The 144,179-nt window shown below is 40.9% G+C and overlaps 1 protein-coding gene across 1 annotated transcript; it reads right to left on the bottom strand.

The window, feature by feature from the left end:
* Window positions 1-71,069: 71,069 nt before the first annotated feature.
* LOC308143677 (solute carrier family 12 member 9) lies at window positions 71,070-140,070 on the bottom strand. The gene is made up of 13 exons (XM_080514562.1): window positions 139,571-140,070; window positions 137,523-137,657; window positions 136,077-136,214; window positions 134,441-134,767; window positions 130,599-130,706; window positions 129,039-129,150; window positions 109,868-110,025; window positions 103,280-103,362; window positions 95,303-95,427; window positions 82,421-82,613; window positions 74,713-74,887; window positions 73,140-73,286; window positions 71,070-72,860 (listed from the first exon to the last, which is right to left on the bottom strand). Exons 1-13 carry the CDS (start codon window positions 139,809-139,811, stop codon window positions 71,908-71,910), a joined length of 2,895 nt encoding a protein of 964 aa, XP_080370688.1. The 5' UTR covers window positions 139,812-140,070; the 3' UTR covers window positions 71,070-71,907.
* Between the last annotated feature and the right edge of the window lie 4,109 nt (window positions 140,071-144,179).

Raw genomic sequence — 144,179 nt, 5'->3', positions numbered from 1 at the left:
ACGTGTGGAGGCTTTTGACAAATAGGAGTTTTTACTGTAAGGGAGGGAAAGAGGACGACCACACCTTCTTATGCCTCGTGCACATTCCTCAGTGACTTTTTAAAATATTCAATGACATACTATGAATGTACTGCCGATGTCAAATAGGATGCAGGTGTGATCCAATGACGAGATTAATGGCTTTTCAAAACAAGGTGACGAAACGTTGTGAAGTCTGAAGGAGGTCATTTTGTTGTTATGCTAATTGGGAAATGCTTTTGTGTGATCAGAAGCACGGCTGAACGTCTGTGTTGTGAGCATGAACGATTTCCAAAAGCGTCTTTGTCAAAGCCAAACATTTTCATGCGACGGGGCAATCAGTGAAATATCAAGACTATCATGTTTAATACAGATGTTGCCCCATTTAAGGGGGATTTCTAAAAGTGGCACATTTATTGGCAAGAAGCATAGTTACATTTGTTACTCATTGGATCATCAATCACTTTTCTTGCATTTATTCGAGCAAGGAAAGTTAGTTACGTTTTTTTTCTTCCTACCACGTCATTATTGATGCAACAGGTTGGATAAAACCTGAACTGGTGATATCATTCCAAAAACATGACTTTTTATACTCAATGACATTTGTAGTGCATAAAAACGTGTGATAGACAACCCTAAGCTTCTAAAGATTCAGCAGTAATATTTTGAAATGCTTTTTTAATGTTTTGTATGATATGATGATTATCAGCTCTGCCAGGAAGTTATAAAATCTCCCGCATTTATTTGTCTATTTGTTTGCAAGATATGTCCAAAAAGTGTGCTTATTCTTAGATTATCATTATCCTACTGAGCAAAAAAAGTAAATAAAAATAAATAAATCACTAAATAAGTATTTATTACCCTGACTGAAAATCCCCACTATCTCCCTGGATAAATAGAACACAAACTGTAAGTGAAATTAACATTGTATGCATATTATATGCATATTAACCAAGTTCAGCTACAAAATGCAGTTAACAAGACTCATCATTCAACCTCCACACATTTTTCCAGAATATTTTCTTCATCTCTTCAAAGAAGCCAATCTGTTTTTCAACGTGATTTTCCCAATCTGTAGCTTTCTACCTTGACCTCGACCTCGTGTGTCCTGCTGAAGAGGTCATTTTCGTCACAATTCACAAGGAAAAAAGGTGCGTCACATGAAGAGTGCACTGAAGGTGGAAAGAGAAAGGGACGTCTTTCTTAAGACTTTTAACTGGTCACTGAAGAACAAAAAGATCTTGTCCTATTCATGGTTTAGTTTTTTTTCTTTGTATCTTAATCCAACATAGAAAAATAATTTTCAACCCTTTGCGCACGTCACATTTTACCATCTGGTTATGGGAAAAAATCTCACGTCCTCTCACCTTCAGTAAGAACCTTTCTCTTCTTTTGGACAAAACCCACAGTGACCGGATAGGAGCTGCCAGTGTTGGTTAAGTCCTGAAATCCAGCCAGTCAGCTCCGCGAGTGTCTTAACTTGCAGTGCTACAGTGAGCGTAATCTCCTCTATTCACAGTGGTGTTACATGGGAGCCGCTGTGCGTCGTTAGCGAACGCCTATGGAGTGAGAGCCGGAGATTAGCAGGGTGAGAGCTTGTTGTATACAAAGACATTAACACAGCCAGACAGCAGTGACGGTGGCTTTTCTACATGTCTGTGAGAAACCTGGCCGGCAGCAGCAGGGGAGGGTGGAAGAGGTGGAGGAAGAGAGTGAGTGATCCACCGTGGAAGCAGAGGAGGCCGCACAATAGACGGGGACGGGAATAATGGCGGCAGGGCGAACCGTGCTGGAGGCTGGACAGCAGCAGGTCAGAAGTGATATTGGATACCAGCGCCGTTCTTGCTGGCGAAGTCACCAAGAGACCAGGGAGTGTGGAGGAGAGGAATGGAAGGAGAGAGGAGGAACAGATGGAGGGAGCGGTGACGGATGGCTGGCGGACGGATGGACGCCGCTAAACACCGCCATCAGTCAACAAATTAACGGCCCTTGATGAGGCTGCGCGCAGGCCTGCGTGTTAACACAGGACTTTGTTTGCTGCCAACAATCAACTCAGCCGTGTTTGTTTGTGTCAAGGAATGGACACAGATGAGAGGACGGGAGAGAAGACAGAGCGGAATAACGGAGCAGAGGGACGGACTGCGCCATAGTCCACATTACTGAAAAGATCATGGTAGGATGAGAAGTGAATGAGTCTGACCTCGGAACAACAACTTATGGCAAAAAATGTGGGATATTTGAGGTGGTAAAGCAACCAACTGGCTCTGCCACCAAGAAAGTAGAGGACTGGGCAGGTGTGCCAGATATTTTCTGTAAAAACATGCATGGGTGTACTTATACCTATATTTGGGTACTTGCATATCAGTGGCTCATTAACGATCAGATTTAATCAAGTAGAGGAGCTCAAATCTTCTATCAATTACCAGCGTGCACATTGACTTCCTATGGTGTTTCAAATTCCTCCCACAAGCAGAAGAAAAAGAAGGCGGCGGCTCCCAGAAACTCACACATTTAAAAAAAGAAATGCAGGAGAAAAAACTTTGACAATTAGGTATTTGTAAATAGATTGAAATTTATCATTGAAATTATAATTATTTGGTCTCGAAACAACAAGCAAGTTTCAATGAACCCCATATTGTTCCCTGATAGATGGATTGAGCGCCCATTATCGTGTGTGAATGTGTGTGGATGGGTGAATGTGATTAACAGTGTAACGTGTCCGGAGACTGCTCACACAGAGGAAAAGCACTACAAAAGTGAAACCCATTTACTCAACTTGAGTAGATATGGTCTCAATAAAATCGGTATGACATTGAATCAATATAATTATTAAAAAAAAAAAAAAAAATGTCCCTTTTGAAAATGAAAGTAGTAAAATCGATCACCACATTTTCTCGAATGAATATAAAAGGAAGAAATGTTCCCTGGATTCAGCTGTTTTGAAGCCTTTTGAAAAACTGTAGTAATGGAGTAATAATGGCAACAGATTTTTTAAAAGTACTTATTGAGAGAAAAGAAACGTCTCTCAAAAGAAAAAGTATTTTTTTTTTTTTTTTAAATCCCAAGATTTTGAACTCTTAATGAAGTTAAAATGGTGTTTCAAATAGAATTCTTGGCAACTTTTATCATTGATTTACTGAAAGTGTTTTAACATTTGAATTATCTGTTGGTTTTATGCCAAGCATTGAAGGTTGTTTGAGTCCAGTGAAACAACCTGAGCCTCCTCTGGGGGGGAAATTATAAGTGGTCCAGAAAGAAATCATGAGAAAACACATAATCATGTCAATTCAACTCGGCGATACGTCTTTGAATTATGTTTTTTTGGAAAACTCTCTGACTCACAATGGATGTCTGTGTACTGCCGTTGTTGATGTTTATAGAGTGTTGTTCTCTGTGTAGCCCGTGTAGCTTAATTTCAAGACAACCGACAGCGCCACCTCGTGGCCTTGCGTGCGAACTCCATCGTTTTCAGTTTCGGTAAATAAACGTCATTTTCAAAACGTTCCCATCTTCACGCAAAACATTTGTGAGGCGCGAAAAACTAGATAGCTGTCTCATCTACTCCACATAGAAAATGTCAGACTAATTTCTGTAGCATTTCTGACTCACCCTCCATTTCGAGAACCTATAGTCGTGGTGATCCGCGTACTTAAGGGTAGTATTTTTCTGTCGTGACCCAGAGTAAATCGCTGTAATTCGTCCTTTCCTTGCTCGGCTTCTGATTGAGCCATTAAGTCGGCTCAAGCCAGCTGATTAATATACTGTGTGTGTCAGACTAAATTGATTCATTGAAGTAAATGATTTGATGAGGGGTCAGACCACAAATCTCGCAGGACTAATGTGAAGCTAATGGCAAATGACAACAGGACCGAGCCAAGTGTTGAGCGAGCCGGCGTGGTGAAGGTCAAAGGAGAGTTTGGGTTTGGAGGGAAGAATTTAAGTGGCTGTCTGTCGAGGGGCGAGTTAAACATGCAAGAGAAGAGGGACTGCACGAGCGAGAAGCCGGGTTAATCTGAAAGTTGATGTGAGGCAAAACGAATTAAATAAAATCTGATTTTCGGCTCAATTTAAATGATATTTCATGTGACAACACAGTTTTTTGTTTCAGAAAAAAAATGTCCGTTTACACGAAAACAACTATTCAGCATTGTTAATATTCATAGCGTATTGTTCTCTGCTTGCATGTGTGTGTGGTTTCATTACAAAAAACCAGCACATGCTAATCACATCATTTTCGGTCTTCTCTTTGTTCCCATGTAAACGAACATAGTTTTTATTTTTCTCTCAAAATGTTGCTGTGTAAAAGAAAAACCTTTCCAAAACAAACTCAAAAACGATGTGTTTACATGAAAAAAAAAAAAACTATTTTATAGTCACCCTGATATCTAATTAAAGTTTACATACATCCACTAGGTTATTTTATTGATCCTGAAAGCAAAAAGACAAAAACATATTCAGGTAAGAAGAACACCATTTTTCAAAGTATTAACTTCACTAAATTTAAGAAATTATGTTCAGTTACATCAGTATCAATTAGTTTAATCTATAAAAAGATTTATTTTATTTTTCTGTGGGCAGCTCTGTAAATACTTATATATCTTTTGGAGTTGATAGGAACATTTAAAAGCGAATTAGCACAACCATGTGAAACAAGAAAACATGCAACAGATTATATTAATTCTTCCTGGAAGAAGCCTGACATTGTAAACATGCGTCACCAAAGCGAGAGGAAACTGATGTTCATTTGTCTGCTGACATTTTCAGCTGAAGACGAGCGCGCGTTTGGTGGTTTAGTAGCATGAGCAAAGAGGAAGTCTATATAAAAAACCAATGCACCGATGTGTTCTTTAATAATGAAAGAACATCAGTGAAATAGTGTGGCTCGATGTTTGATAGAAGTAAGAGAAAGAGAGGAAATGAAGGAAGGAGAAACAGTCAATCACATGTCGTCAGTTAGTGAGGCTGCTTATCTATTGTAGATCATATTTTTGTTTTTCTGCCATTTTCATTGATTATGTACAAATATATGCCACTTTAACAACATATACTGGACTGTATTCTTAAACACAATAATTAAACTTTCACCTCACAAAGATACATGTTCATGATGGGGATTGGTTTCTTCAGTTCTTAAAAAGCAGCACTTTGTGTGCAGATTAGAAGAAATGCCACTCGGATTTGTTCGATGTTTTATTATTCTTCAGTTTTGTGTGTTTCTGTGAGCCGTGCACGATGTGTGCTCTTCTGAGGGATTACGTCATATATGTCTTCGGTGACGAAGTACTGTGACGTTCTTTGCAAAAATGCATGAAAGATACTTTGAAAGACTTTTTTTGTAAAATTCCATGAAGATGAAGGGGACATTTGTTGACTTTGGTGTTACCAAAAGCTGTATGGTAACCTCTATATCGAATCACTGTACTGTTGCACAGGTATTTTCACATTTAGTTTATTGTATTTGCTTGCAATATGTGGAATATTAAATGTCAAAATGTCTCACATTTTTTTCTGTCTCAAAGGCCACTAAAGGTTTCTCAGTTCTGGGATGATGCATTTATGCTGAAGCTGTAATTTCCAGCGTACCAGGATTAAAAAGCTTTTAGTCGCAACTGGATTCTGGGTAAGGTGGGACCCCCCCCCCCCACACACACACACACACCCGACTCTCAATTCACTGCTGACACACGCTCCTTCTCCGGTAATACGAACGCGGGCAGCCAGAAAATGGGAGACAAAAATGAAAAATGCATGAAGGAGAGAAAATGTGACAACCTCCCAATTGGAGCGATTTGTGGACTAGTGTATGAAGTCCCATCTAAACCCGCTAAAGCCATCCATTTTTCCAGTCTGCAGCCCCGCGTCGCTCTATCACTCTCCCGCAGACGCGTAACTTTCATGTTTTGGAGTGCGAGTCCGCCTGGGAGGTCTGAGCGAGGAAACAACATCAACCAAATGACTCAATAATTGAATGGCGAAATGAAAACAGCCTGCGCTGTGAGCGGATCAATAGACTCCACCACTCCCCATCAAGTATTCACCGCTACTCCTCCCTCGCTCTGTCCATCTCCCAAATTTCTCCTTTCTTTTTTTGCTTTTCTTCTCCTCACTCCCTTTGTTCTTCATCTTAGTGTGGTCCTATTACTCCTCCTCCGCAACTCCCGTCTTGCTTTTCATTCAATTTCTGAGTGACTGTCTCTCCCACCGTCTTTCACCTTTGTCTTTCTCCCTCCCTCCTCTCTCCATCTTATCCCCCCCCCCCAAAAAAAAAACCTTTTAAACTCTCCCATCTTCATCTGCTGAAGCCGTCCCCTACTTTTCATTTCATCTCGCACCGCAAACACAGGAAGTCACTTTTCTGTTGTTTTCAATATTTGCTTTGCCTCCACTGATGGTAAGGCAAACCAATATATTGAGTCAATGTTTGAGTTTTATTAAAAAAAAAAAAAAAAAGAAGAAGAAGAAGAAAAAAGACTGCGGAGTTGGGCAACCTCATGACGAATGTAATGCAGTTTGGAATGATTGTGATGTAAATGCTTCTTTCTCATTGCAAAGCCTTGAATTTGAGTCTGTTCGGAAGTCACTTGAAGAAATGTACTTTAAACCGCTGTGATATTGAAGACGGAGGCGGGAAATCAGCCAGCAAACAATAAAGTAGGCCTCCATCCGAATGGTGTTCACACATCAACTTTGTGGACGTGCTTCAGTATGTATTAACTTTTTGACTCGGTGAAAAAAAAAAACAAAAAACAAAAAAAAAACTGCATCCTGTCGCCTTCCCGTCACGATCCAGTCCTGTAAATATGATCCAGGGATCCGCATCAGGGATCCCATCTCGGGAGACAGCGGCGAAGCCAGCGAGGCAGAAAGACACTCCTGGATTTCACACAAAAAAAGGTTAACAGGTGAATGCTGTGGAAGGGAGAGCGACGGGGAAATAAATGAGGGGCAGTGTTTTTGGGGGTTTTTCTTTTTTTTTACTATGCCTCCACTACCGTGCGCAACCTCACTTGATATCTCATGATCGCCTCCATGCATCTTCCTGATCAGATAGGCCACTGAAGCAAAAGATCTCCAACTTCTCAGATACGGCGGTGACTGCTCTCATGTCACGATTGAATTTGTTCAGGAAAAAAAAAAAAAGGTACAAACTGTTGGGAGGTATACCCAACTTCACAAGAGCACTGGGTGAGCTTTAAACTAAAGTATTTCCATTTATCAATTAATTTAACCAGATGACAATCAAACTGTAATGTTTTAGGAAACTTCTAAAAGTTACAATGACCTCAAATTCAGAAGAATTGAAATCATATTTGCCCTCAAACAGTCTAAAGACAAACTATCTTTAGACTGTTCAGATACATGTTCAGATACATGTCGTGTATCTGAACACACGACATGTTACTTTGCTGTCTAATGTGAAGAAATGTATCTTTCTTTGACCAGGATGCAACTGATCCCCGTAGAGGTGAGAACCAACAGGAAAGATCATTTGTACCACACAACATACACGTCTCATTATAACTTGCTTTCGTCATATCTTAAAGAGCTGTTCAATGTTCTCACATTTTAAATGCTACAGCCGTGTAAATAGACAGTCAAAATGCAACAAAAGTTTTCTGTTTTCCAGTTTGACTCAAGGTTTTGGGGCTCAGTGTGGAGATTGCATGTTCTCCCTGTCAGTGCATGGGATTTTACAGAATATTTTAATTGTCCTGTAATTCAGAAACTACGTCTTCTTGCTTTTAAAATCGGTGATGAGAATTGTTTGGTTTTTTCTTTGTTTCACGTTTGCGACAACAACAAAAAAATCAGAAGGGATCAAAAGTAAAGTCATGAATATTCAATATGGGTAAGTAAATTCAAATTATTCCAGTAAATGTGAGTATAACAAGCATAAATTCTTGGTATAGCTACAATTTGACATCTATTTTGGGCCAAGTTGTGAGACGTTATTGATGTTTGATCCCAGTTCGATGCCTGAATTTATTGACTTCACAAAAGGGAAAATAGAAGTTAAAAGGTAAACAGCACTTTAGAACCACATGAGCGCTTTACATCGTTCCCAGTCAATCACATTCACCTACCAATGGAGGCTGATTGTACCAAGTGGTTTAATTTGCATATTTCTTGTTTAAAGTTATCAACCTATCAGCAAACTTAACACTTGCTGTTCTTTCAAATAAAACCAACAGTGTCATTAAAGAAAAAGGAAAAACTGGATGGTGTTGTTCAGTATTGTTTGACATGATTCTCTGCATTTCTGTTGTCTCCGTGCAAATGAACATACCTATAAACAACATTGCAGTGTGAACACGTGACTTCTCCTAAACTAAACGCAATAACAATGCATTTTGCTCTTGAAACTTGTAAATGGGGCCTAGACCCTCTGCGCTTGATTGCATGAATATTAAAGCAGTGGTATCACTTTTGTTGTAATTGGTGCTATATTAAATCAACTCATGCGGAAGTAAGAGTTAAATTCAGCAGAAGGTGTTTTGAAGTTAGTGTTTTATTTTAAAAGATTAAAACAAATTGTTATCGAGTGGAAGTCTCTTTAAATTGGTTCCTCTTTTGCTCCTAAAAGCCAGTATTTTATCTTCTTACCAATAAGATCAAACCAGGTGACAACACATTTGTGAAATGCGGCGACACAGCTGCCAATCTTCTCAGTGGCTGTTCTGTTTGTTTATGGTAATTATACCCTTGTTTGGAAATTAATGCGGAAATGGTTTATTACCTCTGCCAAGCTAACGTTGGATGCATGGGTGATGTTTTCATTCTGTCTGTTCGCTGTTTGTTTCGTGGAGGATCTCAAACACACGAATGAATTTGCATGAAATTTGGTTTGGTCAGTCAGGAAAAAAAAAAAAAAAAAAAGGAAAAAAACTCCACAACTTCACTCTGTTGAACTAAAAATAAATAAATAAGTGAGAGATGGAAGTGCTGATAAAAAAAAAGATGCTGAATGACTCTTTTTCAAAATGAAACCCAAACCTGACAGATAAAATGCTTCCTAGTGAAAGAAGCCTGCAAAGAGCTCCTCCACCCGCCTGCCCAGTCTGCTGACCTTCCCACCTGACTGCCATATCGGATCTTTTTTTCAGGTTTTCCAGCAACATCATGCTTGCCTGATTGCTGCATTGGGTCTTTTTTTTTTTTTTTTTTTATAGGTTTGCCAACAACTTGAAGCCTATCTGCCATATCTGGTCTTTATGTCTTCCTGTCTGCCGGCACACCCACCCACCTAAATGTCTGCCAGCCTCTCCGACCTACCGGCCAACTCGCCTGCCATAATTGCCTTTTTGTGTGTTTTTTTTTTTTCAGGTTTTCCAGTAAATTCATGCCTTCCTGAATTCCCACCAGCCTGCCATAGCTCGTCCTTTATCGTTTCTTTGTATAGATTTGCTCACAACTTTGCCAGCAACATTACAAATTGACAATGGAGCACTGCAAAGACAGTCTCCCATTGTCCTTTTATCCCCCGGCTCCTGATTGGCTGGCCAATCGGTGACAGCTCACAGGTGATATCAATCTCCCTGATGGAGCTGAGGAAGACCCAATTGTTAAACAACATAAAACAATCGAAACATTCCAACAACATCCTTTCTTTTTTCACCCCCACAAAAAAACCCTAAAAACCCTTTTAAATGAATATTAACATTGATGTGATAGTGAGAGGAATGTGCACACTGGTTTCATCTAAATATCAACACTGTGTGAATGGTAACAAGTGGCTTTCTGTAGGGAGAGAGAGGTGCTAAAAGAAAACATGGATGGGGATAGACCATAAGTGGTGCCTTCTAATGTAGTCTGCATTAATAAATACTAGATGTCGATTTTGCTTCTTATCAGTAATATATTTCATTTTCTTTCTTTTTGCTGATGCATCTAATATACTTTTTTGCTTTGTTAAACAAGTTGTCTTTTTTCATTTAAGGTATTAGCTTCTTTTCATTGGTGATGGTTTTCACTTGTACCTGTACCTGGCTCACCTCACTCCAAACTTCACTACCTGTACTTGCAGTTGACACAACGCTTCTATCTGCACCTTAAACTGAGCACCTGTAGCCTCTTAACAGTGAAATAGTAATATTACTTTTTAATTGAATATTATATCTTATTAGTTCTCTGCAGGCCTCCTATAGCTCAGAACCAAGACCTTAGAATGTCACAGTCACATATAGTTTAATTGGTGATGGAACAGGCATCATTGTCAATACTTATATCAAAATCAGCATTTTCACAGCAAAGAATATTTTATTATTCAATGAAAAGCATGAATGATGTGCAGTTATCTAAACATGTCAACATTTTGGAAATGAAAAACTGCATTGATCATAAGGTCCAAAAAATTAGTCCCAGCCATGTGTGGCTCTAGAGCAGCATTTTGCAAATTTATGGACTAGATCATGGGTGTCAAATATAAGGCCCGTGGACCAAAACCGGCCCACAAAAGGCTCCAATCTTATGTTCTCACTCATTGTTCTTTGGTCCAGTCTCCATCACAACATATCAACTTTGCTGCCTGACCACTTGCTGGAATCGGAGGATATCCAGGCGACATGACAGGTGCCATCGTGGTGAGAATGTCAGCCATTTAAAATCAGCTGTAAGATTTTAAGTTTTGATGTTCTTTGCACATTTCTTAAAAAAAACAAAAACAAAACAAAAACACTGAAAATGCATCTCCTGACAGCTTGTAAATGTTTCACGTGTGTAATGTCAGTAATGTGACTGTGAAGGAAACGGCAGTCAAAATGCCAAAACTGCACACAATTTCAGAGATTTGAGAATGACGATGCTGAAAAAAACCAATTAGGAGAAGATGCAGCCAAGAATGTAACTGTCATTCAGAATATGCATACTGCACAACCGACCTGTTTCTGTGCCTCTTATCTGCTCTATAGAGGCGTTCTCGTCCTAAGGATTCTTTCCTCCCACAGTTGCTTCCATCACAGTGTTTTGTTTTTTTCCCCTCTCAGGTCCATTGACAGGTCCGAGACCTGCTCATTATCAGACGTGTCACTTTACTACAACTCTCCAATATAATGTAAACTGAGCTTAGAATGATAGAAGACTGTATATTCACAGTAAATACTGTGCATATACCAGTGCTGGTACTCCATGAAAATAACACAATTTAATTATAAAGGGACTTAATTGCTTTTTTAAAAAAAGTGTTTCAGTTTTCAGTTCCAACCGACTTTGGTAGATGAATGAAAGCTAGGCTTTGAGGGTTTGTTGTTTGATGCATGTGGTCTATCAGTATCCAGTATGCAGAGAGAAGGATGGAGAAATGTCTTACAAGCTGCTTACTTTGTTAAAGTAAATAAATGATTACTATTGGTCATGAGCAGCGGTGTCATGGTCCCTGGAGAAGTGGATATATATATAATCTCGATTTTCACCTTCTTTTATAGCAGTCCATAATTTTCTAGAAACAGTTCATGTAAGACTACATTATTCAGAACACACTCCTTCAAACACTTCCCCTCTAGGCCCTCTACCAAATCAACTTCATTTCCCAGCACAGGCAATATAAAGAACATAAAGGACTAAATGCCTTAATTTGATTACAAGTATTTCATTAATCAACTGAAATTTTCATGTTAAAGCCCCAGACATGATATAAAAGATGAATAGCTGCATAGTTGCTTTGTGGTTGACTGTTACCCTGTCAGAAGATTCGAGAAAAAGATGGATGACTTAATAAACCAAGGGTGTCCAACACAAAGCCTGTGGGTCTACAAGAGGCGCCAATCCAGACCGCCAAACCACCAGGCGAATTGTAAAAATCTCAAAGAAAACATTAAATTTTTACTTAAGACCCACGCTGAGATATTGGTGATGTTGCCATGACAGCTGGCCGGCGCACTCACAATGAAATAGTGCTGAAGCTCCGGCTACAAATGAAATGAAAAACTAACAACAACTGGAAAAAAATTTGAGAGTGGATCTATAAACTTGACGTTGCTTTTATAAAGGGCATCCCCCCCCCCCTACACACACACACACACACACACACACACACACACACACACACACACACACACACACACACACACACACACACACACACACACACACACACACACACACACACACACACACACACACACACACACACTTAAATTGGTTGAATGTGGTATTAATGGAAGACGTGATCATCACCGCAGCAGGATTAGGGTTCATCCACAGTTTGAGATTACATAAAAGTTAAATTTTTCAAGGTCAGGATGTAGATCTGCTGCATATCTCTGACCTGCAAAGCGATCCATTGATGTATGTCTGACTCCCACCTTCTAAGTCCATGTCCAGCCTTCTGCTATCAGTGCCCTAATTGCAGCTTCTGTGGATGATAGAACGAAGGAGCCAGCGAGCTGGTCAGCAGGGGGAGCACTGCTTTTCCCAGACACTGATTTATTGGACAATTTCACAGCAGTGTCCCCAATAATGGGACAGGATAAATGGCTGACCCCTCAGCGACTGAGCCGACTCCTGGAGAAGAGCAGGGCTGGCTGTGTGTGTGTGTGTGTGTGTGTGTGTGTGTGTGTGTGTGTGTGTGTGTGTGTGTGTGTGTGTGGGACTTCTCTCTCTTTTCGTGGTGCGTTTTTATTTTTCCCTCCTGACTGTCTCTCAGTGTGCCGTCTAATCACTTTGGGAGGCGTTACATACACAACAAGACCTCCTGCCTTTTAAATACACACACACACACACACACACACACACACACACACACACACACACACACACACACACACACACACACACACACACACACACACACACACACACACACACACACACACACACACACACACACACACACACACACACACAATTCTACATCTCGTCTCTTCTTCATCCCTCCTCCACTATCCTATTATGACTAATTGACTCTCTGTCTGTGTCATCCTTTAGCTCCATCCCTGTCCTCTTGCCCTCTGACTTTCTAGTGTGTGTGTGTGTATGTGTGTGTGTGTGTGTGTGTGTGTCTCTTTCACCTCCTCGCACATGGCCGCTCAGTGCGTATCATTACTCCTTCCTCGCTCCAATCCTCTCTTTATCTTTTTCATCTTCTCTCCCAGTATGTTGTTTTAGCCCGTAGCCTTGCCTAAAGGACGTCTTCACCACACAGATGTGTATTTCTGTTTCGTGCCTTTTCTTTACTATTTGAAAGCTGTGGCCAAAAAGAACAGAGAAGCACACTTTGCATCAGTTTAAGCACTCCACTAAATATTCTCTATTGATACATGGTTTTATTTGGTCGGAGCCAGTATCTGATTAAAGACACAGATAGACAGTATTTCCTGCCAGCATTCAATAACTTTCAAAGATATATAACCTGGCATCTTGGCAGACTGATGTAAGCCTACAATATTGAGATCATGCACACACAACTGTAAATCTCCAGCAATGAAACCTGGGTGATTAATAGTTCTTTTTTTTCTGGTTCGTCCTCTAGGTTTTATGTTTTGAGGGGAAAACGCACATAAAAGAGACACTTCCAAGGTAGTGGTGGGGTAAATGCAGCCATAGTAAAGTTTTCCTGCAATGAGACTGAAGTTTTTTTTCCACTTCTGTTTGTTCAGTGACTTTTTGCTTTAAATTGGACAACACAACTTGGACAAATATTTTCTAATTTACATGTTCTTCATTGGAGTCTTTGCTGAACTAGGAACTCTTAATACTCAAACTGCAGTGGTGTTTCCTTGTAAATGCACAAAATCCCAGGTACTCAGTGCTAAAGCACATGTTGTAATTTCTTAGCCTTTGCCCATATCGACAAGGGGAGGTAAATTACACCCAGGACAATTCGCCGGCGCATCAGAGCGCAAACACATAGAAACAGACACACACGCATTCAGAGCTACGAGCAATTTACACATCAGTTTAGAGACAAATGTCCTCATTGGGACTGTGTAGGAAACTTCTACACATAAAGGCCCCGGAACTCAGATCATGAATATTTTTAACTGGAAACAAGTAACAATTCCGAATGTCTGAGAGTTCTGACCAGTACGCATCTTGAGCTGCATAAAATATGTACAGCACCTATGCTCATCTACAGAAGTGTTTACAAATAAACTGAGAGCAGCTCAAATACTCAACCCTGTTTATGTGACGGTGACGCTCGGAGCGTGTGTGTGTGTGTGTGTGTGTGTGTGTGTGTGTGTGTGTGTGTGTGTAATCTAAGAGGAGACTCAGCTCATGGCAGCCTTCGACTTTTAACAGTTAGGTGTATTTGACATGCCGATGAAGAAAAGATTAGAATCAGACTACGTTGTTGCATGCATCAAAAGGTAGATATTCTGTTTTATTCAATTTCATGATCATTTATTGGGATTCACAATGACTTCGTTATGGTGGTCGTCCTCCTGGTTGCTTCAGTTGGATTTGAATCAGTTGGACACCTGAAGCATTTTGATCATTTATCGAGTAAACGGAAAAGTGTTCTGAGGAGACAGAAAAAGCAATTTCGTAGAATCACATGCTTTGAATAGCAAGCCAGCACATTAAAAATGAGAAAAACACCTATGTGACAACTGAAAAAACAGACTGAGGAGAATATTTTTCTTTTCTTTTCTTGTAATTTCCTTGAATCTCTCCACGCTGAAATAGCACATTTACACACACACGGGCTAAAGAGAATCTGCTGGTCAAGGAGCACATCCACATAAGAGGAACCCTGATTCTCAGAGCTCCTCTCCAGCGATTAAAAAAAAAAAAAAAAAACTGCAAGCGTGACCTCACTTTGCTTCATTACGTCCTTCCACAAAGGGAGTCAAGTGGTATTAGAGTGAAAATGAGAGCGGAGCACTTGATTTAAAGCAACTTTTATATCTGCTACTATCTTCTCAAAAGATGTCACCTTATGATCTTTGATAGATTAACTTAATAAATATGAAGGACCTACTAGCCCACAATCCTCCGCACTTCCAAAACAGATGTGAAAACTCTCTGAATGTGTTTTTTATCCTTCAGAAGGAGAGCTATTGTAAATTCCTGTAAGCCTTTTCATATCTCCACACAGTTAAGTCCTGTTCCTCATGACGACATCAGGCTGACAAATTGCCAATTCGTGAAACATCCTCATTTATGTGAGGACCTGAACATATTGTGACGACCAATCTTCCTTCTTGTAGCTTTAAATCTATCGCTTTTATACATGTCTTTGTGTTGTTTTTGATGTAGGTGTGAGAATGTTTTGAAGTCTTATAGTCTATTAGATTAGAAAATGTGAAAAACTCTGATGTCTTGGTAAATCAGCTTGTTTTTTTAATCTCGTGGTGTCATTGCTTTGTGCTGTTCTTAAGTTTTTTAGGCAGTGCCTACCCAGGGCTGAATTGAAAAGAATGAAATATTCATTTTGATGATATGTGTTAATTACAATATGATTATTATTTATTTTTCAATTTCCGGTAGCTTACAGTACCTATAGGCTTGAAAGCCTCAGCATTTTGTGCTTTTCGTAGCCCAAATGACTAACCCTAAACACCGCTATTTCCTGGTACGGCACAGAGGCTGCACAAGTCCCTCACTCCTGCGCTGGCCAGATGAAACCCGAGATTCACTCTGTTTTTATTTGTAATAATCTGCAGCATCAAACTGTTTTCTGCAGCCTCTTCGTCCTCCTGGAGTTCACTTGCTTCCAGCAGCAGCGGATGTCACAGTGACCGGAATGTCTTGTTAAGGCCGAAGTCACATTGCCCTCATGGGAGCATGTGCAGTTTAAATTAAAATATCTGATTTAAATAATGTGTGATTCCCTCAAAAAGGCTAAAATAAGAAGCTATTTTTATTGGTCGATGTGCAGAAATGTGCAGTACTGTATGCTTGAAAAAAATTTTTCCATGTTGACGCAGAGACAGAGACTGGCTTGGCCTGAAATGATCCACGCTATGTATATGCTCACATTTTCTTCTTGTCGTGTAATTGGCTGTTGATTAGCTGTGCAACAAGGATCAACATGACAAACCATTCACTTTATACCCAGGAGGCTGCACACTGAGACAATCCCTGGATCTCGTCTTGCATCAGCGGCACAGTTTGGTGCAGTTTGCATGTTCTTCCTGTAATGCCTGTGTTTTCTATGAGTACTCCACAGTCCAAAGACATATGTTCCTGTGTCACAACAAATATACTCTGCCTTCAACTGTAGTCTCCAACCCCCAAAACCCTGAGTTGGATACGACAGTATAGAAGATGGATGGACTAAAAAGCCCATATATGGATGATATCATAACACACTTCAACAAGCAGTAATGACTGGTTTCAAAAGCCAATATGTGAAGTCTTTTGATTTTGGATGTTACATCACAGATACTGACATGATGATAGGCCGAAATATGTGTTGTCTCACTGTCTGCAAGATCTTTTGTGATGGGAAACTCCCTCACAGACTTCTAAACCCATGGCTGAGCTGATATATCTAACAGAAGAAAGGTTTTGGGGATGATGTAACCACTTCCAAGAGTTTAAAACTTCCTTCTATTTCACATCAGTCTGTTAAGCTGATCAACTTTCCACTTCTGGATGAAATCTTCTGTGCCTGGATTAGGTGGATACAGTTAAGCTGAAAAAGGTCTTGACCCAATGCCTAATTTAGATTTGGAGTGAATCATCAATCAGCCAGCTTATTTCATCCAGCAGGAATTCAAATCATGGTCAGAAATTGCTTTGCAACATTAATGAAAACCATTTTTTTTAACTTCACACATTACTCAGGAAATGCTCTGAACAGAATGACTCATTCCATGTAAAAGTATCACGTTTTCGAGAGAACGTTTGAACACCTTTTGAATGAAAATGGTCATTTCTACCCTGTTTGCAACCGATTGACGACTGGAACACCTTTAAGTAAAAAAAATTCCACTTATATCAATATATCTTGGAACAATTCTCTGTGATGTTTGCATATTTAACCTGTGCATTTCTCTAAGTTCTACGAGCTTCCTTCCACCGCCCTCCCACATCAGGGAGGTTTATTGGAGACCAAAGATCAACGGACTCTCCACAATTCTACTCTGACCAGAATGTTGACTATTGCATTCAACTGGAGGTACGTTATTTTAATAGACACAAATATGGACTTGCGCCCATGTCGCTTGATTGGCTCACCAGACGAAGAGGGTGATGCCCTGGTCCTCCAGGTTGGGACTTGGGTGGTAGGCTAATAACCCACTCCTTTAAAATCTACATATTACAGAAACAGAAAAGAGCATTGCCACTGCACCTCACTGGAGACACACCTTTCCTACAGATTTCTCTCCATATCGACGGGACAGCTGAAGGTTTGTCAGCTCCACATCCGTGACATGAATCACCTATTCAACAATCTCCCAAAGCTACGATCTCATGACAGTGGAGGCTGTTGAAGTCCAGTGAACTCATCGTCATTTGTATGAAATAAAGCACAACTACCATTGAATCTTGGTGCATTATTCTGCTGGAGGCACCCAGTATTGACCATTGGCAGATTGTGTCGGACTACGGTTAAGTGAGTTGCACTTGTGATGTTACACAGAAATGGAATCCCTTATGGAATTTCCTGTTAATTTTAGGATGCACACCTTTAACCACATTTATAAACTTCCATGTTGTAACGGGAGACACACAAAGACCCGTGCTGGAGATACACACTCTTTAGACGTACTGTAAATGTACCGCTGGCTGAGCACACACATGCCTATCTGTTATGTTGAAGTGCAGGCCTGCAGTTACTTCCCCAAGTGAACGGACAGGATAAACACAGTTTCAAATCTCTCTCTCATGCTCGCTCTCTCTCTCTCTCTCTCTCTCTCTCTCTCACACACTTCTCTGCTTTTGACCCCGTTTATTATGTGCCACTATTCCTCTTTCATGCCATAACACACACTCAACACAGTGATGTGCTTTTCCTCCCTCTCTGTCTCTTCCCTTTCCCCTCCTTTCCTATTCACCCTGGCTTGCACCGCTTTTTCGGCTCGCTGCCTCTCTTTGCCCTCATCCATCCTCCCGACCACCCCTCCCTCCCCGTCTTTCATCAGAGTCTCAGACACCCCCGGGGTGCAGTCAGGGTCTCTCTTCCTCTGTTACTAAGAGTATTTTCACACCTAGTTGGTTTAGAGTAGTCACAGACCTGGAGCGGCGTCGACCCTCAGTTCACAGCAGAAACAAGCTTCCGCTGATTTGGTTTGCAGACATGGCGTGCTTCTGATCTGAGGGCCGGGTCCACATAAACAGGGGAAATGAAGCGAAACGCGACATGAGAAGCTCCAACATTTCCATGATGACACCATTAAATGTTGACAATCTCAGTATTTTCATTTGTTTACACAAGGACACATTTTTTTCCATGTATAAGTTACGTATCAAATAACTGAAAGCAAGTCTTCCAAAACCTCCAGAAACTGCATTTTGTCTCTATGCACCACACATACATATTTACCGAAATTCCCCAAAAGTTGTTGTCTCATGTCAACTGTTGCACGCTTGCACAATTTTCGGGCTACAGCAGTCACAAAATGCAGATGTGCATACCAAGAGTTTTTCTCTGCCTTACAAAAAGAAAGAGTTTCATATTCACATAAATAGATTTGAGCATGTGTAATTAAATTCTGAATAGAATATGAATACTGTATTAATTGTGGGGAGAGGTTAAGGAATTAACAGTGTATTAGACTGAATTAGGATATAAATGTAAAATGTACATTGAGTTCCTGGACTGGGTTATAATGAACCTATTATCTGAGTATATGGAAGAACAGAGTTTCTACTGTTGTGGTTGCTTCACTTAGAATTTTTTTTAAACCAAGGAAACCAATTTAAAAACGTGTGAGCGGGATACTGCAGATTGACTCGAACTGTAACTCTCATTCTCTCTTTCAAAAATAAATGTTGGTCAAGATACTGAAGGGGGTTGTTTGGGTTTGTGAAGGCTGTAAATCTTTTCTGCCTTTATTGATGCCAAGCACTGTGTGATCTTTATCTGTGAAAGATGCTATGTAAATAAATTCTACGTACTTGCAAAATATTTTCCTTATTATACTACCTTTATCCTCATAAAGCTTTTGCTTTATTTAAGATTAAGATTATTAATTCCTTTGTTTTCATGTTCTTCTTTTGTTTTCATGTAAAACACTGAAATGCCTTGTGTCTGAATGGTGCTCTATAAATAAATTTGCCTTGCCTTACACATGGAGAAGGGTTTGACAGTACACTAGATAAGAAGAGTTAAATGTTTGATGGTTTTTAAAGGTCCCATACCATGCAAAATACACTACATAATGGTTTTCTAATATGTGTCATCATAGCCTTGAATGAAGTAAATAAATAAAGTTCATCAAATATACTGTATCCTGCACCACAACAAAGAAAAACAACATTTTAAATTCAAAGATTATATTGGCACCATTTTACTGGTCCGGCTCACTCAAGATGAAATTAGGCTGTATATTGTCCCTGAACAAAAATATTTTTGACACCCTTCATTTAGATTGTACCTTAATTTGAATGTGTAAAATGATTTGTATTTGAATATCGAAACCTGTGCATAACTGCCAGGACCTGTAAACACCTCTTTCCTAGCCTCCACCACAAAGGCAGACTTTTTGCTTTTGTACATTTCTACTGCGACAGGGATTTGTCTGAAACTCAGGTTTTGTTTGTCCCCAGTCCAAACTTGCAGGTCCTATCCAATTCCTGTGTATGTGGATTAGTGTATAAACATTTGTGCATGTGTAATTACGTGTTGGCCGTGTACTTTTTGGGCAGCTGTGACTCAATTGGTAGAATGATCATCTCTTAATCTCCGGATTCATTTCCCCATCGCTCCCTCTTGAAGTGTCCTTGTTCAGATTTATACAGACTGCAGAGGAAAAAAGTAAAAGAGGGCCAGAGGTAACCAAGTCCCACTGTGTGTGTGAGAATGGGTGAATATGATTAACAGTGTAAGGCCCTTTGGGAGCTAATAAGCAGTGAAAATGCACTATATAAGTCAAATCTATGAGCACTGGGTAGTGGTGACCGAGAGGTTAGAGAAGCGGACGTGGGATCGGAGCGTCACAGGTTGAAATCTCACAGCGGACAGATTTACCACTGTGGCTCCCTGAGCAAGACCCTTGACTCCTGGAGCGCCATACAGCGGCAGTCCTCAGCTCCCATGTTTAGAGGTAGAGGATAACGATGAATACGATGGCCTAAATTCATAGGAGATTACAGTTTGTTTTTTTCTCAATTGTTTATACACAAATAAATGCACTTGAGACACAGTGACCACACTGTTTAACTCCTGCACCAACGCCATGAACCAATTCTGCTAAACTACAAGCACCATGCCTGCTTTATTCACATATTACAGTTTTAAAGCACCCTTTTTTCACTACGGACAATTCTTTGCATTCGGCACCATGTTCATTAAGAAATTATCTTGTGTTCATGAGGAACACATTCGGAATTCTAAAATCCGTTGCCCTACGATGCACACTGACTCCTCACATGGGCAAACATCTGACACACAATTTTACAATCAGCAATCAGAGCTTTAGCACAAAGGGGCAACAGGTGATTACGTCGGTTTTGGAGCAATAGATGCTAACAGTGGAAACAGAGGCAGAGCCACAGGAGTGAGGGTAAGAAGAGGACGAAGACAAGGATGAGGATGAGGATGAGGAAGGCCAAGGACTGTAATCTTTGATAAGATGGACTGGGGAGTCTGGCAAAGAGTACAACCAAATTTGAGCAGGTACAACTGTGACAGTGTCCATCATCCAGACTTTCTGAAATAAGAATAGGGAAAAAAAAAAAAAAATCTACTCTCACAATAAAATTGGAACCTTCCCTTGGCCTAATATTGACCTGTGGTGAAGCTTTCAACAAAGTCCGTGCAGTAGTTTTGAAACAATCTTTCTTAGCAGACAAAAAAATTATATCCCAATGATTTTATTATGTTGTTGGTGGACGTAATGACAAAAAACAATGAGGCATTTCAAAAATACTGATAGGGTAAGCATATCAACACTGGAACATGAAATAATGTGAGGACGAAGCAGGTTGAGGACTTTTGGCCATCTGAACGCCATTTGAATTCAGAAATAATCAGAAAATTGTGATTCAACTTTTTTTTTTGCAAGTAAGTCCTATAGAATCCCTCAATTGGTGCATACTCTCAACACAGTATCCATGTTTCAGTATTGTAATCATAATGATTGTGCTCCACAATAGTGACCACGCTAAGTCCCATGTCTGTCCATTTCTCTATCCTATTGAGGAGCTTTTTGTTCTGCCGGGAGATTGAAGGTGTATGTTGGAAAACCACGTGTATTCTCCAGGCTATGGAAGACGAGTGGCGATATAGCCGTTGATACTTTACGGCTGGATTGGCCATGCTAGGCGATATTTCCTCCACCGCTCAGCCAGGGAAATTGCTTGTTATGAGGACGAAGTGCTGTGGCCACTTTCTGGAGGATGCAGCATAGCTTGTTTTTGTTTATTTAACTGTAACTGTACACAGTACGTTCTTCTGTTATGTTCTATGTTTGAACACTGTATTAAAAAACAATATTCTAAAAATATTTCAGAAAACACTACTCTACAAGTGTAACAATGAACACAAAAAAAGTCCTTATGATGAATGGAGAAGTGTTTTACATCAGTGTTCAACTGGTTCTTATAAACATTTACTCATATGGCTTGAATTTGAAAACAAAATACTATTTAGAGAAGAATTCATCTTGCTGGAGAATTGAGGAGTTTTGCCCATTGTGTGTGTGTATGTATATATATATATATATATATATATATATATATATATAGATAGATAGATAGATAGATAGATAGATAGATAGATAGATAGATAGATAGATAGATAGACAGACAGATAGATATGCGTGTGTCAAAAATTCTGACAGCATGAGGCATGCATTCCAAAAATGTGTGTAAACAATCGAAAAAATACAAACAAACCTGTAACAAATGCTTTCTAATGTTATGTTTGTTAGCAGCAAGCTCTATACAGAACTATTCATTGTTATTGAAGGCTGTACAGGCAAGAAGACATGGTGAAAACAAAACAAAACGCGCTGCAGAATACTCTAATTTCTATGTACTTTTTTTGTGTGCTCAGTTTTGCTGGGGAGGTTTTTGTTTTCATGGCTTTGTGTCTCTGGTGTGATTGCACATGGATGGTCAGAGGCAGTAAATGTGAAGCTGGAGCTTTTTTCTCAGTGAGCGTTTGGTTATTTTTAAACCAAAATTATAATATTGAATTGAACAGTGGTGGCAGGTTGGCAGAATGGTGAGTTTTCACCATGAATAACTTTCACTAATTACTGATAACAAAAAATATATATATATTTTAAAGTGATCACAACCAGAAAATCCCAGCCTTTTGTTCACAATTATTAATACAAATTATTCAAACAAAAAAACAACATATGGTGTCTAGCCAATTTTCATGATTCACACCAACTAAATACATGATAATGGCAAGCAACTCCCTATTGTTTTCTGGAAGTGAGGAGGGGAAACTTTTTAACATTCTTTGTCACATTGCGTTGGAGAATGCTGGAAATACCAGTGAATGCTCCCACCGTTGAGGCTTGGACAGCAACAAATAACCAGCACTGATGGTGTGTTTTGCTTCGACACATTTAGCCGAAATGTTGATTTGCAATCCCCCAAATCACTGAATGTTTTGCAGCGAGTCATTTTTTTTTGGTGTGTTTTTTGCTATTTAAAATCGGCAGTATTTTTTTTAAAATTATGGCTGCAACTTGCTTATGCAATTTGTTTGGTTGTTATTTTGAACTGAAACCACAGGGAAAGGCTGGAGGGACTGAAATGAATGAGAAAAATAAGGCAATCTTTGTAAATAATATCGCAATCACAGAAACAGCATGGCATATTGTTCTATAACCTGTGTTTCATTTCCAATCTCTAAGTAATGATTTTAATGATGAGACATAAGAATATCTATGGAATGGAATGATGTGTTCATGCAGCTGGGGTTGTCACACTTCTGCGTCAAACTGTCCACAGGACAACGAGAAGAAGCTAAAACATCAGTCTTAATATCATCACTGAAATAATGAAGTTTGCTTGAGATGGTCATGAGTAGGAAAAGAAATCGGAAGTGGGAAGAGGGAAGTTGCGTTTTCAGTGGCGCTGAACAACGTTAATGTAAACGGACACCCAAAATGCAAAGTCAGTTTTCACTTGTCGAAATGGGGCTTAAAATTGACTTCACAAATATAAATTCATCTTGTTGGCCACATTTGGTCTTCATGTGAATGCTGCCTGTTCAAGTGTGGGGATTCTTCAACTGGTAACTTTCTGAGTTCACAGTCACATGACAGCATAATCTATGGTCAATACATGTTTACGTGGACAGATTTTCAATAAGTGCTCTTTTTTTTGGGGGGGGGGGTTATTGAAGTTAATGAAATTTGGTGTTTTTGCTTTAAATTGCATTGAGAAATATAATTTTGTTGATAATTGTTTTGAGTCGCATCATATTTTCTTATAGTTGCTCACCAAAACTTCCCAACTATTAATACATATGACACAAACAAAACCTGGAGTTGATGTAAGCTCTGTACATTCACGACAGGACCAAAAAAACAACAACAACAAAAAAAAAAAGAGTCCTTGTTGGAAAGGCTGTTTGGTACATTTCCAAACAAACCCAGCCAAGGTGTAAACACAAAAAAAACCTGATCCAGCTCGAGGCTCCTGTGTATTACCACAGTCTGCAGGTTAATTAATAAGTCACAGTTGGCGTGCATTAGTGTTTATGTTTCTGTTGCCTGGAGCCAAATCCACTGAAACGACACGGCACATTCAAGTCATGAATACACAATGGAACGCCGCTCTCACACACGGCGGACATATAATAGAGCTGCAGCAGCTAATGCTCACATCACCTGTCATGTTGATTTTTTTATGCAGAGTTCCAGAAAGTTCCTTTTATCTCAGATTTTCATTCGCTTATTTGCAGTTATCTCAAAGTGGTTTTTTTTTATGGTATATATATCATGTCGCTAGAGTTCTTCTTTGGGAATTGGTCCAATCCATAATCGAGCCACAAACCACTTTATAATACATAAAATACAGTATAAAGGCAGACCTAAAAAGTTTATGTACCATTGTGTACCATTTCTAAAAAAAAAAACGAAACTGTTTTGCTGCGTTTTTATTTCGATGATATATTTTTCTTACGTCTTCCCAACTGATATTTTGGGATCTATGACTATGAAACAGATGGAGTATTATGAAAAATAAAGAAGGGAGGTAAGATATGTAACGCAAATGTTAGAGTATTTTGTACAAAATATGAAGAAAATTAAATCTCTTCAGAAACGTACAATAAAGTTACTCTTCTTATTCAAGGACTAGTCTCTTGTTTAAAAACACATGTTTCAGATACAGTATATCAGGAAGACCCACAGAGGAAGGAAATTCTGTGACGATCAGTTGTGACGCCCACAAACTCAAATACAATCAGCCTCTGGACTCACACATGAGATTTCTTCTATTCTACTGCTACTGCAAATGTATTCAATAGAGATGAATACAGACACCTTCAGGCTTTTATGGAGTTTACATATGGTCCATAACCCTGATCTGCCATGTGATGGATTGTGTGTGTGTGTGTGTGTGTGTGTGTGTGTGTGTGTGTGTGTGTGTGTGTGTGTGTGTGTGTGTGTGTGTGTGTGTGTGTGTGTGTGTGTGTAATAGTTTCTCCAGATGTTCTGTGGTTTCCTCTGGAGTCAATGGTAACGCAAGACAACGGTGTAGGAGAGCAGCAGCAGGCTATACAATACGTCTGATGGACACACACACACACACACACACACACACACACACACACACACACACACACACACACACACACACACACACACACACACACACACACACACACACACACAGAAATTCTTTTCTGATATTCACATTACAACTGGTCATACATATTCACATCACACCCACACTTAAGTGCAATAACACATGTCAGCTATTTAACATGCCACACAGGCACACACGCACACACACATACACACATTCACACACAGATTGTTTCCCAAAGGAGCAGATTTAAGTCTGACTGAATGGGGCTGACGTCCACAGATAGCGACACACTGATCGGTTTTCTTTCACACACACACTAATCAGAGCTTCCACAGCACAATGAGGTCCTCTTGGCCTCCTGGCGGGCCTGCAGGACCAGGTCTGGACTGTAACGTGCACCATATATCTCCTGGAAACCAGACACATAACAAAGCCATCAGACTGCCAGCGCACTAAACTCCCCAATGACCTCAAATTCATCACGGCTGCATCTGTATTGACACCAAGACTCTTCAACAGTCTCATCTCGAGACTCAAATGAGAAATTTATTCTTGTAAAAATGAACTCCCGCCTCATAGAGACGTATTACGGGGAGCTGTGAGGGATGTGCCCGCTGGTAAATTCATCAGGCTCCATCGTTAAATTATCAAGAAACCGGGCTGGGTCAGTGTGGTCTCAGATCTGATGAATATGATATCGTCTCTGGAATAAATATTCATGGTTGAATCGATCAGTGCTTCACTGTGTCCTACCTTACACCTACATTGATTAAAAAGATGCTCATATTCTGCATATCAATCAAGCCTGAGTTCCAGGGGGGCCCACACAAACTCATCCTGACTGCCCGATCACGCAGCTCAGAGTCAGAGGTTCAGCTCTGCTGCCTTTGTACCAACTGCCACTTTTATCATACATCAAGACGAGGTCTGATTGGTTCAACATGGACCTCATATTCTACACAAACAGTATCCGCACAGAGAGATGATGCACTGTTTAACCCCCATGTGTCCAGATTTATTTTGCGATTATTGATTTAATTTCATGGCTGCAGGTTTGTCAGAAATCTTGCACAAGTGACCGATTTGGTCTTTTCCCCCCAAATGCTGACAGTTGTTTTTCCGATATCATTGTGTGGTTTTGATGGTAATATAGTCATGTTAAAAGCATGTAAGATGCTTGAGGTTCTTGATCATACTGTGGCTATCCTTGAGGTAGTTAAGTGGCGAGTAAGTGGACACAAAGCTCTATTTTTCTGCTTTCTACTAGTTTTCAAATCCTCTTGATGAGATAAATTGAATTTATGACGATGAGAAGACAAATGGTTGCTTCAGTCTGTGTCCCAGATAGCCAAACTATTAGGAGGAGCTTCTACAAATTGACACAATAAACAGTGACATTTACTACCTTCGAAAGTGTTTATGATTATTTATGATAGCGTCTGTACTTTGCTTGCAAAAAAAAAGAAGAAGCACCAAATCAATGCAGCCTATAGTAGAAATGTTGTTTTCTCAGCTGGCTCGCCACGACCTTTATTTGCGGACACTACTACGAGTTGTTTCCTGTGCTTTACCTCAGTGTGCCATTCTGCAAGCAAAGAAGCACAGAGGTAATACCATTTTCAGCTGTTACTCCATGGAAATCCTTCATTTGAGTAACATTTGTGGTGTTATCAATAACAAATCATACACAAACTGAAAGCTCAATCTATGGTAAATGGATTTCACTTATATAGCGCTTTTCAGCGCAACCTTCAGATTTGAAAGACGGCCTGCTCTACCCAGCAAAGCCACAGACGCTCCAGTGTATTCACATGAACAGTCACTCTCTTGGTGAATCAGGAACTCGGACTCATCGTTTAGAAACCAGCAGCAACCTCATCATCCCCCTCTCTGGGCCACATGTGCTGCCTCCTACAAACTCCGTACAACAGAAGCTGTTTTCTGACCTGCTGCACTCATGAGAGGCGAGCCGAGGGGGAGCTCCAGGCACCGCTGATCCCAGCGGCGCCCGCAGGAGCCAGCTGCTACCTGGTAATGTTATCAAACACACACTGCCTGTCTACAGCAGTTCTTGAGTTTTACAAGCTTCGAAAGGGAGCGAAGGACTCGGCGTAAAGGTCAAGAAGTACTCTTTGGCTGTCAGGTTTTTAATAGTTATCTCCAACAACACCATCAACTACAATTTTAGCTCATACTGAACTGATGAATCTGTTTAAGCACTATTTAAAAGACAAAAGTTCTGCATTCCAGGTCGATGACTGTAATCATACTCTCTCGAAGCCTTTTAGCATTTTCACCTTTTGTGAACTTTGACTTGTGATATTGACATAGCTCATGAATGCAAAGAAGAGTAAAACCTGAGAAAGACACTCTGAAGGATGTGTCGCCATTGCTAAACATTCATCTTGACCAAGCCTATTAATTCATGCATAGAAGCATTTTAGTGAGTCTGAATTATGTATTTCATTCAGCATGATAGGATTTTTCATCAATTACATCAACCAATAAGCCCATCTCCTTGTCTCTTTTGGGATCCATTTTAGAAGAAAACTGAAACACATCTTATTGAGGCATTAAACCATATTTACCTTTAATCTACTATCTATTTTACTAATTTGTGGATATCGTGTTGCAATTCTAAACATTTCACCATGTTTAACGTGACAGATACAATCACAGCAGAGACTTTTTCTTTAATGAAGGACTGTTATCAAGTCGGACATCAAGTCATGTGACAAATATTCACATTACCGTTAGTGTGCCGACAAGCTACAATGAGAAAATCCACTCAAAATAAGGCCAATCATATTGAAAAGAAAAGGTTTTTCTTCTAGATAACAAATAGCCTGTTTAATTGTGAGGACAGAAGGAGAATGCAGTATCTTGCATTATTCTCGAAAACACTCGTGAGCAACAAACACCACTGTGCCAAGAAGGAAGTAAATAAGTTGTGAGCCGGTAGAATCAATGAGCACTTAAAATATCAAGAGAAGATTATAACACTGACCTGGTTTCAGTGGATGAACGGCACAATGACTTTTCTTCAGCTCAACATGGTAATTCACCTGAAATAAGCCGAACCTCACGCTATTTCAGGATCAGCGCGCACACACAGATTTGCTCTCAGCCGTTTGCTATGCAAGCAGCGCGGCTGTTCGACTGGAAAATGACGGGTCTGAAACCAAGTGACACTGCACTGCTTTGCTTGACGTCGCTTTGTGACGGCTCTAAAATGAGGCCCTGAGGGCCCGATCAACAAAAGAACTGTTTTCATCAGGGAAGTCTGAAGATAAGCTACTTTAAGAGGAAACGTATTTAAGGTGGTTATTACAAACTTAGTTGATGTTATGATATGATGGAATTTAACTGATGTGGATATTCTTGATTCGAAGGGAAGGTTTTAATACAAGAGCACCAACAGGTCATGTCTGAGACAATTCAGAGCCAAAGACTCACAAAAAAATACGTAATTCAGTTATTATAATTAGAACTGTGTTACAATCTTCCATAGAGGCTTTGTGACAAAATACTTTTATTTTTGTTATTATTACTAAAGTGATGAAAAGTATGTAATGTGCGTCACTGCGTAAAAGCTTTCTCATATCCAAATGTTCACAAAGTACGGAAGTCTTCAGAAAACAGTACATTTTTAATAAAGGTTAAACTATAAACAAAACTATATACAGCCACTAAACAACCCTGTAATCTTTTTTCCTTTCAACACTAATAAATGTTCTGCAGCCCCATTCAAAGAAGGTGGCAGGATTAATGGATTTTGATGAATACAATTGTTATGTTCTGTACTTTTTCATATCGTGGTATCTGATAAATTTCTCCTTCTTTGCTTTTTATGGTTATTTGAGAAAAAAAAAACAGCCATCAGTTACTTTAAAACATTTATCAGGTTGTTATTAACTCTGAAGTGCAGTACATAGGGTTTGTACTGTCTGCTCTTTCCCCTGGATTAAATACTATTCCATGATTTCCCAAAAATACACAAGTTAGAATAAGTTGGCATTTACAGAAAACCATCTCTTCTGAAGACATGAAACTTTTTTCTCTGAACTTGCTTTACTCAAACTTTGAGTTGATATTAAACTACCCAGTCACATTTTTTCACATTTTTACTTCTTTTTTTTTTTTTTATAAATTAAGTACAGAAAGAGTAACTTTATTTATACAATGCTTAGTTTTCTAATATTGAAAAGTTGGGGGTTGCACAGCGATGTAGTTCATAAGACGATGATGAGAATGACCCTCATTGAAGTTCGGGTTGCTCTTCACAATTTACTTGTATATGAACACCTTTTGGGGTCAGGGATAGAAATGTGTCATTATTTGTCCTGCTTAGCTGATGTGTTTTTCGCTAAAAAAAAAATTCAATTTGTTGCGACTGCATTTTTAGATGAATAAAACTTCTTTTGGAGAAAAGCATGAGATGCTTATGATGACAGCAATCAATCAGCATTAAGTAATAATACCTTTTTATGTGTTTGTTTCTTTTATCAGACCCTAAAACTGCTTCTGCAGCAAATGTGTCACCTCTTAGGAGTCTAAATAAATTAAAATGCTCCTCGAGTATTCAGAAATATATTCAACTGTTCTTTGGGGCTTGATTCGCCAAGCCATTAAATCTCGCCGAGTCACTGCGCTGCGTCTTAATTAATGAGGCCACTTTGGAGATTTATTCTTGGGACCAATTACAGCATCTATGACTGGATGGTAAAATCAATCACCGCTGCTATTATGACATCATAAGTGACTAAGCAACTCCACTGAATGACATTAAGGCAACAGTAAGTAGGAGCGGTTTCGTCGGAGCCAAAGAGATGACGAAGCCCGGCAATATCTTTAGACTCCGTGGGAGGATAATAATGTCGCCGGGCCAAGCTGAAATATTGTTTTGCATAAGTGAAAAATGCACTATAGTTTAATGATGTCATAAAATGGTGAGATGTGTAACAGTATTAAGGTGCAATTCAAGTCATTTCAAAAACATTTCAAAGTCACAGTTATAAGTTAATGTAACAATATAAAACATTATGAGTCGGCGTTAAATCTCAGCTATTTGGTTTCTGGGTTTTAATATCTTCTTACAAAACAAAAGCTTGCATTCACTATAATGTCAAAGTGGGGGGGTGGGGGGGGGGGTCACAAAAAAAGATTCCTATCAACTGCTTACTACTTAAGTTGTTCATGATGTTGTGTTTTTTTTTCAAACATAAAAGTTTAAAGAAATGTTCTACACACAGCACTCTATCATGACGAGATGAGACTTTTCTTTAATGTTTGCTAATTTATCGAAGAATTAAGAAATGCATAAGGATTTGCAGCCTTTGCTCACCACGTTGGCAGCAGTTACAGCCTCACTCCTTTTTCATATTCACACCACAAGCTTATGCCTTTTGCTATGGAGTGGCTATCAAACAGGCCTGATTGGTGGATGCATTGTCTTTCTTATATTCGTTATATTACTTTTACTTAAAACAGAAATAGCAGAAATGTCGGTCCAAAGAGTTTGCGCTACCGGTGGCTCTGAGAACTGTCGTAAACGAGGCCCCTTTCCAACTTCTTGTCCACTTTATACATGTGAATGGATTGTTAATCTTACACAAATACATAGATTGCCAATCACTGGCCATTCGAGCTCACGCTGACAAACTGAACCAACAGTGCTGTGACAACATGTCCAGCTGAGGATTGGTGACAAAGTCATATCGGATCCGAGGACAAATTTATCCTGGGGGATGTTCTCCAAAATTATAACCCCCACCCGGACCAAATCTCTTATCGCCTCTCAGCCACTTTCCCCTTCGCAGGAATATCTCCTCCACTCCTAAACTTCAACAACATCCAGGTAATGACTAATTTAAAATGAGCTCTTATTAATCTGCAGATTCAATGTGGACGTAATTGAGGAGCGGCTGTTTACTTTACGCACTTGATTTGAGACTAAATGAACTCTGTGGAAGGCAGATGTTCAACGACCTGATGTGACCCACAAGGAGGACGGGCAACGTTGGAGTGAGATGATTTTACCATCACTCTGCCCGCAGGACTGTTGGCAAAATCATCTCACTCCAACATTGCTTCCTGTGTGACTGAGCAGAGACACGCGTTTATGTAATTTTAGAGGTCTGGGTGTTAGAGACACATGCAAGATATTGAATTAAAGTTTTTTTAATGACAACATGTTTGATTACATATGACATGATTAGAGTATATGAGTGAACACCTTTGCCAGTATTGCTATCACTTTTGACTCAGCATATTCTCACCATCAAAAAGGATACATGAGGAGACTTTTTTTTTAGGTAGACATGTTTAGGATTCTTGTAGCTCTGTAGGGGAGTTTGTATAGATAAGCGAAAGAGTGCAGACTTATATTTATCCATCCACCACTGTGCCTGCAATAAAATCTGCCCAAATCTGCACTGAAGTTTGGAGGAACATTATTACTATCTTTTAGTGGCTCCGCTGGTGACAACACATGACAATCAGTTTGTGTTAAAGATTCAGCAGGGAGAACTCATGTTCTTTTTTTTTGTATATATATCATCTGTCCTTTCTACTAGAAAGCCACATTTTAAAGGCTTATTTAACAATGTATAAGAGGCAACACTACTAATCTAATGTCAATTACACACTAAATGGCTTTAAATTAATCTCATTGAGAGAATTTGATTATTTCCACCTGGAAGTACATTTAGTTTGACAATATTTGAGAATATCTGCACTGGATATTGGGTTCAAATGTGGTTAATTGATTTTCTTCCCTCCAGAATGAGGGAGCCTGAGTGAAACCATCTCTCAGGCTGCAAAACAAAAATGAAAGAAAAGAAAAGGCAAACAGGAGCCAGACGCTTCTGCTTCTTTATAAAAAAAAATATGTATGATGGAGCCAAGTGCAAAAAATTAAATAACATAGATCTAAATTGTACCCGAGACACTTCATGAATGCACGAACTTCCTCACTACTGCTGCCAGTTAAATAACCAGAATATCCCAAATCTATCTATCTATCTATCTATCTATCATCTATCTATCTATCTATCTATCTATCTATCTTTACTTTTTGTATGTATTTCTTGTTCTCCTTTTTTTATGTTTTTTTCTTAATTTCTCTGAGATGGAAAAATCATTAGATCATCTATGTTTCATGGTAAGGACTCTGTCTACTGAAAATTAGCATTAGATTTAATAGAATTTAATACTCATTACTGCAAAGTAATGATAAAGGAACACATGCGTCATTTCTAATTTACTCCCTTGGTGTGTTCTGTCTTAATAGAGACCAACTGCTTCACACACAGTGCTGTTTTAGCCGTTCTAAGAGTGTTTGTTTGGCGTGTGCGCGTGCGTTTACTGACTGATTCACTCATCAAGTACAGCTGAAATTGCATCACTTAGTTGCTCTAGTATCTGGATTTTTAGTGCTTCTTGAAAAAAAATCTTTTCAAGCAGCTTATTTTAGATTGCTAATTAAGCACAAGCGGAGACAGGCCAATGTCATGTCATGGTTACATACAGTGACACACGTTTTCATGCTGCCAGGACAGAGTCCAGGGTTAGACTCAATTTACACAAAAATGTTTTGAAGTGAAAACAAAAAAAAAACCTAAATGTTTTCTTGCATTTTGGGCATTCATTTACACCACCACGGAGCTCGGAGCCATTGAAAGGTTTTGGAAATCAGGCTATTTTGGAGTATTCCAGGAGTTGAGATGCGTTTGGCAACGGCACGTGGTTTGAAGTGGTGGGAAAACAAGAGCCTGATTAAAAATGAGGTACATGTGTGATCGGGCAATGATAAGCTGACTCTCATGGCACAAAATACACATGCACAGTATTATTACTCTTGTTTGCTTTTTTTTTTGGTTTTGTTTTGTTTTCAAGAAATACAAATTGGTGGTAAAATATGACAAATTTACAAGTATGAGCGGATCAGAGGAACATACTGCTGAGAGAGTGCCTACTAAAGAAAGGCAGCGCTTTTTATTGATGAACTGCCATGTTTGCGGCGTCAAACATGATTGTTTGGGTGAGCCGACTGCCGGGTGATCAGCTGATGCTGCGTGCTGCATGACTTACAATGCACTGCCTCATCATAAAGCTCCACTTCTGTGTCTTTATAGCTGTCACGGTGCGACGTCGGGGCTGTGATTTGGTGCCTCTTCAAACAGCAACATCAAGTCGGCCGAGGTGCAGAGACGACAGGATGGAAACTTGTGTATTCTTCCCCATAAAGCATGGAGCTCTCTGACTGGCTGTTCAAGGAACCATCGGCGAATCAATCAAAGTTTAGTAATACTCCAGTTGCTTTGCAAGACAAACAGAACAGCTCCCAGCAGTTATTTTTTCTAATATATTTTCCCCTGTCGGTGTTCCTCTCATCTTTTATTCCCGCTTCTCCCTCCTCCCCAACTTTTAAAACACTCGCACCGAGCTCGGGCAAAACTAATCGTTTTTTATTCATGCTTTTAGCGGGGCCCACGCAAAGTATTGGATTCCTTTAAGATGGAGCGAGTGGCACGGTATAAAAACAGCATTATCCTTCCAACAACCTTCAATCAATTACGTAGATCTCCTATTAAAAAGGAAAAACATCCCTAATAAAGCCCAAAGAGCTCTAGCATTCACACACACAAACAAATATAATTGGTCACTATTCTCTACCTGCAAATGCTCTGAGATTATATTGAGGAGACTGGCCTAAAGGTTTACATGCAAGGAGGCCGAGGCTGGACTGGGCTGCATAGTTACTGTTTGAGTAAATTGATCAGAAAGGAGCCGAATTATACAAAAAGGCTGAGGCCACTCATGACCAAGGACTAAATTAATTTTAGCATCAGCAGGACTCATTTTTCAACCTGGGAAAGGTCATTGAAAAGGTGTGTCCATTTAATAAAAAAAACAGCTCAATGTTGCATGATTGATGCATATACTGGGCATATTTGATATATTCATAAACCTTAGCACAGCAGTATCCCATAAGCCTATGAAGGGAGACCTTTCCAATGTGGCTTCCGAGGTGAGATTTCATATGATGCCCCTTCCATTTCCAATTTCCAATCGAACTACAAATCAAATAGCATTGCCTTTACCATTGTCTTTAATGTCTAAGATAACATGTCACCTAATTTAGATGCTTAACAAATTACAAACAAATAAAACAAAAAATCTGAAATACAATACCCATACCACAAAACTCCTGGAAATTAGTATGATAAAAATGATCATAATAAATTATAAATAAAACAATCAATATCAAACCATTTAAATATCACAGTTTATGCAGTAACTCTATGCGTAAGCTACATTTACACTATGCAATAACTACAAAAGCTTGATAAAATACCTAAACACACCGTGCCCTGGAGGTCACGGTGTCCTTAACGCTTGCTTGCCCAGTGGGCCAGCCGGCTCCCCATCGAGGGCTTGCTAAACTTATGGAAGGCGAAGTAGCCCACAAATCCTGGATCATCACAACTTCATTTAGCTCATCTTAGTCGACACTGAGCTGCTCACACACTTGAAGCCTTTCTCCAGCTGCCACGCATGCGACACCTAACAGGAAGTGACCAAGTCAGATCCCAATCAGATGTCCAAAGCAACTAAAATAGAGCTTCTCAATCTGATATGAGAAGCAGCTCCAATTAGTTATACTCAGATGGTGAAAGTTGTCCTTCTGTCACATAGAATGAGGCTTGTCAACAGCCTGTCCACAGCTTTACCTTATGACTCAGCTTAACTACCTTTCCTAAAGTAAACAAGGGGTCTGGTCTATTGAGGGTTTGGGTGGTAAAAATGGGGACAAGCTGAACTGAGGATTGCATCTGAGAGACATGGAAAACTGCTGATTTAACACTTTGCAGCCTTTTCTGAAATGGTTTTGTTTGCTTCCATATTGCATGTTTGGTGGCTAATTTAGATTTATTTATCACTTTTTACTTTGACATTGTTGTGTGTGTGTGTGTGTGTGTGTGTGTGTGTGTGTGTGTGTGTGTGTGTGTGTGTGTGTGTGTGTGTCACTCTATGGTGAACTCCATGGTGAAAAAAAAAAACTCTGAAACAATATGATTTCCAACAGATTGGTTTCATATATAAGATATGAACTCCACACACACAAAAAACAAAACAAAACATTTGAATAGTCCTGTTTACATGTGACATAATTCGTGGTGTTGTTCTCAGTTGGTCGCCTCTCAATCCAAAGAACAATCTATTTCAGTGAATATGCAATTTAGCACTTATTTAAAGGATCTTAATAAATAAGTCCCATATACTAACAATCTCTCCAATGTCCTGTCCCTCAATAATACCATGAGATGTCTAACCACCAACAAACGCTGAATTCGTAAAAAGGTTAATTGAAGAAGTGGGGAGGATTTGATGAATTATATGTGGCGGATGAGTCGATGTCAACAAGAAAGGTGATGCAACCATCCCTGTCCTTACCCTCTACTCAATGTTCCTGTCACTTCCTGCCTTAATTATTGCAATGCCCTCCCACATAGTTTACGGCCCAAATCAATGTGTTCATAAACTCCAGCTTGTCCAGAACTCTGCTGCCCGCATCTCTCAAGAACCTCTTCAACAAAACATAATCCCTGTCTCCAAACCAGCTTGACTGGCTGCCGCTCCCTGACCGCACTGACTGTAAAGTCCTGCTGCTCACTTTCAAAGCTCTCCATAACCTCGCTCCTTCATACCTCACTGAACTCCTCAAAATATACACATCCTCCTGCACATTCAGGTCTTCCTCTTCCCCCTTCCTCTCCTCTCCCCCTTTCCATCTGTCCACTGAAAGATTGAGGCCACGTTTACACGTAAACCAGTTTTTTTTTGTTTTTTTTAAAGCAGATATTTTTCTGCTTTAAAAAAAACATCTAAAAAAATAAAAATAAAATCTTAATTTACACTGACACACATATACAGCTGGTTCAGAGCTGCTATGAGCATGCCAAACCTGTAGGGGGCAGTGTAGCAAGAAATGTGAAGCCATGATAGCCAATCAGAATCCTGGAAACACGAATTGTGATGTAAATATCCACCCTCCCGCCTTTAGATGCCAACAGAGACAGGGATTTTATCCAGATCGCCACTGTGGACGGAGTTTTCAGGAATCATTGTGGTGAGTCCTACCTGCGTTTATGTGCAAATGCAGAGAAATACCACCGTTTTTTTTAGATACCCAGGTACGTGTAAGCGTGGCCTGAGAAAAAATGGCCAACCCTCCCAGCATCACATGGACCTGTTGTTTTGGGTACGGTTTTATCTAAAGTTCTCCACAGGCCTCGTCATGCTTTAAAGAGGGGGGCGGTGGAGAAGGAGAAATGTAAGCATTGTAGTCTCAATAAATATTGACCCATCTCTTTTCTACCAATTTATTCAGTTCAGGTTCGCTGGATTAAATCCGTAACTCCTCGAGCCAGGTTAGTCTTCAAGGCTAGTGTCAAATTATGAACAGCCTCAGTGCTCTTAAGAAAGGCTTACTGAAAATATGAAATAAATTACCTCTCATAAAGGTCTGAAATAGGAATATACAGTATGCCCTTCAACATAACTATCCTTTACCGAACTTCAACTGTTCTTCAGACATGTGGCCTCACTGGGTAAGTTCTAAGGCCTTGTTTACGTGGTGTTTTCAAGAGAAAATGGAAAACTCTTCTTGCAACTTGGGGGTCCATTTACACAACAACAACAACAACAACAACCCACCTTGGTATGGGTTCTCGACACATGTTTATAGTGTATTGTTCGCTACTGTGTGTGTGTGCTGACTACATTGTTTTCAGTGTTTCTGCCACTTACATTTAAATATACCTCATTTTCAAAATGTTGCTGTGTAAACATGAAACGTTTCAAAAACTAAAACAAACAAATTATGCGTTTTCACTTCAAACATCATGTAAAAGGGGAATAAATGTCTTCCTGTATTTGTTTTTTAAAGTTATTGACAAATAAGACATAAGTATATAGTTGTGTTATATGGTATAGAATCTTGGTGGTCATGTCTTTACATAACCACGAAACCAAACCACCTGGTTGATCTGCATTTTCAGGTATTTTAGGAAACAGCAATGGGTGTAATTATATTTTTACCCATGATAATAATAAGAATAATAATAATAATAATTAATGGGAAATTACTTCATGTTCCTCCAAGTAGTCTTTGCAAAATGGATTTTTTTATTTCTTTTTTCTTTTCAAGTACACAGAGAAACACTCAGCAGACCTCATCGGACAGCCCAGACAGCATAAAACGAGTTGAAACGATCAGGGAGTCAGTCAAACTGCCGTATTATCTGAGCCACCGAAAACCAAGTCCCAATTAGAGCAGATAGTTGGAGGCTATGCAGAGAACAAACAGCTGTTACCGTTTTGGACAGCAGACTGGAGCACGGCGAGCGCTATCAGTGTACTGAGAGGTTTGCAACCACTTCAGTGGATTGTAACAGCATGAACACCGCAGGGACACTCTGAGAAGCACGAACAAAGCAACCGTCGCCAACAACATGTTCACACAAGGCTGGTCTCTTGCAGAAAAGACATCACTTTCTTATGTAAAAATGAAACGGGTCCCTCCACCCATTCAAAAGGAAATATACGCGGGGCTGTTTAACTGTGCCTACAGGTGGCTTAAAACATCTCGACTCCCAGTTGTGTAAAGATCAGCAAACCATCTCCAGCTCTCTGGGAAAGCTCCCCATTTCTTTCTTTTTTTTTTTTTGCTTCCTCTCTCGCCTCATTTTCTTCTCTCGCACTCCCGCTCTCTGTATTCCTGACAGATTAGATCTCTTGCTCCTTCATAGTTCAGATGGATGGCAAAGTTTCCCCAGCTATAAATCTATTAATATTCACTTTGGAAACCAGAGGCGATAAATCGGGTCCATAAAAGCGCCACACAGGGTGGGGACGAAAGCACACACACACACACACACACACACACACACACACACACACACACACACACACACACACACACACACACACACACACACACACACACACACACACACACACACACACACACACACACACACACACACACACACACACACACACACACAGACAATAGACATACGGTGGTTCACACACAAAGCAGGCAGTTCATTAAACTGCCTGCTTTGTGTGTGTGACCTGCATTTCTATGTCTGTGTGCGACTGTAGCCTCTCCATACGATGGACCCTCGCTCCATTTGTATGCACAGGAGGAGAAGTAAACCAGACAAATACAGTGTGCATACACACACATATATGCACGCGGGTTTTGTTTTCATGCCTTCTGCTGATGTTGTATTGACTTACTTTCATTTCCTGAAGGCTTACTCTGATTTCAGCCATCGTTACTCCTCGCCTGACCCCGACTTACCCCAGACCTATCACAACCTTTTGTCTTCACCTAATAGTTTATTGATTTCCATTAGAGGGACCTCAGTTCTAATGCTGACCCAAGTCCATGCAGACTCTAGTCACTTTACATTGACTCACTTTCTCAACGTTTTCAAAACATTTAAAGTGAAAACGCATTGTTTTTGTGTTTTGTTACATTTTCAAAACAATGACCGTTTACATGGAAATGGCAGAAACGTTAAAAATTATGTCGTTTTCATCTATGGTATGCTATATGAAGATGGAGCTCGAGCTATTTTTTTAATTGGGTTTTTAGCCTATAATAAAACAGGCTTAAATGTGTAACCATAAATGTGGTCACAGTTGGTTTATTAAATTTTTTTTATTATGTGTGGACTCAACAAAACAGAAAGTTTGACTTCAAAAATACAACTTGACGTGAGACAAAATATGCGATGGGAGAGTTGAGGTTAAAAAGTGGTGTGAAGGCGGCTCAGATTGGCATGAGCAACAAGCAACATTTTCAGTGTCTGATTTTAAATAGATTTCTCCTGCACTGGACTTCTTATAATGAATTGCACGGTTTTTCCCACTAATCCAATTTCCTGCTGAAGGAAGCGGACCATTAGCCTCTCTGTTCAGACGGCCTTTTCTTTTGATGTCTTGATTCTCCACTTTCTGTTGAATTGTTCTTCAAAAGCCTTTTGTCTTTTTTTTCAACCCACTTCTTCAATGGACAAGACGAAGCCTCTGAGAATTTTCTTGTTTGACATGTTAATTATCATTCATGTAATTACAATATTGTTTAGGAGATTTACACCTGGAAAAAAAAAAGAACTGGGGAGAATCCATTTAACTAGAACCTCAACATGATGGAGCCATTATAACTTTGATTCTCACGTCTCTTAAAACTCCACATGTCTTAAATGGAGCCTGCTGCCGTGACAGATGGGCACTTTTTCTGTCTCAAACATGTGGCAAGGCTGATTTTTTTGTTTGTTTGTTTGTTTGTTTGTTGTCGTTTTTTGTGTGTGTGTTAGTTTTCTTTTCCGCCAGCTTGAAAAACAAGAGATAAGATGCCAGAAAGCTTAACATTGATGTACACATTCACAGGCGGCAGAGATAAGCTGGTGCACGGCGGGCCGTCTCCCGGAGGTCGGTGAGTAAATCTGCCAGAGGCAGGCAGTGGCATAATAGGTCAAACTGACCACCGAATGTAGTTTAAAATGAGCATCGGTAACCTTCCGCATTTCCAGCAACTGAAGGAGGAAGGCCTGGGATATGGTCCGCTTTAGAATTAGCAGCCACAAAAAGAAATAGGGCTCTTATCTGTGCAGAGATAATCACTCTTAGAACCTCTGCCTTTCTTTTAAGGGTCATTCCACTGATTTTACACAAAAAGTGAGGTGTAATGGGTGTGAAAATAGGTGCATTATGTCTTTGCAAAAAGGTTTCAGAGGCAATAAAGAGCAAACAACCTAATTTATATTTTGTGCGCTCGACTGAATGTGCGTAACTTCGCCACATTACGATAAAGTTTCTCTATGTACATAAAAAAGGACTTTTAAAGATCCCTGGATACAGTTTATACAGTAGCCACCCTATAATGTACAATGCGTTTAGTGTTACATCCTGTGATTGATTGAAATGAGACGTTGGAAAAGAGGTAGGAGTGTTTGAGTGAGCTGAAGGGTGGTGAGAGCTGGAAAATGTGATGACAGTTAATGACCAGGCAGCCTGGTCTTGTTCTGGCATTGTTATGGCTGACGGTAACCATTTCTTTTCATTAAAGTCGCTGTTTGTAAGCCTGTCCTTAAAACTTCTTTATCTCCTGGCAGACGCTCAAACACCTGTGCACCAGACACATCAGAAAATAAACCCGATAGAGGTGTTGGTAACAACATGGCAGCAAACGACTGGCAACTTTAAGATTTAAAAAAAATTCAATAAACATATAATTTTGTTGTCTTCAGAAGTGTAAGTCTCCTAAGTAATTAATTCATCTTCCAAAGAGCTGAGTTGGAAAGTGTGGCTTCTCTTCTTGAGATTAAAATGTAATTAATTGCAATGAATTAATTAGAAAGCCCCTCATCAATCCAATAATTAATCATGTTCAGTGACTAGAAAATCAGTTATGTGACTAACAAAAGTTTATGATAGACACACATTTTGTTCAATGGGATAATTATCACAATTAACGCAACTTTTATTACAGGCAGTAAAAGCTAATGTTTGGCTAATAGGAAGCCACGTCAGTAACATGACTTCAAGGTCAACACCTCTAAGTTCCTCTTAAAGTGACCTCATTAATACGATGACACTGATACATTCAACATAGTGCAACTTTGCTTTGTGTGTTTACATGACAACGTCGGTGCTTGGAGCCACTGAAAATGCATATTCTCCTGCGACTTGATAGTTTTATAGTTGATTCAAATTCCATTGTTTTCAGTGTTTCAGCTGTTTCCATGTTAAAATGAATCATTTTCAAAACGCTGATGCGTAAATGTGATTATTATCTGAACGTTTTGTCATATTTATGATGGCCGAGATGTGAAGCACTTTGACTAAATGTGAGACAAATTTACATTTTGTAAAACATTTTTACACATTATAAAGCAAAATTGCATTACCAAAATACATTTACAAGTCCCGAAACACATTTTCATCTCAGAAAATAAATTAACAATCCGCAAATCACTTTTACAAGCAGTAATACAAATTTACAAATACAATCGCTACCGGAAAGGGAGGGGTACAAGTCTGGAGGTGACCCAGAAGTGATAACATGAGCGTGACTTTAAATGCGTTATTGTAATGTAATTTTGTTTTATAAAGTAAAAATGTTTTCCAAAATGTAAAGTTGTCTCACATTTTGTAAAAGTGTTTCACATGTTGTAATGTTGTTTTGCACCTCCTCGGCCACCGTACATATTGCTTAAAGAACAGAGGAAGTATAGTTTACTGAGCTCCTTGGGCAAATTATTTGTCGGGATTTAACCCTGCAACTTGTGGGTCAAGTGCCTTGCTCAGGTGCTCATGGAGGGATTCAACCCTGAGATCATTGACATGAGCTTGCTCCTCTGACCTCCCACCGCCTGGAAACAGCCAATACTAGGTGTATTGAACAAAAATAAATAGGCTCTCTTTTGTCTCCTCAACATTCAGAAATTGCAAATAGAACTCAAGGAAACGTTTCGTGTTCATCTCCACACTCTTCAGCTGCCTCGGCAATCCATCGCTCTTTGTCCCCTTCAATTGCTACTTCAGCATCCGATGCTTCTGAAAATGAATGTGACCAAATAAAATCCTTCTTCTGCTTGTCGTGTTAAAATGTTTCTGGTTCTGTTTCAAATTTACAAACAATTAAAAATCTTTGAATGTCCCCTCAAACTCATGCTTGATGTTTATTGAAAATCGGAACCAACAGACTTCCTGCTTGACAATCACAGAGGATTCCGGAGCCAAGAACCTTGGGAGGGAGAAAATCGATAGTGTAATCAGCCACGTTGTTTTGGAGCACTGTGATTGTTTGTTTATTGGGGCTGCACCGAATGTGGGGCTGTTTAGCGATTTCTGAGTAGCGTCTGGTCTGACTAACCGGCTAACCCAGCGATACACAAGGTGAAACGCTTAGACCCAAACACTGCTGCTGCTAATGCTGTGTCACTGGGTTTCATGACCTTCACCCAGTTAAGTCCTAAATATGTTTGATGCTAAACACGCAGATGGATACAGATGGTACATTTGCATGTTTGGTACTTTTCCAGGGCTCTTACAGATTCTTGACAAGTGGACGAGTACCACTGTTGACCTGTTGGGGCAGTGTTGTGCAGCATAGCTCGTGTGCAACCAGTGAAAGAAAGAAGATACCGGTAATAGAAATAACGATCCCTTGGAGAAAAGATTGTGCAGATGTTTGCAGAGACACAAGTATCGCTATGTCACGACCTGGACTACAAGACAAAGAAGGATCAGATAAATTGTTTAAACAGTGTGAAACCAGGAAATTTGAAAACACATAGTAACAAATTATCCCCCAAGATGACATTTTGAAAAGTAGACATACATACTTATTTCAGCAGTTTTATCCATTTTTAAGTTAGAAACTGGTGTGAAACAACATGCATCGATAATTGTTATCCACACTGAAATGTGGAAAAGACGTTTGTGAAAATGGTGGCCATCTTTTCTGAGAAACTTGCTTCTGGAAGCACCGAAATTTGGTGCTTGTATCACCAAGTGAAAGATTGTTTCAACAATCTGTTCCACTAATATGAAGACCCTCGAAAAAAAAATAAAAAATACAATTCTGATCATGCAATCGCATATGGACCTGCTGTGACGGGTGTTTTTCAGTCCAAAGTTGGCTGTCCCACCCCCATTTTGACCTTCTTATCTGCCAATGTGTTCTGGAGCAAAAACAAACCCCAATTGTTTGGTGTCGTTTCCCTCAATGGTGTGAGAGATTGAGAACATGTACTCTCCCAACAGCTGACCAAAAGGTTTTAATAATGGAGCTGAATATTCAATGATATTCAGAAAGATGCGGATTGTATGGATTTTTTTAACCCAGGTACAGTGAAGCCGTTTTTGTCATCAGACAAACATGTGTAACAGGCTTAAAAAAAACAAAAAACAACACATGCTGTTGTTGCACTGACTCTTCTGGACATCATTAGGCTATTGGTTCAGAATATGTTTATGGATTGACCTTATGGTCCAATGTTAAAACTGGAAATGTAAGTGTAAAACAAACTGGATATGACCGTGAAACCCCACCCTACCCCTCACCACACCCTATCCCTCACCCCACACAGTGCATCTGACTGTGACAATGTCCAATTTCTTCTAACATTGGTCCAAACTAGGAAACTGCTTCTCAAATGTGCACAGCACTTAACAATCTATTTTGATAGGGCCAAGCCACAGCGACAATTTCAGTGTTTTTCGGTGAAAAAGGTTTACGACTGCCTCCTTTACTGTAACACCTCTTTGTTTGTTCCGATGCAGGAAAATAAAAACCCAACTAAATATGGGTTTGGGGAACATGACTCGACAGACAAGTGAAAAAGTCACACAAGAGAAACAGCCATACAGCAGAGAGAAACTGTTTTGCAGGTAAAACCTGCAAAAGCATGTCAGCACAAATCCAGTGAGAAAGTGCCATAAAAGAAAAAAAAAAAAAAATCCAAAAGTGATCACACAGTCGCAGCGAAATGAAAAGGTCAGAAGTAAGAAAAGCAATAGAATTGAGGGGGAAAAGGTCAAAATTATACAGACGGCTGAGGAGAAAAGGAAAAGAGGGCCATGGGTAACCAAGTCCCTGTGTGTGTGTGTGTGTGTGTGTGTGTGTGTGTGTGTGTGTGTGTGTGTGTGTGTGTGTGTGTGTGTGTGTGTGTGTGTGTGTGTGTGTGTTTGTGTGTGTGTGTGTGTGTGTGTGTGTGTGTGTGTGTGTGTGTGTGTGTGTGTGTGTGTGTGTGTGTCAGCATGTTTCCTGTCTTAATGAGACTGGCTCAGCGGAGTGAGGAGGACGCGGAGTCCCACTCATCCGCCAATCCCTCCTTATTAGACAGAGAGCGAGAGGCTGAGGACAGGAAGGAGGTAAACGGGGGGGAAGAGACGGAGTGTGAAAGGGCAACGGGGAAGGAGAAAGGCACAGGGAAAGAGTGGAAGGAAGAGCTGGGAGGATTAGAGGTGGAAAAAGACTGAAAAAGCAAAAATAAATGAAGAGTGAAGTTGTCATTTCACACTGTTGGGAAGAATTATACGAGTTCAACACATGAAAATACTTTCAAGTGAAAGAGGAAAACTTTCGTTGCGTTTTGAGGGTTCGTTTACGCAACAATGATGCTCAGATCCACTAACCAGAAATTTATGAAAAGGCTTTGACTCTGAGTCGATTGAGGGGGGTGAGTGCAACTTTTCTGAACCACTGCAACTGAACATTAACAATGGCGAGTACATGGACATTCATATAGACAAACGAAGAAGTAGGATTGTTATTGGTACAGACCAAGAGCAATTTAAGTGCATTTATACATTCATTCTTAGAGTTTGGAATCAAATTAAACATATCCCCTTTTTTAATCAATTCAAATTCTGGTAGTTAATGACACAACTTTTAGCGTTGTTATCAAATCACAGCTAAAACTCAATAATAAAATTTTAGTTTTGCACGCAGAGTCAGCTCGTCGAGGGGGGTGATATGGTTCACTAAGTGATTTGACAGATCAGACCGTAGTTGCCCGGCAACCTTCAGGTCTGCAGATAAAAAAGAAAAGAAAAGTGAAGGTGTACCTCCAATAAAACTGTCCTTCTTCCTCCCTGATTAGTGGAATTAAGATTGATGGGATTGGGTTTAGCAAACCTGGCACTCCATGCAGTGGCTTATAATTGATGGCTGACGAACCCAAGTGTCGTTTCAACGCTCGTGCACTGTTTGTACACCTGCACATAATGTTGGAAGTACAAAGAAGAAGAGAAAGAATCTGCAGCCATTATTTTCAGAGTCACAGTTGATACAAGTGGATGAAAAAGAAAGTTCAAATTTGATCGATTGGCTGAAGGGGTGAGTGTTGAAATCAATGTAAAAGAGGTACGAGACAAGATTTGTCAACATGTGAACCTGACGGCCGAGATCATGTGTACAAAACTGACAGGCAAAGTAAATAATTGCAATGAGAGAGAAATAGATATATAGATAGATAGATAGATAGATGCTATTTCATGTTTTGTCTGGATGTGTTCTATCTAATTATCCTCCTCTTTCTACATGTCTTGTTTCACTATGTCTTTTGAATAAATAACAGACTTTACTTATGGTATTACCGTTATCTTAATAAAGCTTTTATTTTATTTATTCTCCTTTTTTTATGTCGTTTTTAATCCCTCTAATTAATCGCTTTGGTTGAACGTATTTCTTTCATTTATTTCTTTGTAAAGCACCGTGAATTTCCTCGTGTCTGAATGCTGCTATAGAAATAAATGTGCCTTGCCTTGTGCGTCTTCTCTGTTACTTACCAGCTCGTTCTGTTCTTGGACTCCCCCCCCCCCCCCCCTTTCAGTGCATAAAATAGTCTTATTTGTTCCCAGCTCATTGCGTACGTCATGTCAGTTCTGCCTGTCCTTTTTCTATTTAACTCTTCAAAGCCCCGTATCAGGTTTCCCCTCTGGTTTTTAAATCTCACTGGTTACTGTTTTAATGAGTCCTCCATTAGATGGGTTGGATTATCTGGATTGGAGCCTCTTTCAGTTTTTGCCGGCAAGCCATATGTTTGGCACCCCGGCGCTACATCATCATATTGTGGTACAAAGTGAAGTCAAAAAGCAGGACAGTGAGGCTAAAAAGTTGAGATTTCAGACCAAGGTGCCATTATGACTCCTTGTTGCTTCACAATATGTTGAATATTTGTTGTTACTTCTGAATATCCCAAGCCGAAAATGTCCTTTATTGTGCCTTTAATGACTTGTGAGAGGGTTTACACGTCGACTTATTAAATGGCATCTGACTTTGAATAACAGAAATCTCCCAATAAGTACATTTCAAGCTAAAAAGAAATCAATCTTCCATTTAGTGGAAAGACTGTGAACACTTTCACTGCTCATTAGAATTCAGCAGAAAGCGGTAAAGTTGCCCTTGAGGCCACATTAAAAAGTCTCAGGGACAAACTCTGAGACATCTGATTTTTCAATACTGTACGGAATTAAAAAAAAAAAAAAACACTAAATATTCAGTGAAATATTGACAATGGTAGGAAAAACATCCTTCCTTTTTTATGTTTTTTGGATATATTTTACAGTATAATTTACCAGAGGGAACAGTTGAAGATGGAAGGAGAGAACGGAAAGAGGGGGAAGCTATAAACTACAGATCGCTTTCATCAAAAAAAAGGAAAAAAAAAAACAAGACTTACAACCTCATAAAGATGTGCCACATTAAATCCTGCTCATTCACTCCCCCCCTCCCCCTCCACACTCATGTTCTGTCACACAACTTTTCCATGAGACTGTCTTCCTTTCATCCCTTCTTTCTGCTCATAGCGACCTCCCCTACACTTTCATCCAAACCTCACTATCCACTCAAGCTGTCCAGCATTTCTCATCACCTTCTCCACTCCTCCTTGCAACTCTTCATCTATCCCAGGTTGCTTTCCGTGTCCCTCTCTCATCGTTGAGCTCCACCTCTGCCATTCTCGCCAACTCTCTTTCCCTCTTCTCGTCTGTGTTTTTTTATTTGAAGACATGTGAGGAGGGCGCTGGGGGGGGGGGGGGGGAGGGTCGGGGTTGGGGAGGGGGGGTGTCTTGATTGCTCCAGCATATGCGAGTGCTCAATAAATCCTTCAGCGTCCATCTTTTCTCCAGAAAAGGTTTTGAAGTAACAGCATACACCCACGGGAGGAGATGATGGAGGGAGGGATGGGAGCAGAAACGAAGCGGTGTGTTTGTGTAACCCTCTGGATGCGGGACTACAGGGGTGGGCTACAGGAAAGGGTGTTGGCTTTCATGGCCAAAGGACATGGGAGCACACCTGTCAATCAGACCTGTGGATGGATACAGGTCTGACGTGGGTGGTACAACACGACCCCCCCCCCCCCCCCCACTGAAGATTTCACCTCCTCAGAGGCTTCGCTGTGATTTATCTGCCGGCAAGACAATCAGCGAGACGCACAGCTGTTCCCACACTAAATAAACTGGGTTTGAAATGACAAGTCATCCTCGTTCTCACACGTCATCACGCCCCCCCACCCCTAAACCTCCCCTTACAAAGTCAACGCATTCGTAAATCTGTTTGAAATGCTAAGAGATATCCACTAGCTGTTTTCCCTCTGACTGATGTTTTCCTTGTAGCCTCTGGCGTGTGATTAAAAAAGAAAAAAACATTTAGCGTTTCAAAACCCTTGTTTGAAGTAAGTTGCTTGTAGAACAAACTGAGGAATTGCTGTTTCTCCTTTCTTTTAAGCTATATTCATGTGTTTCCAGAGTGCAGGTTTTGCCCCCTGTTGTGGACAAAAGTGATGAGCTCGTATGAAGATCAGTCAGAGAAGTTGAAGATCAGATGTTTTTTTTTTTTTTTTTTTAATGTAGATGTTTGCTGCTGTCAGAAAGTGTGACAAGAGGACTCAAATGCAGGACCAAGTTCAAACTAAAAGTAAGCCTCATTCAGCAGTACGCTGACTTATATGGATGGAAAACTTGGAACAATGCAGATCAAAGCAAATGGGAACAACGGAGGGAAAGCTCCAGGGAGAAACAAATTCTGTGAACAAAGCTGGGTGGATCAACCTGCAGGTTAGCTGCTGCTTTGCACACGACAGAAAGAGCCACAGATTCAAAGGAAATGGGAAAGCTTGCAGCCTTTATTTGAGGGAACGCCACTGGGTATAAAACCACCAAGGGGGGAGGACTGGGTTCCCAAACTCCATCTGTTCCTGTTCCTGAGGGTCTAGTGGGAGCCGCCTCTTAATGCCCTACGCTTCATCCAGCAATGGACGCCTGCTGCTTTGTCCCGAGAGGGGCTCCGTTTCTCTGTGTAAGGAATTATTGCCTCGGTAAACATCATTTTGAGTTCAACCTGTTTGATTCTCTAAATCACAGGACATTGGAGGCGGATATTCACATTGGCAAAAGTACTATACGATGAGCAGCTAAGCAAAATGCTATAATGTGACAATATCCTGTTCTGGTCTCACTTTCGAGTGTCCAAAGGCTTGTTCATTATCACTGATTAGTACTAATCAGTCACACAATCTTCTTTTTGTCGGAAATCTCAGAAGAGACAAAAGACACCAAGACCATGCTGGGAACTACTGATCACCACCATGAACAAATCACTAAATTGGCTTTTAGAATGCAGGCGTGAGCCTCAAAAAGCCACTGCTCCATGTTTTCATACCTAAAATTTGATATGTATCCTATGGACATTGACATTTTCCTGGCAATTATCACAGAAGATGCAAAAATATCAAAGTGAGACGATAAAATGTGACATGCAATGACCATATGGGACAAGCAATGTGCACCAGCCTCATGAAGTGTCACCGAGACGCAGAAATGGCGTCATAGGCATGCAAATGAAGATGCTGGTGTAATATGTGGACTGGCTCCAGGAACCAGTAAACTGAAAATTTATTTTATAAGCTATTTGCAATCAGAAGTGCGTGGGTCATCATTGACAAGAGTCTCAACTTGGCTTGTTTGAAGTGACGTGCATTGATCAGTGCCTCTTCTGAGACACTCATCAACACACATGAGATATGGATTATGCACATATCTAATTTTTGCAGGTGCTTGGGAGTGATTACCATTATGGAAGGACCAAAACATCGGAACTCTCCACACTCAATTCCTTGTGAGATGATGGCCACCTTCTGCTGGTAAAAATCACCATGAATCTAAACAAGAACAAGCAAAAAACAAAAACACAACACAGGTATTGTTGTTGCTGTTTTTTTTTAAATTATTATTTAACACTTGAAATTGCCAATGATCTATAGTTGAATTTCACCTTGGGCCTTTAACAAGTTTTCAAAAAAACATTTGAAACTCACAAACAAGGCCAGGTCAACCCTGTGTAGGCTGCTGGACTGTGGATAAAAGGCTATGGGGCTTTTAATTTGATCAAATTGGTCCTGTTTTGAATGCAAGGGACTCTAATGGCTCCAAACGCAAAAGCACTCTGCCAGCTTCAAACAAGGGATATTATTCCATTAATGCACTGCAATCAAATAAAGTTCCCTTTCCCAGCATCAGTAAGTACAATGTCTTATTGTTTTGTCACAATACAGTTGGATTTTCTTTCTTTTTTTTTTTTGCTGTTTCAGATATCAAACTGGACCAGTGCCTTGAGGCCAAGACAAGGAGTTAGAGCAGCATTACTGGTAAAAACGTCAGGCTGACTAATGGCTACAATAGGGATGTAGTCTGGCCCATTTTCTCTGTAAATTGCTGACTTTCATGAAAGTATTCATGAAACTGCACTTTGTTTGTTTGTTTAGTTTTTAGCACCAACGGTGAAGCAGTCTTCAACTAACTTCGACCTTTTGACAGCAACATGACACTTGTCCCATTGTGAGAATTAGTATTTTACAAATTACCAGCTTTCAATAAATATTAATTCATAATATAATAAAATATAAATATTACTACTACTACTACTAATAATAATAATACTATTAATATGGGCTCATCGTCCCATCCATCATTATGGTAAATGTAAAATCTGTCCTCACTAAGATGGATGAGTTAGCAGAAGTGGTCTGTCTATCTATATCCATTAAGGGAAAATGCATGCAGTTGTGTGTATGCACGGTTGTACGAATCCAAATATTTGTTGCTCCAATTCATTTTTGGCTTTTGGGCGCATGTACACTTATATTGTATGGACCCGATGCAGAACAGTGAAAATCATGGAGGGAAGCAGATGATAGTTTTCACCTTCCCTCAAGCTGTCACACCAGCTTTCAGACATTAACCCCTTTACAGAGATCCCAATAAAATACTTGGAAATTGAAAAATTCCACCTCCGGGTGTTTTTGAAGGATATTACAGGACTTTTCTTTTCAATCTTAGTAACTTTTTATAGCCGGCCAAAATTAACACTGATATCAATCCACCTTTTCTTCAATCTTCACTTCAGGTTACGATTGTAAGAATTGGAGTCAGACATTCAGTCGCTCCTGTAGGGACCCACCATGACTCATCTTTTATCCTGTTATTGTGTGTGCTTGTGGCATATAATGACTAACTCTAGTAGGGTATACTATATTAGGCAGAAAAACAAGCATTTTGTCTTCAAAGGTTAGGACCTCACGTTAATGCAGTGGTTGGGTTTCTTAAATCTGGGAATGGCTCCAGCACTCTGCGACCCCGAACAGGATCAAGAGGTATGGAAGAAAAGACAGTCAGGAGCATAATTGTGATAGCATCTCCAAAACTCCAGCAGAATAATTATTGTCTGCAGTGGTTACCCATTTAGTATTAGTATCTATTTAAAGTGGTCCTTGGAAGGAAAACTGCTAAACTGGGGACAGGTTCATGGACAAGTATTATCGTTACATGCAGGGAATGAAGGCTGGTTGATGTTGTGTCCTCCAGTAGAAAACCTCCTGGATCATAAACTGCTGCAAACATTCCTGCTGATTCTGAAACAGACTATTTGATTCACAATGGACCACCATATACTAGTCAAGGAAGACCACAGACTAATTCCTGCTGTGATTGATCATTTGACAATTAAACCGGGTCACATGGACTTTGTTGTATCTCTTGGAATTAAGGCAAAGCTCAGGTACGTCTCTCAAGGTTTTGTAAGTTAATAGGCTACATGGCCCAGGATACTCTGTGCTTTAACAACTTTCAATGTGGTTGTTGGAGTCACATGAAGTCACAGGCCATTCGAACGAGGTCACTTGTGATTGGCTATGATTCTTAGGTGAATTAGACCATTTCAACGGCAGTTTACAAACCTGCCATCATTTCTTGAGGCGAACCAGCCCAGTCCAGTGAACAGCATGAACTGTGGAATCAATTTGGATAAGAAGCATAAAAGTCTTTCAAGATCTTTGTTCCAAGTCCAGTTGACCTGATTCAATTTACCCCGAAATGCTCATATTTTCTTTTCTGTCACATGAATGACCGATAGTATAAAGTATATGTATGTAGGTAGTGAATACATTTTAACAGGATGCAGTACAGGAAGACAAGAAGCACATGAACAAATGTGAAGCCTTGGACTAAGGGTTCTCAAAGTCCAGCCAGATTTCTGGTGGCCCAGTTGTGATTCATTGCGGGCCACCAGAAATGTTTCTGCAGAGTGTGGCTCTTTCAGTTAAAAATAATTGTCACGTGAAACTCAGGGTTCGGATTTTTTACATTCGGACTCATTCGGCGCACAGGACACGATCGACCGCAACATCCCTCTCACTCACAGTTTGTCGCACAGTTTGACACGAAACCCGCCTGAACGAGATAATAACGATGGGAGAACAATAATGGAACGATAACAGAGGGTGGCAAATCAAGAGAAATGCAAGAGTGTTAGGCATAACTACGCTAAACATAGAAATCAAGTCTGGGGAAGCTGTCCTTCTCCCACAGAGTTAACACACAGCTGGTGCTACAGTATAGTTGGCAGGTCAGGCTAGTCTGAGCATACAATGGCAGGCAAACAAAGACTCGGATACAAAGACTCTTCAGATATGCCACATGGAGCAGGTATGTGAAGTAAGTTGGTAGTGAATTGGTGGATTAGACCCAGACACAGATACTCCTGCTGAGAGCAGCTCGGTAAAGTTCCTGCATCAATACCTCTTTAACGAAACTTCATCTACACACAAATGACGGCTCTTTCTCATCGGTGTGAGTTAGGCAATATCTGCTACAAGCTCCTTTTTGTCAAAAGTGGTCGTCTTTGGAGCAGCAGAAACCAAGAATTGTTCTCTGTGAGCAGCCGGCTGCTTGACCAGAGTGCAGGGACACACTGCAAATAGCAAAACTGCTGCAAAAGCAAAGACGCATACCACAAAAATATCTAATCACCGCAGCCTCCACTCGATCACATTACAAAACTTGATAGTGGTAGCTGGTTTTTAGTAGCTGTCTTCGCTTTTGTAGGAGTTTTGCAATTTGCGGACGGTTTTTTTCTGTCTGTTTTTTTCCTCTCTTTTTTTTTCCATCTGTGGCTGAATGTTGGGCTCCTAAATTGGCCCTCAGATATCAAAACGTGAATTTTTTTTTGCATGAAAACAATGATGTGCTGGGTCCCTTTGGGTCCTGCCGTCCGTGTCTATCTGCCACTGTCAAGGAGAACTTATAAAATACTTCAGAAGTGTCTTTAGGAACGACTAGCTTGACAATATCACTTGGTCTCCAAATTCCCAGATCCTAAACCAATGGAAAATCTGTAGGATGTGCAGGATAAACTAGTCCTATCTGTGGAGGCTCGGTTAAAAAACCTAAACGACTTAAAGGACTGACAGGTCAGGGTTGTTTTCAGCAACAAAAAAATGGGACTTGCAAACTGACACAGTCATAATGTTATGGCTGATCAGTATGTTCCAGGGAGATGGTGCATCAAATCATGCCTGATGAAATCTGTTCTAGAAGAATTCCAGAGGATGAAATGAAATATAATAAGGGTCAAGATGTGACTTGTATCCCAGACAGTGATTAGCACCGTGGGACCCCGAGCGCGTCCAGTCAAGAAACTCAATTTTTTTTAAATAATTAATGTGTCACCAGAGGAAAGTTGTAAAGGTGGAGTTGGATACATTCAAACAGCATGACTCCACTCAATCTGAGTGAAAACGGTTCCTTATTCTTATTGGTGAATCTTCCGCAGTCACAGAGTTTTCCGAACGGGACAAACTCTGTGAACTTGTCAGAAGGCGATGTGAGCTGGCGCAGCGCCGTCACGTGCTGTTCTTCTTTCTACCTGCTTGTGACTGCAGAGTCCAGGAGGCAGTGTAGCGGAAAGCCACCCGCTTCAAACTGCACTTAATCACACACTGCAGCACCCAGTAAATATCTAATCACACACGCCGAGCTGCATGAATGCTGATGCACACGCTAATGTGTTTATCATGCGCGCACACACACGCACACGCACACACACACACACACACACACACACACACACACACACACACACACACACACACACACACACACACACACACACACACACACACACAAAGTGCACACTTACCAGTTAATGAACACATTCACAGAGAGAAAGGAAGACTCACACATTTTTTTATTTTTCAGATTGTGAAGAAGGAATTCCATCTTTTTCCAGTTTTGGTCAGAGTGTGTGGGGGTGTGTGTGTGCCCTGCCCCCCCCCCCCCCCCCCCCCCCCCCACACACACACACACACACACACCACTGTTTCTGATCTATCTCAATGCCACGCCTCAACAGATTCAATCAGCGGGGAGGCTTTGTTTTTTTCTCCTATCAGTTGTTTTATTTTCCTATCCTCTCCCACACACACACACACACACACACACACACACACACACACACACACACACACACACACACACACACACACACACACACACACACACACACACACACACACACACACACACACACACACACACACACACACACACACACCAGTAACTCGGTGTCGGTAACACACAGCTTTATCTCTCACTTTGTGTGTTTGTAGCCACGTTGTTCGTGAGTGTTTAGCACCATAGTGGGAGCAATGGGAACATTTGCAACAAAGTTATCTGGGTCCAACTGAGAGGTGTGTGTGTGTGTGTGTGTGTGTGTGTGTGTGTGTGTGTGTGTGTGTGTGTGTGTGTGTGTGTGTGTGTGTGTGTGTGTGTGTGTGTGTGTGTGTGTGTGTGTGTGTGTGTGTGTGTGCACGTGCGCCCTGCGGGGCAGGTGACAGCGAGGCTGAGTTACAGCTGCAGCTCCCTCTCAGTCCGGCCCTTCAGATTTATTTCCCACCTTTAGCCTTTACACCAAACACACCCACACACTGAGTGTGTATGACTTTATCTGTGTGACCCTTTTATTAAGCACAGCACACTAACGTAATGGCGACACTGCACAAACTGAAATTCCACATAGTCATAATACCTTTGTTTTCTGGGTGATTAAGTCTCAGTTTTTCCTTGCTGAAGATGAATATCCACAGCAGGCTGTTCGTCGACTTGTTTGAGGGAAGCTGGTCTCGCCTTTGTGATGTCATTTTTCAGTTTGAGCTGACAATAGGCCATTTTGAACAATGTGGTATTATTATTTTAAACACCTTGAACCTTGAATTGAATTAACAATTGTTACTACTAATGTGATACACTATTTTAAATTCCAAATGAATATATGTGTATTAGTAACAAGGAGATTTAGAGAAAAGTCCAATTATTTCTCATTCGCCCTCTAAATATGTTTTTTAACGTAATTAAAACACTATTTGTAAATGAAATAAAAAACAAAACAAAACCCTGCTGTTTACAAAGCTTAATGGCAGTTAATATAAAGGTGCAATACTCCAAATATGGTCTATTCAAAAGAATTAAAAACAGCAGTCAACAATAGTAAAGCCAAGTAGCTACGAATTGTTTCAACCAGAAGTAGTTTTTTTTAGTAATGCTAAACCAAAGGATAGAGCTGATTCAGCATATCTAAAGATTAAAAGCTATATGATCTGTTGGTGAGCATTAACCTAACTGAGTGTGTTATCCCATGTTTTTATCTCTTTTCCTGAACTAGTCAATTGTCGTTACTCTTTGTATTTGGCAGATTTATCAGGGAGAGAAGTGCTAAAAAGGGTCAAAAATGACACCAGTAACAATTACATACACCTTACGGTCCAATAGCAAAAGTAAAGGTTTATGAATACATACATTTAATATAATTGTTTCACAGTGAATGGATCAAAAACATGCACTGCATAATCGGTAATTGTTTGTGAACTTTGACATGTCTTTGCACAACAATACACACATGCTTTTATGAGGCGTGCTACTTTCTAATACAAAGTATTGAAAGCCGCACAGTGGGGAAGTGATTATCACTCACAACTGGCAGGAATCTTGCAAGGTTGAATCCTGGGTGGATCTTTCCATCAGTGGTTTGCATGTTCTCCCCGTACAAAAAAACATGCATGTGAGTGTCAAAGTCTTTGTGTTTGTCCTGTGATGGAATGGACTGAAAACATGTTCGGGGTGCAGCAGTAATTTATTCAAGCTTGGTGAAAAGGGACCAGAGTGAACAGGATGAGAACATGCAAACTCTACAGATTGCGGTTCCAAACTCGGAATCAAACGGGGTGTGAGGGTGAGGGGATTAGACCGTTCTAACCACTACACGTGTGCTGTCGAAATAACCAGTAAAACTATAATAAAAGTCTGATCAAAGGCTCGATGGAGTGTTATGTTCTCTGTGGATCACCTGTTCAGTGCAGGGGCAAAGTGAAGCTTTCTGGGCTCAGCTGCTGTCACCTCCCCCCCTTCTGTCATCTTCCTTTGCAGCTCTCCTTCTTTTCATGACAGTTAATTGAGAAATACTCACAATTCTCAGCCTCCAGGCATCAGACCATACAGGTGGGGCCCTGAAATATGGCAGCGAATTGACTAATTAAAAAAGAAAATCCCATTTACGCATCAACTTTTCATATCCCAAAGACCGGTTTGATACGCTTGATTCAATACCAAATTCTAAAATCTCACCTGAGGCGCCGAATATTGCCAAGCGTCTGAGCCTCAAAGTCTAAATCCATCTGTTAGTGAGAGGAGCTGAGCCGACTGCTTTCTGCCTGAGCAGAGCGGCTTGCGCTGCAGAGTTAGGCAGATGTTAAAACTAAATGAAGATGTCCTATCTCATTTCCTCATGCTCCTCAACTCTCAGGCCCAGATCGCTGAGTCCCATTCACCACTATCCCTCCATTCCTTACCCCGCTCCCCACCTGTGAAGGTTATGTCCAATTCCCTCTCGTACTCTTTCTTGTATAAACTCTGCTGTGCACGACTGACTTTTATACGACAGTACCATTTTCCACAGAGGCCGAAGAACACTTGAGGCAGTTAAAGTGTCAGGAGGCATCAGTCTACCTTTGGTGGCTCCTTCAACAAACAAACACGCGCTGCTTTCCCGATGCTAGATTCAGACCTCGCATTTTTCGACCAGCGGCGGTTTCATCTGTCAATCAAACCTCCGTGTCATCTCAAGCAGAGGTGTGATACAAAGTCGCAGAGCGATCATTTCCCTTGAACGAATTTCATATATTTAGTGACGAGAGTGACCCGGCGACTTCGGGATTGAGGACTGAATGAGTTCCGGCTTGAATGACATCCGAATGGAGGTGAGAGATCGTCATGCAGCCAATGATGGCTTCGCTTTCCCCCCGAGAGAGAGCCTCCACCTTTCTGAAAGAGCTTCACAAGCACTCCAAGGCTGCGGTGCCAAACGAGGCAAAGTGCTGCGGATAAACATGACTCCCTGGTTTGGGGTGATAACATGTCATTTAAGCATCTTTGAGCTGCTGCGACTTCATGCCGCCTCGAGTCCAGCGACGGGAGGATCTTCTAAGTGTTCCGATGAGATCTAGATTAAAAACACAGTTTTCATTGGCATGCTTGTGAAAAGGGCATGCATTTTTATGGAGTGTCTGGATGGAGAACAGCAAGATTAAGTGAAATAAAAGGGAAAGAAAACAAGTCATCATGTTGGCCTTTGTTAAGGATTGTAGAATTAATCTCCAGAATTAATTCGAGGGATGAGTTCATGTCAAACAGCTGTGTTCAATTATAAAAGAGAAAATTAAATGAATAATAATCTGACAGAGTGACACTCAGCCAAGGCTGATGGGAGGTGAGACCAAAAGCAACGGGCTGGGAAATCACGACATCTGAATGCCTTGAGTGAAGAACCCAGAAGCAGCTTTACTAACATGAGAGATTCTTCCAGAAGAGAGCAAAACGATCCGGGGACACAGGATGGGCTTTGACTCTGGACTCGCTGATAAGGGCTTCGACCAAGGCAAAACCTCTGTCGTGGCAAACAGGGAAAACCACCATGAAAACAGAATATCTCTGAGTACCAGAGGTTGAGAACTGTACCTGACAGGATGGAACAATATTGAGCTGCATAGAAGAAGGTTGCAAGTAGTTAAATTATATGTGAAATGTATAATTCTTTATTTAATTTTTCTTTGAGAAAAACAATAAGGTTACTCTCTCATTCTCTCAAATTTGCACCATATTTTTGGGCTATAAATTCAATTTTGTTTCCCAACTCCACAAAAATGGTAGCTTAAAAGCACTTCATAGTGAACACAATGTCTTAAGACATTCTTTCGTTACATAATCATGCTTCTGTTATGATTGCTCTTTAGTGCAACTGCAACGCCGTGTCCCCGACCTCGAGCTCTGCAATGAAGTTAAATCAAATTACCAAAATAGAAAGGGAAAGGAAAAGAAAAGGTTGTGCTTTCAATGTAGCCTGTCGAATATGGTTTAGACCTCACTATCTCATCTTAAGAAACTCGATGCAATCAAGGACATCAATCAGGTAAACTTTGACAATTCTCTTTCTTTTCTTTTTAAAATGTAGAAAGCCGGTCTGTAGAATTTGTGTTACTGCAATACTTTGTTGAAATAACTAGTAATAATAGGGACGTTCTTCTTAATGATACATTAACAAGTCTTTTGCATTCACTTGTCGCTTGAGTGGCTTCATCGGTTTCGACTTAAAGAGGTGCACAGAACTACTCTGAACAGCATCCTCCAGTATTTACAGCACTTCGCTTGTCCTCTAACTTAAAAAATAACCTGCAGGGCTGCGATCATCTAAGTAAACCACGAAGCAATTAGCTCGTGTGATATTTAGTTCTGCTTTAAGTTGATGCCCCCGCAACTGCACGTGTGTTTGCTGTTGCTAAATGAACCCTGTGGGTGTGCTTCGGCGAAGGTAAAATGCCATTACTTGTCCATTTCATTTGCATGGCTAGCTGGAGCATTTTACTCACAGCATAATGCACTAATTACAGCTGTAAACACACAAAGACAAACGCTCATAACCATTTAGTTCGCCGATTCTGCCGAGCCACAGCCCTCCCGTCTCGCGCCTTCTGCTCTCAGTCCGCCCGAGCGATTGATCTCGTCTTGACTCATGCGACAGGACGTAATTTGTTTGTTCCCTCAGCGACAAAAGGACAACCAGATTTAACCAGGCTCGCGTAGGAGGAGGTGGCGGAAGAGGGCCATTTCATCTTCATCACTGAATGGATGTGATTACGTCTTTGGGCAGATTGGAGGGGAGAAACTTGGAGGTGACAGTCGGTGAAATAGTAGGTGAAAAGATAATGACAAGCAGCGGGGCTGAAGGAGAGCGGAGCAGATGAGGTCTCTCGCCTCTTCTTTGTTGCCCATTTGGGTCACGGCTCTGATTGCTGGAGACAAAATGAGCGGGCCTTCTCTTAACATTGTTTAAGCTGTTTGATAAGGAACATTAGACACCAATGGGCTCGTAGCGCTCAATACAGACAGAAAGACTGAATTCTTTCCCGTGGTGAGATTAAAATGTGACGCTTCCAGACAAGAAACTGTGATGTTCCTCCCAGAAAATTAAAGTGTTTCCGAGTTAACAGGTAATTTTTGGTTGGCTATAATGAACTCATGACTCTCTGTTCCATCGCAAAAACTTTACAGGTTTTATTGATCAGATTGTTTTTAGTTCATAAGAATTCTTTGTCATTTAATACATAATTGTGACTTTCATTGTCCTGGTGTTCTGTGTTCAAGAGTTTCATGTGCAATAAGGTTGTTATGTTTTAGACCCTAATGGCTTTACTCCTTTATCCAGTTGTGTTATTTCCAGCCATGTCTAATCGTGGAACATAATGGGCACCTATCAAAATGTGTTTAATATGTATTTTAACATCTGCGCTCTCTCTGGCCATCACTCAGGTGTCTTGTTGCTCTGCCGTCATTCAATCTCACCTAATTGTTCACGTTAACTGTTTCAACCTGAGTCTCATCATGTCACAATAACCTTCATCAACAAAATTAGGAGCGAAGGCTATGCTTTGTCTATCTATTTATTTATTTTTTGCTTTGTAAGCATGTATTTGACCAATTCTTTGCAAAAACTTGAAACCCGAATCGCTTGAACGGTTCAGGAATGATTTGTCATCATCCAGTGTACTCAACCAAGTATACAAGTCTGTTCTTTTCTGTCTGGTAAGTCCAGTTTTATCTTTTTCTAGAAAGATGTAGTATACTTGTCTGGTCTGGTCCTGTTTGTTTTTTTTTTTACTGAATCAGGATACTGACACCAGTATTTTCATCAGTATTGGGTTTGATACTGCACTGTGTAAACAATCCCTGATCCAACCTGGCGAGTATTATGTGACGTCAACCAGTCAGCAATGTCACCCATGGGTTTGCAGTGGAGCGCGAGCAATGTCAGTGGTTTGGAGATTCTTTAATATTAATGGCAAGATCAAGAAGAGGTGAAAACTGCTTCATACAACACCAGCAACTTAATCACCAGTGACATTTGGACCAGCAGAGTTCGCTCATTAGTGTAACTGGAAAGAGGATTTCACTCCGAGCTGCGCTACATGCCTCACGCTTCAGAGTTCTGGGGCATCACACGCCTGCGATGCTACATGCGACATATGATGAGAGCATGACTGATGCACATGGCACGCGGCGAGCTCGGTCCCCAGAGGCGGCGGTTTGCTGCAACGCTTAGCCTTTGCACATCGTTAGTATTTGCAGCATAAGTGGGGTATTATGGAATTTAATAAGTACAAGTATTAGTAATCAGTATCAGGAATTGGGTGAAGGTCAGTAATTGTACTTGTACTCGTCAATTTAAAAAGTGATATCGGGGTATCCCTAGTTTTAAAGCAATCAGAAATGGTGGCTGTTCATTCGTTTAGGTACACAAAGAAAACTACCTCAGAATCTCGATCTCACCTCACTGCTCTCGTGCATCGTTTTTCTTTTTCACAACGGTGACCATGGGTTCATCTCTCCACCTCAATCATAGACTCACCTATCCGTCTAGATTTTAAGTAAGAGCTGCTCAACTATGTGAACACATCCGCCCGTGCCCACGTGACATGAGAGGATTTCAAAGCACAGCACATGGAACGACAGCCAACATCTCACGCTGTTGGCATCGAATCAGCAAAGACCTTTCTCATATTGCCACTTTGACATTTTCCTGCTGTGTCAAAAAAATGTATTACAAGTAAAGCTATGTTCGCTGTTACTCTACTGACTAAAATATGAGATTTACTCTGTGAAATTAGGTTCAGATCTTCATGTTTCCCCCCAGGATGTGATGTAATGGCATTGCACGTTATCTGAAACACACCCTTTTTTTTTTTTTTTTCAAATTCTCACAAGATAACTAGGATCACTTTGGTTTACTGTCATTGTGATGTATTTCAGATATTACCCAGAAAGATAGTCTCCTCTGTCTTTTTAAAAAGTAATAAAACCAAAGTGCCAAATTCTGTTTGTTCAAGAGATTAAGGACATTTGGGACCGACTACTATGTATGAGACATAAAGTAAGCTTTGTATATAATATATATAGAGAAAATCACAATGTTTTCCTTAGTCAGACCAAGAGGTTTATGTACCATGAATTTCACATAACAATAAGAGTGCCGACATGTTCATGTCCTGTTAGAAACGCTCATTACAGTAAGTAATGTATTGTTTTTTAACAACAAAGTCTTATTGTCACTCAACTCTATGACTGTGTAATGAGTTATATACTATAATGAGAAAAGTGTAACTTTGACCAAGTAACTCCAACATTGAAGTAATTCAATCATACATGTGGTTCCTTGAGCTTATTGGCAAGCTCACGTTAGCAATTCGGCCCCATTTAAATGACAATGCTTCACGTGAAGATACATCATTTTTTGTGTTTTTGTTTCAGAGAAATTTCACGTTTACACGTCAACATTTCAAAAACAACATTTGTTTTACACGGAAACTGCAGAAATGCTTAAAGCAATGTAGTTAGCATGTTGGGCCACTAGTGGGTGCTACTGTTTGCTTTTATAATGAAGCCACACACACATATGCATGCCGAGAACAATACGCGATACATATTAACAATGGCCAGTACACGGACATTCGTATGGACAGACGACAAACTTAGATTGTTATTCTAGTTGACGCTCAGCTAAAAAACTACAGAGTCCAAGGAGAATATGTACTGGGAGTCCTGACACTCTGGAGGTCGACATTCTTGTTATTGTCCATCGACTTGCACGTGTGCAGAAGAACAATTTACGATGGCCGTGGCAGTGTTTCAGAAAAGTTGCATTTTCATCCGTCGGGCCTAAATTCCATTCGTGTGTGTTTTGTATTATTTCTATAGATTTCTTTTCTATTTTTCTTTTAAAAATTTCCCACGGACATGATGTTACCTGCTCACTGGGTCTTGTTTTTCTGAGCAATTCTTGCCACATCAGCATAATTTAAGTATTGTGATTCTATGGTTACACTCAAATGTAACCATAGAATCACAAGTCTGATTGTATGAGATATGAGCAAGAGTCAATAAATTGCTGAATGTGCAACTTTTTTTTAGGTTTAACAGCAGTTTACATCCATAAAGTTACATTACCACCATCTGTTGGTTCAATCTATATGCATTGTTTCCCGCTGCTCTTCTGCTGGAAATGTACATGCCGGTCACGGAGTATCTAATATTTGTGTACTACGGTATCATTTCAAACCAAAAGCCCTGTAGCATTTCATTCACATCACCACTGTATACTCGGTTTAAATATCACTTCTTATTGCTCCTCAACTAATTTTGAGAACTTTTTCATTCATTTCCAACTTAAACTCTTCATTTCAAAATTTTTCACGAGTCCAGGCTATTCACAAATCTATTACAAGTGGCTTTCCCTGCGGACCTGATTGCAACACTTGAAGAAATTTAGAACAAAAATTGTTTTAATTTGAGCTAAATGGGAGCATACTTGGAGGACAGGATAATTGAAGTTAATTACAGCTTGGAACCACTTAATAGAGTTTTGGTCAGTTCCTGCTCATCAAGAAATTCTGAGGGACGTGAAGTGAAAAACATCTCAATGTGACTTCAGAATGTTTCTGTCCATGATGTAGATAATGTGTTATTTAACGTCGAGCATATCACTGGCTGACTGAAAAAATGTCTCATCTGTTTGATGGTTTCTAGGGATGCACCGATATCTATGCGTGTACTCGTACTCGTGGAAGATCCCCGATACAAGCAGAGTATTACGGGGTGTCATGAGTCAGCAGGTTGGATATTCATATATTATTGAGAATGAAAGTTGTAAGGCAGAACTGATGTCACTCATCCCGTAGCGCGAGCCGTGCTGCATGGTTTTGCTGCCACACATAGCCTTTGCGTGTCGTTTGTCTACTGAGTATGAATGAGGTTTCAAGGAATTTAATAAGTACTTGTATCAGCAAGTAGCATCTCTAATTTCCCCCCAAAACGTGGTAAAATCAGTGCACTGATGATTTGTTGAAGTCAAAGTGCCACAAGTGCTTTCCTGAAAACCGGCTGAGAGGGGAAGGCGGTAGAGAACAAAAGCTGATGAGAGTGATATTAAAGAGGAAATGATGGGGATTATTTCAAAGACTTTAACAGAGTGTAAATGAGGGAAAGGCAGCAGGAAACAGGCTCGATTCAAAGTGAGAGAAGTATTGGAAAAGCGTATGTCGAAATCAGAATGATGAGAGGGATTGTGTTGTAGTGTCACAACAAGTCCTCACACACACACACACACACACACACACACACACACACACACACACACACACACACACACACACACACACACACACACACACACACACACACACACACACACACACACACACACACACACACACACACACACACACACACACACACACACACAGTGTGTTTGTTCAGCATGTGTCAGCTACATTAAACTAATATACATTCTGTCAAAGCAGCAGCGGCTATTCATTGCTATTTCTCAGGGACACCGAGGCCTTTCACAACACACCTGCATGAAATCAACAAGGACACACTCATCCACATACACACACTTACACACACACGCGCATTATTTGAGTTCAGAATAAGTTCTTGTGGCAGATGTGAGACCTGATCCAAGGCTGTGGATAAACAGGAGAGAAACCTTTCTAAGGTAGAACTCCACAAATAGGTGACACACACACACACACACACACACACACACACACACACACACACACACACACACACACACACACACACACACACACACACACACACACACACACACACACACACACACACACACACACACACACACACACACACACACACACACACACGCCAGGATAAGGTGCATGGGGATGGCTGGATTTCATTACATTTTCAATCCGTGGCTCTGTCATGCAACCTGGCAACATTCGCTTTGTGTCTGTGTGCACGTGTGCATTTGTGTGTGCGTGTGCGCGTGCGTGCGGATGAATGAATATCGTACTGCAGCGTGAGTCAAACATGAAACAGAATAAGCAATAAGAAAATGCTCCTTCACCTGTGGCTCTGCAAGGACATCCACCATACATATTCAAAAGCACAACATGCATCGCGGTGTGACTCGACACGCACGCACTGCTGATGCTGTAAAACAATGCTAATTTGAGTGAGAGCGTGCGCGTTTGTTAGTGTGGGCCAGCATTAAAGTTTCAACATCAATAGTTTTACAGTTACAGATTCCTTTGTTGAGACCCAGTGGAGGGAATCCTGGTTGGTAAACACATTAAAGCGGGAGTAACATCAGCAACACAAAACGCCACATGTGGAGGAGGAAGGTGTGGCGGGGAGCACAAATCTGCCTAGCACCAAGCAAACATCATGAAAATATGTAGTCCCTACAAACAGTTGCATACAGTATGAGGACTCCAATAGGCTACAGCTATTCTCAAACTCCAGAATGCCATGGCACGCTTGAAAATGAATAACATTTTCGGAGCCGCAGCCAAAGCAAAGGCTACGTTTACACGACAACGTATTCAAGTGAAAGCAGGAAAATTGTTTTTCATTTTGGGTGTCCGTTTACATGAAATCCGTGCTTATGTGAGTATTTCTAGAGTCTAAAACATATAAAACACAAGATATAGATCCCAGGTTCCACTTTTTTGATGAAGTATGCTTTCAACTCGCACACATTCCAATGTGAATCAGACTTCATTAAAAAAAAAAAAAAACTAGTGTAAAATATAGATCATATATAAATAATCTGATGGTTTGTTACCCTTTATTTTAAATTTGTATGTGTACATCCTTTTTGGCCATTCCAAACTTAATGACTAAAATTCAATATTGAAAATGTTTTATAAACTGTAATTTGCAGTTCACAGCCCACTTTCAAGGGTTAATCAGAGGGCCATGGCCAACACTTTAGGGAGCATTGGGCTTGTATAGATTTGAGACGGATGGTTATAGGTCATGTCAAGGCAATATTATAACAAGGAACAAGAATGGAAAACTCATGACTGACATACACAACGTAACTAAACAGGGCTGATCAAGGCCAGCTTCAAACAGCGAGGAAAGATCAAGAACAAATGATGAAAAACCAAAGACAAGAACAAGTTAATATTGAGACAAGACAGGAAACATCAAATTAAAAGCAGCAAAGTCAAGGAAGACAACCCAGGTGCAAAACCAAGGACGAGGTGGGTTAAGGACAAATATTAAAACCAACACAGAGACACCATAAGGCCACATGAAAACTAAATTGAAGGCTTTAACCAAATGAACACAAGACCAAAACAAACAAGGGCCGATGCAAAATGAGATCAAGTACTAACCAAGACTAAAGATCAAGACATGAGACGCAACCAAAGACAAATGCAGAGTGAGATGAATGGCAATACAACCCATCGACAGTCTTTCCTCACGGCATTGGATGTTTTTTAATTTTACCTCTGAGATCAGTCTCAGAAATTAGAAAGCAAAGGACTAAACTCAAAGGACATGAGGCGGCACAACAACCCAACCCCCGACTGAATAAAGGCTCAGAAAAAGACAGATCAAGACAAAGTCTGGAAAACAACAAGGTGAAGTCAAAGCACAAACGGGCAGAGTTAAAAATCAATCAAAACCGACTGAAGAGTGTTGAGGCCGAGTTCAGGCGAGGGCAGCAAAGACCAAAACACAGGCTGGACTGAAAGGAATCAGGAGCGACTTAAGGTGAGGTCTACCCATGCTGACCTTCACAAAGGCACCCAAAGTTCAAAGTTTCTACAATTTTACTGGAGGCAGCACAACAATCCCACCGCTGAGTAATGCGTGAGAAAAAAGAAGAAGATGGAGTCAATAAAATGATCAACAAGTGGCGGGACCATGTTGAGACCTGCCGAGGCAATGCAAGGCTGAGAAGCAACCAGGACTAAGACAGGATGAGATAAAACTATAGACAAAAGCGTGACATGACCAGTTCATAAAACAAGGTGGTAGCTTGAAGTGCTAAAGATCTTTTTTTTTTTAATTATTATTATTTCCCGCCCTTTTTGGATTGGTCAATAACCAGCCAATACAAGTCGAGGCCACGCAAAGACCAAAGCCAAGGTGCTACAGGCTCAAGTGGTAACATCAGTACTTTCGAACACTTTGGTTTCAAAAGCCACAATCTATCAAAAGTGCTCCAACGTTGACATTTCTCATATTATCCAAAGAGTGACTCACGCGCCTACTTGTGCCACCTCTGAGAGTCTGATTTCTGACGCCTTCGCCTCCAACAGAGCACCGAGTTTAAGCGGAAAACACATCACAAGACTGTGGTAATCTTAAGATATGCATCGACAATTCAGTGTATTTTTTATTTATTTTTTTAATCTTCAAAAGAGCATATAAGCAGTGGAGATTTGCTTTCTTTAGGCTTTCAAATCAATTCCCTTATTCAAACAAGAGCATGCACGACCTGGTGAGACGTCTGAGTTTAAACAGCTTATCAAATGTCCTGTTGGGACACAACACAGCAAGACAGGAGTGTCTGCAATGTTCAATTTGTGTTTAAAGTGTGTTGCGATTATAGGTTTGATCACCACATTCGAACATCTATTACAGCGCGCAGACATAAGTTATCAGTAAAGACTTTCTTTTAATGACAAGGCAGGTATTGTGAAAGCATCTTGATACTTTTGTGTCGTTCCAACAATCTAAAAACTTTGTCTTACCTTCGTTGTTGTTTGAGGACACTGCAGAGTTGTAAGGAAATGCCCGCAAACTAACAAATAGAAAAATAAAAATGAAGTCTGTGAGCAAACATTTCAATGTGAATGAGGAAACAGATGAGATCTAATCTGCATTTAAATCACATGTACAGACAACCCCATCCTGTATAAATATTGGGGAACAAACTAGAATTCTTTAGTTCAGCTGGAGAAGTAGGGGAGCTCTGGGACCTAATATCTGATTGAACCTGCTTCAGCAGTAACAGCTTCAACCAAGCTCTCTCAGCATCTCCCCAGACCTGCACAATATTCAGGAGGAATTTTGGATTATTCGTCTTCACAGACTTGCTTATTCAGATTTTGCTGTGACCGGCTTTCTTCCGAATATGTATTGGATTTGGGTTCTTTGTCCCAACAAGTGGATTTTCTTTCTTTGGACTCTTTCTGGTGTAAATTAACCTTGAATTCTTATTGTCACTGTCCTGCTTCATCAACCAATATCAAGGCAGGGAAAATAGATGCAACTTAATAAATCCCACCCCTTCACCACTATAATATAGCACTATTATATTAAACTATTGAAAAAGTAAACACTAATTACATATATATTTTAAAATAATATAATGAAGTATAATATAAATAAATATAAAAAGTCCAATCATAATTATGGAAGGATAGTATTCAAAATATGACAAATCAATACATGATATACACATTTATTCTATGACAAGATATGTCATAACAAGCAGCAACACTAGCTACATACTGAATATAATTTATTCTATTTCTTTTTATTTCTATTTATCTGCACGTACTCTGTTTTTGTTTTGTTTTTCTTGTTTTGTTTTTTCAATTTTTGAGTTAATTATAGGTTGAGGGATTAGCAATGTCAGCGTTTCATTGTATATAGTACAGCATAAAAGTCGCATTCAACTGTAAATATGAGAAATAACAGCTTTTTAGAGAAAGGTATTGCTGTGGATGATGTGGAGTCGAACCTCGTCCACTTTGTTCACCCCAAACGCTCATTATTGCGGGATTAGAGCCGCAATAAGCTTTAGCTTAGCTTAGCTCACCTCCCTGGTCTTTGTTTACATTCGGGACGCTGCCTGTGAGTACTTCCGCCCGGCCTGGAGGAGCGCGAGACTCCGCTGCTCCGGAGATCACCGGGATTAGTTTGGTTGATTAATCGATATCCAGCAGCTGTTGTCGGCCCCTGGTGGAGCGACGGGCATTTCAGGACTGACTCAAATGAATGCAGTCCTTGCGATTCGATTTGGGTAATTTTGATATATAAACCTCTTTTCCCACAAGATAAAATTACTAATTTAGCATTTTCTGTGCACACTGATGATAAATGATCCTTAGCGTGTGCTTGGTCTGTCTTCATCTCCTTCTGTGTATTTCATGTGGTATCCGTTCCTGGTAGGAAATCTCCAGACTTCCAGAGACAATCAAATCCCAACAATCCAGAGATGTTGCCATTGAAGAACTTCAGCTTTGCTCTTATGGCTTAGCGTTTCTGTATCTCCATGTTGGTCCCAGCAAAAGAAAAGCAAGAAACTTTCGGTTTTTGTCTGAAAAACCCTGATGAAGGGCACCAATTGATTTTTAGTAGCAGAAGAGGTTCCATGTGGATTCACAATGTAAAATGGCCTTTCGCAATAAAGGCATGAAGGTTAGAAACACTTTGCTTGTCAGTACGGGATACTTAGATGTAGATCACATCACATTTTATGACCTTTATTGTGACGGCACGAGCACAAGCAACCCGGCGCCATTTGTCACTTCGGCGATTCAAACCACGGGATTGATGATGGCGATGCCTTTTAGTGCACTTTACCGCGAGAGAGTCATCATAAACAGCACAAATACATACATGCTCAGGTACTTGACTCCCGCCTGTGAGGAAGCGTGAAATCAGCGCCATGCCAAGAAAACTGTACAATTGACGTCCAATCATCTCACTGAAGACATGCGCATTACAGATGGCGACCGCTGTTAATGTGGGAGCAGCTTGAACACTTAAGCTGTGAGTGAATGAACCGCTGCTTTCAACTATCTGCATATTTGAAGGCTAACATGGATGCACAAGAAAGAGCTGGGGGGGGGGGGGATTTGGGCCTCTGCATGAGAACCTGAACTGGTTAATCACATCTGGGTGTCAGCGAGACCAAATCTTCTCTCTCCCCGATCCGTTCGGATGACTCCGGCAATCTGCGAGTCATGTCCAATTAAGTGAATCCGAAAATGTAGGGGGGGGGGGGATTTAAAGTACCGTGGGAAAAGATAAGTGATGAATATGTCTCCACGCGTGTTTGCCAGCGGCGTCCCCTGGTGGTTCGGGCTGTGACACACGGAAGTGACAACGTGGTGACAAGTTTTCTCTGATCTGGGCTGCAGACGCGACACTGGAAGGCAGAGAAGAAGAAGAAAAAGAAAAAAAAAACGCTCAGCCTGACGGTCTCCCATCTTTCACCGTGTGTCTCGTACATATTTAGGAAAGCACCCGGAGGTGAACAGTTACTCTCCTCCTGCGTCCTGTCATCGCCGTCTTCTCTGTGGCCTCCGGGACATGGGAGAGAGAGAGTGTGTGTGTGTGTGTGTGTGGGAGTGCGTTATGTGTTAACAAGCCAAACTCCTTTTAACGCCCAAACCTCAGTATATCCAATGTAGGTTTCACAAGCGTACGTGTTCACTATCTTTTTTTAAATGGTTCCATAAATTCTTCACACATTGTGGTAGAGCTGCTATCTGTTGTACCAACGCTACTTGGGACATGAAATTTGACTTTTAGACATATACAAACTATTTTATTGCATTTCTGCATGAGATTAAGGTTCTGCTCCCAGTGGTCGACTAGCGCCTTGCATGGCAGCTCTGTCCCATTGGTGTGTGAATGTGAGCGTGAATGGGTGAATGACTGATATGTGAAGCGCTTTGGGACTGCACTCAGTGTGGTTAGAAGGCGCTATATAAATCTAGACCATTTACCATTTCTGATTCCACGACGACGTTTCAAGTGAAAACGGATTGTTTTTGCATTTTTGAGAAGATTTTGCGCCGACACAGCAACATTTTAGAAAATCTGAAAACATAAGTGGGACTTTTTACTGCTACAAAATTACAAAATGCAACAATAGTGCTCCATTTTGACTCGCTGTTTACTCACAACATATTTCAGTTTTTGGTTGTGTTGATTTTTCATATCTTATTGTTGACTTCCCTTTTTTCAATGATCAATGTTTACTTTCCATTCTTTTGTTCTGATTGAACCACTGTTTCCTGAATACATCAGTTTATACCTGCAGCTCTTTCAGGAAGGTGAAAGCTGTGCTCCTCGTCTCTAGAATATCATAGCCACTTCTTGAAAGAATCAGACTCTCTGCATCTACACTTTTTTCCCTTGTAAGCCCATGTATGGGCTTACACATTAGACTCGTGTATTAATCTTTGGAGGAGTTTCATACATTTATTTTCCACTCTTTAATAATGCTTAATATTGGTTTTAAGGATTTGACACTCATTTTTCTTCACAAAAGGGTTTCCTAGATGAGATGTTGTGGGAGACAAGGTCTTTTCCCCCAGTTATAAATGTTTCCTTCTTTCCTCCTGAACAGATATGGATGGTTATTTGGGCTTATTTCTCTAATCTGTTGTTCACCTCAGAGCGGAGATGGAATCCACTCCTGCCCAGTTGGCAGCGGAAAGGACTGTAGGACAAGGTAATTTGGCTGCCTGGCACACTCGCACAGTATCTCTGTGTCTGTTGCGGAGCTATCTCAGGGCCTATTTCCAGAGTTTACCTCAAATAAACAAGTGTGTACACACACGCACACACAGAAAAAGAAAAATCCGTCAGCTCTCTGCTGCTCTTTCAACTCGGATGAGCCAAAGTCCAGGCGAGGAGCAGTTTGGTCTGGCAAACAAAAGAAGCGACACACAATTAAAAAAAACCCACTTGGTTTCTGTCTTTTCAGTCAACTTCATGTAAAATTTGGATGACTAAAATTCACCAGTAACTCTGGATGTTTCGTTACTCGGATGAAGTGGAGGATTCACTTTCATTCCGCCGCAGACATTCAGGATGATTATTTGAAGAAACGTAGCATCCAAACAAGAACCCATCTGCAGAAAACGGGACGGAGCCACGAGGCCCAGACGAGTAAACAGAAATCTAAATCCAAACACGGTCAAAAAGGATGTCGAGATAAGTCCGAATCGAAGCACCAGCCTCTCTTCAAACAGGAATCTCAAGCCGGCAGACACAAAGTCACCAAAACTCAAGCTTGTCTGCTTCCATCCAGTGAATTTAGTGAAGCTGTTCAGAGGGTCAAGAGCATAAAATGATCATCTGCCACAATGGCGGCTGGTTAAAGTGGGACCAAGTGTGAAATCAGTAATTTAGCACTTTTGGTCCTGTGTCCTGAATCATGGGTTTATTACCTGGAATTTAGGGAAGTTATTTGACATTTGTCGATGAAAAGTCGATTCTAGCTTTGGAAGAAGCCAGAAGAAAGACTGGTCGACCAGGGTTTTTCTCTACATCAGGGGTGTCGAACACAAGGTTCCAGTCTGGCAACAAACTAAGAAAGTTATAAAAACTTGGAAAATGTTTTGGGACGTATTGGACCTGAGCAGAGATATCAGAGACGCTGTCATGAACGATGGTAAACCAGAACAAGCCTCAAAGTCAGCTTGTAAAAACATGCATAATGCGACAGATACAGCTTATCTGACGTTTCACTTTATTTTCCAGCAGGTTTCATTAAAATTGGATTTATTTTGTATGTGTAGTCATTTTCGCTAGCAATTGTTTGGTTTTGTGAAAATATAGAACCATTCGTCACAAATGCTGTGTCACAGCCAAGAACGCGACTTCAAATTTAAAAAGGTTGTTACAGCTCTACCCTTGATTTTAAACCAACGTGTCATGTCCATTTATGAAGGACAATATAATTTAGTGTGAGAGCAAATTTGACCAACAATCCCTCCTTGTTCGCCAATTGAGGCTTTCAAACTAAAAATGATCAAATATTTGACGTTTAAGGTGGTTGTATATTATATATACGTCACAACCTCCAGATCCAAACTCTGAACTGGAGTTTCAAAGCAGTGGCGGCAGCACAGCACAGGAGATAACATAAACAAATTGTCTCGTCTTTATTTTTCTACAGTGCGAAAGGAATTCAGATGCATTATTTATTTTTCATATTACAGTTCAACAAAACATATTGATTCATTTTAAATATTACAAGTTCTTTGTGTAAAAGTTAAGGCTGCAGATTGGAGTAGCTAAATAAAATCCGCCAGGCACTTTGAAGTGGGAAAGACCAAGGTCATTAGTACCAGATTTGTGTAAAAGCCAAGCAATAAAACAATAACAGTCGTTATTAGTGCTGTAAACATCTTGAGTTACTTTTTTTTTTTTTTTTTCTCAACGGAAGGACAAAAAACAAAAAGTGCTTCAGAATAAAAGACGAATGTCATCCTGAGATCTCACTGAAATCGTTTTTGGAGTAAAACTTTGAAGGACTTCCCCCGGTAGCACCATTACTGTCACTGTACAGTCGTTTTCTTTGTTCCAAGATCAGGGCGATGGGAAAAGCAGACTTCTTGCAAATGACTCCTTCCAGGTAGTCCATTCTCAGCTTCCTAACTATTGAGGCACGTCGTGACCTAAGAACATGTGGAATGATCATTGTTTTGGAAACTTGAGCAGCGGGACAAATGATTCAAAAAGCAGGGGAAATCAAAGGTAGTGGTAGAAACGGGGAGGAATGGAGCCTGACGACGGCCTGCAGGCTCCACCACAGTTTATTTACGCTTTGGTGTCATATGTCGTAAAGCTATAGCAAAAGAGTTCCCGTGCCTGATGGTAAAACCAAAACTGCAGGATAAAAAAAAAAAAAGGGGTTTAGATATGGAGAATCAGGATTGTACTCATCATTTGGAGTGCTTGGAGGGATTTTCAATGGGAATGCGGGGAAGCTCTCAAGGACACAACTTCACCGTCAACAGATCAAAGGTCAGTGGTGATGACGGGTGTGACGCCGTGGATTAGCAGCGTGGGGCCCAAGTCTCGGGTTAAAAGCTCAAGTTGGTTTAAGTAGGCACTGTAACGGCGGGTGTCTGCCGGAGGGCGGGGCAAGTACAGAAACCGCACGGCCGGAGCCGGACGCGCCTGATCCAGGATCATCTTGTTGACGGCAGACAGGTAGTCGTCTGACAGGCGGGTGGCGTTGCTCGGGAAGCTGTTCACATAGTCGTCTTCGTTCTCCGTGTCTTCGTCGGCACCTCGTTTCTTCCCGTCCGGCGCGTCGTCTAACGTTTGCTGCCTCTTGCTGACGTCCCCTTGGCGCTGCCAGTGGAGCGCCACCTGCTGGTCCCAGGGCACGGGGTAGATCTGAGCTTTGATCCTCAGCTCTTTCAGGAGCTGGCCGAGCTTCTCCTCGGAGCCCCTCACGCTCCGCCCCTCCTCCACGCACAGGAAGAGACGCAGCCTGGCTTTGCGCCACGACCGCACCATGTTGAGGATGCACGCCAGCTGCAGCAGGAACAGAGAGCACGTGTCCACGTAGCTGCAGCTGTCCGGGCGCAGGAGGTTCACCGGCCAGACGTCCACGTACACGGCTCCCTTACCTGGAGCGGAAGGGGGCGGCGACAGGGCCAGGGATCGGTCGAAGTTGTTGAAGTACCGAGCGAGGACAACGTTCTTCAGCATCTTCATGGCGTCTGCGATTATCGCCACGTACTCCTGAGGCCCGACAACCTTCCCATCTTCCAATTTACCGGGATCCTGTCTGTCGCAGGACCCACGCAGGGATGTGAAGTGGAAGAGGGGAGGCTGTTCCACTTCTGGAGGGTCGGAGGGATCGATGGACGGACTGGTGGACAGAGACGTACCCGTCAGCTTGTCCTTTGGAACGCAGTTGTCATAAAAACCCAAGACGAGGGTGTTTGGACGCATCCCACCTGAAAAGATAAAGAAAGACCAGAAAAGATGTGTCAAAGTCCTAAATTCATCCATTGTTAGTGCAATTTATTTATATTTGGTGCTTCAGTCAACTGTTACATCAGAGTTTGATAACAGAAAAAAAAAAAACAATAAGCCAAAAAATGATTTTTGAACCTTTAAACAAGTACATTGAACAACGTGCTGGGCTTTGAGCACAGACTATGTGCATTTATAAAACCACCCGTGGACTTAGACACACCCAAATTCATTGGCGTTTCATTGTGAGGAGCACTGACCGAGTCCGGAGATGAAGAGGAGATGCTGGACGCCGTGACGGACGGAATCTGCCAGCGTCAGGTTGACGAAGGCTTTGATGTTCAGATGGTCCACCAGGGACAACCAGGAGTCGTACTGAGACTGCAGGGGGTCCGATGGCAAAGTGTCTGTTAACGGATAGAAAGAAAAAGCGCTGTGAAGTACTCCATATGTCCCGAAGCTCAACCACAGTGTGACGACAAGCAGAGGGTGAGAGTGAAAGAGAAGACCGACGGCCGCCGCGCCACGAGCAGAAGCCGAGATCGGAGATGTCGGCGTGACGGAGCCGATATATCAGAGGCGGTGCGCGAGTGAGATATGAGTCGTGATGTTGAGATGTGTGGGGCAGAGAAAGAAAGAGAAAGATGCAAGCGCGACTGACAGCCGAGACAGGATGTGAGACTGAGTGAAAGATGCAGGAAAGCACAGACAGCAAAGTAGGTGATCAATCATCCGCCTCCTAAAAACCCCCCCCCCAAAAACAACAACACATCAACGTGCATGCAGAAAGGAACCCAGAGGCCTCGTGTGCAGCCGTCCCAAGCAATTCCCTTTAGTTAAAATAGAACATCTTTAACTTCCAACACCATTGTTCCCCAATGCAGAAGTGTTTCATTCGGCTTTAAGGCAAACAGCTGCTCAACAAGGGCGCGAATAAATTGACGGACTTAAAATACACGACGAAGGCAATGAAGTGGCAGAGAGCCTTTGAAAGCAAACTCCACTACAGCCTAATTACATGAATGAATAACCCTTCAAAAATTCTCAAGACCGAGTGGCTCTCCAAATGAGAGGAGGGCTCTCGAGCAGGCTGATGAACACGTCATTTTATTTATTCTTTTTTTTTTTTTTTTTTTTACCACTCTCATGGGGAATCTGGGTTGCGACGGCTCCATTCAGGGCCGGTCCCATCAAGCAGCCCCCCCCCCCCCCCCCCCACCCTACAGACTACTCGAAAGACAAAAGAGAAAACACAATCCATGACCCTGTTCCTCAGAAATCTGCAAGCGTGCGCCTCTGCACAGAAGAAAAGGAGCCGCCTCGAGAGCATTGTGCGACAGATTACTTCCCTCGAACAGAGGAGCCCCGTGTCGAGGAGCTCGCTCTCGCATTCTAACAAGGTCCATTAAACGACGCGTCGCTCAATGGGACACACCGGATACTGCCGCCATCGAGGAGATTATTCCTCCTCATTCATGTACTTGACAAATGTAGAAAAGATTGGGCAGCTATTCCGAACAAGACCCAGATGAAAATACTGAGGTAGACGGATTGTGGCAACTTTTTTTTTTTTTTCTCTATCAAAGGGGAAACAACTCTGAATATTGTTAAAAGTTGGGAGGGGGGAAAAAAAGCTTTTAGTTTTTCCACTGCTGCAACTTTACATTATAATCATGTTAAATTATCCAAAAACAATATCCCCACTGCCCATTTATTCCGCTCATAATTAATCACTCAAGCTGAGTTGGTTTCAAAGAGAAACGATGCAGAAGTGAGACGCTCAGACGGGCCGAGGAGAGGAAAGGGAAAAGTGTGGAAACGAAGGGTTCTTACCGAGGTCGCCGAGCTGGACGTGGCCCAGCACGTAGAGGCCGCTCTTCTTGATGTCGTTGATGAAGGTGATGAGGCCGACGCTGCTGCGAGGGTTAGAAACCATCAGGAGGACCTGAGGCCGCCAGAACTTCACGTGGTCCTTCCTCACGTCCAGCATCAGCAAGTACTTGCGGACCTGGTGTTCGGGGGGGGGGGGGAGGCAGTTGAAATGGGAAGTGATTACAAAATGGGATTATTAGAAAAAAAAAATTTCAACCTGATCATCTTAACTCAAGACCGTGATCTAGATCAGAATTATCTGTGTTACACCGATATGTGACATCACTGGACAGTAAAACATCAACTACTATCATTGCGATTTAACCAGCGAGGATGGTTTTCCAAAAGCACGTCTTTTTTAACCAAGTATTGGAAATGTATAGCGCTTGATTCAACGGAGAGACACATTTACTTTTGCTGCCAATTATGCTTATTTAGTTACAGGTTTGATTTCTGGGGCTGAAAACCAAAACGTTCTGCCGAAATGGTTTCAATAGGAATATACAGGTAAAACTGATAAAAATGGTTAAAATACCTAAAATTGCTCAAACCGCCAAGAACGAAATAAAAGCGAAGCTGTATAAATGTGTATAAATTAAATAGTGGAAAATGTTACACGGAGAAAACAAAAAATTGAGACTGAAAGAGTTAAAATAGTCGAAAAGCTATTAAAAAGAGCTAATGAGTTAACGTGTCTAACTTTTTAATTATAATAAATTAAACTCCAAAAATGCACCAGAAGATTGCATTTGGACTATATTGCACATTTATTGGACAAATGTGACATGGAGAGAGAAAAAAAAAGGATGTAGATGTGTGTCTCCACCGAGCTGTTAGCTCACGGACAGACCTTTTTGTTTACTAAAGCCCGGTAACAGTTCCTCTGCTTTAATCCCGTCCCTCAGAGGTTTCTCACACACTCTTAACTCTTTCTATTGTACATTTTAATAATTTTTACTTGAAATTCTGCTGTGTAGTTTTTTTGTTTTTTTTGGGGGGGGTGGGGGGGTAATATTTGCAATATATTTACTGCAGCTTCTCTGTGGTACTATAGCAGCCTTCTGTTGCTGCACAGTGACATCTGCTGGCGACAGATGGTATGTACGGGTATATCTTTAAAAAATATGTCACATGACTCGTGAAATGACCCCCAAAAAACAGCGACTTATACTCTGGAAAACACAATACAGAGCAAAAACTCTACACTCAATTGTGTGAGCCGTGTTTCCCACATTCATTCAAGTTCAAACATGTTTCGTGGCTCCAGACAAAGAGGTTAACTTGTGGAAATTGTTCCTGAAAGTGATTTTTTTTTTTTTTTTGATGACGATCATCTTTATTTAAACCCTGAACACCAGACTGGCCTCTGGTCGTACTTTACATCCGTTCAGCTGCTGATTTGTTGCTCTCCGTTTGCAGAGGCTCTCAATAAGTGTACACACTCATACTGCAGGCGGGGTGGTAATTCCACTTCTGCATTTCATTCTCTGATTATGTGTCTTTTGGGGCAGAACGAGCTGGCTTTACTTATGCTTGCAAGGTTTTTATGAGGCAAATACAAATTGGCCCTATAGAGTGTTAAAAATGCTCACTTGCCATGTTTAATATGGGTTTCATGCCCGGCGCAGACGCTGGATGTGACTGCTATAAATCAACAAGCTTATTCTACATGGGCTATATGCCACAAGAAACTAGTATTTTTTTATTTTTTTTTAGATACTGACAAAACTGGATCGACTACTTTAGAGAAGAATGTTCACAAACAGATTTTTAAAGGAAAACAGGCAGGCTTCATTAGTATTAGTTTCCTTCCCTGATTCACCAAAATAAGAATAACAATCTGAACTTTCCATCGACTACAAAGCTTGCAGATACACAGTCAATGAATAAATCCTTTATTTCAATCATTGTTTGTAGCATATCTGAGTGGGTTTAATCCAATTATCTCAAACAAAACCAGGAGTTCCAGACTTACAGATATATTTTCTTTCAGAAGCCTATGAAGTCTGAACTTTAAAATTCAGCTGAGGGAGACAATTAGTTAAAAGAACAAACCATAATTACAGGGCGGCAAAATTTCACGACGACAACATAACTGTGAACTTATCTTGAGAACTATGATCGAAGTCTGGATAACACATGGTCGCCCGGTACTTCATTGAGAGGGATTATTATTCTAATGAGTCATGTGCGTTTGCTCACACTCTTTCTTGCCACGTCGGCATAATCGCAGCCCCTCAAAGTCACAGTTGAGTTCAGGACTGACGACCTCCACCGTGTTGGGAGTGACAGCTGGGCCGTCCGGAGTGAAGGGAAGTACACAACTCAGTCTGCTGTCAGATCCAGACACCATCCTGTGGTTAACTAAATAATGACGTTACTGCTGCAGGACTTTGGAGAGACGCTGCCGCAGGCAGGTGACGGACTGCCCATGAGATGTGTGCAATGCTTTCAAGTATTTGAAAACAGCGAGATGACATTGCGTCATTTTTTTTTTTTTTTTTTACAACTTTCAAGACTGAAGCAGTTTTTGACCCCTTTATCAAACTGCTAAGGGGCGAAAAAGTTTCATAGTTTTGCTATACTTTACCAAACCACCAAAACTGTTCATGCTGAATTTATGATATTGAACAATAATAAAAGTGTTGACATTTTATTGGACTGTTCCAAGTGTTGAGCCATTTGAGCAGGGTCACAGTTTTAACCGTTTCACCGTATTTCACCAATTTCAGCAATTTATGACATTTCAAATGTAGTAATTTTAAGCATTTTTATCATTTTGACCTGTTCAGTTTAAACTACTTTTAGCTATTTTGCACTTTTGTTATAGGTTTTAAATTCACTATACTTATTTTACACTTGCATTTTCATAGCACACATAAGGTGAATCCCTATTTAGCCAATTATTTTTTGATTTGAGGCCCGGTTTACACGTTTTCAAGTGGAGATGGGAAGGTTTTGCTGTGTTTTGGGGTTTGTCAGTTGATGAGTTTCATCGCTTCAAGTGCAAAGCTAAAATATGTCACCGGGTGTACTGATGAAGATCTGACAATAACAAAAATGCCGATAATATTAAGGATGTTTTTTTCTGAAAATTAGAAATGGAGACCAAAAACTTGACAGGTTTGTATCGGGACAAATTCCTGTGTAATGTCGTCAATGTTACAAGAAAATGATGAATGTGTGGGGCTGCTGATATGCATTTAAATAACAGTATTATAATGCACGTCATGACACAAGCGCCATTAAAATTCTGAAAGTACGCTGGTGAGGTGGCATGGTAGCACCATTAAGGAAATGTAGCCAAGTGGAACCAAACATTAGAGTCGAACCTGCAGCCTACTAGGAATGATTAACACTCACTTCATACCCTCATTGAATTAATGACCATTAACATGTTGCCACCTTATGGATTCAGCCTACGCTATGAAATTCAGCCTTTTTTTTGGGGGGGGGGGGGTAATAATTTTAAAGTGTATTTTAATGTCTTTAGTGACATTCACATCTTTCCACGTTTCTTTCTAAAAAGAGACTCAAAGTGCGACATCGGAAGTGAAGATTTGAACTTCACTGGATTTGACCAATCACTTGAGGTCTGGACTAGGAGGCTGGGAAACCTTCAAGTACTAACATGTAATTATAGCACCGTTGCCTTTTTTTTTTTTTTTTTTACTGTAAGCAATACTACTCAAATGGATAATCTAGATATTTTGAAGTGACTTTCACCTGAAAATACTTCCGGGGTGTGACAAGAGGTAATAACACAAAATTGGAGGGGAAATATTATTGAAACAACAGTCTTCTTGAGCAGTTGCTCCATTTTGGAATCTTTGCCTGCAAATGATTCCGATAATGACCTTCTGAACGATATAAGCTCAAATCCAACTGTGTGCCTCTTTGGCTATCAATCAAAAGCCAAGATGCGACTTCATGGCCATCATAATCACCCAGACTGTTTTCATGCTTCCATCAGTAATTGCTGTATAAAAGAAAGAAAAAAAAAAAAGGTCTCAAAGGCAAAAATCCAACTGCCTCCACTCATCTAATCGTCTGTCTTTCTTTATCTCTCTGCTTCCCTCTGTCTTCTCATCCATCAGGCTATCATCATTTCACTGTCGCTTCAGTCTCATCCATCACTTAGTTTCTCAATCACTCATTCCCTCTGCTTGCCTCACTCCTTCTTTTCCCGCGATACCATCAGCGTTACTCGCCTGGGATTCCATTTTCCTTCATTCACTTTCTCTCCTTGAGCGTTGTTGTCGTCCGCCTGTTATCACCACTCGTGATTCAGGGTTTGTTTTTTGTGTGTGTGTGCGTGCGTTGCCAGTTGTCATGTCTTTTGTCCTGGTTTCAATGTCACCCAGTTGGCGACCTTCCAAACATGCTGCTACGGAACCGCAAGACGAGTCTAGGTATGAGATACGCACACGTGTGTGGTCTCCCCTGCTACGTCTATCGGCGTCATGATTTTCACTGGACCGGGCCGAGAGCCAGGAATGAGTTTGTTGAAGTGGGGAGGGCGGGGAATCCGAGGCCCATTTGTTAAAAGAAGTATAAAGAAAGTGCTATGGCTGGGGGAAAAAAAAAAAAAAAAAGTAAATCAATTACCCATTAAACTCTCACACAACACATTACCAACAGTTACACTCTTTATTCAGGGCAACAAATGAATGTCAAACGAAGCACTTTAATATTCTGATGCAAACTCGTATCAGCAAATAACTGCGATTTGTAACTGTCCACGATGGCGAGCCGCATAATTATATTTATGCAACTCCCATCACTTATTTTATGTTTGTCTGAAGTTGTTTAACGCCAGTGTGAAATTGTTTTTGCGTCTATCCAAAGTCCATTTATTATTGTTTGAAGTGAATTTGTGCCTTTTAAAAATCCATATTCTGAACGGTTCTATGCAACTTTGAGTGGCAGAGGCTGGAGCAGATCCGAGCAAGCAATGGGCGGTTGACACTCCGTTTACACAAAAGTAAAAAAAGCATTATTTTTGCATTTTTTTGTTTCAGGAAAAAAGTCTTGAGATCGGCACAGCAACGTTTTGAAAACGATGTCCGTTTACATGGAAATGGCAGAAAAACCAATAGATGGTGTAGTTTTCAGTGTCTCTGGGAACAGTTCCATGTACTTTACCCTGAGTTAATTAAGTGGCTCTGCCAATAGCATAGTTTTCGCTATGTGCCCGTCTGTTAAAAAAACAAACAAAAACAAAAACTATTAAAATGTAATTAAAAAAACAAGTACAACATTTAGATAAACTGCGTTTTTAGGCACAGTTGTCTGATCCATAACCATGTTAACTGTGATTAGATTCAGATTTCTTTTACATGTTTATACATTTACAGTTTGTGAATCTTTGAAAATTATTGGATAATTCTAAAGTTATCTCACATTGTTATCGTCATCCTTGTGCTTTGGATGTTGTATTGTATGTCATTTTTTTGCCCCTGAAATAACTGTCACTCTTAAGCAATCTTGCTTGTATTTCTGAAGTCATGCTTGATCTCCACAAAGTACTTTTGCACAACTTGAGTAGCTTCAGAAGTAAATCAGCTTCTTGATTTGAACTTGAGCAATTTTAAAACTGGCAAATCTTTCTTGAAGCCATTTTTGTAATACTAGTAATGTATATGCCACCATTTCAGGTCATCTTTTTAACTAATTTTATTTCTTTTTTGTGTTTATCAGAAGTAATTTGAGAAATGTGTTATCCAACTAAAGCCACTTTATTTGCCAAAGGCACCTGGAAGCGTAACCCTGTTGGCTCAGTGGTCCACTCTGAGCACCAAGAAGTCAGGTATTTGTCACCAAGCGTTGGTATCTCGAGGATTTTATCAGTGCCAGCAGTACTAATTGGCATTCTCTCACTGATAGTCAGCCTTTATTTAATAGGATTAAAATTTATACACTAATTAAGCACACCAGTGCCTCCTTTATATAATAGGATTACAATTTATACAGTAAGTAAGCAGGCCAGAGCCAATTGCGTCGTTTATCCATTTATTTTGCGATAACTGCAAAATGATTACGGCTTTGCGACGACTTGTTTTTCACCAGGAGACGGAAAGAAACTCCATTTATTGCTGCTGCTGTATTCAGTGTGTGAGATCTGCAAATGATTGGGAGTGTAGGAGAGCCAATCACAACCGTTGCATAGTGAGAAAATCTTATATTTCCACCGGTGCTGTAACTAAACATTATTCAGAGGATCATAGCTTTTTTTTTTTTGACAGGTAGTAATTTATCCTATCCTATGGAAGCACAGAAGTTGTTACCAAGCTGCACTACATATTTGCTGATGTTAAACACAATGAGGCCTCTTTTTGTACGTGACCATGCTTTCAATTCAAAATGCAAAACTTTTGTTGTGTTTAGGGTCATCTCGTTTTACAACGGTGCTCGGAGATACTGTAAAGATTAGAAAATACTCCCGTCTCCGTGTAAACAGGGAAAAATGCAACTTGCACAACTTTGATGAAACGCTGCTACTGGACATACACGAATTGGCCACACTCAATATGTATCTGTGTGTAGTTCAATTTCAAAAACAACCAACAGCTCTAACTCATGACCCAAACATACCAACTACATCGTTTCCAGCGTTTGTGTCGTTTCTGTGTAAACGGATGTCTTCAAAATGTTGTCGTGCAAAACGCAAAACTTTTCTGGACAAAAAAAACACAAAAACCCTTTACATTTTTAGGGAATTAGTCACGTAAAGGGAATCTAAGTTTGGGTATGTCCTATAAGAGATGGACAGTTGAGTCATCAATTTGAAATGCTTGTAAGCCTCCATCACTGCCTTCAATCACCAGGTAGCCAGTGAGAAGACGCAGTGAAGGTTGACTCAATGAGAGAGAAACAGGTGGTTATGAGCCATTGGGAGAGTGTGTTGGAGGGGTTGAAAGGAGTCTAAAGACGAAAAGCGCAATAAGTGGCTGTAATGAAGTGTTTTGTAAAAACCCAGTGGTCAAGTCTGCCGTAATTTCCCTTCCCGGCTAAAACTCCTGCTCATTGGCAACGCGTTGCCCCCTCCAGGCAACGGGCCTCCTGGCAACTGCGCCTCCTCCCTCTGAGAGCAACAGGCTGGCCCAGACAGAGGACATGGAGAGCTGGATGATGTAAAGCGCTGCCTGTGTGTGTGTGTGTGTGTGTGTGTGTGTGTGTGTGTGTGTGTGTGTGTGTGTGTGTGTGTGTGTGTGTGTGTGTGTGTGTGTGTGTGTGTGTGTGTGTGTGTGTGTGTGTGTGTGTGTGTGTGTGTGTGTGTGTGTGTGTGTGTGTGTGCGTGCGTATATTCATGTTATAAAGGTACAGAGCACTGCGACGGGATGGAGGAGCGTTCGTGTGTGTTTTGGTGTCTGCTTAGCCCGATATAAACATGATTGATAGCTGCTGCAGGAATGACAAGGCGGCATGTGTACGTGTCAGAAAAGAGAGAGAGAGAGAGAGAGAGAGGAGAAATGTGTGTGTTTGTCTGTTCAATGCCGAAGGAGCAGAGAGCAGTTTGTGCATGCGTGTCTGTTTGTCTCTATAAACCTGATAGAACGATTGCTTGGCAGAGGTACAGGCTCTTGTGAAGCTGAGGGGATGAGATTTTAGTTACTATAGTAATGACAAGGTAGTATTGAGTGTGTGTGTGTGTGTGTGTGTCTCAGACCTGGTGGAAGATGAGAGCCTGGCTGATGTAGCCCCAGCTGGAGGTGGGACTGAGGTAGTGAATCAGCAGGAGCAGCAGGAGCATGAAGGCGATGCTCGCTGAGGCGTAGATGGCGTTGATGAGGAACATCATGACGGCGCAGCCGATGATGCCGAGGACACACGTGTGCCAAGTGAAGTAGCGGAAGGTGGGCCTGGGAGGGGGAAGCAGAAGGGTTGGACGAGGGTTAAATGTTGCGCAGGAGTCGTAGACTTTTGCCAACTTATTTGCCCCTCAGATGTCAAGACATCTCGAATGCGGAAGCTTTACTTAGACTCACTGTTGAATCTTAATTAGGCTTTACTTGGTTTCTCACCTGCCCTTTCATTTGTTATTGGGTCAAAAACATTTGCATTTGAGAAAAAGAACAAAAACACAAAAAGCCTTGTTGAATATCAAATGCTTGACACCAACACAGCTTCCTAAATAAGAATGATCAGCCTGTTATTTGCAATTACCAACCAGCAAAACCACAATTGTCATCACCATCTATCAATACACAAAAGATTGAGATACAATGAATCAGTTCTCATCAAAATACATAGTTGTAAACATTTTCGGAAGCTAGAAAGGCTCTTGCTCATTACATTGCAGACACAAACACATACCCTGCAAAGCGGCTTTAATTAACACCGAGGTTTATATATCAGTGGGAAGAGTCCACGGTGAGCACAGAAGGAAATGATTTCACCAAGAGGTCTTCAGCCCACGAGGGCTGCGACTGGTCTAAACAGCAGGGTAAAGAATTACGCTTTTAGCATCGCCCGCCAACTCTTTACACACTTCCGCTAATATGCACGACGCCAATGCTAAAATCTGCCGCATCACAGCCAACGTTTGTGCCAAATTGCTGATGATGGCCGGAAAATAAACACCACTAACAAGATTTAGGTGGCAGGGGCGACCGACCCTTCTATGTCCCTAGCATTATGGCGCTTTTTTATATTCAATTGGGAACATGGAAGTTGCTGCATAAAAGCAATCGATAAAAAAGTTGATTTGCTCAAGCAGAAAAATCCCCTGTGACATCTTACGGAGACAATTCTATTAAGCACTAATATGATCATCAGTTAATAACGGTCAAATAATACGGTTTATGTTAATCAACTTGCTTCATCTCGGGACTGAAATTTGAGATTTTCTTTGATGAGATAAAGTGGGGAAAAAGATTCAGATATTATATACGAGGGTTTTTAAAGAGTCGGTTATGAGATGAGAGTTCATCCCAGAAATGCGTTTAAAAAGATAAAGCAAGAAAAGTCCTTCGATAGCTGCGTGCTCTAGTCTCACACCTCTGCTGAGAACCCCCCCCCCCCCCCCCCCATCAAAAAACATCAGTTCTTCATATTGAGGAGGATTTAAACAAACCACTGAGGAATTCAGTGCAAAAGCAGCTGAAACTAAATTAACATTCTCCTAACAGTCGTCCACCTGCCCGGGTTTAAAAAAAAAAAAAAAAGAAAAAGCCAATGAAATGAGAACCTCGTACTGAACTGCTGACATGACGGCAGAGCGAAGAAAAATATATGTTTTTAGTCAGAGTGGTGCTCCTCTGACCTTATTCCCACACTACTGGATCTGTTTTGGAAAGCAGAGGTGGATTATTTTCATTAAATGAAGAATTATGTTGGTTTTTCAGGTCGTTTTTTTAAGACTTTAAACATGACAGGTATTGATCATCTTCAAGTGGTTTGAGATTTGCTTTGGTACAATGATAAGTTATGATCATGCAAAAAAAAAAAAAAAATCAACCATTGTATTGGGAACACCGACGCAATCTAATAGTGTTTAGTGCATTAAATCTTTTCTCAAGTTCTGAACTATTTATTTATTTTTTTTAATATGTTTTGAATGAACAGAAGTTGGAAAAGAACGTAAACTAATTCTCTTCTAAAAAATGTCAAAAGTAAAGAAGTATAGCAGTTTGAGAGTGACAGTGCCATCTGGAAAATGAAGTAATTTTCACCAGCACAGAGGAAATCTTTCACGTCGCTGCTACACCCATTAAACTATTTCATTTGTCTGGGTTTCACTGGAAACTTCAGTGTCATATGCAAGTCTAAATATCGTCTCCACAGATGTTCAGAGCTCTTGCTGAAAGGAAAATGTTTAGGAAACATTTAATAAATGCTTTTTTTTTTTTAATTGTTGTTTGTATTAGTACCATTTATTAAAACTAAAGCGGGTTGCAAATTTTTTTTTTTTTTATTTTATTTTACAAAAAACAAAACAATATGGGGATTTTGGTCCAATGGCTTTAGTTTTAATTGCCCACATAGTACAGTCAGAGTCAGAATTACTTATTTCATCTGCATCACTGAGGAGTCATAAAGCAACATAAACAGTTTAAGGTTAGTAGCATATATATGATCAAGTGGGCATTTTGGCTCCATTTGTTATTGTGATCATGTCTGCTATAACACAATGGTTAATCACATTACAGTGATGCAGTAGGTGCTTTTTTTTTGACAAACTATGACGGCAATAGCAACAATAAATCTATTTCAAAGTGTATCAGTCTATCAAACAGAATTGTGTTCAAGGGTTAATTAACCAGCTGAAGTTCAGTACCAGTTGGTTGATGCAGTAAGACAAGGAGTCTCATGTTATTCTTGGTGTTGCATTCCTTTGCTTTACCCCCCTCCCCCCCATTATATGTGTACCAACAAATTTACAGAACTGAAAAAGAAACGTTTACATTGTGTTAGCCAAAAGCATCAATAATAAAACAATTTAACAGTGATATCCATTCATCTTCTATATTACTTTATCTAATTCAGGGTAGCTGGAACAGATCCTGGGCTTATGAACAAATACATAATTTATCATTTGAATCAAGGAGTTGAAAAGGGACACATAATAATGTGTTGTATTAGCTGTAATAGTTAAAATGATCTAAAATAAGGACATAATACTATTTAGTTTGGATCACTTGAGTTTATTTGTACCTGAGAGAAGCTTAAATAAAGAACTCTGTTGAAAACAGAACATTTTCCTTAATATCTCATAGGAACTACTGAGGAAAAATACATTTGTCTGGAGTCTTTTTTGCAATAATTACAGAATAGCTTTGAAAGGAATTAAAGAACAAAACCATCCAGTTTCCTAAGTGACCCAGTCAGAGTCCAGATGTGAATTCAACAGAGCTGCTGAGCTGCGTTAAGAACAGATATCCCACGCATGTGGATGAGCTGAAGCAGTTCCGTGAGCGATAATGGTTCAAAGGTCCTCTTGAACATTATGCAGCTCTGATCAAAAGCTATTAGAAGAGCTGGGTTCAGCTTATTGCGGCCGAACGAATGTGATGAATCATTCAAGTCAAGGTTCACATCCTTTTTGCAGCGGCACAGTAAATGTTTAAAGAAGTACTTTCAATAAAGACATGAATGAGTAGATTAGGTTGTGTGGTAATCGGAACAGCACATTGTGGTTGTCTCAACATGGGACTAATGCGCACATCAGATCAATTTTACGACTAATTAATGCATAAAAAACAAAAAACTTTTGAAAACGTCTGCTCATATCAACTTAACAGCCTCATTGTATGATATTAATACAAGGGATTCACCAATACCAACACCAGAATCACGCAGAAGGTTTTAAACTACACTCACAAAGTTACAGATACAGCCCGGGGAGAATCACATGACGTCATCCGCCATCAACGGCGGCACACAGGTAGAGAAGAGACGACCAGGTCGTCAGTGGTTTAGAGATTCTTTAATATTAATGACAACTACAGAAGTAAGGCAGATTAGAAATGATATTCTATCTATAGCAGACAAAAGATGTTTTTTTACATCAGCAACTTCATCGCCTGATGTCGTTTATTAGTTTAACTCCTCAGCACGTGATTCTGAGCTGTGCTAAATGCTAACGAGTGTGGGCATGAGCACACTGGCGGTGCTGCATGATAAACATGATTGAAGTGCACGCCTGACACCTACGAGGTGTTGAGGCTGGCAAGTTATATAAATTCTATTGTCAAAGTTTCAAAAAGCGTTGATCCAAACCAAATGAGGTCTCAGTGTTTGACGAAAGGCAATTAAAAATGCAAATTCTCCACATACGCACGCAGTCATTTCCTAATGCGTAACTTCACAGCAGCGTCAAAACAAATGTGGAGTTAAAGCTGAGACGAGATCAATTAAAACAAAAGCCACACTGCTGCTGCTTACTGCTCACAGATCTCTCACTGTTTGTTTGCATGGACTTCTGCAGAAAGCAGAGAGTAGGGTGCATTAGCTGTGCTCAGTGCGCTTTGGGCACGCGTGTGGCGCTTTTAAGCAAGAATGAGCGTGGGGGGGGGGGGGGGGGGGGGGGGGTACTTTGTCTGATGGGAGTGCTCGTGTTTTTGGAGGATTGTGTCATTGACACCGATTTCCCTGCAATAACTGAAGCTGTGCCGCTCCGTCAACAATCCAAATGGTTACCAGCTGTAATTGCACGACGCCGCTCGAATGACCGGCCCGCTTCCTCCACAGATCCACTAACGGTCTTAAAGCTCTTTGTAAAGAGGCATGAAAGCAACAACCACCGAATGTGACGCAGCGGGGATGTGCTCATGTGTGGCGAGACCGCCGGAAAGATGAATTCAAAGAGAAGACACAAAAGAAAGAAATGGCCGTGAGGCAGCCATTAGTCATCCTGTTGGTCAAGCCGTCTACACTGATGAAGACGGAGCCAAAGAGAATGTACACAGATCTGAAAGGTGGAAACCAGAAAGTCTACGTTTAAGCTTAAAGCTCAAAACAGCTCAACACGAATGTTTTATATTTGGTTTGGAAGAAGAGGGAAAACTTAGAAAAGACAACTAATTTGTGGTATTATTAATGTTTGTAGTATTTAACAGTTTTAAGGCGTTTAAGAGTTAAAGGTATCCAATCATTGGATACAGGTACATTATAAAGCATGTCTATTTGAAATCACTCATAACATTCAAGCATTTTATCATTGGGAACAAGAAGGTTTAATATCCTTATGGAAAGACTTGAAATGGACAAATTCTCCATCCAACTATAGGCTTTTAGGTGAATATCCATCTCTGGATGAACATGCCTCGTCGATGTGATCAGAGGAGGAAGGAGACATTGATTGACGACAAGAAAGGAAACTGAACCATTAACCCGTTACAACCCAAGGCCGGCAGTCAACCTCCAGCTGAGAAAACAAAAGCCGAGGTTGCATTTCACACAGACGAACAAAAACTGGGCATTAAAAGACTTGACCCAAAACATCTGCGGTCTGATCCATGTTTTTCTAATGAGGTGCTGCCAGAACATTGAAATGTGCCAATGCTTTTACATGGAATTGTACAAGTTTCGGTTTTAATGTCTGATCTGTCCAGTTAAATAAATTACTATGGTTTATGAGATTTGGAAGTTTTTGCATTGATCTGATCTATATTTGACACAGAATCCCAGTCCCGCCATTGTTAATGTTTACAGCATTTTGTTCTCACATGGGTTTACCCCAAGACTGTCTACACTTTTGGGTTGTTTTTTTTGAAGGGAGGGGCATGAAATTGACCTCTAATCATGTTTATCAGTGAGATTTCCTTTAGCAGAACTTGTCGGTAAAGGTTCGTCTCCTCTCTGACTTTACAGTCATTAATAGCTCCATATTGATTTTGCCTTGTTTGTCAAGTTAAAACTTTTTTGCTACATCTCAGCAAGAGAATACTAAAATTCATAATGCTGGCGTTGGCATTTCTGAACAATATACTGATTAAAAAAAGGGAAATTCTCTCCCTGCATTAACCCCCCGTGGTCCTTCTGACATCCGGCATGGAGCTGACTGAGGTGTTTAACATGAATCGCCAGTGTTGGGATTAAAAATCAGCTTTGTAAAATTCAAAAACTGTCAACTCTGCCATTTCGTCGGGTTCTATTTGATCCCTCTTTGCCGCCTTTACATTCCAGATGAGTCACAAAAACACAATCCTGTCAGCAGACAGTGGAAGAGAATCCGATTTGATGGGAAAACAAACCCGGCATCCAAATTATAAAAGAGCTTGATAAATGGGTGGTTAGCAGCTCTTCAAGGCTGGGACCGGGTGGGGTTACAGATGTTTACTTTTGAATAGACAGATGAGTGAAAACCTCTCATGTGGCAAGCAATTGTATTAAAACTAAGATTTTCTGCAATTTTTCAAATGGATCTCAACATCTTGACATTCCAGCCTTAACCTCGCTCGTTCCCTCTCTTTCTACGTCTACTGTCTTCAAACTCTGCTTTCATTTCCTCTCGAGTTGATCACTTGACATCGTCATGGCCCACAATTCTCTAATCTTATCCTCCTTCCATCCCGGAGTGTGGCTGTAATTAGGATAAAAGCTCCTCCCGACCCTCCCTCACTTATCCTTTTTGTCTGTACAGTCCCTATGTTCAGTCGCCACGCGACTGATGTCACTTAGCTGATACAGCAAAATCATCCAGGACAGAGGGAAAAACACACCACCAATCAAATCCTGAGGGATATTGAGAAAAAGGAGGAGGAGGAGACGTGGCACTCAGCCAAAAGACACCTCATATTTGAGGGGAAGTGGGGACAGAAATGATAGAACAAGCAGACACGCCCAGAGAAGACTGCCAGGAAATGCCAGAGCCTATAAGTGAGGGAGGTCAGTGAACATCAGAGACGTTACGTCAGGAAAAACGGCAGATAAGACGAGATGCACATAGACATGGACCTGGTAAAGGTCCCCAGACCACAAGTGCATGAACAAATTCAATTTGTGCACGAGAAGCGAAAAGGGCCTGATTGTTCTGAATCTACTTTCTTGGTTAGTGATTTTAACATTTCTCGGAGATTGAAGATCTTAAGTCAATCTCAGACTCAACAATTTATTTTCATGAAGACGGTTTTAGTTTCTGAGACTTGGTTAATGGAACCTCAGAAGACTTGTGAGTAAGATGCCTTACATTCAGGGTTTCAGATTTGAAGTAGCTGGTTGGTGAGGGAAAGGCGTAAAGTGTTCACTTGTTCCTAGTACTTAACTTACCCGGGCAATTCTCATTAAATGTTGTTTTTTTTGCAAATCTAATATCACTTTGTAATTGTATTTCAACCTGTGAACTAATATTTTTCCAATGCTGTCCAGGAAGTTAATACAAGTTTCTAAAATTTTTCATGGTATTTTTTTTTCACTGTACTAAGTGAGTCACTTCAAGTTGAAAGTACGTTTTCTCAGACGATTAAGCTAAAGAGATGTCCATCTTCGATAATCCATCTGTCTTCTATACCAGTTTTTCTTAAATAGGGTTGATAAAAACGCTGGGGCTCAAAATTGTCTTGACAGTTCAATCAGAATTGGGTACCAACCACATATTTTCAAGGTCGTTGGTCAACACAGTTCAATATGTTCATATTGGAGTTGAAGTGAGTATCTGTGAAGACATAGGCTTACAGCTGTTCTCCGATACTGACCTCATAAAAAAAAAAAGGGGGGCAATATGAAGTCACCATGACTTTGATTGAAATCCTTAAACTTTGGCCACCAGAATTATATCAGTCTGTCACAGTAAGAAATCCCAGCGATACTGCATTAAAGATAATTTGACAGGCAGACGACTTGATAAAGATAATGACAATAGATTTGTATGTTACTTGTCCTTTAGCTCATCGTACAGTGTATACAAGAGAGTCCTCTGGTCTTATCGCTCAACATAATGGAGCACACTTTATTGTCATGGTGTCAAGAGACTCTCCACCTAAAACGGTTCGTCTTCTTTTATGATATAATCCACAATATATCATGAGCAGCTGTCACACCGGCCTTCTACTCTCAGTCCTGAGGTCTTCATCTTTGAGGTTGGTTTATCATCAGGCAGATATTGCAGCCTGGATCTTGTTTGAGATTAACAGACATCAGACAGGATTTTTTTTTTTTTTTTAAAGTTTCTACGGATCTCTGAAAAAGGAAAGATTAAAAATAAAAATGTAATTGACATCTACCCTAGTATGACCTGTCAGCAACATGTGACGCGATGCACAATACTTGCATTCCGCAAAAATCTTTCTTTGACTCCAGCAAATGATCTACATATCTTATATTTACATTCGGAATCCTGGCAGTCATGACTTCGAAATGTCTGTTCTATCAATCAATTACCCACAGCATGGGTCTGGTGTGAATGCCGAACTCTTCAACGTGCGAGTATGAAGACCTTATTTTACAGCGGCATTAAGATCAGGACTCATTGCTGGTGAATCTTAAACCTTTATTCTTTATCCCAAACCATTATGTGACACTGATTGACAACTTTTTGCCAATCTTCTGATGTTGGACGACTTCTTTTAGGCTTCACTTGTTGCTATATATATATATATATATATATATATATATATATATATATATATATATATATATATATGTGATTCCTGAAGAGTTGCACTTTGACTTCCATAGAAAATCACCCCAGAAACAATTTGGTACTCAGTAGTGGCCAAAGATTTAAACTACATAGTTTTCAGTTTCTACCATTTCTCTAGAAATGGACATCGTTTTCAAAACATTGCTGTGTAAACACGAAAAAAAATGTCTGAATTGGAAACTTATTTCACTTTTAACGTTGTCATGTTAACCTTTGGTATTTACATTTTTTTTAATGAAAGATGTATGGCTTACAAAATGCTGCATTATACCGTACGGCTACCTTTGGCTCAGTACAAGGAAAGGAGCTAATGAGGAGTGACTTTAAAGGTTGTGAGGATTAAAGTTTTTGTTCGCTGCCACCGTCACAAGCCGGCACCACCATTTTCCAAAGGGTAACGCTCCCACATTGTTCTTGAAACTACAGAAAAACTCGTCATGTCCAAAATCATCCATTAAGACTAATTAACGGTGTTAGAAATTATGTTATCAAAATGTCTGGTCTGAATAAGCTCCTGCACCTTTATCGTCAACCGTCATCAAGTCATCCCCCGTCATTAAGACATAATGATCCCTTAACAACCTATTCTCCCACTTCCAGCCAGACAAAGATGATGATCCATCTGGATTTGTACGCACCCCCAATCTCATTTAATATGTTCCAGTCAAATAATCACTCTGACTTCATACAAAGGACAGGCCCAACAAAGTTTTACGTTTTTGAAGCTCGTGGTAGCACATCCAAAGCCGACTTTGAGAATACTGCAGTTTTGTTTTCCAGTAAACGAACAACCCCCCCCCCCAAAAAAAAACTGTACGTTTCTGTTGAGCTGCCAGTGTCTATTTGACTGAAGGTCACAGCATCTGTGAGTTTCACAGATATCCTTTGGCGCCAGCGTGAAGCGCTCAGTTGTGTCCTGAATCGTAGCCAGTGACCCCTCTGTTAAACATGCATGTGTTCAAGCGTTTTTAAGCCACTCGTCCGAGCTGCTGTGAGCGGGACACGCAGCAACACCCCTGAGGAGTGCTCTCTGCAGCCGATAAAGCCGCAGCCAACATAATTCTCTCCCCGCAAATCGCACACGTGCAGATAAAAAAAAAAAAAAAAAAAGCAAACTCGTGCATTTCCTATGCACTCACCATAGTGTGATGAAGATGTCAGACAAGTGCCAAGACTCCTGTATCGTGTTCACCTTCGCTTGTGTTAAGACAACATAAACAGACACACAGTGAACAAAAAGGCATCTTTTCCGCCACATCATACGTTCTCCCTCCCTCCTAAACAACCGCAAATTTAAAGGAAAAGGGAAATATTTCTGCTAAATTAGTTATGCTAATTACAGAGCAGTTCTCAGGGGGAGAGACGGCGCTAAATGGCTTTTAATTCTTTTCGCCTGGAAAGAGATGTGGGAGAAAGCCAGACAGAGCGGGGGGGAGAGCGAGAGAGAGAGAGAGAGAAAGTTGAAAAAGCCAACAAAAACAAAGTTTAACTAAACACATAAACACATGACGTACAAAATGTGCCTGGTGACACAGCAACAGAGAACTAAAGGGAATAATAAAGTCATGGGAGGATGAGAAGGCAACCGAAGCAGGCGGACGGCCAGACAACAAGTCCCCTTATCAGCTCCGGGGGCCCCCGTTAGCCAAGAGGGAGAGCACGGTAGCTGAAGTTCTGCGGCTAAACTTTGTGTCCTGTAACCTTCGCCAGCGGTCACCCATTGATAACACAGTCCGAGCAGATAGTGGGCAGACACCAGAGGAAACGCTGGGTTGTGCACAAAGTTATTTATTCCATCCCATTCACTCTTGAGCAACTGATTCTTCACCAAATGCTGCGGGTTGATGTCGACAGTGCCCTCTTGTGGTCGTAGATAGATACTGTGACACTGGTATGATACAAGGGATAAGTGACATGCACGACTGAGATGTGTTTGAAACTTTTGTAGGTATTTGTGATAAACAAACTGTTGAATGTGTGACCCTTTTAAAATGTTTTTGTATTCTGCATGAACTGGCTATAATCCTATGAGATCATATATGAGATATGATCTGTGTATGAGTTCTAGATACAGCCAAAGCCAATGTGTTTAATTCCAACAGTCGATTTAAATATCTAAACTTTTCATTGAACAAAATGAAACATTCAGTTAAGCTCATGACGGCAAAACAAGCTAACCCATGTTAGAAACATCCAAACCCCACTCACAAGAAGCATCTGCTGATCTGACATTTCTATCAAGAAAGCTTCAGGTGCATCATCAGAAGGAAAAAACGTTCAATCTCCATGGGTTCACAATTAATCGAACGATTGATAAATGTAATACTTTGCTGTATTATACATTCATAGTTCTTCAAAGGAACCAGAGTACAAGAGCTGCAGGCTTGTAGGAACGTTGGAACCGGCTTATGAATCTGCTATACGCAAAACATTGCATAGGAAAAGTGTGATGCTTTCCAAAAACACCACAACATAATCTAAATTCGAGGAAAATGTCTTTCCCTGTTTATTGGCGTATCCTATGTAATAACAGGGCTTGTGCCCACCAGCTGAAACTCAGATTCTGATGTTCACAGGATGCTCTGAACCTCTACTAAGAATCTGTTTGAATTGAAGAAGATCTCAAAGAAGAAATGGTCCAAAGTTCACCATGAAAATCATGGAGCCCTGATCAGCAACTACTAGAGAACTTGTTGTAGGTAATTGTTGCCAAAAGAGGTTCAAATACTGATCAAATCTATTGTTCAAGTCCTTTTTTCCAGCAGCACAAGGAATGTTTGATGGCTGTGTTGAAAATCAAATATTCAAATAGTTGGTTACTCACACCACACACAGATCAGAGTTCATTACTGATTCATGCAGAATTTTATTTCTACAGTACACACACTGACATTCACTTCAACCAAACGTACCAGAGGTTATACACTAAAATATATTGTCTCATATATGATTCACCAGCTCAGAGTAGCAGCAGTTCCAGCATATGGAGCCATCACACGGTATAAGGACTAAAACTAGAGTCACCCAGATGTGACATTTTTCTTGGAAAAATACTTATAAAGCAATTTTGTTTGCATATTGCTTTTTTGGTGACCTTTTTTTATAAGAGACATTGGAAAATTATCTGTGCTTTTGTGCATAGCTCCCATTGTTATAAGTGCTCTTGTTTCCCTATCAAAAGGCTGGTGCTGTTGGAGTGTTTCATCTTACAGGTGACTCACTCCTCAACAGCGAATGCCCTGAAGCAAAGTACTCAATTCCTAACACCTCCAAACTGCAGCAGTGACAGTTCTAATATGCAATTCAGTCCACTTCATGTACTATCAAGCAGCTGAATAAATGTCTGTAGTGCCAAGAATCAGTGCAATAAGAGATTTGGATTGACTTCAGAATGTTCCAGTTGGTTTACGATGTTTGCCACCATTAGGCCGGACAGATGACCAAGATGGATTCCTATTACAGGTGAATCAACTATCCCAGGGGAGTATTCCGTACACTGTGGAAGCCACCATGGTTGCTGTTCTCCATCTACCCCCACATGTGCAGAAGAACTATTTACTACGGCTGTGGTTCGCATGAGCAGTGGCAGCGTTTCAGAACCTTTACAGTTTCCATGGGGACGGAGCTTTTGAAATGGCTCCGACCGCTGTTGTGTAAATAGACCCTAAAACACAGTGAAAGTTTTCTGTTTTCGCTTGTATGAAACATTGCATCAAGCTGTGCAAATGGGGCCTGAGAATTCACGTCAAAGAAAGACCCTGAGACAATTTCTACTATTATAGAGCAGAGCTGGAAAATCTGATCGCATTTATTTTCAAGGTACATGCTGGCTTATGTATAAAGGCTCAAGTGGGCGTATACACCAGCATTTGTCTTACATTTAAGGTTTTTTGACAAATTGGAGAGAGGTTCTGCAGCGTGTTGTAATCTGGTGAGTGCTCCAGGGAGGGAATGTTGGGAGCCCCTGATCAAATACTAATATTACTAGTAAATGGGTGGTGCAGCACCTCAGCTCAACCTTAAGTTTAGAGTTTTTCCCTCTCTACTGCCAAATGCAGCCACAAGAAGTTGTGCCGCACAACTAACCAGAGTAAGATAAATCCCGACATGGGGCGGATGTATGCAGCTGGTGGTGTGGTGGACCCCGTCGCTTCGAGAGGCTTTTCACAGATTGTAGAGAAAACATTCCCGGGAGCAACAGGCAATAATACACAAATGCAAACACTGTAAATTCAAGCATTGTAATGTATGACTTAACCATCGTGTTCCGGTCGCACTCCTTCCCGAAATACATACACTACAGTTTTATTCTTGGTCCCTCTCCAACCTGAGCATGTAGGCAGAGGCCAGTTTTATGTCTTTTAATTAGCACGCCTTCATTGTGGCAGCAAGCTGGCAAAAATGGGGAGGGGAAAAAAAAAAAAACATTGGAAGAGAAGAGTGTGTTTAGGGGATACATGCATGTACCTGAAATTGGGAGCGGAGGCCCACTCGAGGGCGAGGCAGGCCAAGTCCACGGCGGCGTACACCAACAAGAAGAAAATGGTCACAATGCTGGCGATGGTGTTTAGCTTCCCTGAGAACAGCACCAGCTAGAGGGAGATGGAAAAAAAATGAAAAGAAAACAAATGAAGAGGTGGAGGGGTAAAAAGAAAAAGGAAGGATTAGCATTCACGGCAACATGTTATTCGGAGAAACGTCGTGCAGAACGGTGCATGCTAATGTATTCTTCACATGACCTTTTCAAGCGCCCGCCTACTTTTCACCCTTCCCAAAAAAGTACATCTAAAATATGAAATCGGACACATGATTTGCATGATAATGAGGGCACTGGGTGAGAGTACAAAGAAAAATCTAATTTATGAGAAAGTTTACCTCGATGCCACTTTCCTTCTCTGGCAGAGGCAGGAAAGCTTTTTTCTTTGGAATGATGAGAGGCTGCATTCCATTTCTGTGTCGTTTGTCAAAATGACTGACATGCATGAAAACATGATGTCATCATTTGTTAACACCCATTATTTGTAATATTTTTGTTCCCCTGAATGATTGTGAGTGAACGGCAAACAAATAAGATATTTGACACTTTAGACACATCCCCCCCCACAGACATTGTAAAACACCATTCTGTTCGTAATATGTCTGATTTGACTGGTCTGCAAACAATCTAACCATTGTGATGAAATATGGGCTAATTATTTACGGGGAGATGAGGATCATTGCCAACGGTCACCTCCAGCTGTGCTTCAGAGAAGCCTGGGATGTTTTGGCCCGATTTTAAACATTTCTTCCACTTGAGCATAATTAAGTTCATAAATCTGACCATCATTGGATTTTTCCTCCTTGCCTGGGTCAGACGATTTCTTGTGATTTTACACTTCTGAATTTTCCCCCCACTTTTTTTCCATAATTTTTTCCACACACCGCAAATCACTGAAATGTGACATCGGGTGTTTGTGTTAAAGTGAACATAGATAAATTTAAAATATGTTCTCCTTTGAAGACCTCACCTTACATGGTATGATCTTTCAAATTAATCTTCATGCACAGCAGATTCCACTCATTGTTGTTTATACGTGAAACGCATGAAAAATAAAATACTTTAAAAAGAATTATGCTGTCACTGGGCACAGGCATAAAAGTTCACATTCTCATGTAGAGATTTTAATTAAGTAGTTAATTAGGTGGGAGGTTTTGCAGATTTTCTAAGCCATGGATCTCTAGATAATTGAGCTTTAGCCCATTTGCATCCAAAAAGGCCTCTTGAGAACTTGCGGCAGTCCGATACGATTATCAGGCTGCACTGCGGCGAATAAGTGAGATCAAGGACGGATTTGCAAAACATCTGGGGAGGAAAAAATTAAAATTTAAGTGTGTGACATTTTCTTGAAGACCCCGAAAGGACCGAATGTGGTCTCCTGGCGCCGCGTTGGGAGCCACTGATTGAGGTTAATGCTCGGCTTTAATTAAGATGCTATCTGCTGGACTTCTGCTCCGAGTTGGTCTCGGTCGCTGTGGCAGCTACACGGCGACACAGCCAAGTCGAATTACATTTTACATTCTCTGCGCCTGGATTGGAGGAGGAGTTGTACATCTAATAATAATGACAGTAGTCCACTAGGAGGTTCACCGTCTCTGACAGGAGTGCAGCAGCTGAATTCTGAGAGGAGGGAAATGATGACCTTATTATAAGCTCTGCTCCCTGCCGTGTTCTCCGACAGCACGATGTGTGAACATGATCTGCGTGCAACCCTCTATGAGGAACCGCAGAAGTGAAGAGGGTTCATCTAAATTCGTTCATCATGTCACCAAAACACTTTTTATATTATGACTACCAAACAATTACCCACCATGCTAGTGACTTAAAGGATTTCCATTGGTGCTTGGGGGAGTTCAGAGTACTGCGAGCAACAATGTTGTTTCAAGCCCAAGTAAAGTTAACCCGGACATTGATTTCTTTACTCATTCAAACCCGAAATTCAAAACAACCTGTAAACTATCTAGCACCAAGACCGTTAAACATTGATAGAAAGGAATCAATTGAAACTTGCATTCAGTCAAAACATGACCCTGTCCCCGATATCTGTCATATCAGTGTTTTTTCTTGAAGTAATATTGCCTAATAGAAATGAAACGTTCACACGCTAGTGCCGCGTTCCACGTCAAGGTGTCAAGACAAAATTGCGCTCATGATGTCGGGGCTCACATTAAGCAAAGTGCTCATTTGACCTCAGTTTGTTGGGTTCGGTCTATCCCTGACAGAGATGTGCACACTTGTGCTACTTACTTAATATTGTGAAGGCCTCTGAAACAAAGAAAAAGTGGTAGACATGGTGTTTTGTGTCTTTTTGGGGTACAGCCACAAGTTATTGACTGCCTTGAGGGTTAGAGGAGTTTAATTATATTAAAAAGAAATGCAAATCCACAGTGAGCTGCCACGTTCGCACACAGGACAGGATCAATCACTGAGGAACTAAAATGTTGATCCCTTCCATTTCTTCGTGGTTAATATATATGATCAGCTTGCAGTCTGGTGTGTTCCTGCCCAATCTCATCACACACCTCTATTACTACTTTAAACAGACTTGACAGACTAATGATGCAATCCTGTCACACCAAGGGTGAAATATCGATCATCTCATGCATGCTGCATTTTTTTTGCTTAACCTGTGATTAATATGACTCTAATCTAAATATCATTATTAATTCTTGAGTGTAAACAAACATGAGGCTGAAGTTCTTTGTACGCTCCACTTTAATTCCACATTTGTATATGCACTCTATTTTTATCTCTATAATCAGCTCAATCAGACAAAAAAAAAAACCCTAAACCAAAACACAGCTTAACTATACATTCGGTGTCCTAATTACTCTCATTACTGTTGCTCTCTGCTGAATTGCTGAACTGTGGCATTTCAAGTCTCTAACATGGATATCATTCCAATCGTAACCTTCCCACTTAGCATATAGCACACCTTGGCTTTGGCGGGAGGAACAGAGTGTGTAAATCTTTCAGGCAAAATACCTCATTAGCAGCTCTGTACTGTGGGAATCGGTTGTTCCATCATCATCATCATCATCATAATGCTAAAGTCTGTGTGCGAGTTGCACAGGCTGGTCGGGCAGAACAAGGAGGCAGGTACTGTACTGTGCAAACACTGAACGGAGTCTCTCTCGCCAATTACCATTCCTTTTTACGACTCCGCTGCAAATGGAGGATATTGTCTCGCGCTCAAGGGCAAATGATCGGTAAGCAGCAACACTGTGACGGGAGCTTTGTGACCACAAGGCAGAAATAAGCCGAGGTGAAGAGAGAGGGAGAGAAAGAGGAGAATGGGGTAATGATAGGAAATTGAGATTAATGATGTCACATTATTGACAGGCGGACAGAGAATAAAGCACGAGATGGAGTGGAGGAGGGTTGAGAGAAGAGGAGAGGGGCAAAGAAAGAAAATAGGTTAAAGAGAGACAGAGAGAGAGAGAGAGAGAGAAAAACTCTGACCTCTGGCAGTCAAAGTCGTTGGGGGTGTCTGCGTTGATCTCCTGGGAGCAACTGCAGCTTTAATTACCCATTAGCTCGGACACTGGCGGCCACAGACAACCACTGTGATGGCCTGCCGCCCGCCCCAGCGAACGCTCACCTTCTCCTCCTCATGTGGCCATCTGAAAGTGTTTATTCTAAACTGAAGTGTGCATAAATTGCCATATATTTCTGTGAATTCGGTAACTTTGGACAATCACTTTTACGGAGTAAAAACAACCGAATTTCCAGGATCTTCTCAGGGTCACAAGTGAAAATCCAACATGGTTTGGACTCTGAAGTATATGAAGTAGAGTTAAGATGAAACTAATTAAAAATATTTGGTTGAAACCAACAGACACTGTTTTAAAATCAATTGCTTGGTCACCAAAGATATGGACTCTCCAAATAAATTATAATAATTCAATAGCAATTCTTAACTAGAAAGTGGATTCAAAATGACATCTTCATTCCAACTCTAAATAAATAAATAAAAACTTTGTGTCCTAATACTTCCACAAAAAATATGTAACATATTTTGATTCATCGTTTTGTAATATACTTTGACTTTATACTGTGAATATATTGCCATTTAAAGATATTTGTAGCAATCAGTACAATGTGACTGATCACATCTCGCCGACTATTCTGGAAATCAAACAAACAAAGCTTCATTGGAGGTCATTTGTTACTGCCCAGGCTGGATATTGAATCAGGCTTTCTGTGCATGGCAAACTGATGAAAATGAACGAGATGTATGCTGAAGAAGCATGCAATAAACCCTAGAACTCTAAAGGGGTAAATGCCATCACAATAAACAGAAGTCATAATTTTATCTCAGACACATTTATGATATGCTGCTGTTAAATCCAGTCGAATCAACATATTCCCAAACTTTCCCCAAACAGTTTTACCTCACAATACCAGAAGATTGTGTATAGAGTCGCTCAAAGAAGCTACATGAGTGATACGCAACAATAATGGCTGAAGCTCTTGGCTTAAAGAGTTTACGAGTAATTTATATAGATAATTTACAACTGGACCAATCTGTTTAAAACCCCCCAACTTCTACCACCAACAGAAAAGAGGAGCCAAAGAGCAAGAAGTGACTCAACAATTCCACCCATACAATCGAGGCGTAACACAAACTTTGCACAGTGCCAATGTAGGGGAAACAAAAACCAATGAATCCAACTCAGGATATGGTTTTGTGTTGAAATACATATTGTAATGCCGTAACAAACTGCAGTGTTTCTTTGCAGAGGGGGAGATGTTAAGTAATTGTATTAAAGCACTTTATTTTATTTATTTTTTGCTAAAAATAGTATTCTGGTACATCATATAGATGAGCTGTCCTCTATTATCTACATTCAAGCTCTCGACTGTGAACAAAAGCTGTAGGAAATTAACACGGACAGGAAATTACACACAAGGGTGTCCATTTTAATAAGTCTGCTCACGTCAACTATGGACTTACCAGGGAAACCAAGAGTACAATAGCTTTGTGAGTTAATCTACATCAGACATCTGATCAAGACCACAGGCACAAGTGTTCTGGTGGACCGGTTGAAAGCAGATCCAACTGGGAGGACATGGCACGGAGATTCAGTCCCGTTCAAGCCCAGCGACAACTCTTTCACTCTTACATCAAGTAAAGTTGCCATGAAATCAGATGGATTTGAGAAACTTTGCACTTGTTGGAAGTTATGGTCTTGTAAATGCTTGAGAGCTTTGGACTAACCTCCAGCCTTCTTTAACTTCACCTCGGCTATAAAACCCAATCCTCCAGCATGTTAGTGTGCAAGGCAAGATTGAAATCACACTTTTGTGATCGGTGAATCTTTTTTTGCGTTGCAAAAAGATGCCGAGAGAAGGAGGAAGAGAGTCAATGATCACTGGTGGCGTTGGTCACACGGCCAACGATTTCCATCTAATTGCTCGTCCTCCACTGCTGGGGAGTGGTGAGATATAATGAGAAGAGGGCGAGGAGAGGGACGATGAGGGAAAGAGAGACGGGGCGCAAGTAATGACAGGCCATTCAGCCTTTAACACTCACCTCTCATAATGATAGTTTAGTCAGGCCTATTTGCTTCCAAGATCTTCCGCCTCCTCTTTATCTATCCTCACCCTCCTCTTGCCTGCCAATACTTTCTCCTCAGTCTGAATCGACTTCTTTCCTCCATTTGGAAGACACAATGAATAAACAAAGGGGGGAAAAAGAATACGACATGGATGTTTTTTGCCGTCTTTGACAAGAATCTTTGTCTCCACCTCAGTCAGGACTGTATTTATATGCTGTAATCACACCCAGGCTTTTTCCTGCGATCATTCTGAGGAAGACTGTACTAATCACAGAGGACAGCTCGTCCATTATTGATTGTTTGGTGGTTAAATAATGTATATATCTGACCATGGCACACCTTTAAGACCTAATTGCGCTTGCCGCCATATTAATTACCCTAATTCTTGGAACTGCACTTGATACTTAAAAAGTTAAAGGAACATGAATAGTCTGCAGTAATGATTAAAGATTTTAGAAACTGCAAACAACGTCACAGAAAGATCCATGGCAACGGCTTTCAATGCTGACCGAAGTAAAAGCACCCAGTCATTTATAAGCAGCCACTGTACGGTTGGTTGGGAGGAGAACAAGGTTTCAACGAGGCTTCAAGTGCATTTCCAGTGCTTGGAGGCACTGGAAATGCAACATTTTGCAAACAGCCCCGAGATTAAACTTTTTTTGAAAACTCCTTGTCTCGAAATGGGAAAACTTTTCGAACGCACTCAATGTCGGTGCAAATGAGGAAAAGTTTTTTGAAACGCTGCAACTGCGCATGTGCACCATGGCCGTGGTAAAAGGTTCTTCTGCACATTGGCGAGTTGATGCACAACAACAAAAATGTGATTATAATTCAACTTGGTCGTTTGTTCATATCAATGCCTGCGTGTATGGTTTTATTACAAAAACAAACCATGCCCACTCCTGGCCTGTCATGCTCGCGACATCGTTCTCAAAAGGCTGTGTCGATGTGAAACTTTTTCTGAAACGGCAGCTACACAAATCTATGCATTTCACCCTCACCCTAAAGAGCACATTTAACTTGTAGAATATGGCTTAAGGTTTGTGTGAGCTCCTCTTAGGAGAACTTTAGTCAACAAACTGCCTTTCTTTGATTAGTATTAGTTTAAAGCAGAGACACAGAATAAAGGACCAGCGTTGCATGTGGATGGAGTCTGAGGACTCACAGGAAACAAAGGCATTAAACTGCCCAGGGTGAATTTCATCGAGATCGGAGGAGAAAACATTCTGATGTTCTTTCCCCGAGGAGAGCTTCTTTGACGAGGCTTGACGCTCCAAACAACAGGAGTTTTGGCTGCTTTTAGTCCGTCTCACTAACCATTGTTTCATTCATTATTCAGAAATAATAGTACCTTCTTTGAAGCTTCTCTACTGCCATCGGTCCCACAGCTCAGCAGGAACTCTTCTCAGATTTATTGGTTTTCAGTGAAACATTTAGAACCAAGTTCAGTGTTCTCTGTATTTGTCTTCATTTGAAGTTCTAATTTATTGAAACAATCTCTCCAAAGATAGCATTTCTTTTCCTTTTAAATGACACCTAATTGTTGACAATTCAGGGTGACAAAAAGCATGGGAATTTGGACAAAATGTGGAGTTGAGGACCAATTATTCAAGATCACATATGGATGCACGCACAGGTGGAAGGAAACATGCGAGTTAAATTTGAACACGACCATGAAACACAGCGAGGTTCAGAAAGAATTTCCGTCCTTCAAGAACTGCTCCAGCTCAGCTACATTCGACTGTCTGCGCTCATTCAACATCGCCATTAGTCTGGACCCTGACTGGGTGAGTCAAAATGGCAGATTCTTGTTTTTAAATTCATGCTGTAGATTTACTCAAACAGGCAACCTGCAATTATCCTGAAGGATACCTTGATAAAGACGGAATTGAATTATCTCCCTATAATGACAAGCGGTCAGCCAAGCACTGAGGCAGCAGAGCAGCCCCCAAATCATGACGGATGGATGAGATGATGCCCTAATGTTGATATGCAGTAATATCTTTATGTTGAAGGTTCAACTTTAGTTTGATCCCTCAACTTAAATGACTCAAAAAGTGTATTCATGCATTAAACATTTGGAGCCAACTGGGTTGGGTCCTTCTTGCCAGTGGGAAGTATTCATAGTACTAAATGGCATTATTTATGAAATACAATTGAATTCAACAGAGAATCTTTACCCTTTACCCGAACGAGTCGCCACAATCTGTCTGTCCGATCCTTTTCTATTTCCGAGCTGGAACAGCCGGAAGTCTCTGCCTCTGAATCTGGTGCCGATCACACTTTAAGTGCATGGCCTGTGAGGTAGTGAAGCATCAAAAATGACATTCTGTGAATTTTACAAACCTGCACAAGGAACCAGGATATGAGCACAGAGACCCAGGGGTTCCCACTGTGGGATGTCTTCTTCGCCGGCGACAACACTTTTCCTGCAGGGATGAAAGGAGATGCGAGTGAAAATGAATTTCAGGCAAGTCTCAGCATAAAAAAAAACATTGAACAGGAGCCTGAGCATTAAAGCTGCTTTCGAAATCCACAACAATGCGATGAATGAACATCCCCAGTTCCAATGGAGAACTTTAGGAGAACTTCATGAGTTACATGTCACTTTATGTAATAACTCCTGAATAACTTTCACTTCCACGCCTCAGCCTCTCAGGTCGACAATATACTCTTCTAAAGTAACCATACCTGCACCAGACTTCAGGAGAATAAATAGAAATTCTATCTTATGGAGAGCCCTTTCTCTAAATTTTTGATTCTATAACGAAGAAAGGCAAGCATGACAAAATTTGAGTTTGTACGTTGACTTATACAAAATAACTATAAACAGAAATATACACATTTGGTAGTTACTTGGAAATAATCTCCACCATCTGGTGGTTGAAGTCTGTATTGGAGATGTATAGTTTTAACTCATCGTTTCTGATGGCCTGTTTCCTTTGAAATCAATAATAAACTTTCATTAACACAGAAGAAACAAATGAGTCATTTGAAAATATATGATATGAAAACGTAAAAAAAACAAAAAAAAAAAACGTAAAAGCATCAATAAAAGTCGGCTGTCTCATGAAGCTTTGTAAAAAAAAAAAAAAAAAAAAAACCTGGTAGACCATGAAAAATAAGTATGTTAAATGACAGAAGAATCCTTCCCCAATCTGGAGGAAAAACCTTTCCATAAGTAGGAAAGTCAAGAACTTTCCAGGAAGCCTGCATATCTGTGTCAGATTCAACAATTAGGAGAAGACTTCAGCAGAGCAAGTACAGAGGGGTCACTGCAAGATGTAAACTATTAATGAACCTCAGAAACAGGGAAGCCAACATCTTAACAACCCTGTTCAGCACTGGAACAACATCCTATTGACAGATGAGACAAAGATCAACTTGAAAGCGAGAAAAACAGATGACGAGAAGGAAGTGCTCGAGGTCCAAAGCAGCTCACCTCATCAGTGAAGTGTCTTGGTTGTGTAATGACATGAGGTGTACGGCTGCCAATAGTACTGATCGTCTTGTATTTATTGACAGTTGCTGGCACGTCTCTGGGTGGACAATGGCTGCCAACCAACCAAAGAGTCCTTGAAGGCAAATAAGAGAAATCTTCTCCAATATCCAAGTCAACCTCTTGATAACATTTAGTGGAAATTCACTCGAAGAGTAAAGAGGAAATACGTCCCCGGAAAAAGGAGGAAGTTCAAAAAGGCAGCAGGAAATAAGCAAAGTATCACCAAGAACTAAATCCAGCCTTCGATGATTTTAACATGTTCAAAATACCAGGCTGTCGCTGGCGGTGGAAAATGTTCCAAAGTTGATTGAAAATGACTCCGTTATACATGATTACATGAGTTTACACCCAAAACTCTGGTCTATTAAAAACATGGCGGGCATATCACATGAGATGCATTGTGGTTCCGACACTTTTCACTGAAATTAAAGCAGAAAGTCTGTCCTGAAACTATCTTGGCTGTTTTGAGTTCAAACACATTGTAGTGAGCCAAAAATTGTCAATTGTGTTGATGTCTGTTTAGCCTCTGGCAAGAGGAAAGCATCTGCTTCACTGGTGTAAGGTTGTGATCCTCATGAGCCACGGTCATCCTGCCAGAGGCCAGAGTTTGAAGGGAGGCATACAATGGCACTGTCAACCCAGGTGACGAACGCCTATCCAAGAAGAGGGTAGAGCGCAACTGCAACCAATCATCATCTGATTAAAGCAAAAAAACAACAACAGAAAAACGAATACCCCTACAGTGGGCCTTTGTTCCTGTTGGGAGCAGCAGCAGACTGGAAAGTTATGATAGGACTGCATCTCTCTGTTCAAACAACTTTAGCAGCACCTGATCAGCAAGACTTGCTTTTTTTCTCTGTAGCTGAATGTTTTACAAATTAATCATGATGGTTGAAAAAAAGGACAGTCCATAAGACTGAATGGTGAAAGTACTTTTTTTTTAATGCTAAAGGCTTCTAAATTTGGTTAATTAAACAAATTAGTCAACTTAGAGTACAGCATTATTACCTTTTGCATTTCATTTACTCTAAAATCCATGGTATTGTCAGATTCTTGTCAACAAACACACCCAACGTTTGTTCTGCTAGAAAGCAACATCATAAGTATCAAATATTTCTTAACCAATCAAGACGACATGTAATGTGTCACAATAACAATGTATCCACATTGGATATATTGCATGAGTCTTGAATAAATTAACCTAAGGCTCCATTTACAGAATATTGTTCAAGTGAAAATGAAAAACTTAACTGAAAATGCAACTTTTTTTGAAAATGTCACCGTGTAAACTGGGAAAACATTTCGCCCGCTGTAATAAAAAGTTTTGTAAATGTGCAAGTTCAGCAGAGACAATGCACAGAATTTTTCTGTATAAACAAAAAACTTTTTGAAGACATTTGACAATTAGGTAAAAGTCACTTTCACAAGACACCATCTTGCAGTAACCTGTGGGGATTTTATGTACTTTCTGAAAAAGTTTAATAAAATCCTAGCATGTTTTAGTAATTGCACATCACATATCCTCCACAATAGGACGATCTGGTTCAAAGATCAGACTGAACGTGGTCGAGCAACTCAGATTTCTGTTGCTGACATTTGAATGAAAATGTCTAGTGTTTAGTCAATGAAAAGAAAATGAGATGGACTCAGTGGGTTGGTGATGCAGGAAAGACAATAAAATAAGAAGAAAATGAGTATCCTGCGGAGCTCTAAAGATAAACTGGAAGGCAATAAGCTTATGCACATCTCATTGTGAACACAGTCGCTCCAGTCACAGCGACAAAAAACGGCCCTGAAGGTGGCGAGCGCAGAGGTTGGGGCCGGCCACAGATGTCAGAGGAGAATTGGCGTTAAAAGAGTGAATTTCACAGCTGATGAAGGATCAGAATTAAATCAGTGCGACTTTAAAGTCAAATCAATGGAATGGACTTGAGCGATGGAGTGGATGGAGAGAGGCAGGACAGAGGTGAAGGAGTTAGAGATTAGTGGAGTTAGAGAGGAGAAAGAAATGAAAGATGTGTGGGATGGGAGAGAAGAAGGAGGGGAAAAAAAAAAAAAGCTCCTTTTTTGAGCATTGTGTGCGTTGGGGAAATTGACGCATCCATCACTCAGTTTGCACACTGGCACGGTGGCAAGGTTAAACAACGAGCAGCATGCATGAATGAAAACAACAAGAGAGCGCACACGCGCGCGCACACACACACACACACACACACACACACACACACACACACACACACACACACACACACACACACACACACACACACACACACACACACACACACACACACACACACACACACACACACACACACACACACACACACACACACACACACACACACACACACACACAGTGTGGTCATAAAGACAAATTCCACACTCTCCCGCCACCTCATCAAGAACATTACACATTTACGATTCCACAGTCGCTGACTCTTAATTAAACAGATTAATCTAATTGAAGTTAACCCTTTGGCCGTTGGTGAGGGGAGCGACTTGTACAAGAGTCGCCTGGCTCTGCTACGTCTGATCACTCCACAGAGGAAGTGTCGCTAATACAGCCATTTATCTCCCCTGACACACACACACACACACACACACACACACACACACACACACACACACACACACACACACACACACACACACACACACACACACACACACACACACACACACACACACACACACACACACACACACACACACACACACACACACACACACACACACACACACACACACACACACACACACACACAGTGTGGTCATAAAGACAAATTCCACACTCTCCCGCCACCTCATCAAGAACATTACACATTTACGATTCCACAGTCGCTGACTCTTAATTAAACAGATTAATCTAATTGAAGTTAACCCTTTGGCCGTTGGTGAGGGGAGCGACTTGTACAAGAGTCCCCCCCCCCCCCCAAGCTCGTCGACAGGAACAGGCCAAATCAATTTGCAATAGACCTCACAAAAAGGGAGAGGATGGGATGACGAAGTGGCTCGTGGTCATTAATAACGACAAAGCGGCGGGCGGCACAGAGGAACGATGGACACCACACAAATGTGCCACTCACTTGATATTCTAATGAATTCGGCCGAGTGCGTCGTCAGTGTGTGTGTGTGTGTGTGTGTGTGTGTGTGTGTGTGTGTGTGTGTGTGTGTGTGCTGAAACTTTCAAGAATGATTGTTTCCTCAAACTGTCACTTTGTCCTTACAAAGAAGATTGGAGCTGGTGCACTGCTGGATGTCACAAACATCATCATTACCACTTCGGCGGCTCGTGGGGCATTTCTTTTCTCTTTTTTTTTTTTTTTGCTCTTGTCAAGTCTTTCATTTTCAAAAGTGAGAAAATATCAACAGTTTATATAAAACAATAAGTGCCACCTTGTAGTCTTACCCTTTCAACAACCAGCTGGTAGCATGTGACGGTCATGACTGTGTACTCGTATAATATACCACACATGGAGCAAAGACTGACTAGTTGCCTGGCAACGAGGAGCAACAGGTGGTTCACCTGGTGAGCAGCGGCTTCTCCAAGTCTTCAGCTTTTGAAGGTATTTGTGAAGGCAATTACACATGTTGAAATCTGCTTTTCTTTATATCTGTAATACAGAACAGGACACGTTTACCTAGTTGGTATCTCAACTAAATATGGTCAACTGGACTTTGTTATATGTCTTGGAAGACATTTCTTATACTTGGCACACTTAAAGGGATCGCTCGAATGGAGGATCAATACCCGTTTAAGATTCTCTTGGCAGCAGCTAAGAAACTGGAAAAAATGGCAGAAATTTACATGGAGAAAATGGCAACAAGAACAAAAAAAACTTGATCAATGGTTAATATTAAGAGGATTTTACTCCACATTCCCCAACTTTTGTTGAATTTAGTTTATTTTTTTGTTAACTTTTGTGTTTTTGTGTATAATGCACATATGAATCCAAAAATAAAACAAAACATGGAAAGAAAAAAAACCCCACTTTTTTCAGTTCATTTTGCTTCGGCGGCAAGTTGTGGCTGGTCAGTTCAGTTTGACGCGATTTAATTGTTTTGAGATCAACATCTGGTTTGTAGTTTCAGTTAACGGGTTTGATTGTCTGCATGTGGAAAGCCTCAGCAACGTTTTAGACTTGACGACATCAATTCAAGAAGCACACAAGTCAGCTTTAACCACTTCCAGATTCAAAGTAGATGGACAGCACCATCAAAGGTCAAAAGATGAGGACCATTATTTATTAAAACAGACAACTCAACTTTGGACGCTTTCAGTTCCAATCCAAGAACCTCATATGAGCTCTGATGTATTAAAATCCCGATGAACAAATAAGTGGATTATGTGGTCGCACCACTTAGCATCGTCTGATCGTCTATTTTTGTGGTTCCCTGCTGCATGCAATAAACTCCAATAGGCAGTCTCTTTTCCCATTGCTCCAGCTAAACCTGACCCCAACTCCAACCCGTCATGGGGCAGCCTCCTTGGTCTTGAAGGGCCCTATGAGCTAAACCAGTTGAGTGCAGGAAAGATAAACAATCACTGCAAATCAGTGTCAAGCACCACAATCACAGTCGGCATCACTGGCGCCTGAAGTCCTAAAGATCTGAGGTATTAAATTATCCAGTAAACCAGATTCCCAGCGAGGAAATGCACCAATTGGCTACAGAAGAGAATCTGTCACTAACCAATTAGGCTGGTGGTTCTTTCTTTCCTAGGGTCTTGTCACATAGTGTTTATTTAGCTGCTTTTTGTTTTGACATGGGTCACCACAGAAAGTCATTCGAAATTGCATTGTGCACTTGGTTAACTTTAAAGCTGAATTCGCTTCTTGCTGCACCCGGGATTTGAACGTGGATCACCCGTGGTCGAGACTTACTGTGCTCCCCAGGGATAAAACATTAATTCAAATATTTCACTTAATTCACTTTCAAACCGTCTCTAATACAGTTTAAGACCTTTTCTTCAAGGGGTTGTGAGGTTTAGTGCACATTCATTTACAACTAATACGACTTTTACAATTAGTAAAGTGTCAATGCAGAATGAAAGAGTACAGAAAGCAACAACCATTATATCTGCATGGGGTGAGACATGAATTTAAAAACATCAAGTGTGCCCTTTCACTTCTTCACAGTAATTTCAATGAACGATGCACACCACCCCTTTGGATTCTTATTGCGCTACTTTTACTGTGTGTATTACATGTTCGCAATTGTACCAAACAGAGCAAACCCACAGAGTTTAACCTGACGTGACCAAGATAAGTGGAAATGGCAAATTCCAAATGTCCTTCTTAAATTCCACAGATTTCTCAACTTTGATGTCACTGGTATTTTCCATATAACATCATTCTTATAAGTACAATTGGAAGTATGAAACATTATCACCAACAGCCGTCACTTCCCAGTTGAGAGCAGCGACTCACCAAACAGGTCGTCCCTCGCCAGGGCATAAAGGATGCGCGAGGCTCCGATCAGGTTGCTCATGGCAGCAGACAGCGTGGAGGAATAAACCCCGACGGTGACGAAGGGGTTCCAGATGTTGATGTCTCTCAGGAAACTGTAATCCCTTTGAAGCAGGACGCTGTATGGGTTTAAAGCAGAAACACCGATCACCAACGGCCCGACCAGAAATTCTCCTCTTCGTTACCAACAACAGAACCGCAGATTTTTATTCAACGTCTTCCTGTATCATCAATTTATAGGATCAAAATCAATGACGTGTCAATATTTGTGTGCGTTTGTTTCAGAGCTAAAAATCTAGTATCAAGTACAGAAATTTTAAAGATGAAGTTGTCAGTTAAGCGCTGGTATTGATTTTAAAACCGCAAAAGCATTATTGTTCTTGTTATTCAAAGTGACTCAACAAATTTCAGCATCGAGGTTAATCCAACAGTAAATGGAAAGACCCCAAGATCCAAGGTTTAAGATCATATTTGCCGGGAAATAGGTCTACTATAGACTAAAGATCCTAAACACGGTAAATCTAATGCAAAATGTACAAGAAAAAAAAAAATCCAATATTCTGAATGACCTCGTCACAATCCAAAAGGCGGCGATATGAAATGAGAGCATTGAAATGTTTACAGCAGACATCCAATGACTCAGCAGAAGCAGTTCCATCAGAGATTCCTGCAGAACATTATGCAGCATTGATCAGCATATGAAGTTATTGCTGATAAAGGAGTTCAAGTAGTAAATAAATCCGGGGTTCCGGGGTACTTTTTACAGTAACATTTTAAAAGTATGCTGGGTGGGTCCAGGAAGTCACTGCAGCATAGACCTTGGTGTCAATCTTACAGTTTTCACAACGTGTTACGAGTTGCCAAAAGGATCATGAACGGTGGGGTTTCGTGTTTTACCTGCAGATTTTTCCTTTCTCGACTAACCCTCGAATGACGCGCAATGGCAGCATGTGGGACAAAGTGTTATTGCAAGAATGGGCCGCTTTGTACATTATCATACTCCTGTTGCAAAAATGTAATTGCGAGGACTTCACGACTTAGATTTTCAAGTGAAAATGCAAAAATGTTTATGTATTTTCTGGGGTCCGTTTCCACATTTAATGGTGCTCGGAGCATTGGCATGTAAACATATATTAAATTAAATCATCATGTACCTGGGCCTTAGTTGAGCACATGAGAATATTTCTTAATGCGACGTATATATAATGGCTCAATTTATTCAGTGGAGCCATAAAAACATCAAAATCATTTGTTGTTTTAGGTTTACTTTCTGTTGATTTAAACTTGCAGGAAACTCCAACATCGCAGAGGGAATCTATGTCATCATATACAGACAGAAAATAGATTCTGATACACAGACAGAAGGACACATGGAAACATATTACCTCCTAATTCCAGAAGACTTTTACAGAAGCAACACCAGAGGTAAGAATCAGTAGTGTGTGGAACAGACATCGTGTACCTTCAAGTCGTATAAGGAGCAAAAAGTAATTAAATTAAATCACTATAAGACATTAAAAATGACAAAAGCCTCAACAGATCTTGGACTGTATGTGAAAACTACAAGACGAGCCAAATTGTTGAGCCATCACCGATTCCCTCCACATTTTTTTTTTTTTTTTACACAAAAGCCATTGAGAATAATCACTGAGAATAACAGCAAATCTCCGAGAACAACTGCTCCAAGGTAATATCAATACTGGACATTATGGTTTCACATTGATGTAATGAAGTACTTTGATTTGTCAGACACTTTATTTGCTTGATTAGCCACCACAGACATTTCTGTCTGGGTAATGATCCAGAAAATGTAGTTTGGATGTACTCCCTTCTATCAGGATACGTATCAATATTGCAATATAAAGTGACATTACCCATAATAGACTACTGGCACTGTTATCGACCAATTGTGGGCTATTACAGATACTGTAAAAAGAGTGTGTGTTGGTCAGATATGCAACAAGAGGGTATAGTACAGGGGAAACTGCAGCAAGAACTCTTTTAGCGGCAGTATTTTTAGTTTAAAATATTTTGTTTTTTCCCCCCCCTCATTTCTAATTTGTCATTTGCATGAAAAAAAGTACACATACCTTGTCATAGCTGTTGAATTGTATTCAATTGTATTACTACAGTTTTCTATATTGTTTGGGATTATTTTCAGAGAGAACCACAACAGACTGTGTGTTGTCATTTGATTGAACAGCTGTGGTGACAACAATGGGTCGGCAGAAACATTGGCTCCATATGGTCAGAACAGCGAATAACTAAAGAAAGGGATCTGAAAAGGAAAGAGCCATAAATCTACAGTAAAAAGACATGCCAGCGGGACACAAAGGCGACTTTATCGTTTTATTCCATTCATATCAGGAAATCAAAGCAGTCGAAGGAGCTGTGTGACTTCAAACGCGCTTGTTGAAGGAGGGCAAAACGTTTCGTCTCGTGGAAAAGAGCAAAATGAAGAGGAAGGATAATAAAAAAAAAAGAATTAATTACTGTGGCAGAGTGCTCAATGATAAGATTGTTGAGAAGAAGGAAAAGCTTCAGCAAATTGTCTTTGTTCCGCATTTTCTAATAAACTTTGCCACATTTTGTAATAATTTGTTACATATTGCAACAGTTATTACAAAATGTGCATGTTCCACTTTTTTTTTTTTAAGAAGATGTACTAATTTGGTGCATTATGCAATACATTTTGACCTTCATTCGTATAAAGGTTTCTGGGTTTAATAATGAGAAAATAATTAGGATTCAGTTGAACTAGAATTATATATCACTCTTTGCTTTCGTTAATGTCCTGACAACACAAATTGGTAGGTTTTTGTTGCTTGAAGAAATTAAATCAGACTGCAAGTGGCACTGAGTGCATTTAATCATTAACTCTCATTTTGGAACAACTGTTGCAATATGTAACTAGTTTATTACAAAAAGCCTTCAGGAAACTCCATTACAGAATGCGGTGTTATTACATAATGAATTGAAAATGTATTACATTAAATATTGCACCATTATTTCATAACCTGGCGCTTCAGAACCTGATCATTTTAAAAATTATTTCAAAATTGGGAGCCTGTTCATCATTTTGATAGATTAAACTGAAGAGGAGGTGAATTGGAGTCGATTTACTTGATGCAGATAGCGTTCAGACTCGTGTTGAAAAGGCGTTTCATCTCAATGGACACCGACGTGCGTCGTAAGACCAACATACAGATTGATGGTGATTCTGACAGTGAACGTAATATCAACCTTAAATCAAGGCAACATCACCAACTGTGTATTCACAGAAGAAGGCGCACCAGACAGAGAAAGAGAGTTCAAAGAGTACAAAGAAGCCAGCAGGGGGTGGTGTGATTATGCCCCCCCTCCCACCACCACCTCTTCTCAACACGGCCAGAGATGAGAATCAAGAATGCAAAGTCTCTCTCGCTCTCTCTCTCTCTTCCTCACCTCCCCACATATCAATCATTCTCCGCTTGCCACATGCATCCACAAGGCATCTATTCCCGTCCCTCATCACCTCCGTCTGCTTCACCTCAATGTTTCTAAAACCTCATTCAAAAGCTTTTTCTAGTCCGTACTATCTTGGTCCTACCCGGTTTATTTCAACTCGTGTCCACACAATTCTCTTTCGCTCCCTCTCTCTTAATTAACAGCTTCATCACGTTTTCTTTCAGGTCCACTGATTTTAATACTTATTATCATGGCCCTATTAAGTATTGTTCACTCCATCCAAAGATCTGAGAACACTATTATTTCACATGGAGCCCAAGAGGCAGTCACTGGTATGCAGAGACACACAACCACACACACAGGATTGTGCATTGCCACAAATCAACCAAACAAAAGGTTCTGGAGGAAGTTAACGTCACCCCGCAAATTAAGAAATGGCAACTACTGTGTTTACTCCGTGTGCTTGTTCGCAGGCGCTGCAGTGGAAAGTTTATGAGCCGTTGGTTTAATCACACTCACCGACGTACTCATAACACACACGGACACTAGAGTCACAATCGCGAGCACAACGGGTATTTTTGAGGTGTTTGTGATGGCATGGATGTAAAAATAAATGTTTGAAATCAAGTACTAAAGGATAGTGTGTGTGTGTGTGTGTGTGTGTGTGTGTGTGTGTGTGTGTGTGTGTGTGTGTGTGTGTGTGTGTGTGTGTGTGTGTGTGTGTGTGTGTGTGTGTGTTGCACAGGTGAATGATGGTGTGGGTCAGAACTCCTAGGTTGATTATTAATTTCTCCGACGTGCGGCAGAGAACCAAATAAATCGTGAAACTGCTTGACATTTCTAAACTGACTTGTGTGTGTGTGTGTGTGTGTGTGTGTGTGTGTGTGTGTGTGTGTGTGTGTGTGTGTGTGGTGGTGGTGGGGGGGGCAAACAAAAGTGGCTGGCAGCAGTGACAAATTATGTGTGTTTTTGTGCATGCCTGCTAGAGAGGAAGAGAGAAAGATGAAGGCCAGCCACGTGTCGGGTCATGAGTGAATGAACAAGAATACATGGTCGTCGTTTTTATAATTTTGTGCTTCTTAGCAGCGTATTCATTACCGAGCCAGTAATGCACATACAGTGTGTGTGTGTGTGTGTGTGTGTGTGTGTCTGTGTCTCCCTGGGACGGTAATTATTGATCAGATCATCCAGCTGAAATGAGCTCTGCCATGGAAATAAAGAGGAGAACAAAAGCGCGAGGGAGCCAGTGACAGATTAAAGGAGCTCATTGGGAGAGGAGGAGGAAACAAAGCTCGTCGACTAAAAAGGAGCCCACAGAGATCGTTGGGCCCGATTGTTGGAGCTCGCCCTCCCCTCCCGCCCCGCTCCATCCTTTCGCTCGTTTGTTTACCCGTCTTCATTCATGCCCTCATTTGTGTATTCATGCACATTCATCTTTTAATCCATCATTTGCTGTGTTTGTGCCTCTGATAATTCACTGGCGCTTTGGTCGAACATTATGGATTAATTATCTGCAATTTTTCTAATGGAGGGAAAAATGAAGCGCCGACGTGGTGGGGGGGGACGACGCTGTTGTGCACACGAACGGAAGCAAAGGGGTGCGAGGGCTCACTGAGGGAGGTCGGGGCGCCCACCGACGATTCAGGACCATCCAGTTTAATGACCCTGCAGAACCTCCAATAAATGCTTTGATGGCATCAGAGCCAGCTAATGGGATGGTTTCAGCTTATGGCTAACATCACTGTTATGCTCATTGCACCATTATGTCAACGTTTGTGTCTCTGGAAAGCAAATGCATGCTCTCCACAGTCAATATTCTATCCAAGGTGTAAAGGTCAGTTCCTCTCCTCTATAGTTTACTTAAATGCTTTTCTTTCAGCAGGGATTGGTGGGTGCAGAACTGATGATTGGAGGTAAAAAAAAACAAAAAAAAGAAGGCTGCATGACTTTGGTAAAACTCATTGGAGCTTCTAATCAATTTTTACCGGTGTTTCGCTCAGCCCCAGGTGCTAAAAATATAAGAGTAAACATGCATCAGAACTTTCTGAATCCAACACTTCTCAAAACAGCCACAAGTCTGTAGTTAGAAAAAAATGCTCATATTACAAACTTATGAAAACCTTCATAATACATGGAAACCAGCCTTAAAACAGACCGGACTCATTCTAATAATTACCTAGTACCTACAACATAAAAACTAATGTAATAACCTGATAAATATCAGTGTATTTGTTTCTTTGAGTTCATGTTACGAGATCTTTAAGAAAACTGTTTGTATTTTGTGTTAAAATATTATTCATGGTTGTTGTGTTATAAGACTGAATGACGGAATCTTATTTTGTTAATATTTTATTTTGGTGACGGAAAAGTTTCACTTCCGAAAAGAACCTTGAACGACGGAGGGAAAAGCTGGGTACACGAGTGTTTCCCGCCGACAATTAAGTGGAAGTAACAATTACTGGATCATCTCCTGTTCTTCAGCTGGACTGTGAGTAGTCCGTGGATGCTGTAGGTTTGGAGCGAGTGATTCAGAAGTGTAACTTGCGGACGGAGTGTGTGAGAAATCACTCTGATGAACAGCTCAGTAGCCTGTTAGCTTAGCCACGGCTGTCGTGGTCTGGAGTGCGACTGCCTGGGTGGACGTCAGAAGACAACGAGGATCGGCTGAGTTTCTGCTGGACGCTGCTGTCACTGTGCTGGATGACACGGACCCAGTTTTCCTGCTGACCAGGTGAAACTGGATTTCTGCTGAATATCCCACGGAGGGATTTTCCCCGGGTAGGATTCAGTCACACTCGCCACAAGGGGGCGCTGCTCTCCTGTTAATGAGCTCCAACGATAAGCCGGCCAACGTGACTTAAAACAAGCTTGTTCAAAATACTATATAAACAGTGCACTGTTTATCTGACATTAAGACTTTAACACATACTTTCCTACCGGTTCTTTTCCTTTCTTTGTGGTGTTTAAATATATATTGTTAATACAGTTTGGAATGTTCAAGATTATGTGTGTGTGTATTATTTGAAGTGTTCCCTTTTTGCCACATGTTACAGGTGTATTGAATGGTAATAAGCTAATATTCCATTTAGTGCTGCGAGCCAGTGGAAAAAGGGGTTACACTAACAAACAAGTATTGATCGTATGAGCAGTATTTAGCATGAAATTAGAATTTTGGAGATTATTTAAATATAGTGGTATGAAGTTATTATTTTGTAAGTCATACGTCAATGTGTGTGATTGTCTTGCGATTGATTAGTTATCGGCCAGTAATGGGCTGGAAGTGGCTCCAGTACACTATGGCTCTAGGTTGGATCAAATCAAAAAGATGGATAGATGAATGTTTAAAAGGAAATGAAATAAAATAAACGTAATATCATTAGGTTTTACAGTTAGTAGAGCAGGAGATAAACACTTCGACTCAATGCTTCTGAAGCTCGACTTGTGATATCAGCATTCATAGGTGCTCCAAGTCTTTCTGAGGTCCAATCCCAGCCTCGGGCAAGAAAAATCTGTCCACACCTAGCTTAGGACAAGCAAAATAGGTCCAATCTAAGCAGAAATGAAGCAAATTAGACCCAATTCTAGCCTAGGGAAGGAAAAACCAGATTAATTTTGAGCCGAGGGGATGCAAATTGCAACCAATCCTCACTGAGAGGAGAAATATTGGTCCAATCCTGGCCTTAACCCCCTGAAGATATTTCGTCGAAGGCCATACCAGAAGGTTTTACACTGACAGTGGGGTTTTACATGGCAGTGGGGGAAAACAAAAGAGAAACATTATTGCCCATGAAGACAGTACCAACACTTCAAACAGACCCCAAGCAGAAACTGAGCACAGGGATCCGGATTTCACTGCTCGTGAAGAGTCTCTGTCCAGGTATGAATTTGTTCACGGTCCCGCAGAGAAAACTGAAGCAACTCTACAGGAACGGATGCTCCATTTTTTCACACCCAGGATTTCAGCTCTTTAGCCTCGCCTCACCTCGACTTGTGGCCTCTTTTAGAGTGTAGCCATGGGACACCGAGGTTGAGGACACACAAACGCATGAGGCAGTGGCAGGGGAGAAACTGAGGCAAATAGAAAGCAAAAGAAGGCGGCAGAGAGGGGTTGTAAGAGGGAGGGAGAGTTAAGTGCTCTCAGGGGAGTAGACTGTGGTTAAGGATTATTAAATGGGATCAATAACTAACAAGGCCTCTGTGTGCACAAACAGCCGCCCACCCTACCCCTCACTTTTCCCTCCATCCTCCTCTCCTCCACTCACCTCAATGCACATGCACCATGTGCCGCCACAGCTTTTCTACCTCCTCCACCCTCTTCTTTTTTTTTTTTATAAAATGTTTATCAAACTCTCTCCGTGCACTTGTCCCATTTTCAACAGCCGCTCTTCATTTCCAATTTTCTGCTGCTCTATTCAGTCACTTTGTCCCGACTTCCAATTTCCAGCCACTTGTTTGTATTACTCCATCATTTGTAATGGACACATATAACAAGGGGGGTGACTGAAATGGGATCACAATACTACAGGGTCTTTTTGCACTCTAATATTCATGGTGAAGCGGTTTTCTTTCATGGCAGGGTAAAAGCTTAAGTAACGGCAAAGGAGTGGCATGATTTAAACCCCAACCCCTCTTACACACTCAGTGAAGGTTTGGAGGTGTGGGTTACCTCAACGCATACTCCTTACTGGAATAGATGAACTTTATTCCCACAAATATCACAAACTTACAATAACGAACCTCCCTCTATGGTGAAAGAAAACATGCCATGTAAACCAAATCCACATGTAACAGAAAGGTGATTGTAAGATTTTTCTTATTTGTGTTATTGGAAAGGGGAATGTCGCACAAAACAGCAGTGCGATCAAGTTCAGGCACTACAGCTTGGTCTGGTTAAAATAGACTGCAGTATGACTGATGCACGAGTGAGGTACATTTGTGCAAGAGTGAACATCAAGATACCAGTCTCCTCGAAAGGTCAGTCTGGGAGCACTACTCTGGGAGGTGCTCTTGTGGATTTCAATACGAGCCAGATGCAAATGCAGACTACAGAGCTGTGTTCTACCAAACAGAGGATTTCAAGTAAAAATGTAATTTTCTGTTTTAGAAAAGTTTTGCATTTAAAGAGAATGTTTTGAAAACGATGTTCGGTTACACGGAAGCTGTAGAAATGCTGAAAATGTTTTCCTGCAGAGCCACTAGTAGAACCCGTGTTTATGTAATAAATGTCAAAAAAAAATTCTGTCCAAACGTCACTATGAACACATTCACAGCGATTCTATTGAAGTTACACTGCAGAATATGCAACTGCTCAGTATGTAGTCTGTTTACAACCAACAGCCATAAACTTAACACCTGCAGAGCTTGTGAAGAGTGAACCTGATCAGAAACATTATTTAATTTCTCAACCTCGATCAGAAACAACACCACAAGTATAAAATGGCCAAAAACTAGGCATGTTTCAACTGGGTATTTCTAGAATGCTCCCTGCGTTTCATAGATGTACCCAATAGTGCCATTGCTAATGCTTTTTGTTTTGCTGTATTTCTTATCAGAGTTCATAATCTATAATCTGACAGGAAACTTTTGCAGATTTGCCCATTCCAAAATAAATTAAATCATTAATCACTTCACAAAACATCTTTGCAAATACGTTCAAGTTTCTTTTAGTTGAAATGAAATCCAACTATATCCATTTGGATGCAGACAATGATTATACAGGCTGTTGGTGGTGTGTTATGCAGGGTAATGCATTCATGCACGCGTCACTTGGGTTCCTGTAGTTACTCTGGGACCCTTCAACAGTGTGAACACATGCTTGTTAGGTTAATTGGTGACTCTAAACAAACCGTAGGTGATGAATGGATTAATGCAGCGGTGTTCAAACTCTGGCCTGGGGGCTACCTGAGGCCCGTGACTAATTTTCCTTTTGCCCACAGCAAGTTCTATAAATATCTCACATGTGAAGATTACTGGACCTCTGGGCCACAACACAGGGAATCTTTAACAAGGCAGCTTGTGAACAAAGTTAGGTTAAACATAAAAATGTTTTTGCTGTTGGTGGCCAAGAAAAGGAGATTTTATTAAATGCAATATGGCAGTGATATTTGTCACCTCAAGTGAGTGGTCCTGCTATTTGTCATTTTCATTTATATGTGGTCCTTGGTAGGGCTGAGACACATTATTTGAAGAAATATGCAATATTTGGCACTTTTCAGTATTGATCCAGACCAGAACTGTCAATCTTCCTTAATTTTCATATTCCATTCATTATCGTATTTAATATTCAAATTATATTCAAGTTTTTGATCAGACTTTTTGAATTGAATGTGAATATGACCAATATCACAAGTTGTTTTTACATGTTCAGTCCACTAGAGGCTGTACAACTATAGGGCAAGTAATACATCTTTTAAATTAGTAACACACTCAGAACTTGTGTTGTGGGTGCAAAACAACTTGTCAAATATCAACTTTAATTAACAGCTTTCATTTTATTCATACAGAATTATTTTCTGTCAGCCTCCCCCAGTGATAGGCCAGAAATGTTCAGAATAATACGTCCAATATCACCCCAGGAGATGCAAAAACTTGACAATCAAATTTGTTGGTGACCATTTTTAATTGTGAATTTTGTCAACTAGACATCGCAAGTGTCTGCAAAATGTCTGGATTATTGAATTGCTGCTTGCTTCAAAACAGCCTTTCAAGAGGTCTCACTAGGTTGTCTTGTTATGGCATCAGTGTGTGTACCATGAGCTAGAGTCACTCCAAAAAGGCAGAGCACTTTAAACCCCTTCAACTCAGATTGTGGTGAGATTTACTTCTCAAATGTCATTTGCGAACTTTAAGTATATGGCCATTACGTATTATTAAAATCTGCATTGATAATAAAACAGTAAAAGCAGACTTCAAAGTAATTTTATATATATATATATGATGATGATGGAAGAAAAAGATATTGTCAATAAGGGATTGCAACCGGTTACAGAAGAAAGATAATTTCTCCTCTCTGTGTGAGACTGTGTAATCTGATCAAAACACTCAATTAGAATTCAAGTTCAGTGCGTCCCTTTGACGGCGGGTGAGGTATCCATCAACGACAATAAACTGCAACATCCATCACAAGGAACACCGAGAGCCTCAATACCAAAACCTATCTGTCACACACGTCCTCATTCCCCATTTCTGAAGCTCCATACCCGGTCCCTCCGTATTTCTCTCGCTCTCCTCTTGCTTTTTATTGCGAAAAGACATGCTGGTGAAGACTTGGCCTGCACAGGTGCCATTGTACCGCTGCCCTCAACACCGGTCGAGAGAAGAGAGGGGTGCGAAAGTGACTGGAATCTCTGCAGTGGAGAGATAGGAGGTGAATAACAAAAGGAGGGAGTGAGGCTGTGTGGATGGATGGATGGATGAATGAATGATAGACAGAGAGAGGAGAGCGACACAGGAGAAATGGGAGCCAAGAATGCTGCTGTGGGGTGATAGTGTTGGAGAAAGAGACGGGGAGGGGGACAAGGAGAGGAGATGCTGGACTTGTTGCCTTCCTGCAGCTGCAGTCTAGACAGGAATGAGGAGAACACCAAATGATGGGGGGGGGGGGGACGGATGAGGACAAGATGGCGAGGGGACAAAAAAAAAAAAAAGCCAAGTGCAAGCAGAGCACAACTCAGGAGAGTCACTTACTTCAGGACCAGGGGTGTCAATCATGAGGCCAAAACCGGCACGCAACAGACTCTTATCCACTAAAGCACAAAGCAAATTGTAAAAAACAGCTTTTTAAAAAAAAAATTTCTTAACAGTTGTGGACACAACGGAACACGGAGACCCGAGCTGAGATGTCGGTGATGCTGCCATCAAACCAGCCTCAAAGCCATGCTGTCAGGGTGTTTGTAAAAACGTGCATAATGCAACAGCCAGCTTTTAGGGTTAAAATTGAAACACAATTTTCCCGGTCCGGACCACTCAAAATGAAATGGGGCCAAAATGTGCCGTGTCACACCCCCGATCTCGATTCTAAAAAAGGTTTGCTTCAACATTCTAATCTTGTCCGTTTCCTGTTCAGTGCAGCTTTACTGAAGGCACCATGATAGCGCTATCTAAATCCAACCCGATTCTGCAAACTGCCTACCTTTGTGTCAGTGTAGTGACAAAAAAACAAAAAAAAAAAAAAAAAAAAAAAAAGAGAAAAAGAAAACCACAGCCTGTAACTAGGAAAGAGAAGTAAAAACGTTTGTAGGAACAGATTCTGACAGTGTGAAAAGAGCGGAGAAAATTATGTAGGATGAGTTAAAAAAAACAACAACCAAAAAACATATGATTGAGAGGTAACTGGAGCTACAAGGGGGAGGACGATATGTAGAATAGGAAAACACAGGAATGGAAATTAGACAGTGTGTGGGTGAGGACAAGGGGAGCGGCGGACAGACCGCATGTTTTTGGGAGAATGGAGAGAAACGGAGAAGCTGAAAGTATTGTGATGAAAGATGGTGGAAAAGTGAGAGGAATTAGACACAGTGTGTGTGTGTGTGTGTGTGTGTGTGTGTGTGTGTGTGTGTGTGTAGGGCTGGGGAACAGGGAGGAGTGCCAGAAGAAAGAGATGAGAGACGGAGGCACTCGGAGGAGGGGGGGTGGAACGTGTACACTTTCACAAAGCTGCATGTCAGAGATAGCGCCACAAAAAGGAGGCCCGGCAGATTCAAATTAATATAATTATCAAGTCGGCTATTAATACAAAAGCCTCTATAGCGCGGCGCAGATTAGCCCGCAGGTCAGCGATGCGCCGCGGTGACGGGAACACGTGTGTGCCCGGCGCGCACAAAGAAGTCGACGACGCGTGAACGGGCGAGCCGGAGGAAATGACAGAGTGGTGAATAGTCGGGCGTGAAACCTGTTGGAAAACGATACAGAAACGGTCTCGGAATGAGTCGTCACGCAGCTCCTAACCCACACAAACACACACTGGGCAAAAAAAAAAAAAAAAAAAAGAGCTTTATAAAGTAGAGACAGGGCAATCTGTCATGGCTGGCTGGCTGGCCACATGAGGTTAATAGATTCCTTTCTCTATCTCGCTTCCTCCCCCAGCCTTCATCGCCATCATCAGCGGCCCTCTCACCATTCTGGCATATCATCAGCGATAATCTCAAACACACAAAATATGTGGCTGCTCTATTAATGCTGACCTGGAAACCAGCTTGGGACGGGTTTCCCATCCAAATGAGGAGAGTTTTCTTTGCTTTGCTCTTAGCCGCGATGCAGGAAACGTGCCCCGATGCCTGCTGGGAAAAAGCTGTGGGACAAGTGAAAAAAAAAAAAAAAAAAGATTCCTCTCATATTCCTGTATCTGCAGCACCATCAAGATGACGTGACTTTACAAGTGCACACCCCGCCCCAACGCGCCGATGTCCTGAGCCTGATGTTGAGTGGTGTCACATGGGGCCTCTTATTAAAACAAAGTGTCAGCGCCAGGTTAAGTGAGATCACTACTTGGTATAATGAGCTCACACACACACACACACACACACACACACACACACACACACACACACACACACACACACACACACACACACACACACACACACACACACACACACACACACACACACACACACACACACACACACACACACACACACACACACACGAGCTCCACTTACTCCAACTGTAACCCTTCATTGGGGACTTGTTGAAAAGTTCAACCCAAGGACAATACGAGATCCTTATGTGACAATTTTTAGTCTGGATGAATAAATGCCACTAAATTCCTTTCATATCTTATATGATCTGTGTAGCGTTTACCTGTTTTAGGTGCTGATGCTAAAGCGGTGTCAGGAGATTAGTTTTGAGATGTGAATTATCGCCTCCTCCCGCAGCGCAATGCTGCTCTGTGAAGCTCCTCTCCATTAGTTTGACTTTCCCCTTAGAGCAGAGAACATAAAGCCCGTGGGCCAAAACCGACCAAGAGGCTCCAATCTGGCCCAAGCAAGGAGGTTATAGAGGATTTATACAAGTTTGTTTTGACATTTCATTGTATTTTTCACGAGATTGTTTCATAAAAACTTACTTTATGTTGAGATTGTAATTATTTTTAGTACCAACTGTTTGATCTTCAAAAATAGACAATTTCATTCCATAGATTGTGACCACAACAAAGAAAAACTTTGTAGTGTACATTTCAAGGTTGTTATAACAATACTTTGCCAGTCTGGTCCACTCACGATGAAACTGGACTGTATGTGGTCCCTGAAGTCAATTAAATCTAATATATAAATAAAATTATTGACCGATTATTAAAATCGTTAGTTGCAGCCCTAATTTGAACTGATGTGGAGATGTTGTATGCTGGTACACAAATACATTTAAACTTGGTGAAGGCAGTTCTAACGAGATCTCCCCCCCCCCCCCCCCCCCCCGTGCAACCATCATCATCTTTGGCTGCCCTGCCGCCACCCTGACATTCACTTTTAAATACTCACAGTCTCAACTGCTTTAGCTTTTAAAGCCACGACACACAACGACAATTTGCAGAGGGTGGCAATTTGGAGGAGCCTTATGTAAAGGTTAGATTTTCTCTCTGAATCCAGCCACTTAAAGATGGAAGGGCTGAGGTTTATGGAGAGAGCATGGCTGCCACCTTTTGGACAACCGGAGCAATAACAACCTTAAAACGTTTTTTGTTTTTTTTTTTAAAGAAAAATCATCAATCAGTGCTGCCAAGCGTTCAAAATAAACATTTATAGTCAGTATCAAATTATTTCTAGTCCAGTAAAATAGTGTGAACAAGGGTGGCAAAAGGACATTTAATGCACATTTAAGCCTAATAAACAGTTAAAACTTGATCAAATGTCTTTTTTATTAGGATTGTCCTTTGAGGAAGATTTGCAGACAACATTCTCAAACAGAACTTTATTTTGTCTGCATTTACAGAAAAAAATACTTTCCTTAGCATGAAAAATATAATAATCATGCTGCTAATGTCACAAAATAGCCAGAAATGTTGTTCTCGTCTTTGGTATTTATTGAATCAACTTGATTTTTCGTGGAAAACATGTCAGCTATAATAACACTAAGTTTCACTGATGTTTTCAGGACAGTTTAATGAGGTCCTTTCCTGGTTATTCTTTATGATGGTTGAGTGTTTTGTTCAAACACCAAGACCACATGGTGCAATATGATTTGTTAAAGCATTTAATGGCGGAGATTAAGAGGTTAAGAGAAGACAAAGTCTGATTTGGCACCATGTTGGCTGGGTTAAAGCAGGAAATAGTAGAGCTGGGTTGTTGGGAGCAGCAGACTCACTCTCAGTCAATTGTGTTTGTATCCTTTGCAAAACCTAAACAAAAGTCGTGCGGCACGTGGAAATCCTGACTTCACAATTGGCTCCGTCTCAATAAGTTTAAGAAATATATATAGTTAGTATTTTTTAGTTTATTTGTAAATGCAGTAACATAATTAGAATTATGTTGAATGGTGATGAGGAACATTAACCAGTGAACTACAATTAAAAATAAAAACTTAAAACTCAAAGGCAATTACACTTCCTCGCTAACAATGAAAAAGTTAAATAAAAAATAAAAACGACTCATTCTGAAAGTTAGCAATGATTTGTCACAGTAGCGCCACAAAACTTACTTTTATTCATGAAAATGTCACTGGTGTCGATCAGAGGTGTCAAACCGCCCAGCCACCGAGCAAATTGTTTAACTCTTCAAAGAAAACATTGATTCGAATCTAATGTCCATCTTACTTTCATCATTCATATTAAAGAATCTCCTGGCAACGTTGCTCCCGCATGACCTCGCATAATCATCGCCGGGGATCTGTTCTGGGTACTCCGTACAGTATTGGACCAGACACTGGTTTCGGTATCTGTGCATCTCCTACTTTCCAACTCTCCGAGCGTCACGTTTAAATGTGTGCATGCATGCCAAGGTGTTTCCAATTTTAGATTAAACATTTAAAGCATTAAAAGGCTACAAGTACCCACCTTATAGTACAATCATTTCACATTCGCCCTATCCAATGAAGGGATATTTCAAAAGGATTAATCCCCCTCTGATTGCGGCTTTAGGTGCGAGCCCAGAAGAATAAAGACCCGCCTGACGGATACGTCTGCGTGTCTGGGCGCCAAACTTTTCTCGCCTTGTTCTTGGCTTACTTTCATCTTGATTGGCTATTCTTTCTGCAAGGAAGCCACATTGCGGTGATTGCATTTCTAGAAATACATTTCAGAGTAGATGCAGAGCCTGAGCAGGTGTGTGAGCTGGCATTCATAATAGACGATCAACTCTCCCCCCCCCCCCTCATCTTCCATCGTCGCTTGTCAAATCGTTTGCACTTGAAGAATTACTCGACGTTACTCGAATCCCCCGCTACCATGATAAATATTGGTCTTTGTGCAATTTCCCCGCAGAAATTCAATAAAGTTTTATGACGCGCATTAGGTATGGTGGGTAATATTTTTCTAGGAGTGAGTCGGCTTAATGTAGCAGGAATAGTGGGGAATGTTAATGTTTTGGCGAGACTGAGGGGGAATACATTGCGGAGCTCTACTGGAGCGCGGGTAATGTGTAAACGCTCCTGTTTGCTTCATTAGAAAATGAAAGCTGGGGATTAAAAGCCGCGCGACCCTCAGCTGTCAACAGCAGCACACTTATCAGCTCCTGATAGTGGCAGGTGAATTCCCGTGGAGGAGGGCGTCAATCGCTTGCTCACATTGCACAACCGAATCACTGTCCGAAGTGAAAGGAGTGCGGAAATGGAAAGCGTCAATCATTTCAACACAGAGTTGAAAATAGCGAAGAGGATATCCTTAAGAGTGGAAAAATGAGTGAAAATTGGAGGAAGTGGTTTATGGTTCAATGTGAGACTTTTCCTCACTTCCTCTCGAGCGAAAACAAGAGACAATATAGAAAATCTCCATTGTGCGACAATTATCAGAGCACTTCTGAGAAATGACCGTACAGTTTCTCTGGCTTGATAACGCTCGCTATCGGTCCAAATGCGGTCAAGCTCAATAAAGCGAGCGACCCCGAGGAAAGCGGAGATAAGACGGGGAGCGATATCGTGGGCGTGGAAACAATAAAGCTGGGTTTTACAGAGTAGCGACTTCAGTCCACACGGCACATAGGAAGTGTTTCTCTCGTTCCTTCTACAGGAGTGTCGTAACCAGACTTCTACACAAGCACTGCTCACAGGTCCAGCCCCTTCGTCATTTCACCCAAATACAAAAATCGTGTTTTCCCGCCCATTTACACACAGATGGAGTTGAAGCTCTTCCTTTGGAGCGGAATGGCATCTAAAGGCCTCTTCAGAGTCCAAAAGGAAGAAGAACAACGTTTGCTTTCTAGTGTCAGCCAGCAGCAGGGAAAAAAAAAACTTTTAGTCCTGACATTTCATACTCTGGGAGAAAGGTGCACAAAACCCAGAGGCCACGCCCCCTCACTGCAGGCACAGAGGATTACTACAGCACACGCTCTCTTCCATTTGTAAATTTTGGGACAGTTCCCCCCATGATTTCTTGGCCATTTTGGTGTCCTTATAGGATTTTAAACGGGTGTTGTAGAGACTTTCGTATCACTTCACCTCTTCCACCAGCTGCTCTTCGATGTCATCCGTTTCGGTTTGCGAGCCAGCGGAATGCGGGAATAAATGGAATGTCAAAAATCCACGATCACATAAGAGTTTGCAGACTACACAGCAGAACACACTTCACCCCGGACGAGGCTGCCAGATGGGCGAAATTTCTTCTGAAAGACGGAGCTCGGCAAAAAAAAAAAAAAAAAAAAGGTATGTCACTTGTTCGGTCACACCCTCTAGTGTCAGAAGTTTTTCCGTCCTCCTCCTTGAATATAAATAGGTCTTAAGAGGTCACTTACACGTTCCATTCAACTCTAGAGGATCTTTTATTGTCCTGCAGGATTTTCACTGATGACCAAACACAACATGCACCATAATCCACCTCCAGCCAGAGCAGATGAAAACATAAGGAGTGCACATAGTCATCCAGAATGTTTCAGGACACATATACAGCCTAAAACTGCACAGGCAGAAGTGTGAAATCTTGTGTTCCTGTGTGTGCGCGTGCGTGTGCGTGTGTGGCGCAGCAGGGTAAATAATGGCGCTATTGATCCTCGACGCTCTTTTATAGCCCTGTCATGTCAGTTTAGCACCTTGGCAACACTCGCTTCAGAGCGGCATCAATACTGAACTCTGGAGCTCAGCAACAGACAGATAGAAGGAGATGGATAGGGAGAGAGGGAGAGAGGGAGGGCAAATAAATAGGGGGGAAAAGTAAATACCAACAGCTACATCAAGGACTCCATGATTTAGCTGCCCGGACTTCGGGAGTGAGACGAGGACACCAAATAGGTCGAACATGAACTCTTTCAGATGCGGTGGGCTGCAAACTTTAATGGAAAATATGTATGACAAATGACACTATGTTGAAATGTTCTTATAAACAAAAGGCAAATATATTTCAAGAATGTTCAATTAGAAAAGGAAAAACTTGCTAGGTGCAAAAGTGCAGATCAGAAGCAACTTGTAATTTTAAAAGCTGCGAAGTGGAATACATGGTGTTCGACTCCAGTATGAGTAAAGTGACATTTTGGAGGGGGGTTAAAATACTACGCAATTCAAATAACGGCACAGAGTATTTACAGCACATGGACTTAACAGAAGAGGCGTAAAAGCAAATTACAATGTAGAATCTGGTATAGGACTGGAAAGTTTGGATAGATTGTTTGGAATTATTGACTTTTTATGAGTAAAAAAAAAAAAAAAAAAAATACACACACTACAACAAAAGCTCTATCATGTATTTAATATTTTGGGATTCCTGCATTCTTCAAACAATTTTGCAATTTTCCAGAAATCCTCATTTCTGAATTAAAACAGGCAGGAGACAGTCACAGCTATGAACTTAGACCTCGTTTACGTGACATTTTAAGTTAATTTCAAAATGTCTTGTGTTTACACAGCATTGTTTTGAAAATGATGCCCACTTCCATGGAAATGGACAGAAACACTGAAAATGTCATGTAGACAGAGCCCAAATAAGAATGTCAATGAATCATGAGAGGAATCTAAACTTGAGTCATTTGTGTTTAATTGAATAAAAAAACAAAGAAAAAGATTCAATACATCCACCAGTTGTTAGTCACCCTGTGATACAACCACACTATGGTGCCTCGCTGCTTTCAACTGCACAGAAATGGACATTTCCATTATTTTCTTCGCTTCCATCTACATGTGCCGCAGTCTGATTAACTGACACCTGGCGTCGGATCACATTTGTTTGGAACAAACGGTTTTGAAATGGGGCTCCTCTGACGCTCCAATTGTGTTTGCTGAAGCAGAAAATAAACCCTGTCTGCATCATCCGATAGTCCCCCAGTATTCAGCCTCATGTGCCGGAAACCAAACATGCAGATGTGTAGTTGTGCGAGACCTCAGCTGCTCTTTTACAAGTGCAATCAGGCTGTTTGGATGCGTGCCGCTAAAACGCAGATTACGAGCCTTTATCACTGCTTTTTGCTTGCTTCCTGAATGTGCGTGGATGTTAGACGATGAGGATGAGTGAGTTACATTTAGTGAAAGTGGTGTGTGTGTGTGTGTGTGTGTCTGTGTGGAGTGGATGGGAATTGAAATATTTAAAAGATCATGTTTGAACGCGACTGACCGGTCACAGGAGCAGGCCACCAGCACGCTCAGCAGGTTGTAGATGATGAAGGTGAAGATGACGGCGGTGATGGTGCCGCGGGGGATGGAGTAGCTCGGATTCTTCAGGTCACCTGGTGGTTAAAGACATGACTTAGTTCCAAGTAGCATGAGCATCTACACCAGGGGCTGTCAAACACAAATGGCAAATTTCATCTCGAGTGGGCCGCACCAGCAAAAACGTGCCTTATTAACCTGTAAATCTGAGCTTCAGAGATTTTTTTTTGTGGCGGCACAGACTACACGGGGTGGAAAAAGTCAAACATTTTCACAAAATCAAACAATTACAACAGTCTCAACATTAAGCCAATTTAAATTAAACCTTCTGGCGCCAAATAAAATTAAATGTCCCAATGATGTCCCATCATTTGTGCATGGGCAGCTCATCAGGGGTTGCCATGGTGATGTAATTGAATAACTAAACATGTGTCCTATTTTAGGGCTGACATCCTCTGAAGGTTTTATTTAAAACTTCATGATGTCACACAATATGACACAGATTATGGGGAAAAAATTATTTCTCTCAAAACAAGAAAAGAATCAACAATTGGAGCTTTGAAAGCCATGATGATGTGACTCATACAACATTTCTAATAAGTGCATGTTCTTGTCCTCGCCTGGCACCGGGGCAACGTGCCTGAAGAAAAACGATCCAGGAAAAGAAAAAGAAAAGAAACTTCCTAAGTGTCAGTATTGGCTTGCAACTCAGTCAAATGTCAAATGAGCTGAAATGTCACTGCAAATGTCAGGACTTCCACATAAAATATCAGTCGAGTTGGATGAAAAAAACTCTGAAAAACACAACAATAACGAATTATATGGGGTCATTGATATGGTTGCTAGGAGACCTGAGAGGCCGGAACTGCTCAGCGGATCAGATTTGGTTAGCCTTTCCCTGTGGATTACACAGCCATCAAAGGTCCGAGAGAACAGGAAAAAATGCAGCAAAACCTAAAGACAGGCCGTCTCATTCGATCTCAGAAATAAGTGAGAGAAGGCAGCTAATGAGCGCTGCTTCTTTTAAAATCCTATTACAAGTGTGCATATTTTCATTTGTGGTGTCAAAAGTCTGAAGCTTGTGGCTCTCGTTCACTGTGACCCAACGAGGAACCCCCCCAAAAAAAACTTTCCTATGTGGCTTCTTTTAAAACGAAATTATTTAATTAGTTCCTGTCCAAACAGTATCCCACCGTTTCCGAGTTGAAGGCTCAAGTATAGTACTGCGGCTGTATGTAGCATCCATCTACACTGACATTTTTCTTTTTGTTTTTAATTTAAAACATGTTCCAGTGTAAACCACCAAACAGCGTTTATTAAGAAATTGCTCAAGAAAGTAGCAGTTTTCCCCAATAACTCATCAAATTTGAGCCAAATTAACAAAAAGATGAGCCATCTGCAAGTGGAACGGATGTAGGAGTTGTCAGATTGACCATGTACATTTCGGTGTTTGTGCTAAAACCGTCTCCTCCGCGGCCATGGAATTCCCAACAGCGGACGCGAACGCACGACTTTCCAAACTCACCCGACATGTTGGAGCCCGCCATGATGCCGGTGCAGCCGTTGAACATGACGGCGAACACGGTGGCAAAGGTCATCATCGTTCCTGTGGTGTAATCTACGGTGTAGTCCGCTGCAGGGAGACAAAAACGGAAAACCGAAAGCTGATAAGCCTCTGCAGCGGTGCCCGTATCGACACCATCAGTCTTCTAAGAGAAAGTTCAATTTGGCTTGCCGGCAGACGCTCCTCCACACCTGCTTGCACATCTGACTCCATCATGTTTAGGAGCGTTTGAGAAAGCAATTCACCGCAAATCCACCCCCCACTCCACCCCACCCACCCACCCCCCGTTGTTTACGGAGCGCCGTCGACTCCATTCGCATGATTTATTTGCGAAAATTCAATTTGGCAGCATTGAGCCGTGAGAGACGGCCTCTCCGTCTTCTCCATTTGTGACAGCGCTCCAACATTTAAGGAAACAAATCTCCCTTCACGAGTACACATTTTGATCGGTATTCCCCAACAGAACGGAGCTCATGACTTGCACTTTCCAAATTGGACAAACGTGATCAGCGCCGTCACCTTGTGTTTCCATTTCTGAGTCAGAAGATCATCTCCGTGTTACTTCAAGTGATTTTTAAATTAATCGTAAACCTGTTTACTCCCATTCACAGGAGGAAATGTTCCTGTTTGTCAGGTTTTGTTTTTTTTTTAGTGAGTGGTCCAGTGTTGTGAAACTCACCAACCACATTTAGACTATAAGTGAATAAAGATTCAGAGAAATTTGTTTATGCGCCATGTATCGTACAATATGAAACAACCAGACCCCTGAGGTCCTCAGGGAGAGGTTTACGAAGTGTTTCAGAGTCGGAAGAAACAAAGTGAACTTGTAGAACAAACTTCCTGCTGAGACACACATTTATGTTAAATCAGCACTATTATTGACTCATGCTTAAAAAAAAAGATTTTGCTTATTTTTATTTTACTCTTCCTAATTCATAATTGCTCTGTTTTAATGTCTATCACAATCTTAGTTACTGAAGGTTAACATTCTCAATTGCCTTGCTTCAATGTTTTTCTTTGTTTACTTTGTACAGCACTGACTTGCTTTGTGTCTGAATGATGCTAAAACAAAAAACAATGAAATTGCCTTGTGTAAAACATCTGGATTCAGTTGTGGACTCCGCTTCCTGTTTCTTACTGGCGGGGAACTCTTTTTTTGAGTGGAGTTTGCAGGTTCTCCCTGTGCGGGGGATGGGTTTTCTCCAGGTATTCTGGTTTAACTCCATGTTCCAAAGACCAAACAAAAGGTTTTAGACTAACTGGGGACTCTAAATTGTGTGTGTGTGTGTGTGTGTGTGTGTGTGCGCGTGTGTGACCGTCTCAGTTTGCCCTGTGATGCACTGGCAAACTGAGATGGTTCAGAGTGTTTACCATTGGTTAGGTATTGGATCCATTGGGAGTGAAAGACATAATTCACCATGAAAAACAAAAACAAAAAGGTCTCCAGTCGGAAAGTCAATACATTGTCAAGTGCACACGTGGTCTAGGGTCAGGTTGTGGTCAGAGACGGCGTTAAACAAGAGATCCATGTAGGTGTGCAGGGAATTAGGGCAAGTCAATGTATCGGCCTTGTGAGGCATGATAAGAGCGAGTCTGTGCAAAAAGTGACCACGTTTGTGTGTAATAGTTTTCACGTGCCTGAATTACAGCTATTGGCTCACTAATCACGTGGAAGTAAATCCCTGCAAACAAAGTGTAGTGCTTGGTTAGTATTACAGGAACGATAAGATCCACAAGCATTGAATTACAGACTCAGGGAACATATGGAGTATGGGAGCAGTTCAGGGCGTGAGAAGCCCACTGCTTCAAGCCGTCGAGTTGTTCGGCGTTGCATTTGTAACTCTGTGGTGAGACGGGGGTGACAAAGTGCTCAGTTGTTCAAATTCACTCCAACACAACTCAATAGGTGGCATATCGGAAGGTCCAGGGCATCGGGCGCGTTCCACGCCCAGCATATTTGAAGTTGATTGATTGAGGGATTCTTGAGAATAATTATCTGTAATGAGTCGACCTGCTGGAAGGCTGCCAGTGTTTCAGCTCGATTCCTGTTGAACTTTAAAGTCCTAGTGAAATGAAAATTCGACCTCCAAAACACTGTCTATCGCTTCTTGGGACATTTTTTATGCCAACTGGTCCAAGGGTAAAATGTTAAAACACAGCAATCTGTGAGAAAAATAGCCGATAAACAGCGGTATTTTCGCTGCTGGGCGGAGCTTCTGACAGTAATAGAGTGACGTCACTAGATGTACACACGCCCAAGTTGTGTTTACATTATGGAGGATCAGAGTTTTGACGACGAAGAGGGCTGAATTTAACGATATTTCATCATCATTGGGCATTTCAAACCCAGTGATTGATGAAGACACAGAACGGGTCGTTCTGCCATTGGTGACCCCGTTTTGAACATGTTTGAGGAAGCAGAAGACTGTTCGTCCGTGCCTCAGCAGTTTTCACCGCGGTACTTAATACTTTTATAGTCACCGTAGTAACAGTGCAACTCTGTCTTCGTCACTGTGAATGTTTGTGGCAATGTTTCTCTGAGTGTGTGCGTGTGTGGATTCATTAAAAAAAAAAAACAGTATTCATTAGTGGAATGAAAACTAGAAAACTAGATAATTATCAATATTTCTGCTGTTACCAAGGAAATAGTCATTGTTTTCATAGCATTGCCAGATAAACACGAAACTTTTCAGAAATGTTAAAAAAACAAAAACAAAAAAAAACCCACGTTGTGTAAATAAGGTACAAGCTTCTGTATGGTTGATGTGGTGATAAAAAAAACGATAATTTATTCAAACCTGGCACATACCTTCACTCACACTCTGATTAAATAATCTTTATCAGTGGGTCAATATCAAAGGCTACACATTGACTTCATGTGTTCCGTCTGTCTCTTCTGGAACATTGAGCCGATTGTTTTTGTGGTGAAAGGCAAGTAAGTTCTTGAAACATTTTCTTAAATTAGGATTGCTAAAGGCGTCACACTGGCCACCTCTTTGCCATTCCCTGCGCAGGGGCATTTCTCTTTGTACAGGTCACTGGCATTGTTAATGTTTGATGTGAAGATATTATCTTCCCACGAGGGAGGAGCCTCGAGTCCAAACCAAGTTTAACATGACATAATGAGGATATAAGAGGGGTCATGCACGGTAACACTTCCTGGAGACTGGAGCAATTACCCTGAGACTGCTCGGCAACACATGAAGAAGCAGCAGAGGTCGGCTATAGTATCAGAGGATATTGCAACAAATTATCTCCAATTCAGTTTGCGCTTTACGTCTTTTTTTCTTAATGTGCACATGTTGGATTCAAGGCAGTGTGAAAAGGGAGCGTTCCAGAGTAACGAGATGTGAAGTGGGAGTGAATATTTAGTATTAGTTCACGTTGACATGAGAATGTTTCAAGTAAAAACTAATTGTTTTTGCATTTTTGTTTTTGAAAGGTTTCGAGTATAAACAACAGTTTCTTAAACAATGTCTGTTTACACAGAAATGGAGGGCCAACCAGCTACAAACGTACTCAGACATTAGTTGGGACAGATAAAGAAGCTGAGCTGCTATTACTCGTGACTCAACTAGAAGACCAGCAGGAGAACATGGACTGGGAGTCATGCCCCTCTGGGGGCCGCCATTGTTGTTAATGTCGATTTGCTCCCTCCCGTTTCTCAGAAGACAGAGTCAGAGTATTTTAGAAAAGTTCCACTTTGGAAGCCATTTTTAAAAAAAGGAAAATTTACAGTGGCTCTTTAGCGCCTCCATCATTTAAACAGACACAGACGCATCAGAAGACCCGCAGGTTCTCACCCTTCAGGTTGCCGAGCAGAGTGTCCAGCTTGAACCCGGTGAAGTTGGCCGTGGTGGGAAACGTGGGGCCGGTCCCGTTGGGCGTGGGGTTGAAGGAGCTGGACCTCGGCAGCACGATGGTTCGGGGAGCCACGGCGAAGAAGCTGACGAAGATGGTGGCCAGGACGAACATCACCACCACGAAGATGAGGAAGGTGGCCTTGGCGTAGATGTGGGCCCCCACCAGGCACACCAGCAGGCACAGCAGGGCCACGCCCGTGGCGTAGAGCAGGGACCACCAGTAGCCCGACGGCAGGACCTGGGAGGCAGAAGTGGCCACCGTTCCATCTGGGAGGAGGAGAGTCGGAGAGTCATGAGGTGCATTTCAGCGTCCATCATACGGCGTTATTTTAGTGCCAAAAACTCAAGCGCATAAAAACTGTCATTGCGCACAGTTCGACCACTTTGTGTGCGCTATGAATTCTGTGATCTCTCTGCGCACGGCGATATTGCGTTTTGACCCTTAGCATTGCATAGACAGCCTGGTAATTTTCCCTCTTTCCTGATTGGCCACTTTAAACGTCACTTGTTCCTGCACAAAAGCCTTGGGATTTTTGGCACTGAAATGACACCATACCATCACTTCACATTCGTTGCATCACAGTGCACAGAGAAAAGTTACCAACAGTTCAACTGACTTCAGAAAGCCTTTGGTCTGTCTAGAAGTAATTTGATGTTTCGGCCGAGAGACTGAACAAAACCGTGAAAAACATGTCAAAAGTATGTTGTTAAAGAAATCTCGCTCCCGAAGTAGTGATACAATCATTTTGTCCTCAGACGTCAAGAAGCTGGAGATTAAACATTCCGAAGACTCTCAAACTTTCTAATTCTCAAACATTCATGGTTAAGAGAGATTTTGCAAGAACGAAGACTATCGAGTAAAAAATAGTTGAAAAAAAGTTGAAGAACTTTAAGCAACGTGTGAATCGTGAAGCCCTTCAAACGCTTTGACACGTTTTCTTGGAAACTCCTTTGCTGATCCCATTCCACACTGCTGTCACAGCACAGTGAGGTACCAACTTAATTAAGACTTTGTTCAAAGCTCCACTGAACAGTTTTTTTTAATCATTTGAAACATCGGGGGGGATCTCCAAGTTTTACCGACACAAAACCTAATATTTAAAATAGCATGAGCAGTTTCTTTAAATAGACACTTTTTAGTTCCAGAGCCATACCATCTAATGTTATCTGAACTGCGCGACATTATTAACTGTTCCGATTCCAAATGCTTAACTTTTTTGTGTTCGCTCAAGACATATCATTTCTGTAGCATTTAGCATGTATGGTTTCGACAGCTGGTTTTTTTTTTCACTTTGCAATATCACCAGCCAGCCTGGACTCCTTGGCTCTCTGCTCCTCCCTTGGCTATCTTGTTCTAGTGGAGCGGGCTTTGTTGTTTTCATTTGATTGATATGGACACACACACACAGGAAAAAAAAAAAAAAAGCTTGGAAAAACAAGCTTTATTGAGCTATAGTCATAATTTTCAAGTGGTAGCGAAATACGTTTTATTTTAACTACCGTCTGATTATTCTAAAAATGTCTCTCCTTTATGATTTACCAAAATGGCTGAGAATAGAATTTGAATTATACTTACCTTCCGGCACTCCAAACGTGGCCACAATGGCCTCCACCAGACCCAGCACATACAGAGCGCTGCCACAGACGTTGGCCAGGAAGAACATGATGCCGATGCTGCCGCCGAACTCCGGCCCCAGCGCCCGGCTGATCATATCTGAGTCCCGTTAAGGAAGACGAGGCGACACGTTCAGATCTCAGAATTTCAGTGTTATGTGAGTAAATTAGTTTGGGGGGGGTGGATCCGAGTGGAGTAAAAGCTCAAGTTGCACATGAGCAAGAATTGTTAGATATGAAGCTCCAGCCAGGAGGCAGCTAAAAAAAACAAAACATATCTATTCCTTAATACAAGTTAATAGATCTCTTCCTATATACATCAAATTACTGGATTGAGAGGACACATACACTTAGGGTGTCAGACATAAGGCCCGCCGGCCAAACCTGGCACATCACAAGTTAATTATTAAAAATTAAAAAATTAAAAAGCCTCAGCCTGTGATGCTGTCAGGGGGAGTTTGCAAAAACATGCATAATGCAACGGCAATAGGAGAAGTTTTGTAAGATTTTACCGTATTTTGCAGCAGAAGGTTTCATTTAAAGGGGCTTTATGTTGGGATTGTAGTCCATTTTGTAGTAATTGTTTGGCTTTTGTGAAAATAGACATTTTAATCACCTATACTCTGCCCCACAACAAAGAAAAACTTTAAAGTTTAAATTTGAAGGTCATTATGGCACCCTTCTCCCGGTCCACTCAAGTGTGCCCTGAACTAAAACGTATTCGACACCTCTGGGTTCAAGCGTACGCTCTTGAGGAGTCCAATAAGGAGTTCTCTCTTTCTTTAGCTTCCAAGTTATATCTCGGTGGAAGTACTCCGGAGTGAAAGTGACAGTGCTTCTTTCCACAGAAAACAAATGAGTAAACCACTTGCAGCTCTGCTCCGGCCACTGCAGAGAGACACGAGGAGGGAAGTGGAACTTCCGCCGTGTCCACTGGACCGCAGACGAGCCACAAAACCTAGCATCTATTAGCTTCATCTATATAAAGACAGAAACTCAAAAGTTACTGGAAACCAACCAGAACTAAGACGGTTTTTCGGTGGGATTACATTTTTTTTTTTTTTTTTAAATACAATACAAACATTCAGTCACTCGGGCTTCAGCAGCAATAGAAACTTCTGAAGATCTCTTGTCCCCATCGAGAAGCTCTCGGACAGAACTCATTGCTGGCTGCTTGAAAAAGGAACAACAAGCTATAAACATTTGTAACGGACCGATTGGACACTATACAGGTGACTCAACTATAAAACTACAATATATACAGGGAGTCATGCCACTCTGGAGGCCGCCACGTTTATTATTGTCCCATCTACTCTGAACTATTCGCTGCGGCGGTGGTGCACGGACACGGTAGCGGCAATTCCGCGGCGAAGGAACCCGCGATCGCTGGCGACCGGCGGCGGGATACAGTAGGCTCCTCCGGCGTCCAGGGCTCCGTTGGTGGAGATTGCGCAGACCGACAGCACGGTCATACAGATGATGAAGTAGGCCACCAGGAACATGGCGATGGCTTGGTACAGTCCGGACTGTCCCACCACGAACCCTGATCAGAGAGAAGAGGCGGAATGGAACGCCGAGTCGGCAGAAAGCTGGAGCCGAAACAGGCTGGAGTTTAGCTGACCAACATCACTGACCATCGTGTTTAAACTTTGAACCTTCAGCGATGCTGATTTTCAACTTTATTGATTATTACAATCATATGGGTTTGGTTTTTTTTCTCCGTTGAATTGATTCGTTTTATCTCTTTCGGGGAAAGAAAATCCTCTAGCTATATAGAATTTTGCATCTTAAAATAGGTGCTGTTATGGAACACTTTGTAATCAATTATCTTGTTGTCTTACACCTTTCAACAAAATATCTATTACTTCTCTAGCTTTACACTAAATCTCTATACACTAAACTCCACCTGCACATTAACCGCATTTAATCGAACGTTTTTTTTTTTGTTTGTTTTTTTTAAAGCATTACTGCGTATTTATAAAATGCCTGATGGTGTACATCAGGGGTGTCAAACATAAAGAAGTAGCCCACATTTTGCTGTATTTCCCCCGAAATGTTTCAATAAAATTGGCTTCATGTTGAGACCGTAGTAATTTTTATTTTTTGTAGCAATTCTTTGGTTTGTTTGTTTTTTTTTACCGGTCAGGCCCACACTCGATGAAATTGAACTGCATTTGTCCCCTGAACTAAAATGTGTTTTGACACCGCTGCCGTAGACGAAACTCATTGAGAGAAAGCCGAGCTTCAAACTCTTCTAAACGAGCAAAAGAAGTAATAATCTCATACGAACTAAGCTTGAAGAAAGTCAAGCTTTCCTACTTGGCGTGATGACAAACACAGCCACGCACCAACAAAGTTAGGTGTGTCCAATCAAGCATGAGACGAGATAAACTAAAAAAAATTTCTACATTATCTCCACTTTCTCCGTGTGTGATCAATGAGCGTGATGTCTTTTCGTGTGTGTGTGAGAGAGACAGAGACTACAAGGTCACATGATTAATAAGCACCAGAGTGTTATTTTGAGATTAAATAAAATAGTTAGGAAGGCGGCTAAAAATATATGATTGCCATTTTCAACGAGATCTCCCATTAAACATGTTTTTACGCAACATGAACACATTTTGTTTTGACTATAAGTTTGATTTCTTCATCTCTCTTTTTTTTTCCTTCTTCCATCTTATGCGATGAAGACAGTTGAAGCTGCCATAGTTTCACATCCACAATGAAACCTCTGTGAGTTCCTGTGCATACCAACATGTTACAGTGTGAGGCTCCACTGTGTGTGTGTGTGTGTGTGTGTGTGTGTGTGTGTGTGTGTGTGTGTGTGTGTGTGTGTGTGTGTGTGTGTGTGTGTGTGTGTGGCAGCAGCTGACATCTCACGAGACTGAGGTTAAGGAGGGTAGGGGGGGAGGAAAAGTGAAATAAATGCTAGAAAACAACCTGAAGGTTAAAAACCAACACTATTGATGAACCAAATCACCTGCTGCCTCTTTTTTTTGAGTGAGTGCCAGTCGAGGATGTTCACAATAAAAAAAAAAAAAAAAAACTAAACTAAAACAGAAGTTGTGTCTACCTGATTTAAAGCACAAACTTGAAGGATTTAACGAGGTCAATGAATTACATCTGGGGGGGAGAGGGGATTTGTCGGGTTTCTCTGTTAAAAGCGCCTAGAAATAGAATTAGATTTGCATTTGGTGAGTTATAAATAAAGTTGAGTTGAAAAAAATAGCTCATGGGTGAAAGAGGTGTAATGTAAAACCTTCCAGGTGTGTTGAGGTTTAAAAGTTTACACTTTAAGGTACTTTTTTAACAGAAATACGTCGTCATGCCTGTGCTGCAAAAGTTTACAGAAGCCATAAACAATAATTAAAAAAAAAAGATAACACTCATTACGACCCACGTGCGTTTTCGTCACCTGGAGAGCCGCTCACGTGGGAATCACCTGGACGGACTCACCTATCCGGAGAAAGACCACCACGCTGAACATGGACAGCAGCGTGGGCACCACCACGCCGAAGAAGATGGACAGTTTCTTGGGCTGCTGCTGCTGCTGCTGCCGCCGGTGCTGCATGGCGGACCGGCGCCGGGAGCCTCCCGAGAGCTGCTCCGGGGCCGGGCCGGCCGGAGGGCCCCGCGGCTCGGACTCATTGACGCTGGTGGAGAGGCGGTAGTGGAGCAGAGGGGTCCGCTCCGTCATAGTGACAACCGACCCGGAACGGCGCGACTTCCAGCCACCCGAGGAAAAAAAATAAAAAAATAAACAAAATAAACAAAAAAATACCAAAAACTGACAGCTAAATCCGAGAGATTCCCAGGATAAACTCGAAACTCATAAGATAAGTTGACCGTTTCTGGAATTTCTAGTAAAAAAAAAAAAAAAGAAACAACTTACTGAGCGATATTACAATGCAGGAAACAGCCGCTTTACTTGGTTAAAAAACATAACTTAAAACAGCGTTAAACCTACATGATTAAACAAAAGAGAGCACGCCCTTCACGAGTCGTGGAAAATGTGGTTTGAAACTCGGATAAAGTGCCGCATCCAGAAAGTGCTCCCGTTTGATTCTCCATACAACCGTGCAGGGATTATCATGTGACGCAAAGACGTCAAGCACGCACACTGACGTGACCCACATTCGATCGGACCTTCAGTATAAAAGCATGGGACAAATTAAAACACTAAAACTACTCGAGAGTGCATCTGGGTGAATGGAGTTCTCCAAAAATGTCTCCAAAGTTTTGTTTTGTTTTGTTTTTTTGTTGTTGTTTTTTTTAATTCTGACCTTTTTGTCCGAATCGCATAATCCTATTGACGTGAGAAATTGCATTTTTTTTTTTATCTGATTAATGTCAGAAATCAGATTTGTTTCCCACGGCATTTGCACTTTTTCCCTAATCAAATTCAAGTCCAAATCTAGTTTTCATCCTTTAACCTTTTTATCCTTAAGAAATCAGATTTTCTCCCAGAAGTTTGACTCAAATCCTGCGTATTATAAATTTTTCCCAGATCAAATAAAAAGTTGTTGTTTGTTAAAAAAAAAAATAAAAAATTTTGAGGGGGGGGGGGGGGGGGTTCTTGAGTGTGTGTGTGTGTGTGTGTGTGTGTGTGTGTGTGTGTGTGTGTGTGTGTGTGTGTGTGTGTGTGTGTGTGTGTGTGCGTGCTTATTGCAATAACTTAGGACTGGCTCTGGGCGAAATATACAGCAAAGTCTCTGATTCATCTTTGAATTTAGTTCCATGCCCAAGAACTGTAAAACCACATTATTTTATATTAAAAGTAACAAATCTGAATTAAACTTTAGTGTGTACTTAAGTGTTAGTTGATGCTAATGCTGATGCTTTGGTTGTGCTGTTTCATGTCTGCTGCATTAAATTTACACAAGGCCCATGACCCAGATTTGACCCTGGAAGGCGAATTGAGGCCCACGAGCCACATGTTTCATGCTAAACCACTTGTTACTTTACCTTTCTTTCCCATATTTCTATCCCTGTTTCTTTTCTCTTTGTGATCCGTTGCCATCTCTATGTGCATCCACTTTGCAGTATTATCATGATTGTGTTTCTTTTTGTAGTTCTTTTATATCTCTGTGGGTATTTGTGTCTTTTTAGTGTGTTCTATGTATCTTTGGCTCAATGTGACAAAGATCAAGGAGCCGGTGATGGACCTGAGGAAAAACAGGGTGTCTGTTTATACTCCTATTCTATTCTATTCTATTCTATTCTATTCTATTCTATTCTATTCTCGTCCCAGCTGAGCACATTAAAATACAAGCGTCTTATTTTGAAATCAAAGCACCACACTTCCTGTTCACTCCCGTGTGTCGAAGCGGAGCTTTATGGTTGTTTGGAGCTGCTGGGTTTGCAGCCTCTTCCAGCTTCAGCGTTTCCAGCCCGTTGGCTTCAGTCACATGATCAAGCTGGCTGGACCAATCAAAGCGATGCATTTCTCCCTGCCACCTGCTGACAGGACCCCCATCATGTCAGCGGGGAAAATCGCAGGTAATATTAATCATAACGTTCATCGCCATTATGGATGTGAAACTTGAAAGTTTGGGGGAAATGTGAATGTAAAAAAAAATCCTACAAAAAATTGTGCTTCACGGTACTCACTGGCTTACTGGCATGCATGTTTGCATAGTATGCAAACATACATGAAATAAGAAAATGGAGCTATAATTCCGAATTTGCTTATAATTCCACCTATTTTTATGATTACTATTTTAGATTTTTTTAATTTACATTTTAGTATTATATTTTATATTATAGTATATTTGTTTTTGTGTAATATATAAGTTCCATGGGCAGGAACTGGCTCGCAAACGTACAAAGCAAATTTTAAAAAAAAAACTAAAAGACGAATATTGACTTATTTCTATGTATTTTTTTTATTTTTATTGTTTTACACATTTTTTTTGAGCAGGGGACAGAACACAGCACTGAGACCCGAGCTGATATATTAGTGATGAATAAAAGATAAAAGATAAGTACCTTGTTGCTTACAAACTAACCACAAATGGATAAATGGATGTTGGGAATACTGTAATTGTCTCACGTCATCGTGACAATATCTTTGGTTCGACTCCAGGATGGTCCACAGTAGAATCTTCAACCTGAATTCCATAAAGCAACATAGAAAATGTATGGATATCATTTTATGCTTCTATTGCACATGATTTACATGCACTACATATAATACAAACATTCCTAAATACATACACTAACTACTATAAAACTAACATGGAAACGTGTTTGGATTCGAAACATTGATTTTCTCCAAATTTAAACTACAAAAACAAATATCTAATTGTGTTTTGAATTGTTTCACCTTCTTGTGTCAACATAAATCGACTCTATACCTCACCAAAGTATCTACTGGAGGCCATCTCTTCACAGGGAAAAACAAAAAAACAAACAAAAAACAACTTTCAGTCGAGCTATGGATCCTTATTTTCAGTGCAAAGCACAGCACTCTGCAGCGCACCTCCAGGACCTGCAGAGGGCGCTGCAGGCGCAGTTTTGGATTATTATCGCGATAGACCCCAAAAACAGTTCATATTGTTATTGTATAGACATTTTACAGACCTACGGTGAGGTTTGCATACGTATAAAGGTCTACGTTGTTGATATTAACTACATAAATTAAAGACTAACTTGTCACATGAAGGTCTAAATAAAAGAAAGAGAGAGAAAGGGTGTTTATACTATGAACATGTTTTAGAATAACTACACAGGTACCCAGGGTTAGTTGCTCAATGAAGTGCAGGTGATGTTTATGCCAGAGGGAAACCGATAATCTAAACCGGGGGCGTCAAACACATTTCAGTTCAGAGTCCACAAACAGAGCAATGTCATCTTGAGTGTGACGGGATGGTAAAATAATACCATAATAACGTTTCATTTTAAACTTTGAAGCTGTTCTTTGGGGCACAAAATATGCATAATGAAAATATCTATATGTTCACAATGTTAAACAATTAAATTGGAAAATAACTATAATTGCAACATAAAAGCAATTTTCTATGAAAACTTCTGGCGCAAAATACAGTGAACTGTCCCCAAAACATTTCTACTGAAGCTGTTCCATTTTCAAAAGCTCCTCCTCATGGCAGGGCTTTGAGGTTTATACTAAATGGATGGGGGGGGGGGGGGGGGGGATACAATAACATAACCAAATTAAAGCTGCATGCAGAAAATTTACCTGGAGATGCAAAGCACAAGTAACCTGTACAATTAGGCTGATACCACTTCTAAAGTTTCAAATGTGCATTAGTTTTTAAATATTTACAAAATCTGTATCTTGTGTTGAATTTATGAGGTTTCAATTAGAATGTATCGAAGTAAACACATACATCACATTTTTTTTACTATTTCTGTACCTCATTTTATTGTTTGTAGTCTTCTTTTACAGAATTTTAAGACAATTCTGACTTTTTAGAATTTAATTGAATTGAATCAACTTGAATTGAAATACTTTATTGATCTCAGAGGGATATTTCTTTATCCATTGTTCCACACAGAATAAATATAAAGAAAGTTGAGTATCAAAGGATAAAAATTAAATAAGTCATTTTAAATGTTGATATGTACAAGGCTTAATAGAGACTAATATAAGTCACACAAAGGATGAAATTAAACAAAACACAGTCAACACTATTTACAGGGAGGAGTTATAATCTTATAGCCCCATGAAAGAAGGACATGTTTAGTTCTTTTAACCGTTTTATCTCTTTTCTCATCAGTTATGCTTGGGCTTTTTTTCTTTCCTTTTAGAAATTACAGTCATTTTAAAAATGACTGCAGTGTGTAAATAAAGTAAAAATAAGAGAAAAAAAATGTTTGTTTAGGTATAATATAGTGAAAGTCTCAAGGAGCTACTACAAAAGGGCCAAAATGTTGCACTAGAGCCGCAGGTGGCAGACCCCTGATGATCTTTTGTCTTGGTGGATGTCTCACTAATGTTGTGAGACCAGAGAACCTTTCAGTTCCTGGAGAACACAAGACATTTCCCCAACGGTCTTGCACCTGGGAATGATTCAAGTTCATGTATCTTTCTTCTCGCCAAAAT

This window comes from Blennius ocellaris (genome assembly GCF_963422515.1).
Source record: "Blennius ocellaris genome assembly, chromosome: 2".
In the NCBI taxonomy this organism is placed as follows: domain Eukaryota; kingdom Metazoa; phylum Chordata; class Actinopteri; order Blenniiformes; family Blenniidae; genus Blennius; species Blennius ocellaris.
The sequence above is the reverse complement of the archived record's forward strand: the minus strand, read 5'-3'. Positions and strand labels throughout refer to the sequence as shown.

What these genes read in the sequence shown, in the direction of transcription:
- LOC308143677 (XM_080514562.1), bottom strand. Translation starts at nt 139,811, where the DNA reads ATGACGGAGCGGACCCCTCTGCTCCACTACCGCCTCTCCACCAGCGTC. An exon ending in CACGTTTGGAGTGCCGGAAG is followed by an intron (nt 134,768 to 136,076) that starts GTAAGTATAATT and finishes TCCTCCTCCCAG; the next exon opens with ATGGAACGGTGGCCACTTCT. An exon ending in CGTCCAGCTCGGCGACCTCG is followed by an intron (nt 73,287 to 74,712) that starts GTAAGAACCCTT and finishes ATCCGTTAACAG; the next exon opens with ACACTTTGCCATCGGACCCC.